Source organism: Pholis gunnellus, assembly GCF_910591455.1.
Source record: "Pholis gunnellus genome assembly, chromosome: 9".
Taxonomy (NCBI): domain Eukaryota; kingdom Metazoa; phylum Chordata; class Actinopteri; order Perciformes; family Pholidae; genus Pholis; species Pholis gunnellus.
The window spans coordinates 7653204-7756844 of record NC_136535.1 but is presented as its reverse complement, the minus strand read 5'-3'; the positions used below and the strand labels follow the sequence as shown (position 1 = coordinate 7756844).

The following is a 103641-nucleotide window of genomic DNA, read 5'->3' as shown; positions in this document are numbered from 1 at the left end:
GTACATTAGCGGGAACCCTGTTGCTCCCATTTAATTGCCGTGTGCACTCTGCAGTGCTGGCCTGTGTTCTTGGGTGAAATGATGACGACTGTGAGATGGACTTTTTGAAAATGTTCTTTCTGAAAAGTGCAGAGGTGATGTATGAGTATAAGATGTCACACTTGCCATGTGTGTTACTGGTCAGGATGCAGCTCATAGGTCTGACTGTGCCAGAGGAAGACATAATCAGTATGAACCATCGCTGCGCAGTTAAAAAACTGATATGCGTGAATTTGTATTAATTATGCACTTGAGACAAACGGATGCATCAATAAAAAAAAGAAGAAAAAAGACAGGATGAGATAACTAGACTTTTTGTGATGGCAATTACCTCGAAATAATATGAGCTGTTTTCCCCAATTAACAATTGACACTGCCACGCATGCTCTTCATTCAAATCAGGTATTAAATCAGGTATTAAGGTAATTCCACAATTTCCGGGTGGCACTCGGCTCAGTTCCAGAGGAGAGCTTTTGAGAACAAGGCCTGTCACTGTTTTTTCCCAGCTCGTGATTAATGACCCTAATTTAGCAGTTTTTTTTTTTAATCCAATCGTGCGCTGACATTTCCGATCAGATGAGTCCTTCCTCATTCTTTCCGTTGTTTACCTCCTGACAGTGCAATCTACCAGAGTGGCAAGTGCCGGGCTCTCGTTTATGACTCCCATGTCCAGATGACGTTGGGGCAGTTATGCGTGATTACCTCCTCTTTACACAAAGAGGCATCTCTAAAGCATGCGAGTGTCCACGGGGACTCCATTTATTGCTTTTTCCTGCCGCACGGTGAAAATTGGGACGGTTAGCTTTTTTAGCTTGAAATGCCAGGCCAGTTGAGTCCGGTGTCAGGTAAAGGACACATCCCTCGGAAAGTGCTCGGGAGTTAATGCAATCCGGCACACATGAGAGTCTCGTCCGCGTCTCTGCAGCCGTAGCTTTTTGACTTACATATCTCCTCAGTGCACATAAGAGGGGTTGGCCTTCTGCAGCAAAGCGGTTTGGTTTTTTTTGCCTCATTGACCTTCACGAGGTGATACCTGTCCAGGCGGACCCCGGGCACAAATTTAAGTCTGGATGATGAATTACAAGAGGTGCACCATACCAGCGTTGTAAGCAAACAGTTTGTGTGCTTCGCCGGGACTTTGGCTTTAATTTGGAGCAGCAGAATTTTATAGAGAGGCCTCTCCTTCCTCCCTTCCCCCCCGTCGACCCAAAATAAAACTACTGTTTGGCACCTCCATCTTTTGGCACCACACTGTGAGGGTGTGGTGTCACTTTGGATGTGAGAATCTGATTTTGTGAGAAAACAGATTTTATCCACCTTGCCCTTTGACCCTGAAGCATCAAATTCTGATTGGAAGAAAGAGAAAAGCCACATCTATAGTGAAAGCGGTTTCTTTTTTAATCTATGTACAAAATAGGATATAAAAGTGGGACTGTTGGTTACCAGTTTTTCCCCAATAGTCCAAAGGTTGTTGTTTTTTTACTCTCCAGATAAGCTCTTTGCTCTTAGAAACACATGAAATCAAACAATTCTTCAAATTGTTGTCGAACCCAACAAACATACCGGTTCATTAGTTTTAAACAATTCCAAAGAACCATCCGAAAACCAGTCGCATGCATTAACTGGTGTAATTTATTGGACGTTTCATTTGAACCATCTGGGTGTTAATAGCAAAAAATCCAGTCGATACTCTAGTCCCAACAGAAAACAACAGATTGCATGTAAAACTGGATCATCCTCTCTGGCAGTTTATTCCATCTGGACACCATGCTTTTGACCAGACATCCTTTTTTGAGTGCCATTTCGGTTGGAAATGACGCCATGGCTTTCCTTTCCTTTCCCTCTCATCAAATACTGGGCTTAGTATAGCAACGATTTGATACAGAGAGAAGTTTGATCAAGTTTAGAGATGTACTTTTTCCCCTGAATAAAGTGAATCCCATCCAGCATTTTATTTCACATAAACATGAATAACATAAACTGAACTCGACTCATCTAGTAAACTGCGCTCTATGTTTGTTTGAGTCAGATTGGCAGCTTTTGCAGGTTATGCATCTATATTGAAAGCATTATTGTCAGCTAAAAGGGATCATAAATCTATTTTTAGCAGAGACAAATAATACTCAACAAGGCAGTCACGGTTATAAATTCTGATGTTGTTTGTCAGGCCTGCATCCTGTTCAGTTCTTAGTCAAACGAGGCTTTCGTTGACTGGTTTATTAGTATTCCTCGAGCAGACCCGAGAAAGCTGTTGAGACACTCTTGATCAGATAAATCAGTATTATGGTTTTCATCAGAGAGAATTACACAGGTTCTCTGATGCTTCTGACTCTACCTCGGGGATGCGGAATTCTAATTTTACAATGTTCAAAAAGTTTTCCAATAATCTTCCCTTCTCATGGTTAAATGTAAAGCCCATTAGTTTTAATGTCACCTCAAGTTCCTCGATCAAATATAGTTATTTTTCTGACAGAAAGAAAGGGGACAAAGACATTAACTTTGTTAAAGATGGAATCAAGCAAACAATTCCCCAGAAATTCAAAATTGTGTCACTGTGATACTGCGAGTTCCAAGAGGCCAAGAAGGTGTTTTATGTTTCACAGGGAAGCAATAAAAACACACGCAGCCAGTGAGCAGTTAGACGCGGTAACACTGGGTGGCTGCCGAAAGAACATCTTTTACGGTATAAGATAAACATGGACGGATGATGAGACAATGAGACAATGAGCTCCTGCACATACATGCAGAAAGCCCCACCACCTCTCCTTCATAGGAGCAAGACACACAGACTTCATTGTTGTTTTTTTGTGTCAATTTATAATTGTTTTGGTCTTTCTGTCATTAGTTTTTGTCTGTGGTTGCTTTGCCCCTTGTTTTAGTCTTTTTGCATGTCATTTTGTGTCTCTTTACTTTCATTTTGAACCTTTTTATGGTAATTTTTAGTCTCTTTGCAGTTGTATTGTGTCCCTTTATAGTTATGTTTTGTCTGTGGTTGTTTTGCCCCTCTTTGATGTAATTTAGTGTCTCTTTGCAGTGGTTTTGTCTTTGTGTTCACTTTTTGAAGTAATTTTGTGTCTCTTTGTGGTCGTTTTGTGTCTTTTTGAAGTAATTTTGTGTCTTTGAAGCCTTTCTGTGTTTCTTTGAAGTCGATTTGTGTCTCTTTGAAGTCTTTTTGTGTCTCTTTGTGGTCATTTTGTGTCTTTTTATGGTAATTGTATATTTTTGTAGTTTGTAGTCTTTGTATTTTCTGTAGTGTAGTTTCATACACCATTAAACATTTTCAGGTGTTTGGTATAAATTAGAAAAGTACATTACACATTATATTCAGTAACTGACACAAAGGCAATCTCTGGCCATTGGTAATGAAAACAAAAAAATACTTTGGCTCTCAGGCTCAGGCTGGCACTAAACAGGTCTATTTCGAGTGTGTAAAAAATATTGGTGAGTTGAGAAAAGCTCCCTCAGAAGAGATCTTTTTTTTTTTCTTTTGGCAGGACAGAATGTGCCTTACAGGAAAGGCTTAATAACGACATATAGCCTCCAATTTTAAAGGCACACAAGTACATGGCTCCACTGCTAGTGATTGACTGATAAAAGCTTTGTTTGTTCTGTCTGCGATCCCTCTAGCTTTGAGCCAGGTAATTGAAATGGAAAAAAAGTCTTTGTGTGGGTCAAACCTAAAAAGGAGCCCACACAACTGAAAGCAGTATGTGACAGAAAGGAACACCAGTCTCCACTGTTATTCTGTTCAAGACATGTTAATATAGTGTACGCTGTCATGCCTGAATATATCCAAATGAACTTTCACAGTCCATCAGCGTGGTGCATATAGAACATCATCTGACAGGTGAAATGCTGCCACAGAGCAGAAAGAAAAAGCTAAATCCTGAGCGTTGGCACCGATGAGAGACAACAAATCCATAACGCTACCAGCCTCATCAGCAGTTACATAATCCTGTATGGGCTCAATAGACTGTTGCCTCACAGACCATGAGCCATACTGCACCACAGCTGTGCCTTTCAATCCAGCTACTTTGGATGTTTTGTAATGAGACCCTAAAACTATAGAATGTGATGGTAGTTATGCTTTCCAAGTAGCTAATGATACTAACACAGAAACAACTACAGCTACTACCGCTGACGATAATAATAACAAAATGAAAAACGTGGTAAAATATATAGAATTTCATGACCAGAGGTTTTTGAAAGATCTATAGCCACCGCTAAAACCTCAATGAGGCTTTAATTCTCATAACACGCCCAAAAACAAATTGTTGGACTAAAATGTAGTATAGTTTCCCTTTTCCTCTGACACCCACTAAAATCTGGCTTTTGTCTTTAGTGGGAAAGATTACAACCGGAATTCATTCCTCGGACAAATGACTCTGCAGTAGTCCCGGGTTTCAGATCGGATCGGCACCCATGCAAATATGACACCTGGCTGGAAATGTGACACACAAAGTGAATAAATGATAAATAAAATCAACAAGCATTTGCACAATTATTGTAATTTATTAACATACAAAACGTAGAATTAATATGCTGTCCTCTGACAACAGTCAGACAACAGTAATCGTATTCATTATATTCACTTTAGTCATTATAGTCATTGTAAAACACTGAATTTTAAACTTGACAGAATTCAAATAAAACTTATCAAAACAGTCTTTATTAATCTTTCGACAGTTCCAACAATCACCAACTCTGGTTTGGTTGCAATAACACTTAATGCACCGAGTTAGACGTGAACAAAAACAGCCGTTATCTGCTCTCCTCAAAGGTACCAGACTCCATCGGTAGAAACAGTCATTTTACCTCTCTGATCGTTGTAAAACACTTCATTCAAACTCGACAGAAATTAAATAAATCTCAGTCAAACAAACACCAACTCTGGTTCGAGAGTTTGAAGGAGAGACTTCATGAGAAACAGATATAAAGAAAAAGAAGTAATCACTGTAACGTTTTCATAAATACTAACCCTGTTTTCTGTCATTTTCATGACGTCGAACGCACCATAAAAAGATTTTTAGCATTTCTTCTTGTGTTTCAAAAACTTGCATACACATGCTCATTTTGGTGGGAAAAGGGTGCAACAGTAGCACACGTAAAGAAGAGTCATCAAGTCAGCAAAACATCTCAGTACTGTCAGTCACAACAATATCTAACTTAAGCTCGCCAACTTTAACCGCCATAAGCACCAAGTCAGGCTGTAGCCCTCGAGTATATTGAATTGAGCAATGGTGTGTGATATTGCTCATTGATTTGACTCTTCCCTCATAGTAACTAATTGTAACCACAACAGAAAGACACACATTAGGCGTCATGCAGCATCATTCTCTTAAATTACTTTTATGTTTCCTCTTAAATTTCTGTTAGAAAAAATAAGTTAACTCCAGATGCACCGAATGTTCTTAACATCCAAACCTGCTCTTACCCAGGTGTGTGAATGATGAATACCTCTTGATCATAAATTGGAGACTGGTGGCTGGTTGTTTGTTATTAGCATATGTATTTCCCCCCCAAAAGAAAGCAATATATAAAGGCAGGTGTTGTGCCGTGTGCAAATACTCTGGCACACGCTCAAGAACTGGAAAGTTGCCACCAAGGAAAGGCTGTGAGAAGAAGAATGAGAACATCAGCAGTAGTGAAATTGAGGTACTTTTAAACTTAAACAAAGTAAACATGTGCTTTTCCGGAGAGTCAGTACCGGCATCACAGGAAAAATCCAAAAAGCATCGAAGAGCAGTATGTACGCCATTCATGGGCAGCGTTTTAACTGTCTTCTTTGGGATCAATACTATTTCTTAAGCTCAGAAATGTAATAATCCAATCATTATAATTGCTGTAAAACATACAATTATCTAATTTTGATTATATGATATTCATGTGTTTTTTTAATGTTCCTCAAATTGGTAAGAATGCCCACTTGTGAAATTTACAAACAAAAATAAGAGGAAGTCGGTTCTTATACCGCTTCCTGCATGAGGCCAAATATCCCCCAAAATCAACAAGGAAAATGCAAATAATTAAAAAGTTCATAAAATTCCATGCTTGACATTACTGTTAAAGCAGACTTATATGTTACTCACTATTACCATCTTCTCCAAAGCCGTGGAAACCAATAATCTAGTTGTGATCTGGTACATCAGTTCATTATCTGCTCGCCTCATGTAGACTGGTGACATATGGACCCAGCCATTACCTCCACGCTGTCCAAAACATTTCCCCAAAATGGACAAACAAGACCACACTCCCACAGTGCCCGTCACAGACCTCGCTGTGCAGCAGATGCTGCTCACAAATGTCAAGTTATTATTTTCACAAAAAACTCTCGCCAACATTATGCTAAACATGGAAGAACAAGCCACTCTGCGTTCGAGTGCCAGGTGAGGTCAGGTCTAACGGCAGTCTTGAGTGTCTGTGAAGACTGCTTCAAAACTGTCGTCCATCTCTTCCCCGGAATGTCCTTACACAAGCACAAAGGTGGTGCGAGCAATGGGGAGCGGAGGCGGCAGTTGACAGAAGCTCAATAATCCAAGGTCAGGGCATTTAGCACCTGATGCTCAGGTGTGACAAATCCCTCCTTGAATTTTGTCGCAAAAACAGCTGCGGGTTACAAGCTGAGAGAGGGACGTGACGCAGCTGAATGATACAAAACAAACAGGTTGCGTGATTCATATGAAAATCTATTTACCCCTTCTGGACTTCATGATATGGGTCTCTGTTTTGTTTTACTGGATTAAATTACGCTTCTGCTATTGATACGTTCAATGAAAATGTACAACGCTTCAATTTGCTCCGACAGGGACAGGGCTAGTTTTAGGATAACAATAAATAAGAACAGTGTAATTGCTGCTAAACGTCCACTTAATCATGAATATCATACATGTCTTACACAGTTTGTTCTGTAGCAAATAATGCACACAGATTATTAAATCCTTTGCAATAATGCGCGATATGTAGCTACAGTTACATACTTTAATCAAATTATGATTATTTATTGTCTGCACTCTGGTATTATTAAATTATTACCATATAGGCATTATTTACAGAAGCTAAGGAGACTATATTCTGTGGAGACGGACGCTTCTGCAGCCGCTAGACATCCAACCGGAGAGCAACATGAAGACTGAGACAAAGAAGACGATGTGGCCAAAGGCCACATTCCACCTCAGCACACTGTTGGTAGACATTTTAACACTGCCAATGTGATTCTTGTGTTTTTTGCCGGGAATGATCCCACAGTCTTTTTAAGCATCATTTTTTTTTTCTTCTTTTAAATTTCAGACTTTTTTCACACTCGACATGTTGTCGCTTCACTCTTCTTTAATCCTCTCAGCTCTTACTTGTGATCCCAGTAAAAGCCGACGAGCGCAATATTTCATTAGCATGCACGCGGCACGAATGATAAACGGAGTATGGATTTCAACAGGGCCCGGTGGAAATGCTCGTGTTGTCATAACATTATGCTGGAGCTGCGAAGTTGCCAGGAGCTGCTGAGTTTACGTTCAGAGACTCTTTGGCCGTTTCAGTGTGTGGAGTGCAAACCGGTGTGATGATCAAGCCTGCAGGTATAGGGCTCTGGAACCACCTGCCTGAAGATGCATCATCATTTAAACACATAAATAAGTCACCTCTGTACATGCATGCAATGCTAAGTTGATCCGACCTGCATGTTCATGCTTTTCTTTTTTTTCCCCTACTATTCCAGTACGCACTCTGTAAAACTCTCATTCGAAGCATGCTGTTGGGACTTCACCATGTGGTTGAAACAAAGACATGGCCTCGGTGGCATTTCAACAGCCTGATTTGGGTTAGACCACACCAACCCTCATCAGACTTCAACATCTCACCTGTGAGACCACGTCACTGGCATCGCATTGGATGAAGGCCACGGGCGCCACGGGGGGGATCCCTGTGATACGGCCATGACGTCACCGAGACTCTAAACATCAGCGCTTGCTACAGCTCTGTGCCATCCCGCGTGATTCGATTCGTATGCAAGGAAGCGCACAACAATTGTTGTTTGTTTTTATGAAAACTCTCGGAATAGTTCTTCATTTGCTGGTCGGAAAAATAGAATGTTTTGGATCCCGAAGGAGCAGCGGATATCTTTTCTCGTCCTCCGCCACTTTAACCTGCAGAAGGAAGATTCACGGATTCCCCACATTCTTTAGAGGAGGAGAAAGATAAACCAGTCGGGTTTCTGTGTGATAAAGGAACCGGTGAGGATCTGCCTTGTTTTGAGTGTCTTTCCTTCTTCTTATTGTTTGAACTAACCCACACACACACACACGTAGACATACACACACATATAGGTTGCGTTGTTATGCTCATCTCAGACGCACGTGGCGTGTAAGCGTGGCCTCTATTGTGTGCCTCATCGCTCCGTTAAATAATCGTGGCCTCACCGCCATTTTGGTCGTTTTGCGCAGCGTACTCACATACGAGATTACAGTTGCCATCTTGATCCTCCGCCATTGTTAAGTCTCGTGTGGCGGGATCACTTACGAGATCACGGACGCCATTTTTTCTTTTTCTTTTTATCTCTGGCTGGATATCGTAGCCTGTGTTCGAATTCAACCTTCACTGTTCTCTCTGAATGTGGAACAGCACTTTGACTATCGGCATTTTGACTGAACACCAATTTTGAGACTTCATTTATAGTTTGATTATTGGTCCCTGATCTCAGGGTGGTGCCCCGTTATTATCAATATATGTTAATCATCTTATTGATGTTAATAATTGTATTAATGTCCATAATTTAGTTTTCATACTTGCTAATAACCAAACAGGCTCCTGCCAGATCCTAACAATGCATAGTGCAACAAACAAAAAAAGCAGAAATATAGCTGTCACTGCTGTCTGCGCACAATGACTCATAAACACAGCAGTGTTCGTGCCAAAGGATCAAGGCGTCAGGGACAGTCCGGGGGGAGAACACTTGAGCTGCGGCTTACATGCACAAACTGCTGTTTCAGAAGATCGAGAACTGAAGGCCACAGGGCATTGTTTTCACATACGGCCTGATCTGAGGCGTCTGGCCGGTCTGCCATTGTTTGAGCAACCACAAAGACAGCTTTTGTGTGGAAATGCTAAACTGAGATTAGCTCCAGCAGTCTAGCAGGCGATACACGGAGCCCCGGAAGATGATCACACAGCAGAGCTCCGACGGCAGCGGAAGGCCGCGTAAACGGAACCGCTTGAAACAAACTGTACAGCTGCTCCGAAGAGAAACCCAAAGGAAATCTCCGAAGATTATCCGGCAATTGCACGAGTTAAAGACGTCCAACAGGATATTCAGAAAACCGTATTACATTGATTTTGTGCTAGTATACAGTAAGCATATCAGTGGCTCTATTGATTGCAGTGGTTCTGTTCTTGCGGGATAAATGGCCGTCTCGATATCGTTCACGCCAAATCTCTATTTTATTCATAACCTCCCAACATGGGTTGAAAAATGGCACGTTACAGCTGCACTTTATTACAGTCATCTATCAGTACATGAGGTTGACGCTGGCGCTGTCATGCGCAGTGCTTTTTCACAATAATTCCAATTGCACTGCGGTATCAGATCATTCAGATGTTACCAACATGAAACGGATATCCATGAATCACTTTTCTTCCTGCTATTGTCCCCCCCCCCCCCCCCCCGATGCAGATTCCTGGTTGTTAAAATGGATAAATGGTGTTCAAAATATGCTCGTCTCCTCCCGTGCAGCGTCAAACATGTGCGCGCGGCCGTTGTAAAATGAGAGGCATGTCATTAACAGGTTTGCACGCTGTGATGTGTGGAGACGATATCTCAAAGAGCATCCACTATTATTTGATGATTTATTGGAATTCTGTCAGTACGGGCATCTGCTTTTTTTTTCTTCAGATCTTTACTCTGCAGCTCCTTCCTGTCGTGTATTCTTGCCTCCGCTCTGTCACGACCGTAGAGGAGTCGTCTAACGTGCCGACTTGTCTCGTAGACAACGTTAATCAAGAAGCCCCTCTCAACAGTAAAAGACCTTATAATGCCCGGTGCACCTGAACAGACAGTCCCGCCATCTGTGACCCATCCCAGCTGTTAGTTGTGCATTTTCAAAACTAATTTGGCTTGTTCTCCTCTGCGCAGGAAAATCGGTCGGACTAATCTGCCGTCCGGGGGAAACACGATCCGCACATGTGACACACGGGTATGAATGAAGGCTAAAGTGCACCGGTCTTGAGAGCAATTTCCTCATTTGAGCAATAAGTCAATAAGGTCAAACATGGGACATTAATCACCAGAGTAAAAAAAAAAAAAAGTGGGAAATCTCTACGTCTCAGTACAAAAGAGAAGTGGTTCTCTGCTCAACCTGTGAGCGTAAACGTAGGTTTTCCAACCTACAGCTCATTAAATCGGAATGGAATTTCTTTTCAGTCGCCTGCGTTGTAGATCTGTATTCACCTCGGGAGTTGAACCTCTTCTGGCTACCAATTAAGGGAAAACATTTACATGCACAGCCCAATTTAAATGCACCACCGTCAGAGTAGACTTGCTCAATCACCTCCGAGCCCGTCTCATCCATCATGCTGCAATCTCCTCGTGTATCGACTCCGCAGCACGCGAGTGCTCAACAGTCTGGGAGGACGTCGGGGCTGGACTGGGACTACACCTGGGGTTACTGTTGGGCTTTGATGGGGTGCAGTTGTCATACGGGGGAAGATGCACCGACAGCAGCTTGTGTAAGACACCACGGGTTGAAGGGTTTAAGCCTTGAGGGTATTGGCAGTCTGTACAGTATTGACGCCACTATTGATTCTACAAGTATCATTGTTGTATCCACCCTTTTAGATGTCGGTTGGCTGCGGGGCTTTTGAGGTGTACACCGACATGACCTGCTGTAGCCAGCTAGTGTGGACTGTGGAGTAGTCTTGTGGTCAGAATACAGTTTGCATTTAGAGTTGCAGACTTTTAAAAAGGGTTGGTTCATCAAAATGATTGGGTCTTTTTTCCCCCCCTCACTTTCCCCAGTTGTATTTTTGAGACTTTAGTTTATGAATCTTATTATTTCACTATAATTATCAGTGTTGTATTCAGGACCACATAAACCAAGACCAAGCATGACCGAGACCGGAGTGGATCAAGACCGGACCAGTGTGAGTACCACACTGCATGATAACACTTACAATAAAATGTGAAACGTGCAAACCAGAGGCACTCGTGATATTGATCTGAAAGATTAGCATTCCCATAAAAACAGTCACAAAAAAACAAATGAGAATTCCTCTTCATTCCCCTGTTTTATTTCCACATATACTGGATAAAGCTTCTGTCTGTACCTTTAAGTCAAACACACTTATGTCCGTTTCTTTTTAATAGCGCAGATAAGCAAATTAACGCTGTATGATAACCATCAATTCTAACACCATGAAACTGGTATACCGTTACAACCCTAAGCATTGGAAAACTATTTGTAAAGCTCACCATCAATGTCTTTCCAGAAACAATATCCCAGATAATTGACCTCACTGCAAACTGTTTTCATAGGGACTATTTCTTCAGAAGAAAAAAAAACAGTGAGGTCTAATTCAGTCTCACAGTATTTAAAGTTATCAGGCTTTTGCTTAATTGCACGTTCTCTATTGTCCTTAAGTAGAAGCTAAGAACTGTGTGTACACACATAAATACTTCCTGCTTTCATCCTGGTTATGGTTTCCAGCTTGTTCGCGTTTTACAGACCTTCTGAATAACATATTACAATAAGCTCATTCATCGTTTTACAATAAATACTGTCTTCGAGGAATCAGTTAATTGAAAACGCTGTGAATAGCGGCTGTTGTTGTTCCTTCTGTTTCTTAACTGAGATCAGACTTAATGAGTGCTTTGTGCTGTATACATTCCAGGCGGGCTGTCAGATAATACATTTTGATTTCATGCATCATGACACAAAGAGTGCTCCGCTGAATTATTTGAGAGCAATTCTTTTAACGAAAGCCTTCGGTGTCAGAATCGTAGCGAGACAGTTGCTTTTGAACTCGGTGAGTATTGAAATATCACAGCTGTCGTTACTTTGCACATTGCAAGTTCCATTTACAATCAGGCGCATTTCAGGCAAGCTAAAATAACAGCACAACTGCTAAGTAGCCGGCGCGAAAGGGCGTCAGCTTTCAGACATGGAAATCCTCAGATCGCTTCCACTGCAGAGTCGGAAATGGGCAAATATGGGGCTTTCCGATAATCCAGCCAATTTAAACTTGGAGACGAAACAGCGAAAAAAAGGAGCAGGGAGACGAGGAAAGTGTGGCCTCCTTACCATTTTATTACTTAGTTTCACTTTGAAGGAACCCTCAGATTGCCTCAACTGATCCAGGTTTTACTGTAGCCTGCCACCCAGGGAATCTTTAAATCAGCTAATATGTCAGCCCCATGAAAGGTTCGCTGCACCTGGCTTTACTGTAAAGTAGGCAATGAAGCCGTAAAAGGCCAAGCAATGAACTGGATGCTCCCTTGCACAGCCGGGCGCCAACACTACGGATAAACCCAGCATTTACCTTTCTCTCCTCCCACCGTGGAAAATGCAGGGTGAGAGTGAGGGTGTGTGGGGGAGGGGGGTGGGGGGGGGGGGGGGCTGCGGCAAGGTCTTAGCGACAGGTCAGTACGGTTCAATCCGGGAAGAAGCCAGTGCATTAAAGGAGCTGATGAGACTTTGATTCATCGGAATTTAGAAGCAATGAATAAAACATTGGGCATTACCTTCAGATCCACTCGTTATTAAGATGTGGAAAAAAAATGAATATACCCCGAGATAAAGGAAACGGAAGATTCAGCACAGGTAATAGACATCAGGAAACATCTGAGAAAGTCTTGTAGTTCAGTCAACTTACGCCACATATGCAACCGTACAAGGACACAGGTGCCCTATTGAAGAATGACCGAGTGAGACATGTTTTTTGTAACACAGTTACCTTTAAAAAAAGGAAACAGAAGAGCAGCACATGCAGCATTCTTTTCTGTTCCGAGACGGTTAAGGCCACCAGGCAACATAGACACAATTAGATGTGACCATCTGCAGGCACCCTGCATTCCCTGATTGGTGACAAATGTCAAAAACTCAAGTATGTGACATTCTGGTGATTTACTTGTGTTTTTTTTGGTGTTTTTTTTTTTCTTTTACATGTGCTTAACCTTTTCACATGGTGTTACAAAATGGAAAGGTTATCTTTCTTTCCCATTTGAGAAATAACTTTGATGATATCTGAACTTTGAACTAAAACCTGCAATGAAATAAAGTTAAATGTCACTCGGCTGTTAGCCCGAGTCTCAGGATAGCAATGCTGCTCAGTCCAACACTTTAGTCCAGACAGATATGAACCACTATAAAATTAAGAACAGATATTTATGCTCCCCAGTGGATGAATCCTTATGACGCTACATTTAAGGTCACTGGCACGTAAAAAAACTTCCAAGTTGACTTCCAGCACTTTAAGGTGCCCTGTGGAGAAACACCACAAGTTAGCTTTTATCTGATTACAAAATACCCATAGACTGTACATAAGAAGTGGACGTTGTTTGTAAAATACTGTTTTGAAGCCTTGAGTTCTGCAATTTGACCCTCGCCAATTGGTTTTTGGCCGTCGCCATCTTGTTTTTTGGAACCAGAAGTGACACGAGAGGATCGAGCTATGTACCACCGTACGCCAAATAAGACATTTCTAGGTGACCAAAATGGTTGCAATTGACTTTAATGAACTGAAAACACACTGTGAAATACTTATAACAGGAGACAATCATTGAACAGTTGAAGGAGGATAACAAGGTCCTGCAGGACATCTGTCCGACAGTAGAGAAGAAGAGGAGAGGATTCTTCTTCAAAAGGATGGACAAACAGACTGACAGAAGGAGATAGGAGGACAAAGCTGAGATGAAAAAGAAAGTGAAGGACGAGAAGAAGGAGACGGGGTTCTTCAGCTGGATGCACAAGAAGAAGACGTGAGACGGCGACAGAAAGGTGGACGAGGCCGTAAATCAGTAGCTACATCTTCCTCCCCCCTTCACCTCTCTACCCTCCCTCCACCCCCACCTCCCTCCTTCATCTCCCCTTCCTTCATCCACCATGCCCCCCCCTCACCCCTCCCTCCTCCTGTGGGTTTTCTCCTGGCATGCAGGTTATTCCATCAATCCACAAGAGGCGTGTCAGCCCAAGACAGCCCAACAGTGTCCAGCGCCTTCAGCATCTCAGGGCAGATCTCATCCACCCCCCGGCGCCTTGCCCCCAAGGAGCCTTTAGACCAAGTGGTTCTCAAATGGGGGTACGTGAAGGCACTCCAGGGGGTACGTGAGATTTTTTTTTAAATAGATTTAAAATTAGCATCCATTCAAAAATCCTTGAAAAATAGTTATTTAATAAATATTCATAAACAGAATTGTATATTCAGTAGGCTAAACAATGCAATCTTCAGTGTTGACAGTTTAATAAATCAGACACTGATGATCTTTTTTTCAACCAAAAATGCTTTTGCGCTGGTTTGGGGGTACTTGGCTGAAAAGATATTTCACAGGAAAAAGGTTGAGAACCACTGCTTTAGACGAGTATTGATACTCGTAATAGTACGAGTATCAATACTAGTACTGTCGTTACTCTTATCGGTTCTTTTGGATTATTTTGTGAGAAAAAAAAGATAATTCATTAAAAAACAATCAACATTGCTTTATTATTTGTATGTAAACAAATAGTGTTCAAACTGTTAAAAATAACTCACTATTGTTGACTCTACTGTTGGTCAATGGCAGCAACTATGTAACTCTGAGAACATTCCTACAGGGAGTATATTATTATTATTATATATTAAGATATGTTTGGAGTTGAGAACTACTATTATTGAACTATTAAACTATTTAAACTTAAGGTGTGTTGGGTGGAGAGGTAGTGGGACTAGCAGCTTCAAAGTAACTTATAACTGTTCCCCTTATTAATAACTATGTATCAAACAAATCAATATACACTGACAGACTCATTAGTCGTTACCTAAATCCCTTTGACTCTACTGTTGAGAACGGGTGCAGGTGTTTAACAGTAAAGGGGTAACAGCTCCATGACACTCGTTCACCCTCTAAGCATACACTGCTTTATGATATATTTACCTCTAAATGGGACCATTGTTTACTAAAAGGACATCATGCTGTATCGAAGACTTGAACCTAGAGATTGAGACTATAAACTCATGCTTACTGAGGTAATAAATCAAAAGAGAAGTAGAGTCATTTTCTCACAAACTTCGACACAATCAGAGTTCTTTTCTACAACCAGAGTCGTCGCACTGTGATGGCTGAAAACACATTTAAAGTAATGGTTGTCTTCCCATCAGCCCCAGCAGTAGTTTCTGACAAATGTTTACATTATAACGGCAGATTTTAATGCCAGAGTGCCAGTGATAGTCGGGCCTGACAATTCTTGAGCCCTGCAATGGAGACGAGCAAACCCATAAACCAATAAAACATCATTCTAACCACCATCAGAGCAAAGTGACTTCAGCATCAAACACAGCATACACAAAACGGTCTTTTGTCTAAGAAGATATAGAAGAAGTGAAAGTTTAGTTTGCCAACACTGTGTGTATGAAGCTCCTTAGTTCAGTCCCAGTAGTCAAGAGTTAACAATGACCAACTGCCTCCCACCTATTAACTAACGTCATTAAACCCTGTGAATCATTGGAGCAGTCACCGTAAGAGGTCCCCACGATGCCGACCCAAAACAATGATACATGCTAGCAAGCTACGAGGATTAGCATGTTAGCAATTTAGCTGAATGTGACTGGAACTGTGGCGTTATAATGTGTTGTGCGTTTCCTCTTCGGTGGACACTAAACAGCTCCACCGCTGGCATATATGTTGTCATGCACATTACTGCCCCATTGAACCAGCGCCACCGCCAGGTTCACATTGTAATCTGCTAACTCACTACTTCCTTCAGCACACTATATGCTTCCATCAGGATTTTGGTGTCCCCTTGACCTTTCCGCTATAGTGCCACCATGGAATGAAATGTTGGTCACCTTCACATACCTATTCAGTTATCTACACGGTCCGATACTGACTGTGAAAGTTACGGTTAATTGGGGAGATTATAAGGTCTCGGCAGAGGTCTGCACTGAGCTGACTGCTTTCTTGCTTGGCCTTTAAATCTCCTCATGCAGCCCTCTTCCTCCTATATACATCGCACTAAGATTATCCCCAGATTTACAAACTCCATCCCATTGTATTCCCTCACACAATGGGTCTGGAGAAAAGAAGCTTGGATCTCCTAATTGAATCACCACGTTCCCCCAATCTGCAGAGATTTGGAACTGTATTAACAGATTGCCATAGGTGAGCATGTAGTAGCTGTAGCATGACACACCACATCCTTTTAGACATTTTACAGTTAAGACTTCATGTGGTTCTCCAAACATTTTGGTAAACCAGGTAGTTTGCTGTTCCTTAGCCTTCTTTCTGAGGCTTAGAGTCAAAGCACTGTTTACCTCAGCAGAGCTTTGAGAAAGCTGTACAATGCCTCACGTTGCTACATTTCAGTATTACATTTGGCAAATGTTTTGGAGTGGGAAAACACAAAGGGTGGGAAGTTTAATCAACAGGATTTGTCTTCTTTTCTTCTCAGATTTACTCTTAAATGTTCCTCCCTAATGAGGCCTCTCAGCAGGCTACTTTTACTTTTGATTTCTTATGAGGGAGGGTTCACAACATACCAAATTAGCTGTTTCTTAAGAAGTTTCCCTCTAGTCGTACACCATCTGCTATCACACAGGCTAGAGCATTTGTTATGTGAAAAAAAAATACAACTTAATTCTATCAGTACATCTTTGGTTTCGCTCTTAATGCTGTATGTTTGATAGAGACTGTTTTGAATCTCTGGCTCTATTAAAAAAGTCCTTGCTCGCCTTTATACTCATACTGTTGCTCCTTATCAGGTCTAAATAATGTAGTTATTTCTTTTCTTTCATATAGCAAATAGCAAAAACAACAGATGCGTACAACCAACATCCCATAATGCATAAGGGTTGTTTTAACAAAATAATAATATGAAGTTTGTCCTGAGAATGTGGGAGCATGAATGTGGGGAGCAAACGTCTCTACTTTGCCAGCTAGATCACACAACTTCTCTTCTGTGTTGAGTGGACATTTCATGGTGATTAAAGAGGAAGAGAAAGAAATCTTGTTACGGAGCTCTGGGGAGCTTAAATGTGCTCATCGCAAAAGATTTCTATATTTCTTGAGTAGAACATTTCCTTTCTTGTGGGGATTCACCAAAAAAGTTTTTGGAGTATAGCCTAGTATCCACACAGCTAAACAAAGTTACCTTGACCTCTTGACCAAAGTATTGGATGGACTTATATAATTGTCCAGAAAGTAGTTTGGCAAAAAGAGAGAATACCAGTTGTTGATGGTACAATGAGGGTGTTTTAAACAACCTAACAAAAAAAAAACAGGAATGATTCTTTAAGGTCCCGCAAAGCTCAACAACACAACACATTGTGCACTGCGGCTTCCTGACGGTGCAGCCGGTTTTAGAGGTCAAAAGACAACTTCAATTATAACTTCAATAATTACTGGACTGGTGCAATACAATGCTGGATGTTGACTCTCCCTGCAAAGCTGCTCCCTTAATCCCTCTGTTCACAGTCTTCAACAGAACATGGCACACTTCCCTAATTCTCATTCCCTGCCATCTCTGCCACTGCCTGGAGGGGGGGGGGGGGGGGGCAAAATCCAAACATCACACAAACCTCCTACAGCAAACACAAATTAGCTAGCTGTATCAGATGTCCCAAAAGCTATAGGTTTTACATTTATATATCAAAAAATACACAGAGTCTTGTACCACAGCTCAGAAAACCTTATCTGCAGAATGTTTCATTAACACGGAAAGTCTCACATCACACACGAGCTTTAATTATACTGTACGACTATTAACCAGACACACATTGGTGGAAAATTATGAATTGAGAACAGTTAATTTAAGCTTATTGAGAAAAATTGCAGACAAAATTGAATTAGGGTGAAACCACAATTATGGTGTTTAATTCAATGGAATGTGCGAGTGGTGGTTTAAAAGACCACTCCTCAGAATTCATATGCACAGACACGTCGACACTCTGCTTTACTGCACCATTCTATCTCCCCCCTAATTTATTCCTTATGTAGAAGACCACTTAAGTTCAATTGACTGTATAAGCTGTTGTATATCCCCCCCCAAAAAACGGTGTGATATTACAGTTTTGGTTTATGCAACTCATTTCTTGTGCAAACAGAAACATGAAATGCAAGTCAGAAAAATGTCAGCTTGCAGAGAAAGCCTCTTGCTGTGATATGAGTCTACCTGGTACTGTAGCAGCAGTGTCTGTTGGAGGGCCCCACTCTTCTGGGCAATTTCAGGATGAGTTGAACTGTGACCCGCCTGGAAAGCAAAGTCGCAGCTCAGCTCTCGATCACCGAGCGAATCCTTCAACAACAATGCCACCGAGACAATTTATTACTTTGAAAAGGCTAAAAGGAGGTTTGTGGATTGATGGAGGCAGGAGTAGTATCAACTGATACTTGCTGGGATATCATGTTGGAAGGTTTCTTTTGGAGTGTAGGTATTAGGTTTCAGAGAGTAAGGGCCAAATGAAGAGTAGAGGACAGAAACTTTACATACCATGGTGTCCCCTGAATAGACCATCGCTGTTGAAATGTATACTACAAAAAATAAGTATTGCAGCAGCATAAGATTATAAATAAAATATGCGCTTTCAACCCCGTCTCCTACGAAGTTATGTTCCCATACAGCTAAACTGCACTCTCAATCACGTCTCGAGGGAAACATATTTCCTGCCTCATTAACAGTATATTAAAACAAATAATGTGTGATATGATTCATCCACCACCTTCTTCCCGACGCAGACTTCTACTTCCATTTGATAATGAATTGAGATACGTCAAAAAGCAAATGTAATCCACGACAAAATAAGGTTCCCTAGAAATGTAATTCACTATTCAGTTTCATCGTGTGGGGACGCATTCTTTTTAGGAGACAGCGCTGATTCTTCAGCTAGCAGTTCGTGCCGTCCTAACAGCGAGCATCCGTCCCGTTGCAGTGTCCTTGGAGCGGAGCCTCGGTTTCAGGGCTGCTGTTGGATCACGTGTGTTTTTAATCGCCAATCGAGGAGTGAGGTTTACTACGTCCCAGAGAGGTGGGACTCCTTAAGCCTGAAGCTTGATGGGACTCACTCCCCTTCAAAACCAAAAGAAACAAGAAAAAAGTGAGGTATTCAAAAAAAGCACAGTTGTATAGAAGACAGACAGTAAATAGGACCACCGTTTTATTCAAGTCAGTAAAAAAAACAAATGGTTAATAGCCGCTGATGAAAATATCTCTTCTTGTACACACTTCTTGTGATTGTAAGTATCATCTAAGCTGTAAAACTGAATCTTTTTTTGATCTCCAGCAGAATACATTAGCCCTAAAATGATTTAACATAACATATTGCAATACTAAAAACTAGAGTACACACACACACACACACACACACACACACACAGACACTGACATTAACCAAGGGGGAGTTCATGTTTTAATTGCTGACACTATAGCTTCTGGCTCTCGGAACCAAATGGGTCCCCTTGCAGGAAACATAATCCATTATCATAAATCAGATGCGCCAACACAGACAGGTGCTGCATGAATAATTAAAGGTCGGTGCATTAGCACTAGTGTGGAGGTATGTGTTTGAGCCGACGTCATTGAACGGGCTAAAAGCACCGCAAAACCTCCTCCATCCATATTAAACAGCTTAATGCTGTGCACTACCGACGGAAACGATGTAGAAGTCGGAAAGAACCCCCCCCCCCCCCCCCCCCATCCTCTGAATGTAACCAAAACAGGAGGAGTATCCACGTGACGGACACCGCTCGGAGCGGTGCTTGTCCTCTGTCTCGCCGTGTGGTCCTATCTCTTGTGGTTGAGCTAGTAGTGCCCTCGTCTGAACCCGAGCAGGTGAGCCGGGTTACTCCCGTCCCTGTGACGGAGAGTCCAGGGGAGCTGGAGGCGGAGCAAGTGAAAAGGTCTACTCAAGCAAGCCGGCGTTAGGACTAGAGATCTCCATTCTAACATTAATTACACTTGAGGCCAATTCATTTGGATTTCTGCCCAGTGAGAGATAAGCTTTAACTGCAGACAAGGCAAGAGAGGAGATACTCTAGATGCTGCCCTATTTGACTATGCAGTGGTTCCGTTATCGCAGAAAGTTTCCTGGCCTCTAATGCCACGTATGTGGAATTCAATCAACCCAAACTTTACGTAACACTCGGGGAAAGGCTTTTTTAAAAGCGCAGAACTGTCTGATGAACATTTACAGATGAAATATAGAACAAGACTGTCACGGGGAAATTTGTACTGGAGGGATGATTGTCATTTAGTGGATCAACAATTCTTTACTCTCCATTAATCGAGCAAAAAAACACCAAACACTGTCAAGTCTCCATCTTCTCAAATGTGGGAGTTTGGGGCTTTTCTTTGTTGTATTTCACTGGAGATCTTTGGATCCTGGACTGATGGTCAGACAAAGTAAGCAGTCTAAAAGATTTGGGAAAAACTGTAGAGACAAAATAATGATAAAGTAATAGCCCGAGTGTGTCGTTAGAAATATCACCTTTCTAAAAGTAAGACAAACAACAACCGTTTAAAAAATATACATCACATTTATTTGTACTGATACCAAGAGTCCGTACAGAGTTGTCTTTGTCTATCGATGTGTCCGGGCACTGAAGTTAAGAACCTGTTTCCTATCTCCATACATCCAACAGTCAACAAACTGTATCACCAAGCGTTGCTTAATCACTACCAAGAAACAGAGAGTTTGACATAGCTGACACACACCACTGTTTTTTTTTTGTTTGTTTTTTTTTGCTCTAAAGGTAACACAATGTACAAAATGCAAGTCTGGAAAGATTCTTGGTTCCATAAAAAACGTTTTCCTCAATGTGTGAATAAGAAAACAATGCACTTATCTCTACTGAACTTCTGCTGCATTGCTTGTTAGGCAGCCAGGGGGTAAATTGACGCAGATAAGTAATGAAAAGAAACAGGCCGGCTGATCCCTGTATTACTACCGCGGCAGCTTTTCGAGGAATTGTTCATGCTCTGTGGAGCCACGGAGCTGCAGGAGCCGTCTGGAAGTGGTTAGACGCCAGTCAATGAGAGGAACACTTGATGTCAAAGTAAACGGTTAAACAAAGCTTTCCACGCAATGTACACTACAGTACAGCACTATTGTGATGTCGGAAAGAGCTGTGCAAATCAAACACCCAGGGCCTCAAAATAAACAAGGAACTGAAATGGATGGAACTCTGGGGAACCGGCAGACTCAACCCCCCCCCCCCCCCTTTGGCAGGCCTCGGGCCCTTCAGGACTGGCTAACGCCAAAGCAAGCAGGCAGTCAGAGGGAATAAGGGAGCTGAAGACTGGTGGCTCCCTCCGCGGAGATGAGGACGGCACTGTGGCCTCACCAGGAAGCTGAAGGCACCAGAAGAACCAGCAGCATTGCTGTCCATGTCAGGCCCCGTGGCGTGCAGTGCACTGAGCGCTGGTTGCTTTTTGCTCGCACACCTAAGAGAAGGAGGAGGGGGGGGGAGTCAATACGGGCGAAAACGACGACGCAAAACAGAAACTGCAATTAATGTTTAATGCTAAATAACTCCATTGATCTTTCGAATGAATCCGTCTCAAGGAAATGGGAAGAAATGGTGAAAAAAAGAGAAATGGACGGTGAAGGGAAACGAAAACATGGGAGAAAAACAGCAATCCGCTGCCTAATGTCACACACAGGACTGCAAGCTTTCTGTCCATCCGGTTGCTTAGAAGTTAATTGGCTGTGGAAGAGAAGGAAAGTTTGTGTGGGCGAGGTAATTAAAACAGTGTTAGCCAAAGAAAACTTGGCTCGCACAACATCTGCGATGACTCAATTAAGGGCAGAACATAAGAGAAAACAGCCTGTGCATAGCGATTGGCTTTCAGAGGTCGTGTAAGGGAGCGAGTGGCTGAGAAGGAGGTAGGTAACTAACTAGCTTACCGGAGGAGGTGACCACTCGGACTTGGGAGCTCACCGCTCCCTCTCCCCCTTCGCTGAGGGCACGCACCTCGATGATATAGGTGCCTCCCTCTGGCAGTGAGAGCATGGTGGAAGGGTTAATGGTTCTGGTCACCTGGTTGTGGCCTCTGCCCTCCTGTTTGAGTAACACCTGCAGGACATGGGCACAAAGACACTTTAGGTTTTACAGAGGAGAGTCTAGCTGCACAGTTCCGTCGTCGAACCCTTTCCTGTCGCTGGAAATGAGTACGTCAGAGATGATCATCAGGATACGATAGCACACGTTCATTAGTTTGAAAAAAGCCACACGACCTCCACCAACAACATAAGGTAAACAACACAACCGTAGTATTATGAGAGAACTGCTACTTTTAAAGTTAGGTAACGTGGCCTACCAACCTTAGGCGTTTGCTAACTATGCTAATGTCGTTAGCAAACTAACGTGAAATTAGCTAAAATTATTGCATTAATTAACAATTTCTTTGCCCGTTGCTGCTGTGGTAATGTTAAAGTTAGCTTGCTAGCAACGTTAGCATAGCAGGCTAACGTTAGCAATTTAATGATGTTAGTACAAGTTATTTGCTGCTTAACGTTACGTTACCTAACTTTATAAATGTTTATAGTTATATTGACATATTATTGTGTTGTTTACCTTTGTGTGTTATTGGTAGAGGTTGTGTAGCATGGATGTGATACGATATATTAGATGTATGCTAAGTACGCTACTTTAGTAATGATAAGCGCAATAAAACAATACATGCATGCGCAATATAGTGGCATATAAACGTATATTGATAAAGAAGCGCGATAAAAGGATGTAATTTTCACCAAGGGTGCTGGTGATGGAGGTGCCTAAGCCTGGAGCTCTGCAGTGGGAAGCTATTGGGTTTACATGGCATATACACTTTGTACTCATAGAGGTATTAAAAAACTCATTATAACTGCCCTTTAAGAGTAACAGAGCAGCAAAAATGTTTCAGGTGTCCAGGAATCCAGAAGTGAAAGTCCTTTATTTTCTACAGAGACAATGATGAGCTGCAGTGGCAGCACTATCCAGGCTCGGGTGGACATGAAACTCTCCTATTTTAATCAACAGTATAAAAGATGAGCAACTTTGTTAGAAAACATTTGGTTCTTTAAACACAAAAAGTCAAGACTGTGTGCATGCAACGGTGAGAATAGAAGAGTCCACTATGATCACCATAAAAAAGTCCAACCACTGAGAATCATTTTGTTGCGCATGCTGATAACGGCGAGCTGAACCTACAGTTTACACTTCAGATTAGCCTTATAATATATTCAGCAGTTTGAATTGACTCACTCTTCGGATGTTGGGTCAATGTTGTTCTACCAAATTGGCAGTAAAAGCATGCTTTCTCAGAAACAAGGTTGAAATAATAGAAACTCAAAGCCATAACATAAAACTATAGCGTTGTTAAAATATCCAGGAGAACACTGGAACAACTGGAACGAGCTGCTCCTCCCAATTAGCAAATCTATAGTATTTGCATAATGTTTAAATGTTGTCTTCATTTTATGCAGTTGAAGAAACGTGACTTTGAAGAATGATCATTACCATGTACCCGATGACATCCGATTCGTTGTCCTTTGCCCCCACCGGGTCCCAGTTTAAAGACACGTTGTTGCCCTCTTGAATCCACATGAGGTTAGTTGGAGGCTGAGCAGGAGCTGAGAAGAGAACGCAGCGCTCTGGGTGCAAATTCAAACAGACTTTTAAGCAAGAGTTTCAACCAACTAGGTCAATTACTACCCTTTTTACAGAGGAATTTAGAGTGCGCTGCACAGGTAGCCTCTATTCTAGATATAGTGCTACATGATTAGTGTCAGTGCTGTACTCACGGGCTTTCCTGGTGTTGGCTGTGACAGCTGCAGTGGCAGGACCCTGGCCGATGCTGTTGAAGCCTTTTACAGTGATGAGATACAGACTGTTGCCCTCTAGTCCTGTCAGGACCGTGGACGTTTCGTTTTTCACAGTTCTTTGTTTATTCCCCGACTCCTCCTGCTCCATGTCTTTCCAGTAGCTGACCTGTTAACACGAAATTAATGAAAACAACCCAAAAACGTCAGATACTGCATGGAAATGTCCCCCCCCCCCCCCTCCTACAGAGCACACAATTTACAAGCACCTCATATCCTCTTGGTCTCCCCGGGCCAGGATTGGGCGGTTTCCAAGTGACCCTAATTTCCGATGAAGAGATGCTGTAAGCTTTGACATCGGACGGCGCTTCCCTCGGCTCTGCGGAGCAAGGTGAAATGGTGACAACCATAAAGCTGCTGAAAAGCTTTTTCCTCTGTGCTTTGAAAATCAATGCAGCCACAAAGATGAACCCACCGCCCTCCGCGGAGTGGATGATGACAACTTTGCTGAACGGCCCGTCTCCCTTGTTGTTGTACACTCCGACCTTCACCTCAAACGGGGTGAGGGGAGGGAAGGTCTCGTCTCGGTACTTGTACGTCGTGGAGTCCGCTGACGTCACCATCTTCTCCTTCCAGCCTCTGGTTCCGTTGGCGCGAAACGCGACGATGTACCCAAAGCCCTCGCCATTTTGGAACTCCTCGGATACCGGCTGAGAAATAGAGAGTGGAAAGACAGGAACTGATCATCACAGAGATGAAGTGCACAACCTGTCTCACTGTAGCGGCACCGGCACCGTACAGCTCTGTGACTGAGGGTGCATTACTTTCTCATTTAAATAGCCTCTTCTGTGCAAGTGGGCTCTCATTAAACAAAACATGCCTTTTTCCTCTGGTAGTCCCGTATAACCAGCTTTTAATTTCCTACCGCTTGACTGTTGCCGTTGTCTGCCAGTGTTAATAAAGACGCAGTCAGTCTTGAGTAATGGAAACAAATCATATCTGGCTCAGTTGTCCCCATTATGTGGCGCATTTATCTTTCCATGTCTGACGGGGGGATTTCTTTTTCTGGGACACAGGTTTTTGTGTGCTGGCTTCAATGCTAAGCTGTGGTTTTGCTGAAGTGGCGAGACTGGGGGGCTGTCTTCCACAGCTGCTCGGCGCTTAATCAAATCAAATGCCAATTCATTAAGAGAGCTCGGGTTTAATTAAAATACGGGCTGCAGGGTTTTAAAATCTAAATTTAATAAATGACAAACACCTGAACACCTGTTTTTTTGGCAACAAAAACTCAGCGAGCTGTAATGTGTTGATTTGCATAGGCTTCAAAGTAACATTGTACCCTGAAGGCATCCCCCAAATTAGCCATTTAGTCCACAGAGGGATTGGTGGTGGATGGAGTTGTAGTTCACATTTCATTCAATCAACCGTGACTGCCTAATTACGGGGATGATCAGTGGAAATGAATTAGCTTCCATCAAAGTTATTATCAGAGTTGGCAAGGCTTTTAAAGACATGCCAAGGACTATAGGTCTTTGAAGAAAAAAAAACAGCATCAACAAATTAGCTAGTTAAGTCTAGAGACACTTGGAGGGAATTGAGATAGTCGCGGGTGAGTGTGGACGCGGTGTGAGAGGGCTGATTGAACCGAGGTAAGTCTTGTGGATGTAATTGCTGGGCCTGCCGGGCTCGGTCACGATGACTGTGGGGGCATCACTAATGGTCCTCCCAATGGCTCCCTGAGAGGAAAAAGAAGAAGGAAAAAAAAAAACAGTCTCCCACCGTCGACTCTAATGAGACGGCTGAATGAAGCTGCAGAGACTGTTTAGTCATTCATCCTGCTTAATAACCCTGCCCACCATGGCCGTCCAGGCTCTGACAACTCGCCACAGATGATTGGAGAGGCAGAACTGTCGCGCACTCGCGTGCCTCGGCTGCCAAAATAAAAAAGGGCCAACATTCCTGCTCCGTCTCCTTTAATATCCATCGGCATTGATCACCGACGAGGTCCTGATTTATTTCCAAGAGTATTTAGCAGAACGGGGAAGAAATAGGGCAGAGCTCGAACGACCTGAAATGGCAAGTGCCCGAAAGGAGGACGCCGCATCGCAGTGGAGCGTCTCGGCATTGTCCGGCGAGTCTGACGGACTTATTGATGACTGACCAATTGTTCCAGACCCACATGGAGCAGAGAGCAAAAACAGCATCGTTTAAAAAGTACTATAATCTTTTGCAATATTGTACACTCTGTACTTGAGAAGTGATTGGATCTGACCTGAATAAAAACAGACGAGCAGACTTGATGATGCTCGCGCGGTGTGAGGGCCTTGTTGAAAGAAAGCAAATTGCTCCAATCATGGTGGTTACAGAAACTGAAAAGCTGCAGCAATGGATTTCCTTGAGTCTCATCAAGATGCTCCTTAAGAAAGAAACTATCGCTTTTTATAATTATACTCAAATTGAATCATGGCTTGAAAGGACTCGTTGTTAAACTTGTCCATCTAACCAATCATGGTTTTATGGGACTTAAAAGTATCTCCTGGTTTTTCTGGCAACACCGGGTCCTGCATTTATTGTTAAGGAGGTCGTCATTGTGTTATACAAGCTACTCTAATGACACTCTTTATATAGCATAATTCTCATTTATAAACAGGAAATGCTCTACCGCCAAACACCATCCCATCTGGAATGGACATCATCCCCCATAATGTGCCACGGAGGGGCACTTCTCCTCATGTGAAGGTTATCTTCCCAGTGGCAGTGGGGCTCCCATACTTAATAACTACAAGAATAACTGTCAGTTGCCTCCACATCTGTTCACCGTTCCCCTGTTAATATATCCTTCGACTGATCTCAATTGCAAATTCTCGCCATTGCTCATAGTAATTCTGCACACGCGGCGCCCCGGAGCTGGCCGAGAGCCAAGCTGCCCGCTGATATCCTCTTTACTTGGCGCCGAGAGTTATTACGTTATTTTTTGCACTATCCCTCGTCAAGGTTTATATTACAAACAGATATTCACAAACGTCCCTCGGATTTATTGGGATCGACTCCCGAGATTCAAGGTTAGTCATCATTGTGCCGCTCTGGTGGGACGCAAATTTAAAATTCACGGCGTCTTAATCACCGGGGCCGGCTTATGCGGCTCTGTGTAATACGCTGGCCTTCTTTGAGCTTTGTCAGCAAATTCCGCCGCCATGACCAAGTTGTGCCCTCAAACTCTGAGACCCTGGTTAAACAAATATCACAACAGAATAAAGAGGGACGCTGTTTAAAATCTGATGGGCTGTGATCCTGGGGTTGGGTACTGTCATGACGATCTCTCTTGGACACAAGCTCTTCAAGCTCTGTTCGAAATACGTCTCTAAAAACATCCATATTTAGTGATTATTTCAAGTCAATCTGAGGTTTGTCTTCAATGATCAACATATTGTTTTTGTGGGATTTGTTTTTTAACAGGCTCTGGTGCTTGCATTGTATTCTTTGCTGCTGCCAGGCCTTTATTTCCCTTGGGACAGTTACATCTTTATCTCATAAAAGTGTTTTCTCTTTACAATAACCACTTCAGCCTCTGATCTTGAGGAGAAGCATCCTGCCCGAGTGGACTAAAGCACTTTCCCGTCTGGTTCGTCCCTCGTTGGAACAGTTGACGCCTTTTCTTCCAGGTTCAAAGTGCTCAAACCCTCGAATGTGTGGAAGCGAGTGACAGATAATCATGTAGAATAGTGGAACAGCTGGGTCTACCGGATCCTCCCTTTCCTGTCCTAATGATGGGCGCTCACCATGGGCCCCCTGGTGTTATAGCACTGGATATAAAGTCTCTCGCCGTATTCAGAGTTCAGAGCATCCTGTGAGCAATTCCGTATAGTATACGTTGTACGCGTTTCTTTTATGCAGGTAAGAAAAAAAGACTGACTTCAGAGATGACATAATTAGGTCAACTATAAATGAGAAAAAGAACACGATCAATATCTATTTGGAAAAAGTATGTAAACAACTTGTCAGCCAAAAGAAAATGCAATTTTAATTCAATGACATTTCTATAGAATAGATTGCCAACCTCCTGTGCTCAACTTAAATGCTCCAGCAAATCCCTCAATACGCCTTGTCCTCCTACCTTTAAGAACATCTCCAGACTCCTCTCATCATCCTCTCACTTGAGGGTCTGAAACTTTCCTCTATGTTTTAATTAGGTCCCACTTTGATGGTATGAGGGAATAGGACTGCGTGGAGACGGCGGTCCCCAGCACACACAGAGGGGAAACTGCATCTACTCGTCATAGCTCACCTCAAGTGAAAGCAACCGACTGTAAACTGATGCAATCATCTGTATATCTTCAAGTCATTAAACCGTTTCCTTCCAGCTTTGGAGCCACGAGGACTTGCGTCGTCCATCAACCGTGCTTTATCCCCCTTAATAATGTCTGACGAGTATTCCCAGGCAACAGAAAGTGAAGGTCTTTAATGAATGGCACATGCAGTAACAACCTCTACATGATTATGAAGTCACATTCACATGCAGGATTTATTACTTAGTGACAGTTTGATCCTGAAGGGAACATTGGCGGAGCAGTTTCAGCACCGATGTTTAAAGGGACCCTTGTTTCAGCGGGCTTGTTTTCACTCTTTCATAAATATATTAATAACCCCGATCCTCAACCTGCAGCTTGAGAAATGTTCTTGTAGCGGCGGCTCGGTGATGATAAATTCACTTAACGTACACATTTACTATCACTTTTATTTTTTCTCTTGAGTTATACTTTCTCAAGTTAAATGATGAATATTTACACCACTTGGGTTTCTTCCCACATTTAATCATGTATAAATCCCTAAATCACTCCTGTGCTTTTATGCGCGGGGTTTTCAGCACCGCAGGCGCTGCTCTTTCTCAGAGTCGCACTTAGGAAAGGTTGAAAAACATTGGCTTACAGGATCAACATGTTCATTTCATAAAGTCAACTGGAAAATCTGTATTATGTTCTGTTTATAGCTCAACGTCAGCACGCCTAGTATCATTGTGATACTGAAGATTACTGTAAACCTGCTTTAAAAGGTGGCTGACTGTATTTGTTGCAGATAACAGGGACTGTGAACCACACAGCTTAAGGTTAAAGGAATACTTCACACATAAAATGACCATTTTGTATATCAATTACTCAGCCTGTGTTACCTTGAATTCATGAGGAAAACATCGTTTTTTCTCTCATGCCTCTACGACGCACGGAGAATCAAAAAACAAGAGAAAAGTCTTGATGAATTGAAGTAAAGGGGGCCTAAGTAGTCCTTCGAATGATGTATGTGACTTATGCCTTTTTCCATGAAATAATAATTTCAAACTTTGTCCCATATTTACGCACCAGAAATAAAAAAAGAACTAAAACACGAGTATATTTTCTGACATAAAGTCATTGCCAGTGTGTTAGTTATGAGCTGCTGATCCCTGAGCGTCTCCCCTGAGAACATCTTCAGATCGCATTACCACATAACGCAACATATTGACATTCAAGACAGGTTTATTATAAGCAAGCGTCTTTAGCGCTCAAAATGTTGATCTAATCTATTGACTGGGGGAGACATTGATTTTTTTTTTGCATTTCTATTAGATTACTGAACGGTAAAGTTTCACATTCAGCCTTCAAATTCTGCTTGAAACCTTTGTGAACTCTTCCTAATAATTATCATTCTGGTGTAATTAATGCATGACCTGTGGCACTTTCTGAATCATCATTCTTTATAAAGCGAGAGAAGCAAGCATCTTGAATTTCAAGGAGCTTAAATACTCCTATCCTAGATACTCATATCATCTCCTCACTGAGGAGTTTTAAAAACACCACACAGTTTGAATGTCATGCTGTTGACATTCCTCCAAACAACAGGAAGCTGCAAAGTTTATTTTTAAGTGACAGTAGACTAAAATAAAAGCTTCCATTAACTCCTGTGTATTCGACAAGCATCGGAGTTTGCTGAACTGGAACAGCAGGCCCGCTGTGACATTTGCGGGGTTTCTTTTTTTTGTTGCACACATGTCATCACGTTTGTGCTGCAGAAGCAGTTTGGCAGAGGACCCTACCTCCCACGAGATGACCAGTTCGTGCCTGCGGCCGTTCCCTCCGCTAACGTTCGATGGTGCCACTGACGGGACTGTGTGAAGCAGAAAGGTTAACAATGCATCACTGAACGCACACTGCGAACACACTTCAACATGTTTTTGACAGAAAGAAAAGATGAAAATAAAAAGGAAAAAAAGATGTGGTTAACGCTCACTCACAATATTAATTGCTAAGTTTGTCATAGTGATGCAGTTTGTGATACAGATCATGAATACAACTAGACACTGTTTTAATGATGTTTTTAAAAACATCGCTGAAGTAAACAAACCTTTTACAGCATTAGAAAAACATTAAAAACTCAAGCTATCGTTTGATGTTCGCGCCTGCATTCAAATACCTGTCAATCAAATCGAGAGTGCGAGTAGGGTTTCTGTGCCGCCATTTGAATTTTTCTACTCTTTTCTTCCCCCATCTTTGAATCGCGGATTATAACTTTAAGGATGAATTACCGCAACCGTGTGCGGATGCAGTAATTAGTCTGTTAATTACGCTGAAGCGATAGCATAGATTAAATATGCCACTTCTAAATGACCACTGACCTTTGTAATTATTACGTTTTATAGACGGGAACGAGCAGTTAGTGAAGCGGCACGCCTGATGCAGACCGTCTCAGTCAATTGCTGCTCACCATAAGTAGTGTATTCTGCTGTGCCTTTGCCTCTGGGCATTAAAGGACAGGGCTGCTTCAGCGGAAACACCAGGCTTGTTGAAATTCATGTAAGCAGCTTAATTGTCATCCCTTTTGCCCAATTAAAATGGAGTATATTTAACAATGGGAATCTAGCGTGGTCATGAGGTGGCATGTGGGGGGTACTGTAGGCTCTGCAGCCACAATAAATCATCAGCACTCAGTATGTTCTATACGTTTCTGGACTTAAAATGTGACTAGAATGTAGTGCATATTGACGGCTTGGCGGGTTTACCTGCTTCTTTCGTCCGAACGCCTCTGGACGGTGCACTCGGGTCCCCGGTCCCGATCGCATTGCTGGCCACCACCCTGAACTCGTATTCCACCCAGGGGTTGAGCTCCACAGCCATGGCTGACTCCATGTCCCCCGTCACTGGCTCTGGGTCTGCAGACAGGAGGGTTGCTTGTGTATTTATTTAAATCGAGGACGAGGAACACACACACACACACACACATACTTTTGTTCACAGTATTTAAAGGGCGTGAGACACGCTGCCTTGAGTGCAAACACAAAGCTTTAAGGGTGTTTGAGAGATCCATGCTGCGTGAAGAGTGTAGCAGGACAATGATGTTTTACATTCGAAAGCTCTGTGCTGTTACCTGACCTCAATCAACCAACTGAGCATCAACACAGGCAATGGGAAGAAGGCTGGCAGAGCCTCACTCTGCTGATGTCTGTGGGCTTTGGGCCTACAGGCAGTCTTTAACTACAGAGGATTATATACCATTAAATGTGATGACTTTGTGTGATGACTTAAAGACCACGTCAACATGCCCAATTACTTTCTGTTCCCCAAAACCGGGGGTAATTGCTACAATCACATTTGTGTGTAAAAGCAGCGAGTCGACACTTTACCCCAAAGCCCTTGTTGTATTTTAAATCCGGTGTGTGCTCCAGTACAGAGCCAGAAAAGCAACACAACCACACAATAGTCTCAGTTCCCTCCAGGTTCTCTGAGACTTGGCATATTGCTTCACCTGGTGGTGACGATACACAATTTACTTGAGACACATGACGACGTCTGAACGAGGGCTCACTGGCGGCTTTAGAGTACACCAGGAAGTGTCATTACATAGAGGGAAGCGGATTTAAATCAGTTCTCAGAGTATCTACAGAGGACTTAGAGAGCGATGTAATTACAAATCGCATCCCGAGAGTGAGGAAAAAACAAAACGTCGAGATTTATGAATTTGTTTTTGAAAAGAAATTACAAGCAGGTAACACGCCTAATCTAGCTTCTTCAGCGCTGCCACAATCAAGCTTCGTCAATATTGATCCCGCAACAACAAACACGACGCAGACCGAGAGCGTATCCGTGTCACAGGCGAACCAGAGGTCTCGCTGTGCTAACAAAGGCAACTTTCGGGGAGGCCGAGGAGCTCGCGCTCTTATCGTCGGGAGACAGCTCACGGATGAGACCGCTCTGCCGCTCTTCAAACACGAGCTGATAACTCTGTTTGCAAGGAGTGGGAGCTTAAAAGCCCCGGTCACCCCCCACTTTCAAGTTCAGCACTGACGATACATCACAGAGTCCTAATTGTGCTTTATCGAATTAAATGTGGTTGAACAGACATGATGTGAGAGGAGTGTATACAAAATGTGATTTATGTATCTGTGGGGATGAATCATTATGGCACCTTAAACTCTGCTATTATTATCACGCAGCCTATTAAGATGGATTACACACAATGTTTAGCGAGCCTTCATCCTTTAAATGCTAAGTGATAGTAATTGATGGTTTTTCTTGTCAAGGTACAGGAAGAAAAAAAGCAGCTAATCAGTTTTTTAGGCAGTGGCAGTGCGTTGATGCTAAATGAACATGGATAGGTCTTCTAATTCAAGCCCAAAAGGTTAATTTCCCACTAACCGCTGATTTGACACTGAAGCAAATTCAAAGCAATGACATTTGATGTGGGCCCAAATTGCTTTTTGCAAAGCTCCTCTGAACAACAGCCAAGTTCAAACATAAAACGACAGCTTGGAAGAGAGCTGCATTTCAACTTCTTAAACAGGCATCTGAGGAAAAATGGAAACTCTGTTGGATTTATATTGTTGTTGAAAAGCTCTGCGGCAAACACAAGTTTATGACACTTACATGTGTTGTTCAGCAAGATAATCTTCAAATGAGCGCCACTTATTGACACAATCGGAAAGAAGTGAAAAGCTAACGTTTGGCGGTAAACAAACCACAGCACGGTCACATGACTTCACATCATCATCACTTAGCGAAAGGCAGACTAGAGTTTGACAAGATGGCGTTTTGTAGTCTCATTCAGCTACTTGTTAGCAACACGTCACAGCTTCAACAATCCACACCGAGGTTATTTACTGACATATTTTATATTATAAAACTAAAATTTAAGTCTCTTACGCTTTGTGTTAACCACAGACCTTATTTCACACATAAAAAACCCTGTTCCAAAAAATAAAAACATTGACTTTGAGACGAGAGAACCTGAAGTGCAAAATTGCTGACTCATTTCTGGATTTAAAAGTCTGATTGTGTTAATATATAAAGGTACCTTTCCACAAGAACGTGTAGTTATATCTCTTGATAACAGTAACCGTGCTCTTGTTGGGCTGATTCACCATCTCCGTACTTGACTTTAGGCAGGATTAAGGCCTTTGTATACGGCCCCACATTAACCTCACAGATCTAGAGGCTGCAGTTTGCTCCTTATTGATTACCTGTTTTGACAGTTTGCCAGCCTAATGAAAAAGGGCTGCGGGCCTGTAAATTATAGGTGCTGATGGGGCTGTGGTTGTCCAGGCCACGAGTCCAGGACAGGGTGGCCGTGGTGTCCGTGATCTCCTCCACTATCACCACTCCAGGGGGTCCCGGAGGACCTGGTGGAAACAGAGTTAGGACACAGATTAAATTACAGGTTGTAATGGCTGAACCACCACTGCTTCAGAGAAAAACCCATCTCTGTTGCTGTTGTAAGATGGCCCATATTGTGATGTCTTAGTCACTGTGCATTGATGCCATTAGATACACTAATGGATGCTACCATGCACGCATTAAGGACGATGTGCAGCTGTGTGCATACAGTGACAACATCAATTCTCTGTTGTAATCGTTGCACAAACAAACAGCAGACGTACTAAACTGAACCAGGCTGACACAGATCTGCTGCCGAGCATCTCCTGCTGACTCAGGGATATCAAAACATTCTCTTTTTTCGGGGGCAGTTTACCAGCTCTGGGCATGGCTGTGTGGTAGACCCTTCCTGTGTTCTATACAGCTGAACATATGTTTACCTCAGCCTTCAGAAGTAAATGTAATCTGCAGGAGCAGCAAACGTCAAAGGACTCTAGGGGGAACAGCTGTAAATGAAAAGCTGGCAGCTGGTGCGCTCAATGAAAACCAACGTACTGTGTCCCCAAAAAGTGCCCATTAGAAGGTGGCACTGAAAGGTGCATTTGCATTTTGGGACATTAAGATGCATATTGTGTCACTGTTGGTACAGCACACTCTTTATAGTGTGCCCAACACATGGCATATGTCCTCCCCTCAGAGCTTACTGTACAGGTAAAAAATGGCAATCATTAAATCCCGTACTAGAGATGGGGTACATGGTGGAAGTTAATGACACAGTATATATCAATTTTGTGATGAAGATATATTAAATTATTTGAAGAAATTACATTAAAATGATTAATAATAGATTAATGATTAATTAAGTCTTTCAGGAAAATCTAATGTAAAAGAAACAAACAAAACTTGAAATCATGAACTCCACAATATTAATATGAATGATCACAGAACCCTTCTGTATTCAATCATTAAACAAAACAAAATGTCCTTTTATGTCATCCTCAAATGAAACGATATGAGAAGCAACAGCTTTAAAACATGGCCAGGAGCTGCGTGGACAATAATCGTTAAGATTACTTTATCAGCAACAAGCAGAAACAGCCACAGAGTCTGATCACGAGACATTTCAGCCAATCTGTTTCACAGCACATATTAAACCTGTCCATGCAGACAGACCGTCTGTCCAGCCAAACTCACGGTGGCCATAAAATAATTAGTCAAGGGCAATAATGTGGAAATAGTCACTCCTTCACTAAGCCTCGCCCTGCGCTGCTACTCCGTCGAGCTGTCAGAGCTGCTGTGGAGCCCACACTGTCACTAACCGCACTCACTGAAGAAATCTTGGCGGATTTCAGAGAGAAGCAGACAAAAGGGTCTATTTAGGACAATAATTAAATAAGGAACAACACTGTTCCTGTAAAGCCGGATGTCTTTACTTCACTGTTGCAATCAGTTGCTGATTCAGTAGCTAGCATAGCATAAAAGTGCTAACGCTAGTTATTAATGGTGTGCTACTAACGTACTCCGCTAATGTTTGCCCCACAGGTTTTATTGTAGAAACCGAATCGGCAAAACCAGCCTGAACATGAACAAAATCTGAAACGATTGCATGAGAGTCTTTGGAACACAGCCATATGTTTGTCGGACCCTGATGATTGGCCAGCCTGCGTTAGAGGGCGGGACTTAGTAAAGGGTCAGCTGTCTCCACCAGTAGTGCATTTTTTAATGTCTGATTAAATACAAGCCAATTTCCAAGATTCACATAAAACATTATTTCGCAGTAGTGCCCGTTCATCGTGACCGTTTCTACTGAACTAAACATGCCAAGAATAATTCTCTCTGAGAAAGACATTTTGTTTCGAGGTAGTGGCTCAGTTCACAGGGGGAAAGTGAGTCACTGCCTCCACTAAAGAGTGCAGGAGAGACGTCACAGCGTACTGGAGCACTGACAGCGATGACAAGCTCACCTCGAACAAGGAGTTCGGCCTCCGCGAACACAGCGTCGGCACTGGTCTGGGCCCGGCACCCGTACCTCCCAGCATGCTTCAACAAAATGCTCCTAATCATCAGATCCACCGTTGAAGACTGCTGCAATTGGGAATGAAAAGGATAAAAAAAAAAGAAGAAAGTTAGGTATTCGGCAGGCCTAAATGCACTTGACACGAAGAGTGTGATTCCTTTACATCTTGTAGAGGCTCATGTGGCTTGAGAGATTCCTGTTTAATTCAGGTGCTTGCTTGCTGCTACATTCTTCAGCTACCCGTATTTCCTCTCTCGGTTGAAATGAGAAACGCCGGAGGCAAGTCTGGGAATAATTCAAGGTCCACAGGCAGCTGTTTAGCACGAAACCTGATTAAAATTACAAACCATGCACCAGCCAGGAATCTGTTGTGCCCGTAACGGATTGTCACTGCAAATACTTTCCCTCCCGAGCATGGGTAGTAGCAGAGGACACATCAGGGCAGATGTGACTGTTGATAAAGGAATAGTGACATAAAGAGGACTCCCTACTCTCACGCACATTTGTTTTCAACTTTACTTCGTGGTTTGGTTACTAATGATTTTATTTCTGTATTATGAAGAGGGTAAATTAAAGTAAATTAACCAAATCAAGCTTGATGAAACTTACTTGACATTGACTTCTTCTGTTTTGAAAGGGTGCTTCTGAAAAGGACGTTCAGCTTAGTTTAACACGTAATTGTTTGTGTGTACAAGAGACATTTAGCATAAAAATGTTGCCGTGTAGTAAGAGTTTTTTCTCTCGGGGGAAGGTCAAAATGACAAGGTTAACAATGTAACCGTGATGTTTTAGGGAAGGCAAAGGTTAAGAGCCTCTTTGTTTGCGTAGCTTTTGTTTTTCGCTGGGAGAATTTATACGACATCTCCCTCAGAGGATCCTTAACCGTGTCTCCCTCGACCTGTTCTAGGTGACGAGAATCAAACCGACAGACAAACCAACAGAAACAGGAGGGGCGGATGGTGAATGTGCACCCATGTTTTCACAAAGCCATCATTTGATAAGGAAGATGACAAAGCAATAATGTACATTAACAGAAATATTGAACATATTGAAGTTTACATGTTTGTATAATTTTCTTATGTCATTATTCATGATTATTGCTTATTCAAAAATCCCTATGGTAAGGGTCAGTCTCTGTTTGTGTTTTCATTTTCACATAAAGATGCAAATCCTCAGGTGCAATCCAAAACAACGGACTAGAATGTGATGTACATGATTCAATGCAGCTCTTTAATGATGAAGGAACATATTCTTTTTGCACAGATAACAAGAGCGATAGGTAATTAACATCATTACACAAAAAAGTTCAAATGGGAACAACAAAATAATTTGGACCAACAACCACCTGTCTTACACTTAGCAGGTAAACATGTATACAGACAGACAGACAGACAGACAGACAGACAGGTAAAGCTACTATGGATGACAGACAGACAGGCTGATAGAAAGAGAAATAGATAACCATAACCAATATGACGATTTTATTCTTCGTCTTCTGCTCTTACTCTGGCTCTTACTGTTTGGATGTATTCAAAGTGGCCGCCGTCCTGTTGGAAGTTGATGGGCTTCTGGTTGAAGAACCACTGGAAGGCCACATCCAGCGACGTGTCATGTGCGGCCTTGCAGCTCAGCACCACGCTCTCCCCCACGGTCACTTCCACTCTGCTCGGGCTGAGCTCCACACGCATGGCCTCTGGAAGCACAAAGCTGCTACACTGTCACCTCAGGCTAACCAAAAGCTAGCGTCAAGCCGCTGCATTCCAATTTGACATCACTGCCGGAGCAATCACGAGAACCCCGGACCCTAACTTTGGCAAAAAAAAACAAACCCCACACACTCACCTTTGTTTGGATAAATACCCTGCTGGGCTCTGATCTAGACTGTGTACAGTGCATCTATGAGAACAAGGCCTTTACGCTGTGTCCTTGTAATATGATTGTTGAAAGTGAGAGCCCTTGGTTCATGGTTGAGCAAGCACAATACATTTCCTGGCACCCGAGCAAAGGTAGGGGGGGAAAAAATGACATTGGGGACTGTTTACTGGTGGCAGACTTGTGCTAATTTGGCAGAAAATAAAAGGCCCCCGGGGCATCACTTACCTTTTACCCACAGAACGGCCGTCATCTCTGCCGAGCCCAGCTGATTCTCTGCCCGGCACACATAGTTCCCCTCATCTGCTCGGCTGGAGTTGACAATTCTCAGAGTATTGTTCCGTAACAACATAATCCTGTGAGACAGGACACAAAAATCAATACTGGTACGAGAAACAAATACACTCGTGAACAGTTGCTCGGCAAGTTTTCGAGCATGAGGCCGCGTGTTTGCACTTGCGTCGGGTTACAAGAATAGCAGCGTTCACATGGGATGAGATAAAACGAACTGCTCAGATATTCCAGTGGAAAAACTTAAAATAAAACTGTGTTTTCAGCGAGCAAATTATTATCACTGAATTGAAGGACAAAAAAAGCGGCTGACGGTGCGTTGTTTGTGTTACGACAAAGCTCGGAGGACCGAGGGATGTGGAGTCAAGAACAGGGTTTGTATTTGTTGCGCAACCTTCAGCAAAATAAACCCTTTTCCGTAGAGATCAATCACGAATTAAAATGTGTTAATGAATGTGATTTGCAGATACCACTAAGTAGCCCGATCTCGAACAGGATAAAAAAACAAACAGATGTTATTAAAGATACAGATTAAGGTAATGGGGACACATTTACATGTATAGATGATAAGCACAAAGAACCACAGTATTCCTCTGACTTTCAATTTGGGTACAACGATGCACCATATCTGATCCTGTGCCGCCGAAAGAGCACAATAGGCCGCCATCTGAGTAATTCCCGTATAATTTAAAATTCATTAAAGGACATATCGGGACATCATTTGTTTAGAGAACGCTACACAACATGAAATAAAATGGATTGTTTTTGTTCCTCTGCATCATTAAATCTAAATAAAACGCTGATGGATCCACCTGACGAACCCTAAATATTGCAGCGTTCAATGAATCTAAAGAAAAAAGCTGTCAAACCGAGGCGTGCATATCACCGAGCTGTCCTCCTGGGAAACACAAATGTAATAGAGAGGGGAGGAAAAAAAAACAACAACGCCACGCCTGCATTCATAAGTAGCTCCTTATCCAGCTGAAGGACACTAGCAATACAGGATCAACATGTCGCTCGGAGTTGTGAACAACAGCTGGAGAATTAAGAGCTTAACATCAGATAGTATAGCATGTATCAACATGTGTGAGCAGATGGCTGCAGAGCAGGAATCATATGAAAGAATATCCCCTTAGTGTCTCGTGCAATCCCCGTTTCATTCCAAAAATCCAAATATTTACATCACATTTGATTCCAGCATTTCCTCACAGAGGCGGGGATGAATGTTTACAAAGTTATTGTTTTATTAGAAACGTCCAAAATGAAGCTGATGGGTGTGTGTGTGTGTGTGTGTGTGTGAGGTATTGTCGTCTTCTGATCTTATTTGTGTTGTTTGCATTTATATTTGCAACACTAAGCTCTTTCATCACGGGGCAAAGTGATTGAAATTCACGAGGGCGTGACAAAATCTTGCCACACGTAAGACAATTCAGAGGCAATCTGCAGCCGGGAGACATTTTTTCAAATTAGGGTGGAAATTCACAACTGACAAGGACGGCGAGGCAGAGAGGACAAGGTGGGAATATGCAAATCGATTCAACCTTAGGAAATTTAAAGAAAACATTTAGAAGATCACGGCAAACCAACGTGGCATTTGAAAATGTGTATTTTTGTAATTATAAAAGGGGTTTTCTGAGGTGAAGCCACTGCTACAGAATACTTATATACATATGAAATCAGAAATAGTCTTCTTTTTACTGTAGGCACAGTCTGACTCTTAGACAAAGAGTCTGTGGGCTTCAACTGAGTCTGCCACATACTTTCAAACTAATGGGATTAATACTTTCTGTTTAAGAGACAAAAGCCCTGAACATTAGCGGAAATCCATGTTAATTACAAACCTTCATTAAGTCAGCACAGCTGTCAATGCCAGATAAACGTGAAGCTGCTTCGATTCCTCCCCTGCTCTCCTAAGAATAGAACGTCTCTCCATCCTTTAACTCTTTGCTTTGCTATAGGTTGATGGCAGAAAATCCTTGCCAGGAGTCACCCTGGCCAAGACCGGCAAACACGCCGCTCCTGTTTAGATAGGAATCACCCTTTCACAAGGTTGGTCTCCGGTCGAGCAGTGACCCCTTAAACACCGCGTTACCCAGATCGTTAACTCACCACACAGTAGTGACGTTAAGTTGCATCAAACACGCTTGTGTTCTATAAAAGCAGCTTAAGGGGAAGAAAAGTTACTGAATGATGGAATTCTTTGAGATTATAAAGAGAATGGACCACACACTGTCCATATGACAACGCCAGCACTAGTAGTGTTAGTCAATGATAAATTACTGCGAAGAGAAAATAAACTGCTTTCTCCAATATTGGGTTCTGTCCTCTTTAAGACATGGCTTTATCTGAAGTCAGATAAAAACAATATCAAGGTTTTTCGGACAGGTATGAATCTCCCCCCGCGGTGTGCGCCAACATCACACACACACACACGCACACGCACACGCACACGCACACGCACACGCACACACATATAAAAAAATAGATTTGTGAGGGTTTGACAAATACCTCAAAGGCTTTATCAGATCCAGACAAGCCAGGGTCATTAATCACCATTTTAGGGCAACACACTTTCTAACTTCTCCCCATCCATCAGTTCTACTGGAGCCAGCTCTTTTATAGAGAAATAGACATCCAAAATTAGCTCAGAGGACCATTTTTTTTCTTCCGAAACATGTACGCCGACCTCTGAAAAGGGGCGCGTTAAAACCAATTCCTGAGAACTCCTGTTTCCATTCACCTGTTCGAGGCTGTTCTGAAGGAGCAGCACACCGAGGATCTTATTATCAACTGGCTGCCCTTGCTGCGAGGCTGTTGAACAGACAGCTGTGTCTCGGCTGATAAACAAAAGGTCCCGTTCTCTCGCTCCAAACTCGGGATGCTCAGCGGTGGCTGATAATTTCAGCGGCGTCGCTCAGTTTGATTGATGGAGCTTCGCCTCCTCAGCCCCCCCCCCCCCCCCCTCCAGGTGCAACGGAGGGATGTTTCTCATAAAAGATGATGCATCAAACTGCATGTGAATTCCAAATGCAATTGTGCCGGTCTAAATTGTCAGCATCCCTGTGAAGGAGGCGGGGTTGAGGACGGGCCTCCAGAGCGTTGCCAGTACCTAAAGCTGTTTTATTCTAGTAGTGACACTTCATTTCATTTACAGTAATGAAAATGTGGTGTGTTACAACGAGGCTTCCTGAAGGGCCTGCGTCGGAATGGCAACACTTGAAGTTCGGCCATGAAAAACCCGCGATTAAAAAGCAATATGAAGATATTGAGGGAGACAAACTTTTCATAACTTCATGCATATTTTACAGGGCAATTAACTTTCTCTCATAATATTCTGTTCTTCTTAAGTGTGCGGAGGAAAAAAACAAAACCAAAGAATCGGATCCTATTTATAACACAGAGCTCCAGCAAATCTTCCACCGGCTGCAAAGAAAATGGTTACGATCCATCCCAATGATAGAAGCAGACATGAATCCTTCCTAAACGTCTGAACTAGTGACACTCCAGGCACTGAAACACGCCCCCCCAACATATATAACAACTGTTTTGCGGATGCACAGTAAAGAGCTCAGGGCGGATCATTACTTTTGGGATTTTTCACGGTACGAAATGATTTTGTCTGAGTTTCACACATTTCAATCACTTTTTAGTAGCAGTGGGCGATATGACGATATACTGTGCAATTACAAAGACTATACAGCACCATTTCTACTGAGGGATCTATCTATCTCTTTTCATATCTCTGGATACATTAGGCCAGTGCAGACAATGTTGCAAATCAATGACCAGGAAAGCTTTATGGTACCAATGTGATGAAGCGTGTCAGATATTAAATTATGAGATATTAAATCACAATTTCCATCTGGACAATTTCTAATCTATATTTGTTTCTGTAGTTTTCAATACAAAAAAAAAAGATCATAATAGCAGTGTGTTGCTATGAACTCAGTATGTGTCTATATTACCATGTGGTGCTGAAAAGTGTGCTCTGCCTGTGGACCCAGGTGCAAACACCTGCGCTACTCAAGTGTCCTTGTGCAGAAACCTTGAATCCCTGTCAGCTTTGGGGCTCTGGAAAGCTGCGGTTAATGGAGGATTCCCTTTCTATTTTTCATTATGTCATATAACAAAGCATACCAACTGGTATTCTTTCCTGCCCAGGGACTACGGATGTAACTTAGCTAAAAGCTTACTCTGGTACAGCTAAGAAGCTGTGCATTGTCCCAGTCAAATAATATATAAAAAGCATCAATAAATAAATCCCAACGTCTATTTGGGAGTGAAACAGGATGCATCTAGAGAGTTGCTGTACCTTCTGCTTTGCTGTATCCTTCGGTCTCCTCTCTTCCATGTGATCCGTGGTTTGGGCGATGCTCTGGGTTTGCACTCCAGCAAAACGTCTTTTCCAAGCGTGGCAATGACCCGTACGGGATTGTGGACAAAGACAGGAGGCGACGCTGTGCAAGACAGACGCACGGCATTTTAACGTTGGAAAAAAGTGAGAGAGAGACAATGATGCAGTCATATCATAGTAAACACACTAATATTCTGACATATTCATACCAGATGTGATTTCTTATTTCTAAAGTTCTACTCTTGTTGAAACGAGCATGTAAAATGTCTTTAAAATCAGTTGAGATCACGTTAAAAGACATTATGAGCATTTTATTTGCAATGTATGTACAAATATTGATCTATCTTCAGAACAAACGCTGAATCAAATGACTCCTGATAACAGGGCTCATTGTGAAGAGGTTTCATTTTTTTTCTCGTCACACAAATGAACAATGCTGCCTTGTCTGAAAACCTGTTTTCAGCAGTGTCTACCAGAAGCTAATGGTACGCTACCTGCTCAAGGGAAAAGGACACTAATGGGATCCGAACATGACTCGACGAGCTTCCGTTTGTGTGATTTTGTCTTTTTGCCCCCTAGCGGTAAAACAACCCTTTTTAAAGTGGCTTTTCATTAATTGTGTGGTTAATGCATTTACAAACGTAATACACGTAACACGTCTTCAACTGTGACATTTCAAAGTCATTATTTGAAAAATGCTGGAGGGCTTAGACTGACATCATGACTCAAAATGCTTGATCGAAATGCTAAATTGTTTAAAAGTAATAACTCGATTTTCCACGTGAAGTACAACAAAGCACGCTTCTACATAAACATGCTTTTATGTACCGCATAGCGCCCCATACTTTGTCTTAATTATGTGCTAATTCAGCATCCACAACGGTTCTATAAATACACATTGTGTTGTTCAGTCTAATTACTTAATAATTGTCATGTTAATGATGACACGCTCGGAAGATTCGCACTGCTTTTATGAAAACAGTATTAACCCATATTTAACCAGGCTGCCTGAGTGAATAACAAATGTGTTTCTTTAACAATCATGGCTCGCTCCAGAGAATGAATTAGGCACTAATGGTCTAAATAAGGCTTCAGGGCCCAAAGCAGACGTGCTACTGGTGTACGGCTGTGTTGCACATCAAGGCCATCTACAGGCTGCAAGGCTTTGTCAGCTGTGATTATTCTAATCCCGAATGATGCTTCATAGGTGACATTATACACAATGACAATTCAATCCCATCTGTAGCTTTCGGCTGACCCCTGTCCCTGCAACACTTGTGTCTTTGAGGCTGAGTAGTTGCCTGAGTGGCAGAGGTCCCTCTAGACACGGAAAGCAGCGGAAAACAGAGCAGTTGCTGTGTGTATTTGTTTTAATCAAAATAAGAGCAGGCCTGCAGCCTGGTGGCAGCCGTACCCTTATTGCTTCACCCGCCACCCTCCCAGAAGAGCCAGATCTGGGACAAGATCACAAGGGCGAGGGCAGCCGCTGCACCCGTGCAGCCTCAAGTGATCGCTCATCTGCAGGCTGTTATTAGCCATGTAATCTGTCCTGATAGTGTTTGCTTGTGGACATCTCCACAGAGCACAGGTCACTGGGAAGACATGCCTGGGGGGTGTACTTATGAAAGCATTCATCACCAGCTTCCAAACATCATCATTGTGACTGTGACTCTAAGGAAGGCAAAGAAACTTCCTCATCAGCTCACGAAAAGCGTATTAAATACTAGACTTTCTCACTCTTAGAGGCAACACGGTGCAGTCAAATTAACTAAAAAAAGTGGTCGTTTTTCACAGGTTTTAAACTGATGGGGCGTAGGGACAAAACATTCCATGGGTCTTCCACAAAAAGCTTTGAACATTTCCAATACGATTTTCAAAATGCCACACATTCCCCCTCAAAAAAGGGCATGCCACACGGAGGGTGAATCAAAGTGTCCCTCTGGGGATGGGTGTCACCAGATGTGTCCCAGTATAGAAGATGACAAGGAGAGAATAGTGCATCAACACAGAACAGTGGACAGACATTCAGTATGACTATTGTGCACCCAGCCTGAAGCCTTGTGTGTTAGTCTGAAGAGCACAGTTTCCTTTGCTTTTAGTGTCCCTAAATTCTCAAGTACATGTGACTCCTGTTTTGCTATTTACAAAAAGGGAGACAAATATTCATTTTAGAAAATGAAAATATTTTACAATGTGAGTTATTATAATAAATAATGGAGGAAGTACTACACTGAAAAAATATGCAAAAAGTCCTGCATTCAAAATGACTTTTATATATATATAAGTGTAAATAAATGTATTAAAAGTAAAAGTACAGCAGACAAATGCCCCCCCCCCCCCCTTCTGACAAATAATATCATATTTGTATAATATCTTTACATTAATACATTAAAATAATTAAAAAGAAAAGCAGTAAATTGTAATATATGTAAAGCTTGAACCAGAAGATTATTTTTGCTTTAAAATTAATTCAATGAATTGACCCTTCACTAAATCCTGCCTCTCGAAAACAGACTGGCCAAACCTAGCGTAGCATCAGCCGACCTCCAGCACCTTTCCGGCTCCGCTCCATGGACTCCATTTCAGGCTGTTTTTGTGGACTTGGAGCTAGTGATGCTTAAACGTTGAGTAGTAGTGATACTCTTTACCTATTGAGTTCGGAAGGAGATACATGTTTCTAAAACGATACTACTACATGTTAAAAGCTGTAGAGCTAACTTTAGCAGAGTATTCATGAACTAGCGTTAGCACTTCTATGCTACGCTAGCTACTGAAGGTATACTGAATGTGTACACATTCTGCTTTGCCATTTTAATAAACAGTGTTGTTATTTTAATTTGATCGTCTTGAGTGTCGATCACCAGGTGATGTGGTGGTTCACTTTCACACTGTGATCTGTAGCTTTAGCTTCTGTCTTTATCTTTAGAAACAGTTTTCACTGCTGTATCAGTTTGACATCCTGGATATATCATTCAATCGCATATTGTAGACCCTTCTGTCTAATTCTCTGGGAAATTACTTTAGTTTTTTTACAATGATTTGATAACATATATGCAGGGAGTGCAGTTAGTGACAGTGTGGGCTCCATGGTAGCTCTGACAGCTTGGCGGAGGAGCAGAGGGGGGCGGGGCGTAGTGAAGGGTCAGTAGACTAATCCTTTCAGCTGTACGTGTACATTTTCATATATTTTTTAAACTGTCGGATTGATGTAGTACCTCGAATCTGTACTTAAGTACAAAACTTGAATAAATGTACTTATTTGACATTACAATTGATTATTAAACTACAATAGAAAACACTGACTAACAAATACCTGATGGAAGTCAAGCCCGAAAGGTTTGGTTTCTTTCTGTGTAATGAAGATTGTGATGTAGGCTGTGCTTTGATGACGAAGGGTATATAGAGCGGGGATAAGACCCTAATGGAGTCATTAAACTCCATCAAAGAAACCATTGATGTCTCTCTTTTAGTGTTTGCTCTCCATTAGTATGAATCTATACCTACAAGTCATTGCTTTTTGTTCTCCTCTGATATAACAAAGAACTGTTCCAGACCCTCCTCAACTTGATGCAGGCAGACACCTCATTGAATATAACCATAAGGGTCCTTCTTTTATTCATGCCGTCCACTGCCTAGGTTAAATCAGGGACCATTGATTGGCAATCAGCACATCTCACAGTTCTGTGTTCCCCACTTGCATTTCAATCTCCCTTACCTATCATCCAGCACCTTATTCAGATGCCAATACTCAGTCTGCGATTCCGACGTTTGCAGAGAATCAAGAAATGAGTTTGCCCGAAAGTAAAGCCTGCCTCATGAAAATGACACAAACCTTTCTTTTACTGCCATGTTTTGTCTCATCTAAATTATAAACCACATGTATAATTACCTAAAATCTTGAGTTCGGCGTTAGAGTAGATGGCCCCGTACTTATTTCCTGCGACACACTGGTACATTCCTGAGTCCGCCTGCTGCACTCTGTGAATAGTCAGCTCTCCGTTCATTATTTCAACTCGGCCCTGTAACAAGAAGAATGCATCAACGGATAACCTATCTAAATATAGATACACTGTACATCATTAAGAATATATAGTGGACGTGTAGTTTCGTAAGGGTAATTCAGATGTTTAATGGTACAATCAACAAAAGGAGAGGGCACGGTGTAGTATGGCAGGTACCTGGGATGTCAAGGGCAGACCATTAAGAAGCCAGTGATAGGTGGGCCGGGGCCTCCCCATGGCCTTGCACTCCCACTGGAGCTTTTCTCCACTATCCATCTGGGTGTCATTAATCATCCTGACCCACTGAGGGAGGGCTGGAAGATAGAAAACAAGAATCTAGAATAAGTAATATATCCTTGAACCGCACCTGTACGTAGAGGAGAAGAAACGGGCATGCACAAATACGCAGCCAACACACAATGCAAGAGGTTGTAGTTAAGAAAGTGGATGTTGTAATGCTTTTTTGTATCCCACTTTTAATAATTTTTTGTTTTTAACAAAAAAAAACCTTGAATCCACCCTAGACACGCTGACTTTGATTGCTTGTGTACTTTTGCACTGCACTTAACAGAATTAATTCATAAATCACACAATATATAATTTTCGGATCCTCTCTTCTGCTCTTCAACTCTAAAATACTGAAGGAAAATGAACAGGCTCACGAGCAGACTAAATTAAATAAAGGAGGGGGAAGGTTTATAATGGTGTACAGTACTAAACCAACCTGTTTCAAGTACAGACGCTTGGTCAGTGCTTGGTCAACTAACTCCAATGTAAACCGATCCCTGTACTTATTAGACACTAGGAGCAACTGACGTAGTATAAAGAGCGTGCAAGTCCACGTGGTGCAGGTGAGAGTTGAGGTTGGATAGGTCAGACCTAACCAAGTACTTGTATTGTCTAAACCTAACCAAGTACTTGTGTTGTCTAAACCTAACCAAGTACTTGTGTTGTCTAAACCTAACCAAGTACTTGTGTTGTCTAAACCTAACCAAGTACTTGTGTTGCCTAAGTAAACCACAAAACTAAGAAAGCCTACGTTGAAAGTTTATTTTTAAAAGAGGTTGTATGCTTGTACGTTTCCTGAGGTTTATTTTAAAAAGACACACTGCATATTACCAGCAGATACTGACATGCTGTCCCGGACACGTCCAAAACTGACTCTAGTGGGGCAGTTACAGCGAGAGAACCAAGCATCTTTTTGACAAGTTGAGAGTGAGAATGTGCTGCCGAAACATCCAAGATTTGTTCCTGAGACCAGGATTACGAATATACAGTAACCTGTTTACCAGCACACCTCTAGTCAAGACCAACAAGCACCACCATCCAGACAAACCCTCATTGAGCAGCAAACCATTCAATAAATTGGATTAAATGATTTCTTTGGAATATTAACAGACAATGCAGGGGAGATCGTCACTGATGGGGTGTTGCATTGTTCTCACCTGTGGATCGCATTTATGCTCTTTGTGTCATGTTCGTGAACATTTTTATTTTTCTCCTTCCACTGCATGGCTGGTCCGCGGCAAAGGCAAGCTAGACACCTGCCATTCCTGGGAGCCCTTTAACCAAGGAGATTTTTTTCCTCTTTTGTTTTTTTCATCTGTGTGTAGCTCGCTTGTGTCCACGGTTCCTCTCCAACTACACATCTGTCACAACTCAAGATCTGAGCACTGTACAGGCTGGATGCATTTTCTTTTCATCTTGTAGGCTCTTTCTATCTGCTGGATCCTATACTACACATGGTTTTGCATTTTCCAGTTCCTGTACATTTACAAGTATATGAAATCAACAAGGACCTTTTGCTGGGGCTGGATCACTCTGTCAGTCTTATGTTGGGGGAGGGATGTTAATTATTAAGCCACTAACTCAAGCCCTTTTTATCTTTTTATTATTTCAATCTCCTTTATATTGTACTTTTTGTTCTAATATGCTTTTACACCCAAATGACACATCAATGTATGCATATTATGGCGACATCAACTGTTGTATGTTGTAATGAAGTTGTAATACTGAGCACTTTAAAAAAAAAATATATATATATATATATTTGTGTAGACTGTATTTCTTGGGACAAGTTACACGATTTTTGATAAAGACGTGATATTATTTTAGGCTCAATGTGTTGCATCGTGGTGTACTTCTTGTATTGTGTGCAGAAGAAGAAGGAAACCCCGTCACTGAGCTGCTACAGTAACATGCCGAGCACGTTCTCTTGCTATTCTTTGCATATGGCACCTTGGGTAGAATACTTCTTTTTGTGTGTGTGGTTTGATTGAATGATTACGGTCAGGAAGGTCTCCCTCACAATGTGAGTTCAAGCTTCCAGCTGACCTGTGTAAATTACATTTAGCGTGAGGCTGCTACAAATTAGCTCCCTATTCTCCTTGTGATGTCAACAGAATGGAGGTTGCCAAGAAGTGCAGGGCCTTGGAAATGTGTCCTACCAAGGCTGAGGCAGTCCATTATCTTGGTCCTGTGCACACGGCGCAGACAGAGAGGAATGGAGGACACCCGCCCTCCATAGATAAGTATATGATAATGGTCTGGTAATTCAGCGCGCTCACTAGTGGCTGGGAAACTAACAACTGTTCTTTATTAAGCCAGGTCTGCACTGAAACTGATATCTAATCCCTGGGCACACAAAGCTCCATGTTTTCTGTTGATAAGCCTGTATTTGGTCAAATGAATAATTATAGTGTATACCTGCATTAGATAAAAGATGAGAACATTACAATGTTAGTATAAATAAATAAATAAGGTTTGGTCCTAATCTTAGGTATTCCCAACAACTGAGGATTCAATAATTCATTTGTTATCTAATACAAACAGATTTACTCAAATAAATGTTTTTATAGTGATAAAAACAATAAGAAACTCAGCACATTCATATAAAGCAGTGACCAAAGGCATGGATGTAACCACTAGAGTAATATAATACATCTTAGAAAAAAAGACAAAGAACAGCCGCAGCAGACTGTTAAAACAACGAGCAGAGAAGCAGTTAAGGTCATTTTGAAACAGCTAAAACAGATCTTGCTTGAGAGAGCCACACTAAAAGCATCAGCTCATTCGTTGAGCTGATGCACACTTGTTCTTGGATTATCTGCCGTGGATGTATAATTCTGGACTGTTCACATAATGAGAATAAAGTAACTAGATTATATCGTGAAGAATACATGGGAACGGTGCCGAATGACCAAAAATAGCTCCCGAAAAAATAAAGTGTGTTTGTTGTTCAGACTACAATGTTCACACCGATATTCCTGGAATGCAACACATCGACACTTGTGCTCTTATCTAGTGTCTGATGGCTGACCAAAAAGTAAAAGAATGAATGAATGAACAGCGAGTGAGCGCATGCCTGGACTCACTGTAGACCTGCAGGTGTCCTTTGAAAGCAGTGCCTCCTCTTGGATTCTCAGCTTTGCATTCGTAGGTTCCCGAGTCCTCCAGTTGAATGTTGGGAATTTCCAGCACAGCCTGGGACTTCCGAAGTCTTGCTTTCTTGGGGATGTTGCCATTGATCTTCCTCCATGTGATTGTTGGTACGGGACTGCGAGGAGAGAAGAGTGGGATTATATTCTCAACAGCACAGTGTAACATAAGAACATAAGAACTGGTTATGTATATATTCCATCGTAATTATAATAATAATAATAATAATAATTTAAATTACTATTTATTTTCATGTACTTTCACCTTGATACAAATGATAAAAGATAGCCTTGATAGATTCTCTACCTAGAAAATGTAATTTTACAGATTTGAGTGAACTGCTACAGGTTCGATTTCTGCCTAATCCTCCATTAATGTATTCATTAATCAAGTTAAGTTACCTGAGTAATTGAGTACATGAGTAATTAAACCAATAACCATCAGGTTATTCAATAATAATAATTGTTATTTGTTTATCTGCCCAACAAGGGATATTTTAAAGTCATAACGTCTAACTGTGACAAACATCGGCGATGTCCTGCAGCCTCCAGAAGTCCTTAACTTGTGATGATGTATTGACCCACCACGATGAGTACTTCATGTTGGTTCTGCTCCCCATGTAAACTACTGACCTTCTGACCACTCGTGACAACTTTACTGTACCCAACGACCCGCACATTAGAGCCGGGCTTCAGGGGGGACAGGGACACGATTCAACTCAGGCTATGAACAGCCAACGGGATTTTTTTATGATGTGTTGAAGCGATGTCATCCATCCCTGTTTATTCACGGCTTGCCCTATAGATCCGTGTGATAGATGACTTGCGTATACAGAGAGAGAGACCATGCGCTCAGTATCAGCAGTGCTCGTGTATGACAACTGGATTTGACAGGTGTCTGAAAGATGGAAATGTGACACGGTACAAACCTCCGGTGAACCCATCAATCATTTAATCGAGATGAAAATGTTACTATCCCTGAGCTTTTTTATCCGCTCTAAATTCACAAGGACATTGAAGTGCTCTTGGCTGCAATGGACTCAAATTAGGATTCCGAGCGTGTTCGTTATTAAACAAAGCATTTCTTCTCAAAGAGTGTCTTTCATGTTGCACAGGAGTTTTGTGTCACATTTTTTTTGTTCTTTCTTTAAGACTATTGGTTTCAACATTTTCTTTTGCTTTGTATTGTTGAACAGCTAACGCGTTAGCTTACAGCATGCATTGAGGTTTCGTCACATCACAGAGGCTGTGAAGCGACACACTGAATTATAGTCAGTGGTTTCAAACGGACGTCAGTTATTGGAGCCCCACGCTTCTGCACATGAATTTGGGCACAAAGTTCGATCACTAAAAAGTGTCTCGATGCAAAGTTTGAGAAAGGGAAGCGTGGCAGTTACTGAATGCAACATTTAGGATGATGTGTGACATTCATAGACAGCCACAGTCATTTCTATTTATGTAACAAGCATTCCAGTTAATCCCTTACAAAGTATAATCCCCCCGTTGTAATTAGTCATACAACTATCTAGTCAAATAGTGTCGACAAATAAGTGTCTGTCATCACTCGTAACTCCCCTTCTGTAGACAAACAGAGTTGTTCTGATACCAGTAACAGAAATGCCTCCGATACAGAATAAAATGCTGGGTTCATGTATCGGTGAGGATGCAAATCCAATCCAATATCACGTTATCATTTCATAGGTCAGCTCATGTACGCTACACAGGAACAACAAGTCTGTCACTGCACGCGTACATCCTAGTACTACACACCTGTGGTCAAACACTTGAGCAACCTTTTTCCCCCTGAAAAGGCCACACGGTGAACGACAACACTGTGTTGAAATCGGCATTAGGAGAGCTAGTTGATGTTAGCGGTTAGCAGCCGGCGGGATGGCTAAATTACAGAGCTAACTGCTAACGTTTACTGAGGTTGCATTGAGTTACATGATGCATTCAAGCGCTTATCAGTACAAATTAGTATTGGGGCGTAAATTACAACAGTAAAATGATGTGTTGAAAAGCTTGTGGAATTGTGTTTCTTGCATGAAACTTGAATAGATAGGGTTGTTTGAAGAGTTATATGTTATTATAGCAACACATAATATATATTAGAGAGAAAATGATGACCTGTTTAACGTCTTTAACTGTTTTTTTTGTTGTTTGTATGAAATGTGTAAGAAAAACGCACATATAGGGATTGGATCGTCACTCGGTATCGACCGATGCGGTGTATCAACACCAAATATCCTCCCAAATGCAGTATGGTTACCAGGGGCAACAACGGGGGCCTGAGGTAAAATCAAATATCTGTGGTCTAGCGAGGGTCCATTTGTTAGGACTTGGCATTTTTATTTCAATGCCCCTGTGGGGTGTAAGAACCACATATGCCATCAACAGATTGAATCAGTACTCGTGCATATGGCATGCGGTTGTTTTGGAGCCCTTCCTTATATGTTATTGATGGAGGATTGGATGGAGGAGACCTTTGCTCCAAATAAACTCTCGACCAGCCGCAGAACAGAGCAAATCTATAGAGACCTCGAGGGGCTGGAACATGAGGGTGTATCTTCCCGAGTCTGTGGCAGGCTTTCTGTTCGGAGGCTGAATAATGAGCCAGTACATGTCCAGAAACCAGAACCTCTGCCTGTCAGTGTCTTCTCTACCAAACTGCTGGCACTGACTCCTGAACTCAGAAGCTGAGGACATGTACATTTTATCGGAGAGTATTTCATACCCTAACAGCGCGAGTGTGCTACACACACCAGAGATTATGTACGGTGTTTTCAATTTAGGAATGTGCCCATAGGCGAGCTGTTAATTAGCATTCCACACAATTGCTGTGCCCTCATCTTGTTCTATAATAAAGGTTGAAAATGAAATCTAATACCAAAATATAGAGGGGAATTGGTTTGCGTCAGATCATTACAATCTGGATGTTATTCCAGCATTTAGCTCATTTGCTAAGCTCTCAATGTTTTAGTGCCTCTGGGAAATGCTACACTACTTCATAAGGAGAATCTAAAGCCACATTTCACCTGTATTATTAGAGCTAAAGCTGTCTCTGAAAAACTATAACCGTCGTACCAGGAGTATGAAATGTGTTGTCATTAAGAGACGCTTTATGTTACTGCTGACGATGCGGTCCTGGTGGTGCAGCATTGCTCAAAGAGGAACGTAACTGCGAGTGTTTCAAGAGTTTGATTCCCTCTGGGGTCACTGAAGCTAAAAGTATATCCACTCCTCTCAGGTAATTTGGATGAAAGCCTCCATCACATATTGTATTTTAAGTGGAAATGAGTGGGAGAATGTGTAACCCATGAAATGTAGAAGGCCTTTTGAACTACATACTCCAATATCCCCTGAAATGAAAGCAGCTAAAAACACTGCACTTCCCAGAGTGCCTTGTAAATCCGACTGTGAATCCAAAAGGTTTAAATTGAATTAGTGTTGTTTGAAAATCTATAGGTAGCACATCATCATCCAGCAAATGAATGTTCTCTTTTTATCTTTATATGATTTGAGATGTTATTATTAGTATGTTTATGGCTATTATTTCATCCTTTGTTCTGTTGTGTATCATGTCAGTCGCTGGACATCAGTCTTTTCTAGGGTTGTTTTCTGTTATTATCAGTGTCGTACCACCTGTAAAGTCACTGCTGTTTTGTTTATGAACAAATAAAAAAATGATTAAAATGGCGAAAATCATTCATGGCGATTATCCTGATAATCTGCATGAATAACCTGCATCAGCAGGCAATCCAAAAAAAAATCAAACCAACATGCAAATGTGAACACGGCATATTATTTCAATTAACGAAAACATAAAAGATGTGTTCCCCCAAATAGGAAAGCGCTAATGAAGCTCCTGTTTCAAACAAGGGTTATCGTTCTGCAGTGAATCCACTTTCACACACACACACACACACACAAGTCACAATGGCAAACTATTGGACTATTTCCTCGGTATCGCCTCACTGTTCTCTTTGCCCTTGAGAGTGGCCTACAAAGTAGTGTCACTGGTAAATATCACAACAGACAATCATATCAAGGAGCTCTGGCATTCACACACAAAGAGCTGCTCTGCCCCGTCTCAGCTAGTGGTGCCATCATCAATATTGAACAACAGGAGAACAAAAGCCTTTTGCAACTTCATTTTCGGCGCTATATAAAGACTGGCATCTGTTAATAGGGGAGGCATTGATAAATCATTCATCTCCACAGTATGTAAAAGGGTAAGTCACCACTATCACTGTCTGACTGAAAGCCATCATGCACAAACTGTTTCATTGACGGAAGCACAGAGCGAGGACTGTTCTATGAGCATCCCACAAAAACTCCTGCTCAGCATGATGGGAAACACTAAAAGGTGTGAGATTAAAATGCAGTGTCTATATATTTAGGAACGGACTTACCATGATGTGGATAACTGATTGAAATCAAAGAAATCAATTATGAGGTTCTTAGTCATCTGCAGATTAGAGAATGTTTGCACTGAAGATAGGAATCAGTAATGAATAATTATCAACAAAGTGGAGTAGGGGCGATAAAAGATTATGTTGTACAATGAAAATGATCCCTTGTAATGTCAAACACCACTTCAACCTTGCTTTGGAGAACACACACACACATATATACATATTTATACAGTATACACACACATATACTGTATATATACATATACATACATATATATATACACATTTATATCTATATATATATATATACACAATATCTTTTTTCATGCAATGGTTGTGCATACCATGGAGCCTGCATGCTAACTTTAATAACTGTGGTAAGTGGTTTGGATTGAAGTCTCGGAGGACAAAAGTGTGTTTTCCCTCCTGGCAGAGAACTATTACCAATTTCATCTTACCATAGACGTAACCGTGCCTTCCTACATTCATAACAGACCCTGAAAGCACCCAGGAAACACAGATACATTTGGGCTCTCAATTATGAGAACACATGGGTCCCTTGGGCGGAATTCCCTATTCAGTCCCCCCCCCCCCCCCCCCCCCCCCACACACCTCTGCACTAACATGCCATCTAACAGCAGAGCTGCGGTGCTGCACTTTCTCTACACTCACTTAACATCCCGCCTGAAGACAAGATACGCCTGGTCCCCTTTCAGGTAATGGAATAATGCAATTTAAAGAAGAGGGAGAAACACAAGGAGCGTTATCAAAAGGATCGCTCAGCAACAGAGCATTATGCTGATTAATATGATGCTGCAGCAATAAACAACATACCCATATTTGTGCAATATGTTTCGTTCTTTACTTACTTCCCCAGAGCAAAGCACTCCAGCCTGACAGTGACTCCTCTGGCAGCCAGAACAGATGCAGGGAAATGCACTTCAATTTTGGGCTCATATTCACCCATGACACCTGGAAAAGGTTAGGAAAGAGGAATTGCAGACATTAGAACCAAGTAGATTGAAACTGCTACTTACCCCCCCACACCCACCAGCCTCCCTCCCTCCCTCCCTCCTTTTCCCCATCATCATCTTTGTCTTTTCTTGCAGTGTGCTACACAGAGACTGGGCGTAGTGATTTGCCCCGGTATCTGTTTTTATGATAAGAAACTACTGAAGAAAAAGAAAATCCAAATGTCTTGAGGAGTTCCTGATTCAAAAGGCCTCTCAAAGGATACAGAGGTGTGTTGAATCACGCAGTGTGCAACTTCACATTATGCGCACCATCTGGCACATCCACCTTCGCTTTAAACACTGTTTATTAATAGGGCTAGTGATACTGATGTAGCTCAAACACAGAGCAACTGAATAATCGTATGTTTTGCGATACCAGAACAGATTTTTAAATCTTTGTTATGTAGTCAAAGTCAGTTGGATCGGCAGCATATCGCCGCCTACGCGGTGTCACAAAAACAAACCATTAAGATGATGTACTAACGCGTGCTCTCCAGTGACAACAGGGTGAAGTAGTGCATTGTCTCCAGGAATTAGTAAGCCACTCTACAAACACACTGTGAAGGACACAAGTGATAACGTGTTATCGGTCTCGCTAAGTGCCGCTATGACTAACGCCCCGGCTCCAAGTCGCAGCCGGAGGACGTGTTTTTCTCTGTTTGTTCGTCTTGTACGTCGAGGCGGCCATTTGTATGCATTTACATCCAACGATGCGTCAGATCGGCATCGAGCTAATTTGGAGTAACAAAGGAAAACACCTTCATCTGGGGTCTAATTACTATTATCGGCCTTATTAAATGGGAGTTTGCCGAACATGAATATTGCTTGAGCATTTTACTCTTTACAGAAGACCGTTGAATGTACACACAATCATTGCACGTGAGCGCCGCTGATGAACTGACACACTGCTAACCCCCCCGGCACCTTTCTGAATACCCAGCAAAACACAGCGGACCACGTCCAGCGCTCGGCCACGTGATCAGCAAGACAAATGGCCGGCGTGACATTTGAGAAACCATAATTACACCTCGTACATGTACCTGACACTTTTTATGTGATGAAATGAATGCAGCAGAGAAGGAGCGGGGTTATTGAATTGTGGCCCACTATGCATGGTAAAGGAGTTTTATGTTATTTGTTCCAAAGAACTTTTCAATTTCAATCTCATTCTCAACATTTATAGCTCCAAAGCAGCCCTTCGCATATAATGAATTTGCAATATTTCATGGGCTCAATCCACAGTATATCGAATATCGTATTCAGTCTCAGCGGCTGGACCTGATGGAATTGAAAGAAATAATGTCTTGGTGTGCTAAAACATTAACAGCCCTCATTTGAAGTGTAGCTTTATATTTTATGCTCCGGTTTTATTTATTAATCACATAAAAACTACATTTTTTTCTGTTTTCTTTGTTCTTCTGCGAACCAATTCCAAACTAAAAAGCCTATCCTGAAACTTACTGGGACTGCAAGCGAGTGTTTTATTCTGCTCTCTGATCCAGCAACACACCGGTGTTTTCTCTGTTTGAGAAACTTAGTTAATAGAACACATACACATACACATAACTTGGTAAATAGCTTTTGTAGGTGTTTGTCTTATTAAAAATGTAGACCTGAAAAAAAATGAAATCCTCATGCATTAGTGAAACTGTAATAGTCTCCTACAGTAACAACTCCCTCTTGGTCCAGCCTATTCCTGGATAGTTTGCCTAATTGTAATTGGATTGTCTCACCCCTACTGCTGAGCTCATTGAGGAAGTTGCCCTACAGGCATTGATCCTCCATCTGCACCGCGATAGCAATGTGGCCACGCTTCATACGAGGAACATGATTAACAATACACAAAATGTTGTAATATAGCAGACGAACTCTGATAATGTGACGGTACATATTGATTCATGTTGATCTATTTATTTATTAAACACAATTCCTCTTGAGGTTAAGGTAGAAAGTAGGCTAAATGTCCTGGCTTCATGTTCTCAATGAACACAATACATTCAAAATAAAAATGTTTGGTGTAGTACAGGAAACATGCCCATATGGAGATGACATGTGCCTGCAAACATTATGTCGCACTGATGTTGGTGTGGAGAGAGGACAATTCTTATGACATTAATAACACGAGTATACTGCAGTCCAACTGGAGGCTTTACCTGGAAGTGAAACAATGGTTAAAGAACAATATGCAACAAACATTTAAAGAATATTTACATCCAGATTGATTGAAGAGTTTTAGTTATAAATAGAGAATTCACTTGGTATAGTGCTGTAAATAAATCACAACTCTATTAAATGAGCTGTCAATCAGCTTGAGAACAACAGCAGTTTGTTTTAACTGACACTTTCCATTAAATAAGTGTAAAATAAAACACATTGCCTACAAAAGCAATGTGTCTTCTTAGCGTAGACGGTATATAAGAAGAAGATGTAGTCACTGTGACGTCACCCATTGGTTTGTGGGCTGGCATTTCGAAGCCTCGAGTTCGACCTTTGGCCGTCATCATGTTGTTTTTTTTAAACCAGAAGTGACACAAGAGGTTGGACAACCGAATGCTGAATAAGACATTTTTAAGTGACTGAAAATCAATTAATTTTCATGAAAACACACTCTGAAAGGGTTAAATGTCGGTAAAAAACACAGAGAACTCTCAGACCGGACAATGCCCTAATGCATACTCTGCTTTATGGTCTATTTGACTCTACATGGATCATAATTTACTAAATGAACATCATGCTGTATTGAAGAAGACTTGAAACTAAAGATTGAGACCAGAAACTAGTGTTTACAATATTTACTGAGGTCATTTTCTCATAGACTTCTACACAATCTGACTTCTTTTTACAACTAGCAGAGTCGCCCCCTGGTGGCCATTAGAAGAAATTCAGGTTTAAGACACTTCCACATTGTCTTAAACTACCTTATACAAAGGTGAGCCACATGCAAACATTAAGTAAACCTGGTAGGTTACTCCTGCACGGTCAACCACGATGTACGATGTAAAAGCTCTCTGAGGTTTGTGATCATGTACGACAAAAGATGTCCAAAACTACAAAATGACATAACAGACTTTTTTAAATGTCTGTTTTTTTATTAACAGCAATTTTTTTATTTTCCTGTATTTTTCCTGTATATTATTTTCCTCATTAATAAGCAAACACTCTACATGTGTTCTGATTCAGAGCCGTTTCAAAGTCCCTGCTATCCACAGTGATATATTTACACCAAGCAGATAAATCAAAGGGAGAGTGTTTCTGAGATGAACTGTATATCTGTTTAAAAACAGTACATTAGTGCAGAGTTCAGTGCTCAGCCCCGCTCTGCTTCGCTCAAGGTGGATTGCGAATTGACGATCAATGGCTTCCAGCAGGGCATAATGGAGCCCAGATGCTTGTTTTGATTAAGAGAATCGGTGTCAGAGCTGACAGTGGTGAGCCGCACACAGATCCAGCTTCACCTGTCTCCTGTGTAATAATCTCCGACTTTTCACTGAGGCACAGATTGCAGCGCCTGATTGGTCGGACTCCATTGACTGAGGGGTGCACACGGCGCGGGGACATTTGCGTGTCTGCTGGGATTAGTGCCAATGCAATTTCCGGCATTTCAGAACCCCAAATTCACAATATAGAAGCCCGCTGAACATCATGTGATTTGCAGGGCGAGCGATGCCAGGGCAGTCTTTGGCATAATGGACCTACAGCTGTGGGGATTCGATTTGGACGTGCTTTGTTGCAGGTGAGAGGGCTGTCCTTCAGACCAGGCATCGTAGCCACATTATGGATGGACATCGCAATATGGAAGCTTCTCTTCCATCACGCCTCCTTACAAAAAAACGAACCAGAAAAAACAGCCATGAGCCACATTAAAGCGCTGACTGCAGACTGACCGCGTGTCCCTCTGACTGTATTTTGCATCTCAGTTAATGAGAGACACAAACCAATTCAGCATGGTTATGTGCTAAGTATTATGTATGTCCCCGGGGGCCGTTTCATACAAGGTTATGCAAATACAGAGTAGGGATCTTGCTGGAAGGGGTGTGACTCTTAAGGGGCCGATTCGTGTTGCAACATTTGGAACAAACCTGGTCCCCGAGGCAGAGAGGGCCTTTCACTGCTTCACTGGGGATGTACTCTCAGTGGCTCTTTGAAAGCCTTCACAATGACGGGCACCTGTGCGAAGTGATGGACGTCTCTCTGTGTAGTCGGGCGTAAAAAAAAAGCCTGTAGGTTGAAATCCACACCTGAATCCAGCAAACGGCTACCGCGGCACGGCTCCTGAGAGGCTAGTATGAAAGAGCCGAATCCCATCCACAGCAAGGGCCATTGATTCAGTTAATTTTATGCTGGAAAATGATTTCCCTGACGGCCAGTTTCACCGGAGCACATTGTGAGCGAAGAAGGCTCCCAACACTAATGTTAAAGCATTGCTCACTATCTATTTACAGTGTGTGTATGGAATTCCATGACGCCCTCCGCTAACCCGAGGCCTCAGCGGAAAAGCAGGAGGACCGAGCCACTTTTATTAACCAAGCCCATCTGAACAATTCTTTATCCAAACGATGATACAATAAAATGCACCAGTAGAGAATAAAATATGCTTTTAGATTTTCATCTGCGCTAAACAAGTTCAGGCAGAGGAAGCGCTGTGATAGATGTAAAAAAAATATATATATTTGCTGCGTGGTTTATCCAATGAACTCCATTAGATTTGCCTGCCGGGGCCACTTATAAAAAGCAGGGACTGTTGTGTGCGAGAGGTTGCTATGAATGCTGAGCCTCACCGTCGGTTTTCAGCGTGAGTGGCGTCGGAGGGCTCAGGACCCTCGCGTTCGTCACCGCGTTCTTCACCAGACAGATGTAGCTTCCCACGTCAGAGGGCTGCACCTTGGAGATGTACAGGTTGCCCGTGTCCTGGGAGATGAAGCGACGACTGTCCTCGGCCACGAATGAGGGGAACTCATTGAACACCCAGCTGTAGATGATCTCTGTGGAGGCGCGGAGCACAGAACACACCGATTAGGAACATGCAGAACCTCTCTTTGTGTTCGTTTTGACTTGGTCTTTATGTTTGCAATGGTAATAGTGGATATTAGAGAGCTATTAGATAGTATATTAGAGAGCATAGTATAGCTCTAGTTCTCCCGAGAAATCTCTGTCAACCCTTCCAAAGTAATAGTAGGCGTTCTACGCTTGTTTCTTTATCGCAGGCCGCTGCTGTGAATAACAGACGGAGGTACTAAGGACGCTGTTGCCGTTCTAATTGGACAATTTGTTCTTCGCAGAAGCAATAAGATCATTTGTAAACCGATAAAATCAGTTTTAAATCAATAAAATCATTCATTAAATCCGTATTTGGCGACAAATTATTCATCTGTTTAGTAAGCGGCCATGTAATAAGCGGGATAATGTACAGCCAGTGGGTCGTTATTGTGGAATGAACCCCTTCAGGGTGATTCCAGACCCCTCCGCTTCGCGTCCTGCCCGCCCTGCTGGGGTTCACTCCTGCTGTACATTCCTTACTAACTAGTAACTATAACGCGCACTTGGGACCGCCATAAAAGCGTGCACTGGCGCTTATGTAACGCCACTGTGCAGAATACTATATGTGTTCAACTTTTGACTGATTGAGTTTGTGGCAAATCATGCAAATAATTACTGAAGCACCCCAAAGCATCTTCTGGCCTCACTGCACCCGAGAGCAATGATCTGACGTGTTGACTGTTGCTCCGCTCTGAACTACAGTTCGGGGTTCGTCACTTACATCCTAGTAGAACGCTGTGTGTACCGGGTCAGCCGAGGAGCAACAAACTCCAAGGCAGTTATTAACCGGCGATAATTTACCATTGATGATGGCACCACTGTTAATCACAGCTCCAAACTAATGAATAATAATCCAAAGAGGTAATGAGTGTGGGATTTGTACAATAACAAAGGATCAGGTGCTCGTCAGCATAAAATGACTGGCTATGTGAAGTCTAGAAAAATATTACAGAGGCCCCTTAAGGTGAAAACAATAATTACACAGGAGGGCCTTAACGAGCCGGCTATTAGCAGCGAGGTGATTGTGCTTAATTGGTGATACCATCAGGAAGGTAGAACTGGAGAATGAAAGGCTGTGTGTGTGTATTACTATTATGTAATCTGACCAAAAAAAGATAAGAACGGACCTTTTCTGACTTTACAGCTAATGATCGTTGACGGATTATTAAGGTCTCTGCATCGACGTTGAACGGTTTGTATTTCCTTCATGAATAACAGTGTGTGATGGTGTGGAATATCAACTCCTGATCACTGGTAGACTTGGCGGCACAGCTGTGCTTCTGTATTTAGCATTCTTTACTGTGCATGCTGATACACAAATGAAGTTGGTCAAAAAAGGAAAGAAATACGGAGCTGCTGAGAAGGAGATGTTTCTTTTGGGGGGGGGCAGGTTCCTTCAGAATAAAAGAGGTCATCAAAAGTGACCCTGATAAAATGGATGTGTGGATGGATTCGATATGATGAACATAGAGCAGACCTTGACAGCACTGCTTTGTGCTTATCATGAATAGTCCGACAGTACACAAACACATCCATCATAACAACGAAGACGAATGTCAAACTCAGGGACAATCTATTCAGTATTGATTAACAGTATTTCATTGTGCATCCATAATCTGTCTGTTTTTGGCTACATCTCCTTTAGACTATCGACGTCCTCTTTGTTAATAATGAATAACTGCCGTTTCTAAGATGCTCAGATCTGAAATGCAGCGCTCCACGTGAGCTCAAAGTGCTGCAAATAAGGCAGACAACGGAATGAAAAAGAGGACACCTTTGTCGACGATTTGTTTGTTTAGTCTACTGAGAGGGCTCCTTGACAGCCAGAGGGAAGAGACGCGCAGTTGGGATCCAGATTGTTCGGCTACGACACAAACTGGACCAACTGTACGACACCGGAGATCCAAAAGGTTTAATCAGATCAACTTTAGCTTCCTAAAAGTAAAACACGACTTACCAACGACACATAAAAAGTGGTCACCAGCGCTCAAAGCCATGAAATGAAAAACAATAAACATTTCACATCTCGGCGATTCCAAATTATTTTCACTCACAAGGCCGATCTAATTTAAGTGCCATTTTAATGTCTCTGAATCCTCCCACAAGCAATCTAACCCAAACATTGTTTAACGCTCCCCACACGTCGTGACTTTCAAGTGTGACGCGGTCCGACTCACCGAGGCAGTCATCATCAGACGGGCACATTTTAGGGCGGTGCCATTTTTTTTGTTTTTGTTTTAATCATTTCTGCTGTTGGAGATCATTTTTCATTTCATGTCAGCGCTGCTGAAAAAATAAATTACAATCTCACCTGTATCGTGTGTGTGTGTGAGCATACGCTGTGATCATGAAAAATAAGCATCAACACGACGTCTCGACGGCCTGTTGAGGCGGAGCTGCCCTTTAACTACATTCTAACAATCCGCACCCGACTTTCTGAGCGGAGCGTGATTATCACGACACCGCTGTTTGTATAGATGAATATACACAAAAGTAAACAGTAAGGCTGTACATGCTCAGAGGATTTCTTCTTATAGTTTTAGTCAAGGGGCTTTTTTAGCTTGTAAACAACAAACATTTCTTCCAAAACCTTCGATTTCTTAATTGTTTCCCTGATTTGACAACCTCCTCACAATGTATTAAAGTATTAAAATACCTCACTACCGTGTTTCGCCACACTAGACTTCTCATTTTGAGTTTTCTGTGTTGATGATATCTGATGTAAGATATCTCATTGTTCTCAACTGCACTCTCAGCGGTTGAGTGACTATTTATATGACATATTCTGTATTGATCCAGTCGGTCAATCTAATGGAAGCAATGTAACACAATGGTCTTACAGTATTTCATCACGACTCAAACCGTGGTCGATTTTAACAGCTTACAGCAGCAAGACTGTAACCAACCTGAAATGACAGAAAATCTCTATTTCCATTATACTGATCTCAGTCCACTGCATCATCTGCAGTGTTGGGGTGGACTAATAAAAGCATGCATGTTCTGTCCCTTGACCCGTAAATGCAGCGAGAACAATGATTGATGGAGAACTCTAACGATGAGAATCACCTGCACCACACTTACCTCTGTCAATCATTGAGCTTCATTATTCATAAATGATCTTTTATTATCAGCTTATCTATCGCCGACTCTCTGGTTGCGTTCATGTCATTCAAAATGGCCTCCAGGAGCGGGAGCTGAAGAGCACTTAGCAAACATTCCCACGGCTGCAGTGCAGCGGTGCGACGGAGCAGATGCAAACAAAGCCCGGGTGATTCATGGCTCACATAAGAGCTCACATTAGAGGACGACTGCAGAGAGGGATAGTCGCGATGCGCCATTAAAGAGCGCCGCCTATGCGCCGCCTATGTGGAATAATTGTCTGTGTAACATTTATTTTCGCTTCCAATGATCCGGCAAATTTGATCTCTGAGAATCTGTCGTCGCCATAACTTATCACACCCGTCGTTTGAGCGGGATGGATGGATGGAGAGCAGAACGGATGCGTGCAAAGACTAACCGTCAAAATACAACGCAATTAATAAATATATAATGAAAGCAGTAACTCAGCTTGGCATAGTTATAACAATATTACTCGTTGTCATAGGATTCGTGATGAATCGTGATGAGTTCATTGACAATCCCAAAGTGCGGCGGAGAGAAGACACTATTTTCAGACTGAAGGTCTAACCTCTTACCTGGTGAATGAGGCGGAGGAGTACACATGAGCACCACACCTTGGCTTTCACGCACGGAAACCCCGCCCCTGGTCTTCCCACTGAAGGCGCCGAGATCTGGAACAGCAAAACATCACACAGTTATGATACATCGTAGAGGTAGTAGATGACACACACACACATTGGTCATGTATGTAAAGATGGACGACATGACAGCGCCCTTATAGAATGCTATAAAAGGGGGTGTGGTGTCATGATTGACATCTGTGATTGACAGAGGCTCAGTCAAGAGTCTGTTTAATAGACCGTGTGTCAATTTGATCACAGACGTATTTATTGAGATATTGTGGGTAGTTGTTGTGTCTTTCTAGCCAAACGGCCACCTTGGTGCTAAGGTAGCAGCTAGGTGGCTCATGCTATCCAAAGACTGTATAAAACCTCTGTGACATCACTCATAGGTTTCTAAGGAGCCATCGTAAAGCTCAAAGTCCTCCGGCCGATGCCTCCTAGTGACGACACAGCCTAACTCCCGAGAGTAGACAGCTAGCATTTAGCGTCACTCAAAGCAGCCACGCCCTCGATTATGCCGAACTTTTAAGCCTCAATGTAACTTAACGTGTTAGTTGAACAGAATTCACCCCTCAGACATTTGTTATGAAAGTTATCTATAGAGAACAAAACCGTTTCATGTTCCAGGCTGTAAATATGTTTATTTCTGCTGTAGAGTTGGGCGTTTGAACATGGGAGTCTATGGGGATTGACTCGCTTTTGCAGCCAGCTTCGAGTGGCCATTTGAGGGCGTGCAGTTTTTGGCACTTGGTTTGGTTGCCACTCGACGCTAACGAGCTGAACCTCCATACGCTTTAGCTTTAGCCCCCCAATCATACTTCAAAATAAAGTGAAAATCTCCAGATGGCAGCTCCTACACCTGGGATATTTCGGCTTTACTTTTGTACAGGAGACGTGTGGTCTATCTATGTATATACTGTATATACAATGCATAATATAATGTCAAATGCATATATATATATATATACGTATATATGCATTTGATGTATATCATGTACATTTTTCCAGTATGAACCTTGGGAAGCCTTGGCCAGAACAAGAAGACAAGGAAACCCTTGAAGTTGTTGAAATGATCATTTAATAACAGCCCTTCCTTTAAACTGGTGTCTACGTGTAAAAAGAGAATTATTGCTGACTGATCTTTTATTAAGATAACATTTGCACGGCTGCCATGCTGTTTGGAAAAAATGATTTTTAATTGATCCATGGAATTCTACGCTCCAGAATTGACTTGAATTAATCATAATTCAATTCATGATAGATGAATGGTTAGATGAAACCATCTGTCATATAATATCACTTTTTCTTAACCCAGCTCCTTGGCAGACATCCTTTTGAACGTGCTAATGTGCTAGTTTTTTGTTTTCACCGAGTTGTTTTTTTTCCGTGGCAGTAGAACAAAGCAGGTTTAATCTGAAATCCCAGAAGGGCAGCCTTCAAGACCCCGGTACCACCCGCTTAATTTCTAGTTGAAGCAATGCCAAAGTGTGGAAATAAAGCGACAGGCTGCTGACCCAGGGCAGGTCGCTGTGTCTCCAACACTTTCATTTCATCACGTTGAGAGGCAGTGTTGTTTACCATCACACTGGAACTGTTGGATAATTATGCCTCCGAGGGGCTTGTGAAACATGCTTTTATTTAAAATTTCTGTCACGCATAATAATGATCATGGCCTTCATCACAGTCAATTTACTGTCAAAGAGTATTTCCTTATTTTTCTAAACATCTGCGTTGTGGTATATTTATGTTCTGGTAACCGCACTTTTAAGAAACTTTTGATTAAAAGAGATACAAATTAACAAGAAAAAAGGTTCATTTGAACCATTTCAAAAAATGGTAAAAAGAAATGACCCAACCTTGGGAAAAGGAAGAGATACATGTTTCATGTGCTTCACTGCACTTCTTCAGTGGACTAAACCAGGAGAGAAGCTCGTCATTAAAACTGGATTTGCAGCATTCGTTCCTCACCACTGATCAATCTGCCAGGCCGACCACTTCCTGTGCTTCAAATCAGCCATTTCCACACTGACTAGTGTGCAATGTTGGAACAACAACACACAACGCTAACATTTCTCAAATGCACAGTATTAGCCCTCTCTTTGCCCCAAATGTTGTTCAAATCGAGTGATTTATTTTACCTTAAATTGATTTCCCCACATGTTGGCCTGTCAATATAGAGTGAGGTGCCTCCATTCAAACTGGATGCTGCTGGCTGGTCCACAGTGTAGTGTGTTTGGATATTGGACCCTGACTTGCATTCTTGGACTGCTATCCCAGCGATACTCAGCCTCCATCATCTCGGTGCATTGGCTAGTAATGATATATTTGTTTAGAGACGGAGAGCCGCCGACTGTCACCGGGTTCACCATTATTCACCGCCGGCTGTTACCCACCACGTCATCTCTGTCGCTGCCACTACCTCGTTTGTCTTATTCATTTGTGGATCAATGTTGGCTACTGTAGCTTTAATTCGCAAATAGACGAAAAGGCTACGAGTGAGTGTCTTGAATAAATCACTCAAAGACAGAAACACCAGCTGTCAGAGGACGACTGACCAAGTGTTCTTACATCCAACTGCTGAAGTACAACACATGATGTACTTGGCAGCAAACAGCTGTGAGTTTGTGTGTTTCTGTACTTATTCCTTCCCCTTCAATTATTCAGCTACATGTTGAGGAAACACGAGTCTTCTTAGAAGGCTCGCCTTATTTAATAAATATTGATGTATTTCCATGTCCCTGCTCTATATAAGCAACTGCTATAGAGCGCGATAACAATTCAACGGTACGGTACATCCAGTTTAAGAGCCCCATTACACTTACACGTAATGGGGGACGTCTTTCCTGGGAAACATTTTTCGGGCACTTGGGAAATTACACATTTTGCATTTGAGGCAGCAGCAACACTGGTAGTTTGGAATAAATAAATCATGGTTAGCATGAGCAATAACAGCCACGATGACAGAAAAGACAACAACAACAAAAACAACATGGACCTCCAGAGTACACTGTTGAAAGCCCCACAACAATGGGAATGTGAAAAACAAATACAAGTCCAAGTGGATGTTCCAGTCTATCACAAATAAGATTTATTCAATGTCTGATTTCTGTCTTAAATGAAGCAGTCATATGTTAGGGAACCAGGAGTAGAGGCTTTCTGACCTATCATTTCAATTTGCAAACTGCAGTTATGTAAGTGAGTCAATATTAATGACTTTATAATCATGTGAAAACGGCATGGTCATTATCCAGACATGCAGGGATGAAAATTGCAGCGAGAACAGGAGCAGGTGCTCGATGCAAATTACTTATTTCAAGATCACTATGGATTCAATTAATGGGCATTAAATACAGATCACCCCACATCTGTAGAGCATTTCAGAGGTGTGTGTGTGTGTGTGTGTGTGTGTGTGCGTCTTTCAATGCTCAAGTCAAAGTATCCCATTAATTTCATTACTACTGTACTGCTCGGAGTGGCTCGATACCTGAGCCTCAGCCAGACTCACGTCTGCAGAGAGAGAGAGAGAAGTCTTTGGGGAGAGAGATCAGAGGCCTCCTCTCTGCCTGCTGCCTTCAAAGCCCCGGCTGAAAAACAGCCCAAGTGTGAGTTCAGCGGCTCAGGATTTCAAAACAAAGTGAGAGAAAAAAAAGGCATCCTGCTGAAACATGGCGCACGCGGGCCAGTGGATAGAATACATAGAGCCTCGGTTGAACCTTTTGCTGGTGCGCTCGGGTTGGTCCGCTCCACCTCTCCCCTGACTCTCTGCATGAGACGGGGCTGTGTTCGGTTTGACAGCTTGACTTCACGACCCTCTGGACGAGAGGATACAGGCGAGTGATGCAACAGGGACGGGACTTTGACCAGGGCCCAAAACTTACTAAAACAATTGTGAGATTTGTTTTTTTCCCCCCAGCTCTGCCAACGTTCAAATTCTTACTTGAAAACTCTAAATTCTTTCCTGCAGTATGCAGACACACGTGGAAATATTAGAACCCCCCCAAACTTTAAGTATGACAATACATCGCATGCACAGAGAGAACATCTTAAACCCTTTAATGTACGCAAGAAGCATAAAACCAAACAAACCAGCAACTAATTAACAAATCAAAGCTAACTCTTTGTCTTCTCGTACTGTTGGCTACAACTAGAATACTAGACTTATTAATGTGCAGCTCTGTATTTTAGGCAGAAATCTGACCTGAAACCTGCTAAACGTGAGATGCAGATCCTTATGAATTAGCTCTGCTGTGTGTACGTGATGTCTTAACGTCCATGAGCACAACTCAAGTAAGTTCATCATTCTACAACATATAAGAGCATATAATTACTTCTTTAAAACACCCCGCTCATGAGGAAGAGCACCGCCCGCGTGCATCGTTAAAGCAGCCGACTTCTGTGCCGATGCGAGAAAAAAACTGGGAAGAGCCGACATGAAAAGGGGAGGAAAAAGTTGAGCTCCACGCTGAGTGATAAATGCCCGCCATTTGTTATGCTGAGAGAGAGAGGGAGGGCTCTGCATCCTAATGTGTGCTGCGGGGCACCTCTCTTTGTTTCTGAGGCTCGCCTTTTGAAGAGCCACACTTGAAAAGAAATGTAGGCCGAGTGCGAGGCTATTACACGGTGAATATTTGCGCCGCACGAGGCTGACGAAAGAAATGTGTCACCTCGTGCACGAAACAGCCGTGGATAGGAGGAAAGGAAAAATAAATGCGGTCACGGGACGAGAAAGGTTTCCTAAATACAGATTAGTGAAGCGGCAACAACTACAGAGCTCTCATGTCAAGTTCAAGTACAGCTTATTTAAGAAATATATATGATTTTTCTTTTAATTAATAATGTGTAATACTTAAAAAATAAAACAGTGCATCTATCTGCATATATATATATATATATATATATATATCCTCTAAATGCATATTTGCTCTATTCATACTAACAGTATGTAAACTATATCCAGAAACAGATCCGTCTTCTCTGACAGTGTGATGATGGTATGTTCCACCATTACACAAAGAATCTTTAATTCCTCCACACTATCCTCCGACTCTATCTTCACATCTCAACACAACAACCGCTGGTGAGATGCCGGGTTTGCTGCTGACTCAATAGTAGGACTGAGATAGCCACACATGTTTATTCAGCGAGTGATATTTCCCTCCGGGGGCCACAGAAAATGTGCTACTGTGCCGCCCTGCGAGGAAATGATGCGATTTGGCAACAGAGCGGAATATTAATGATATAATTTTATAGCCGATTATAGGCCACTTCTGCTGTAATACCTTGAACTCGGCGCAGCCCGTCTGTGCTGCATCTTTGCACATTACGCCGTGTCACGCTTCCCCCAACAACTTCATACTAACTGGCCTGTCTGTTATCAGAAATGGAAAAATCCAATTTTGTGCAAAGGTGGCTCGGGTGAAGCTGTTGTGCGACGAATAAAAGGCCATTGTGTCAGCTGACGCACCTGCCAATCAACCAAACATGGCCCCGAACAATCCTTCTGCTTCAGCCTTCACACGCTCTCAGACTTCAAGACTAAAATGCTGCCACGGCACATTAGATGAATTAACTATAGAGACCAGGCAAATAGCTATTCGGATCAATGCTGCAGTACTATTCTGGGCAGCCATTTGCAACATATGACACATCTGTAATTCACTAAGCTTTGTTATCTCTGCTAGGCACGAGAGGAGATTATATGTTTGTCTGTCTGTCTGTCTGTCCATGGCTAATCTTAAAGCAATACTCGATCCATCAGTCTAATATTGTTTGTGCTCATTCGGGACTGCATGCTCAAGCATCTCTCGTGGTCAAGCGAACAACTGCTTCAACTGCTTCAGGCACAAAACACTTCAGGTCGCGGTCAGGCCCATGAGACACAAGCCTGTTAGGAGCTCGTGCAGACAGCTGCATATAGCTTCAAATGAGAGCGTGAGACGTATGAAAACATATATGTCTGATATGCTTGTGGTCTAGACGGGGAATTAGACAATTGCAGATGGCATTCATTTAATAAAACATCACGAGAGTGGTGGTTGCAGACACAACTGGAGGAGATAGAGTGCACCTTTCTAGTTATACGTCCAGCAGGATGCAGTCGTCGTAGTCTAACAGATAAAGAAGTGAAGCGTACCTACAGAAATGCACACTTTGACAAATTCACAATGAATAAGGTGCAGTGCAAAACACCACACTGATTCTATAAAAACACTAAATATTAGGCAAAATACTACGCAAGAATCTCTAATATGAATCAGATTGAGAACATTGCGTCAAGCTAATGCACAGTATTTATGCAAAACTAAAAGGAGCTGCCCCTGTCTAGGCACTAAAAAATGGAAAAAAAGAAAAGGCTACATTTTTGTACAGATTTGACACTCGGGTGGAGCGAGGGGGCGGGAAAGATCTGGACAGTTAAGAGGACAGATAAGTGTACGTGTTGAAGACGCAGCTTCTGTCCCTCATAAACTTTTTTTTTCTGAAGCGCTAGCTGTGCTTTACCATCTGGGCATTTCTGCCTGCCAGTGCGGTCTGGCTTATATTTTATTTATGTCTTCTTCTGTTGTTTTTTTTGTTTGCTTTATCACATTGAAATACATGAAACTTTGTGAAGGAAAAAAAACTAAAACAAAAAAACTTCTGTTGGCCTGAAGGAAAAAGAGCTTTTATACTGTGTATATATCTATATATCTATATATATATAAATATATATCTATAAACATATATTTAAAAACTCCATTCTACTTTTCTGTTTACAGTTTCAGGCTGATCTATCCATTTGTTTCTAAAGTCATTCCTGTAATGACTGTGAGTCCCGGTAACAACGCATGAGACCATGTATGTACTCGACCTTCAAGCAACATTTTAGAGAGTGAGGCCGGTAAGCTCCCTGTAGACATGCCAATAACGCAATTATGGCCATTGCTCCTGAGGAAACTGTGGAGAATAGCAACAAAGCATTTCCCTCTGAGCACAGCGCCCCTGGCCTCCCTCCTCTTAGCCTGTGATGACGCTCTGGAGTTGGGCCAGGGGATTACTGGGGGAAGGAATGTGCTTTTTTTTGCTCTCATTTACCACTGAGACGTGGCATTTGAGGGCAACCTACCCTGTTAGCGGTGCAACTCAACAGTATCAGATGGAGCCGGTGGGAACTGAACCCAGCAACGAAGACCTTACTGGAGACGGCGTGGTGTTTATTTACCCCTGGAACCAAACAGGTTTATTCTAACTCACAGAGACACAGAGCTTGCAGCTAATTATTTGCTTCATATGAGAGCCGCGATCTTCTTCCCCCCCTAAAGGCCTTTACACACCGGCGGCATGACGAATAAACAACACCAAGATGCAAAATACTCCAATATTTTGCATAAAATCTATCCATACTGGCAGCGATGCGATTTTGGAGAAGTGGCAACAATTTCCTAAATAAAAAGGTTTGAACAGGCAGAGAACCAACTACCAGGATCCTATTGACACCAGTCAGTCTGTCTGAGTTATATTGTTATATTGTACAGCCTGAGCTACTGTAAGCTATATTATTGAGTTTCCTCTTAGAAAGGTGTTCTGAGTGAATTTAAGTTCCCTCTGGTAAACGGTTATGCAGTGGATATGTCTTGGGCTTTTATTGTGAAAGGTAAGAACAGAAGAAGTGGAGCTGGCCTGTGGCGCTTTCGACAGGGTTGAAAGCAGTCACCCGTGTTGTTGTACACTATAGTGTACATTTTGAATATGTCCGTTCCAAACAATGTGATTGGTTGATGCGTTTATTGGCGGTATGAAAGCTCAGAAAAATCAACCTTGTTCCAGAAATGTATCAAGCGGCTATTAAGAAAACTGACTCAAATGTACATTTTTCTAAAGCATAGACAAACAGAGGTACATGCTCCTGTGTAGAGTATATCAAATATAACATTGGGCCTTGTGTACAAATGTTTGTATAGAATAAATTGAAGTCAACTCACATGCAAACTGCAGAAGAGCTTCTCGACCCAGGACGGTCCCGAAGCCGTTCACAGCTTTGCACTGGTACTTCCCATAGTCGCTGCTCTCACTTGCATTGGTAATAATTAGGTTCCCATCAATGAAGCTGTGGCGGTAGTCTGCCTCCGCGTCCACTTCTGTCCCGTTGATGTACCAACTGAAAAAAGAGATTTGAATACATTTGTGATGAATGACACGCTAATGAGCTGTGAAAGTAGGACCGCAAATATGTCGCACCTGTACGTGGGCGGCGGATTCCCCCGAGCCTCGCAGTGCATCACCACTTTCTTTTCATCAGAGTCCAAAGGAAAGACAACGTCGCCTGGCTCATGGATGAAAACAGGCCCGAACTCTTCGCTTTCTACGAGGGAAATAAGGAACGATAAAGACAAGGATGATTGCATTTATCACATCGTGAGCGCCACTCAGTGTTAACATCCAATTACTTTTTCTATTATTCCCCAGTTTGGTTAGTACAAGTTCATAGCCCCCCCCCCCAAGCCCCCGAAACCTCTATTATAGTAAACGAGAGAAAAGGAAGATGTGCAGCTCCATAGCGAGATGGAATTATAAACAACAAAAACTAGCATGACATCCAGCAGCAGACAGCAGTTTTCTTCTGACAGGTGATAGCACTACTGTGATATAGTGTATAACTGATCGGGTTGCTCAACATTTGGGAAACCATTCTAGGAATCCTCAAAGCCAGGGTCTTAGATTTGTTTTTCGCCGAGGAAGCCCGGAGGCTGTTGTTCTTCCGATGGAGAAATAATAACTTCTCGTGTTCGGAGTGAAACAGTTAACCTGGTCGGACGTGATTCCCTTTAAAGCTCAACCGCAACGCTATCCTCCAATAATTTGTACATCTTTTGGACTCACTGTTGTCTGCCTTGAGGCGCCAAGTTGATGAGCAAACACTGCTTTGACCGTGAGTCCTAACACACTGAGCAGTAATAGTTGCTGGCCGGGTTTGGGTGTGAACGCAGCTGCCGTCTGTGACGCTCGTTTCCCACGATGACCCAAATTCATATTTCACAATAAAGCGCATATGTTCAAACAGTAAAACGATAGTAACTAGGTACCGTTAGTAAGATCACGTTTGTGCGTTTGATTCAACTATTTATCATCTTTTCTCTTTCATATACTTCCATCCTTTTCAAGAATAATTTGACCACCCTACCGATGGAAATAGCCATTTTTCAAAGAGGAAATGTTATAACAACCCAATCTTTCTTTTGTTTGTCAGGTATTCTCGTCAGCATTGTGTCCTATCCTCCTAATAGTCTGTGGTGGGCCTCTATTTGTTATATAACAAGCTCTACAAGCAAAATTACAAGACATAAAACCACAGGCCTGGGGTCAAAAATGCCATTTGGGACTCAGACGTTGAAATCTGGGCAGCTACTGTAAGAAGTTCTCATCTTTTGTCATTAATATTGCATTACTCACAGTGTTTATGACCCAGCAGAGTAAAGGTAACCCAGAAGTAATTTGACATTTGAGTGATTACCGATGAGCTGTCATTTAAGGCACAGAGTGCAGTCTGCCATCAGTCGTGTCCTATGTAGTGTGCAAAGGGAGTGCTGCCACACTTTGGTTGTTTTAGTGGCTGGAAGGGGACGGAGCACCTTGGGTTTAAACGTCTTTCATTTGTTTAAAATTAAATTTAGGAGCAGCGGATACAGAGATGCTTTTTGTAAAATGAGGGGGCACACTAATAAAACGGCAGATGTCAGACGTTACTAGTGTTGCCTCGTTATTTTGGTTTGAAATGAACATTTGGTTTGCTGCTCTGGAAACACAGATTGTCTTGCAGTGTAACTGGTTGTTTGAGCCGTGACTCCTTATAGTTTTATGAATATGGCTCACAGTCAAACACGTTTGGCCAGCGCTGCTTTACAATTATCAATAAGACGCAGAAAACACTACTTTAGACCCCGCGGTACCACAGGTGAGATGAGTCAAGCTCGTAGGTCCAAGGCAAGATTAAAGAACCAAATGAATTAAATTAAATTAAATTAAATTAAATAACAAAATTAACAATTGATGGAATGAGAAGTCACTAATTGCACGCAGACACAGGATGTGTTGGGCAATTTTGGGCATAGCATTTATGTTTTTGCAGTAACGTGCTTATATACATACAATTTGTGACATGCTATTTAATACCAACAGCACAAGTATGACTTGTTTCATAAGCTGCTATTGATTTAAGAGATAAGTGCTTCTCATGTAAAATTTGAACTCTCCCTGGCACAAATGCGTCCACATATTGATACATTTTCTGCTTCACAGTCGCTGTTGCAATTTCCCTCTGTTCCTTCAGAGTGCTCTACTCTTTGATCCAGCCTTCTGTTAACACACAAGTGATGCACTTATTGCAGAAGGGTTCCTGAGGTACGCCGTCTCGCATCTCACATTTTCAGACTCTCCAAAAGGCATCTTGTGTTCTTCAAAAGAATTGTTTCTCTGTGAGATAAATAATGCATGAAGAATAGAAACCCAGTAAACAGACAGGTAACGATGTCCTCTTTGTGACGGCGCAATGCAGCAGCTGAACAGCTGACGGAGATATCAACACATTGAGCATTTAGGCGTGCATTACACTTGATCTGGTTCATAACTAATGCAACCATGCGAGTCACCAGTCTTGAGTACTTCTCTCTATTTAGGAATGATCTGATGACAAAAAGAAAAAGCATCATGGCTTTCTGTTTCCTCGGGGTATGTATAATCTCACCAACGCTTTGTCAGCAATTTACTGCTCTGTAGGGAAATCAAAAGTGTTTGAAATAGAACCCCAATCAAACGAGGGAAATTACCCGATATTAAGTTGCAAACCTTTCTGTGCATATAAAGCACAGCGAGTCGGTGCGTGTATGTTTTCCTAGTGCTCACAAATAGCAAGAGGTTTCTACATTTCTTGACACAGCTCTCGGTCTATGCATCCATGGAGTATAGGAACACACACACTCAACCACACCAGGATGCTCCATCTGTCCCCTTTCAGCCTGTGGAGGGAGCCATGTTGTGTGATGGAATGTCTCTGTTTTAAAAGGAAACCCCACGGTGTCACTTTAAACGAGTTAAGATACGATCAAGGCCCAGCAGAGAATCACCGAGGAGGAGACTGCTGATGTCTGTGGGTCATCGACCATTAGACATCATTAAATAGGACGACGTCCAGTTCCACTTTATGTCACATTTTACAGTTAATAGATATGATTTAGCTTAAAAAAAAGGGCAACAATTCCCACAATGTTTGTCGAATGTGAATGTAAACATCCTCAAATTAAAGATTTAAGTTTAAATTGACATCCAGCTTTCCCTGACTGTACTTACTCATGTTCTGTGTCTTGCAGATGCTATGCTCTCTGCTTCAGATGTGAAACTAACCATGGATTAGATTGACGTCAAAATAGTTAAGACACGGACAACTGAAGCAGAGACATCATATTTCCATAGCTGCAGTCGGAGGTGTACCAACATTGCAATAAATAGCATTGTATAGGCTACTTTAACTTCTTGTTTTGCTTAATTAATGAAGCTGTGCCAATGGAAAATGGAGTTGGATGGAAAAAACAAAAACAATTTCAATGCATAAGGACATATGATCTGTGTGTATCTCTACAGACACAAACAAGCATAGAAGTTGATTGAATCACTCAAGTGCCGGGGCCACCTGCCAGTCACAGGGCCTAAAGAAGTGGTGTCCCCTCTCAGGCACCAAAGGTCTATCACCATGTTTTGCATCCATTTCATCCACAGAACATCAATCCAGTGCGATGGCATAACGCCCTTGTGATCACTGACAATGGAGAGACATTGCTCTCACCTTGGTTATAGAGATGTAAGTCCTTTTTATGACCATATATTGATAATGCTGTCAGAAAGTTAAAAAAAAACAGAAAAAGACTGTCAGAGAGGCGCAAAGAAGGAAATGGGGAGAAAAGTCTGAAGCAAAAAGAAAGTGACAACAAGTTGATTCTCAGTCTCTGCCTGTTTTTAGTGTCTGCTAAGATCCTTTCTGCCAATTCAGCAGCTACTTCAAATGTCAATTAATTAATATATTAGCATGATGTGATTAGTCATATATCAAAGACTTAGTTAATGTGTCATTACAGCCTCTAGAGTTGTTCATACTGTAATACAGGGTGTAAGTAAGTGACCCACGTAGATTTATGACAGTCTGTTTCCCTCCGATATTAAATCTTCCCCTTTGACAAAGATATCCATCACATCGATGGTGTCTATACTGACAGGGACGCAGACAGAGCTGGATATTGCCATGATCCCACTTCAATTTCACAAAGGGCACGACCCCGGTCACTGCGGACCACGCGCGGTGATGATAGATCGCCGAGATTCATTTCCAGACCAAATCTAAACAGGCAGGAAGTGTGCACACTCCAAGTGAGTCCAGAGAGAGAGAGAGAGAGCGCAGACCCGCCGAGTGCATTCACACCAATCATGTCTGCAGTGTTGTTCTCCTTCCCACTCCGGAGTGTCCGTTCTTTTAAATTAGTTGATTTTTGGCAGGTTGAGAATGAGGTCATCTGAACTCGGGCGACGATCTGAAAATCCAGGTCTTGGTCGTGCATGATGTCACTACCAGGCAAGTCGGTCGCAACCGATAATGTCATCCCGGGCTGATAACAGGAAATGACACAAACGTGCACATCTGTCTTGGCAGAAGGAGGCAGATGCTGACATTTGATATCTCGCAATGACTCCTAATAATACGAGCCGAAGGCAAAACAGTTTTTAATCACGTTCGGAGAGAGCTCCCTCTTTCTGTTTCCTAAAAGGTGATAGATTCAATGTTCAGAGCATATGTATTGACTCCACACGGCTCTCAACATGGCGACTGACGCGCAGCGCTAACAGCGCAAACAACAGCAACAGTGCTGACAGAGCTAAGAGTGTTGGCCTGAGGGGTATCACAATATCTTTACATAATAATGCTCTGCATGTCATATGAGGGAACCTTTAACTAACATTATAACTGCTCCATATGCTTGGCTAATGCTGCCAATGAAATACATGCAGGAAGTATCCATTTGTACCATTAGTGAGCTATTAGTGAGGTTATTCGACTTTTACGCGTTGTGTAACCTTCTACAAACCGGAAAAGGCTAAAACTTTTCCATTTTGGTTGAGACAAGAGCCAACAAAGTGTGGGTTTGAGCGCGCCAATAGTTTTACCTTCACTCCTGTAGTCCTCCTGAGAGCCGAAAAGACTCAGGGCTGACAGGGGATGACTGGAGAAAGCGGGCCAGTCAGGAGTCACCAGCCCGCCACCGTGGTGCTGTCGAGGTCTGCTGCGCGAGTCGAGCACTGACGAGCTGTCCGCTTTCATTCGTAACACTGCTGCGTACGACATAGGCCGTGCTGCAACAGCTCTTGCAAAGTCTGGAGGAAAAAAAAACACAACAAACAAACAGGTGAAGAGTTACGTCATATACGCTTAATCCGTTCATGTGGTCTATTTTGTACAGACGTTTATTGCATTTCCGTCAATGGTCATTATTTAGAGAAAAGTATGTTAAATCGATTGTCTCTGTAATGGAGTAGTACTACTCCCTGTACTGCCCTCCTCCTCTGTGAGACTGATGAGCTTGAATGAGGTTCCCATGCTACTGTATAAGGAATCATTCGCAACAAACCAGTGTTCTACAAGGCTGAGCGGAAACAACGAGTGGAGACAGCAGGATAAGGAGGTGTCACAATTCAGAGGCAGCTCTGAGGGGAAAAAACCTAGAAAGCACATCCTGCAGTATGCAGACGAAGGCATGTAGTGTTGAGAAACATGGGCTCAGTATCTGTGATGTACTGGAGCGGCTGCAGACTAACTTTTTTACTTTAGTTGCACCGGTGCGCCTCATTTTATTTTCATTTAGGTGCACCAGCACATCATTTAAGTCCATCCAACTACTTTTTTGGCGCCACAATAACATATTTGAAGCGTTACATTTATTTACAGCTTCCACACACATTGGTTCATGTCGTCATACATGATGTAAAGATTGTAAACAGGAATAAAAGTCCAGATAAATGTGTTTTTTTTGAGTCGGGAAAGGTCACAAAGATGTTGTGTCAGGTCGGGATTCGGTGCAAATCACCTGTTTTACCTGTGTATGTGTGACGGCAATCAGAGCAGATCAACTGTTGGCGAGAAGACTTTCACGGTAAAGTTGTCTAATGTTATTAAATGCACAGTGTCACACACACACAAACACACTTCTTATATTCTGTATTTGTAGAACAATGGGTGGAGTCTTCAGTCTTTTACCGCAGCAGCATGTAGTCACCATTAGAGGTACGGTGTAAAGGCGCTCACGGTGCCGTAGGTGAAAACGTGCACTTCTTACGAGCTACAACAGCTGAAAATCACCGCCATCAAAGTCTTGTATCGAATAAAACGGTGTCAGTGTAGCAGGAACAGGAGGGAGACAGCTTCCTTTAAAGTAGAGGAATAATACCCTCTCTGAAATGTAAACTGTCACTGCTCATTGCTGTCACCGCGTCCTTCTACGACTTACTTTTTGAGGAATTCAATACCAAGTGCAATGTTTGTTGTCTTTTATGATACTATAAATGTAACAACTCAAGATTACACACACAATTAGTTCACCCGTGACGGCTGATCATCAACATGTATTTTTCCAAAGAGTACAATCCGGCTAAAAACACTACTGAGAATGTGGAAGCATTTCTATTTCGGGTATAACGCTTATTAAAAGAGAAAAAAGCTAAAAGGCTAGAAGATTGAAGCTCAGCTAGAGTCTAATCAGAGTTCTGCAAAAGTAGGGGGAGGGGGGAGGGGGAGGGGGGAGGGGGAGGAGGGGACTGCACTCCATGATATAGTGTTACCAAAGAACTGCACAAAACTGAGAAATAATTATGTGCCCTTGGGGACTTGTCAGCTGCAAAAAAACAAAAAAAAATACTTTCTATCTGCAAATGGAGAGCGGGCAATTACTGCACTACGTATTATGAGGAAGAAGCAAAGTACTGAGCTCCGCTTTGAAATTAAAGGTATTGTGAGTTAGAAAATTGATAAGCAAAGCAATTAGCTGGTTGGCAGTCAGTTAAATCGTGTATCTTGCTGGGAATCGGCTCGATTGAGGCGTCAGCCACGTTCCCGCTGATGAAGCCCACACGGTCGGCTAAACAAAGCAGAGCCGGCTCCTCTTTGCTTTGACAGCTGGGGGAAGTTAAAGGACATTTTAACTTCAGGAAGGGAGACAAAAGATGGAACAGTGAGGTTGGGTGAATGACAACGCCACCTTCATCATAAGGTGTGTCGCTACATCAACACAGTTTGGTTATGTCTAGCAAGCTGTACATCTAACATGCCACACACACCAGTTATCTCACAGTTAAGAGACGCTGGGCAGTGGTTTCGCTGAACAATTGCTTTCCATACACTTAATTAGTCCCTGTGTGCAGTAACCTCTGCATGTTACCGAGTTAAACGCCTCTTTATTCGAGCTATTGTTTTTTATTGACTGGTCAGCAAGTTCTTTTTACATCACAAACATTGTTGTTACCTTTTTGTTAATTTATGTTTTTGCAGTTTTCTTGGCGATGTAAATACTTCCTAAACATGAGAACACTGATCCACCGGTCTGGTCTTTCACATTTTCGCACCTCCTGAGGCAAATTCTGTGGAGCCAGTTGTGTCCCGTCCCATAACATTCAGGTCCATTTATTAAAGAATTTATGAAGATTCAGCAATTCAGCACCGAGACGCAATACTCCGACGGGAGAGGTAACAAGATTAATGATTGAACATCCTAAATGTGATGCAAGCTACATCTTGTTTAGTTTAACTACAGTATTGGGAAGTGAGCGCGGGACTCCCTGGTGACAAAAGGTTTGGCTATGTGCATCATTTTACTCGCACTAATTATCCCGTTTCTCACACTGACATACAAAGAAAAAGAATATATATATATATATTTCTTATTATCTTTTTTTTTTTTAATCCAAAGCTGAGAACATAATCTCCAGCTGTTTTCTCTGAATGAGACCAAACTGTCTGTGGCAGACTGGACTTAATTCACGTTGCCGTGCACCTGTTCAGGTGACAGCACCACCACAGCATCTCTCTGACAGTTGCAGTGCGGTTGAGACGAGCAGCGAGCGACGACAGGGAAACAGCTTGTTGAAACATACGTTGATCCTGTTAAGATGACAGCTGCACCGACTTCATTTAATCAAGGATCCAAACGCTGTCAGTACAAAAAAAAAAGGCTCGCTTCTCTTACGGAGCTGAATGGGAGATGTAAACACGCCTCGTCGTCTGAATGCCAGTTGGCAACACTTCTGTCACGCTAATCAATCACGATATAAGTCAATTCATCAGAAATGTTGCTGTGAATGTGGTTATGCTGGTACGGTAACAAACAAAATGTTGAACCCCAGAAACACTTGTCGTCAACTTTATTGTTTCCACCAACAGGTTGTGGCTCGAGGCCTTCATCAGGGTCATCCATATTCACCGTCAGATGCAGAGGCATGCAAATGGAGCGGTGAAGGCTGCATTCATTGTGCATGTGTGCGCACAGTATTTCTAATATTCTTTCTATCTCATCTCCCATCATTTATTATTATGAGCGAATGTTCCCTCTGGGGATCAATGAGGGCTTATCTTATCTTATCTCAATGTCAGAGGTGGAGGGAGGTGTTATGTTAGATTGTACATGATGTAGCTAAGCGTCCCTACAGTGATAGACTCAGTAAGCCAGTCACACATCTTCACTACAACGTTCACCCAAACTAAGGAAACTGGTAACTGGAGATGTTTGGATCCATTGATCATTAGCAGAGAAAACTGAATGAAAGCGTTGCTTTGTGTATGAAACCTTCAAAATCAAAAGCATTTGAGAGGGTGCTCAACATGTAAATTGAATAAAAATTGTGCAATCTTGAATAAAAACATAGAACTTAAGTTTGGCACATTATTCCCCTTTGTGGATGATTGATAGAATAAAATAACAAACCCCGGCAGATGGATGGATAAATAGATAAACACACATAATTTGTCCCTGACTCCCCGTGGGGAAACTGGTTAGCAGTGCATCGGACTTTGTTTACAACAAACAGCAAGAACAACAATGTTGTGTTAGGCTGAGATACACGCACACATGGGATAAGTGCATTTCCTGTTTAAAAAACGATATGGGTTGTCGGACAAACTAAAACTTGGATGTATTTTCAGCGATTGGAGGGGAGGTAATACGGTTGCTCAGATTGCAGCTATTTAAACGAGAAGGCCAGGACGGGGCCTCTCGTCAAACTATTCATCCTGACTCTGTAGATGTATTCCATGCTTGGTAGCGTTGTACCTGCTGGCCGTTGTTTCCTGTGCCTCATTAGCATAACCAAACCAGGAGAGGAGACAGAACGTTTAAAACACTTTCCTGGAAGCAGGGCCAGAGCACACCCCTGTTACGCATCAAACACGGATATCCTGTCACTAACAGCCATGTTGCATATTGTTCTGGAAAGTGCAAGTTATAAATGTCCATTTCCTTTATCTAGGAAACTAACATTTCAAGACCGGGGCTAAACCCTGACAAATACAGCATATATATATATATATATATAAAAACAGTCTCTTTTGTTTGTTTGACCACTGAAGCTGACAGGCACTCGCTCTTGTCAGCTGTAACCTTCATCTGATAAGAGCAATGACCCTTGCAGATCCCATTGATCCCTATCTTTCAGAGGGCGCAAAATCCGAAGCACTCATTGTTGTTGAAAGGGCTGCACCTGCTGCTATTTAGGGAGCGTCAGAACAATCGCTTCAGGTCTTAACACCACCTTGGTGATAACATCAGCGTAGGAGACCAGGCCCATTCTACACGTCAACAAAGAACAGGAAAAGCCAAACGTTCCTCGTTACCTTGTCCTTATTATCATACCTATGTTACACTGTGGCTTTACTGAAAGGGAGAGGACCTTTTGCTAAATAATGTAGAAATGTAGCATGCGGTGACGTCTAAATTATCACGAAGTATGGCCGACTGAGGAGACTTAAATGGGTTAGAGACTAACTAACACCAGAAGGGAAGGTGAGGCTGAGGGAAGATGACATTTAAGCAAACGGAGGGGGAGACCCGAGGAAACGGTGTGTGAGACCTCACCTCCGATTTCTGGTGTATAAAATCGGATGTAAAAATCGTCTCCAGCAGACAACAGATGCCTTTGCAAACGCCAGTAAACGCACCAACGCAGGTGCGACTTGTCTGGTTCTGACTGGTATCGTTTTAGGTTCCCTATCTTTGCCGCTGAAGGCAACCAAAGGCCAAGAGTTGGCCAGTTTCTCATCATGGCCGTCAGCGTCCGGGCCCTGATGCGCTGGCATGAGGTTGTCAGCGTTGTGCGTCTGCAGCCTCTGGACGACTGGGCTGTTGGAGAATTAATCAGAATATCACACAGTAAGTAGTTGAGACGCTCACAGGGACTCAAGTGGACGGACATGATTAGACATAGCCTGTGAGATTAATGAAGACCTTCACGGGGAGATTATATTGACTGAAGCTGATTATGCTTGAGACCATTTATTCAGCGGAATATCATTACGGATGGAGCAATCCATACATCATATGCAGCCTCACCTCGCCTCCCATCACAGCCGACTACTTACTAAAACACTGTTCTTTCTGTTTTTTCTATGGAGATTGAATGAGCTGGTTCAACCTTGCCGGAGTAACGATGTAACCGCGCTGGTGTTCGTATGATGTATGGCGCTATGTTGTCGAGCATTGGCGGTCTCTAACCAGCATGTTGTGTTACTGATATTCACTTTCTTTTAAAAAATGTAATGCCCATATTGGAGGTAGAACCTGATTCTTCTGTGACATGACGCAAAATCAGATGCCACACGTTGTATCTGCATCTGAAATATGAAGCGAATGACAACAAACTTTTGTAATTGGCTTCAGGCCGCATGGCAGCAGGACTCAAACGCTGGCGTCAGCACACAGGCTCATTGTACGTACTTGTGTAAGTGCCAAAAAATCCCAAGGTACGGATTATAGTGTTGATCACTGAGCACACCAAAGACGCTTTACTGCCAACACTTGAATGTTGATCCCAACTTCTAATGGTTACAGAAATCAAGAATGATATTTTATTTTTTTTATCGTTTCATCTCCTTGGCCCAAGTTGTGAGTGAAAGAGAGGCTGCCAGTTGGAGAAAGTCCATAGGTGCCTGATGTCGGGAGCCAAATATAGATCCTAAAGTTTGCGTATTTGTACACAGAGAGATAATAACCTGCAGAGTTGCAGCAATTGTTTGAGGCATTGATTTTCTAAATGGGGTTAGTGGGATGTTGGGACGTTGGGAATTGCAGTTAACCACCTTTTGCCTCGGAGTGACTCCGTATCGCTCCGTATTTACTTTTCAAGGCAGCAATATATTCATAGCATGGTCCCACTTTCTGTGTAGTGCATGCAAATACTCCATTCCCCCCGTATTTCTAGTGCACGACTCTTGTGCCCTTGATGAGAATGACTTCATGCATCAGTTATCCAGCTCTACACATCTGTATTCCCCGCAACCCACGTTTAATATCGAGATACCTCCGACTTAGATGAGGAGCGTTTGAATTACCATTCCACACTTAACACTCCGAGCAACACTGTAGTCCAATCAGAGTGGCCCCAGACATCATACCGGCCCAGCCCACCTTTCTACACATGAGAGGAATCTGTGCTGCCCCTCTCTGCTACTGCATGGATTATAAATGTATGAAAGCAATAAGGACCGGAGAATAAAATAGAGCGGGGGAACTATTGTCTTCAAAGTGAGCATTTTCAGAATATTCAGAGAGCAGAGTGGGTCAATAATCCATTACATCGTGTCAAAGGTATCCTAACAGACAAAGACTGCATCACACGCCCTGGGAGTGGCTCTCCATGGCTCTTCATTGATCCTGCTGCTGGTAATATTGAAAACCAGTTTGAAGTGCGTCACTCTTAAAACTGAAATGTGACATATTTCTAACAGCTGTGAGCTTTAGAAGCGTACCTCAGCTCAAAGCGCTGTTTTTATAGATTTTCCGTGCTACCTATGGTCCTTGCACATTCAACGTTGTGGCGTCAACATGTGCTGTTTGACGCCACAATTTAGCATGTTGTATTCTTCTTCTTTAAAAGCCAATACCATGATGGTGTGAGAGCTGCAGACAAACTAATTTGACTCATTTAATTTCAGTTATTGACAAGGCAATGCTGTTATTTTGTGGATGGATGACGGCAGGAAGTGCACGTTCCTTCAAGAGTCTATTGAGAATCCTCAGTTTAAAATAACCAAACAGGAATGAGCTCAGAAAACGTCTCCCAAGGCAATAGAACTAAGACAGCAAACACAAGTAAAGGCCCGTCATTGCTTGTTATAAGACAACAATATGCCCGAGGACAATGCTGATGAATGGTGTGTCTCTTCTTTTTCTTTGTTCTTTTATGCCATGCCTATAAACATTTCATTTGTCTTCACTGTTATATGGATCTCCTGGCTCTCTCATCTTACAAAGACTTTACAGATGAAGAAATGCACACCAGAACTGCATAAATGCACAGAGTGGGATGAGAGTAATGGAAATATTGTGATCATGATTGTGGGCAACATTAAAAATGCATTTCTTTCTATCAAATTGAAATGCAATTATTGCACCATAATTACCAAATGTTTGGACACATACAGAGAAGAATGTGCTTCACATAAAGACATATAAAAAGAGCAGTTTCCTCTATTATACCTGGAAGCAGAAGACAAACAAGGCCACTGTAATCTTGGTTGTGCTAATGTGAAATGTGAATTATTTTGCGACATCATCATTGCTGAAAGGTTAATGACTTGCAGTTTATGAATGTGCATATTATCATATTTGATTGAATGTGAAAACAATGAACAGAACTCCACTTTCCTTTCCTGCAAAGTGTGATTTCATGAGCTTGATTTAAGTTTGTCTGAAACTTCGATCCAGAAAATCTAGATATGTTTCACCTCCGATGGCTGAAATTTCCCTCAACGCGAGTACGGAATGCAAAGGTAGGAAAATCAATCCCATAATAAAGTTCTTTAAGGCGTTTTAGAGAGAGTCAACCTATTTTTTTTCTGAGAGGCAATTACTTTGCCAAGCAGTAAGACAACAGGAGTCAATTCAGGAACAGAGGGCTGAGATACCGATAATGAACCAGTGGAGCAAATGCTGTCAACTTTATGCACCCGAGGTACCAAACCAAACCCTGAGATCAAAAATCAATGGACAGAATTGACTCAACTGAAACAAATTAACTGCACAGGGACCTGTTTATAAACTTGATAAACTAGTTAAAGTCTTGATAAACAGAAAACCTCTAGCTTCTCTGCAATATAATGCTTAGTTTAAAGGAGTAACGCTGCACTGAAGTCACGCTTCGCTTGGGAGTCCTTTTGCTTGGTACTGAGGTAGCATTGGGGCAATTACTTCAATAATCTATTTTCATTATGAAAATAGATTACATTACAAACACTTTTATATTTGACACCATACGAATGCACTTTCCCAAAAGACCACAAAAGAGTCTCTTATGCTGTGAATTTGTAAATAAATGTAATAATAAGTAGTTCCACAGTGGCTACATTCAAAGCACCCAAACATTTAGCATCACGGTGATCGGCACATCTGCTTGAGGCCCTTGAATGTGCATTAGCATGTTGGATGTGTTTGCATTCACACACTCCCTACGGCGGTGGAGCAACGTCGACTCCCCCGTCCTCGTCTTAATACACAGCTGCCTCTACGTGGCTGTTGTAGCTGACTGGGAACCCACGGGCCGGTCGTCCGGCTCCGGCATTTCATTTGCGGTCGCCAAGGTGCGACCGACTTGAAACGCCAATCAGCTTGTTGTGCTAAACTCAGCAAGTGTTGCTAACGGGGTAAATATGTTACGGCGACTCCAGGCGGAATTCCCGAATTTAGTTCCACATTACGTGCATCAATCTACATGCTGTGTAATCTGGACCGCTGGGTGATAAGGCCAAAACCTTCTATCAAAATATAGGTCATTTCATACCATGATACCGATACATATCACGTTATAGCATGTTTGCTGTTCATTCAATAAATAGTTGACACGGTTCTGTATACTCTTGAGTGAATAAAATACTTGACAAATAGATAAGCGAGCGAAATAATCAGATTTTCTGAGAAATTGAGTTAGTGTGTGCTCGTTATTATCAATTCAGACGACGGAATTGTGTATCTCGATATTACTACGGTGACGGTTTGGTTCTAAAACACTCGCACGCAACCCGAGCTTCAACTGTATAGCTCAAGCTACTGTATCATCTCCTGTGTGCTTCTATACTTTTAAAGTTACTTACAGTAAGAACTGTAAGCATCTCTAAATATTATATGATGCTCACAATAATATGAACAGCAGATGATGACTGTTGAGGTCAGACATCGAGCCAGGATAAGAGTTGGGGTGAGGTCAGCAATATGGCTCGGGGGTCCAATGCTCATGAATTTCACATATACCCTCTGGTGACTGAGTTTAGACGCAACACTGAACTATTTGCATTATGTTTCCAACTTTATACAAATATCAATACTACATATAGTTAGGAAATACTGATAATAACATCAACACTTCACGGTAGTGTCTGTTCATTGTCCAGTCCCACGGTAGACATCGGTGTTCCTGATGTTGTCTGTACTGTGGCAGCTATGGCCTTTGCTGTTATCTCACACACATCAGATAGACACCCACGGCACTGTTTCCTGAGAGATCTCTTTAAGTGCTTGCGTTGGTTTGAATAGTCATTGCACTTTGCGGTTACACTGCCGTTGAGATAGTGTCTGTTTCATGTGTTTCATGTGTCAGTCTTCAATCTGATTGACATGGACGGACTGAATATTTTTGCAACATAATGTGTTCTAAGCCATTTCATCTTTTTTCTTTTTAAATCTGAAATGCTGATCGAAAAAATGAAAACAGTTTGTCTTACACTTCTTTATACTTGGAACTTGGAGAGGAGGTGGCAGAGCAGTGTGCACGTGTGACAACCAGATAATGGAGGCGTCTCTGGTTTTCCCTGGAGAAATTCCGTTGTACTCTGTGACGCCTTGATCTGCTTCAAGAACCGTAGAGGACACAGAAGTTGAATTGTCAGTACTGCAATGTACTTAAATATCCAGTGTGTTGTTCTCGGCTGTATCTCTGAAGCCAGATGAGCCTCACGAGTACGGCTGACACGAGCAAGATATGAAACCACCGAGTAGTAAACAAGGTGGAGATGGACTATAACGTGAGCGGGGGTTGCTTTCTTTAATCTAAATCCTTTGATTATTTGATTAGTTTTATCAGTGAGATCCATTGCTGCTGAAGATATCTTCAAAAGATTTCCTCAGGTAGCCTCACAGTTTCTCCTACACACACACACACACACACACACTTTCACAAACTCTACGGGGAGTCAAGACTTACACTTTAAAGACAAGGGTTTAAAATGATTATGATTAGACTACAAAAACATTCCAAGTGCTTATGCAAATGAAACCACAGCCCTGTCTTCCCATTAGCGTACATTTAGAAAAGGATATAGGCTATGAATAGAACACTATGCGTCGTTCTATAGTGTTGAATTGGGCTATAGAAGCCTTACACTGCTCCTAATCAGGGAACAAAGATGTGTCATTCAAGAACTGCTCTGCTGTTGCTTTCACTGCATTGTTGCTTTATGTACAGTGCAGTGTTACCCTGTCTACGCAAGCACATACCCAATAACTCCGACCCACTGGTGCAAGCTGCAACACTGCACAACAAATGAGGCGCCGAGTGTGTGAGTAAAAACATCCAGCCGGAGTGGGGGGGGGGGTCCTCAACGACGTTCCAGGCTTCTCATGGGCGCTTGGCCACCAAATGTTACAGAAAAGAGCCTCCTCTAAGCTTCAGTCCCATCTCACAGTCAGTCAGAGGACCAGATCTCAGTCAGAGAGGCTGATACTTGCTTTACTTTGCTATTATTATCTAATGTGAGATGAGGACCAATATTCAATTTCAATAATGTTCCTTTTTATCAAAACAAACAACGGCTCCAAAATGTTCAATAATCACATCAAATAAATTACAGCGATTTAAAAAAAACTAATTTGCTCAAACAAAGAAATGAACAAATAGACCGTAGCCTGTAACACTTAAAGTCAGAGACCCGACACACAACCGTGTTATCCTTCTGACAACAATTCATTATAAGTCATGTTGATGCATGATTAATAATGTGAGATTCGTGTTCCTTATTTCATGGGCTGTTTGGGATTTCTGGGGTAAAGCATAGCCTTTACTATCAACTACTGAGTTTCGAAGCGTTTTAAAACCTCCCTTTAGCACTGTCTTGGATGTAAAACACCATAAATCAAAGGATCAAACACCAATCAAAGGGAGAACATGTTTGCATCAAAACAGTTATTGAGAAAATAATTATTAAGTTATAAAATTCCAATGAAAATCAGAAGACTTGGATAGAAATGAATCATTGCTATATGCACACTATGGCCAACAGAAATACTCATTTTAAAACCAAACGTCTTAACCCGAGGCCAGCATCTCCAAAGCAACTGACGGAAAGAGCAGAAGCGTGACAATTTTAGAGATTCCAGAGAACTAGGGTTACAATTAATAACCTTAGTTCTAATTCATACTGGTGATGCCCTATAAAATACTTTAAAAGTGGAGCCAAGAAGATGCTTGCCATGACAACACAACACAGAAAGGCCATAAACCTGTGGCATGCAAAATACCACCTTTCCGTTAGCTATATGCATGTAGGACCTTGTTAACCCACCTGTATGTATAGTGCTCATTATGACAGTCCAATCAAGTCTTTCCCTTCTAGAAACGTCCACAATTTATTCAGAATCAAACAGCCCCCAGAGACAGGCCTCAAAAGTTCAGAAACAGCGGCTTCCATTTAATAGTGTGGCTTAACGAGCAGATGATAGAGGTCAGCGCTGTGTGTTTGACTCCCACAGACGGAGCTCGGAGAGAGATCCACCGAGTGTGCGACCCGTCGTCCTGTGGGTTGAAAGAACCATTAGAAAGTGCAGCATCCATTAGACCGGCAGAGGCGTGCTCTAGACCAGGGGTGTCAAACTCATTGTTGCTCTGGGGCCGCAACAGCACCATGGTTGCCCCCAAAGGGCCGGTTGTCAGCGGGGGGGGGGGGCTGCTGCTGCTCCTGCCACATACGCTGGTGGAGGTGTGCGCGCGCGGATCGGGGAGGAGCTCCGCCGTGCGCGATACAGAGAGCAGAGGATATTTGTTTTTGTTTTTATATCAAGTATTTTTTTTTTTTTTGCTGGCGGATTCGCGGGCCACATAAAATGACGTGGCGGGCCGGGTGTTTGACACCCCTGCTCTAGACCGACCAATGGGGGCACTTGATCTGGAACTAAAATTGTGTGCATTTACTGCTACAGTAAAGACAAGAAAACTACAACTCAGAGGCTTGGATTCCTACTGAAAAAGGAAAGTATATTCATTGCTATTTGTCAGGCTAATAAATGTTTTCGGTATTAATGCGATTGAGCCGTTGGGTGATGCTTTGTTTCTGAGAGCACCTGTTGTTTACAGCTCTCACGTCCATAAATGATGCTCTCCCAGCTGTGTCGCATCTACAATGGCCGTGTCATGGCCAGTAGATTTCGGTGTGCGCCGCACAATCTCTCCTAATATCAGCGCTTAGGAAGACCATTCCGTGCAACTGTTCCCCTGCTCTCATCTCTCTCAACACTGCCTGTTTCTTACCTGAAAGGCCACTGATGACAGACAGGAGGAGAAATGGTTTCCATGGTGACCCCATACTTGTTGGAGAGGGTCCCTTCTGCAAGAGTGTTAGCAGGTCTGCGTCTTCATTAAAGCTGCCTGCAAACAGAGAGACAGGAGAGAGTTATCGCATACATCCGGATCCACACTGTAAACCTCCAAATCACCAAATGACATCTTTCACATGAATCATACAAATTATAGCTCCACCACACTATGTCATGTAAAAGAATGAAATAGGTTGGACTTGTCCTTGTGACGAGGAAGAGAAGCTTGTGAAGTCAACAGAGTATTTCTTGTTATTTATAGAACAAATCGTATGTGGAACAAAAGCATTATTAGCCAAACGCTCTCTAATCCCCTGCAGTCCCCGGCTCTTTATAGATTCCCCAAATAATAACGCGACTGTTGCGAGTCTTTCTTTGCTGAGAAAAATCACACATTTCATAGAATCGTGAATCCCACAGCACTGACTGGGCTCTGAAAAGGACGATCGCTTGTTTTATCACAACTAGATTCCAATGTCTTCATATATTTATCGCAACTCAAACTTCAATGCGACGACAGATCCACACACATTTATTTTCCTCTGAAGCTCTTCACAATAAAAGTCCCACATTATTTTTGCTGCTTACTCTTCTTCCCTGTACTGTTAGTAGACTTGATGTATTGAAGGACTACCACTAACAAAGCTCTGCTGATTCTGTGATTTATACATTCTTCATAATAAAAGTCCACCGTCATTTTGATATTTAAAAGCTTTTATTTTGGAGCAGCAAGATGAGGTCTCAGCTGTGCCTCAGGAGAGGAACTCCGGCCAGTGGGGAGGAAGATGGAGACCTGCGTTTGATATATTGTCTGGATTGTCCCCACATGCCGTCCACACTGAGATCAGAATTCATTGCGAGCACAGGCCACCTCAGCAAGTGGTCTGGCTGATCGGATCCCAATGAGAGCAGGACCTGATATTCAAAGCGTACAGATTTGACGGGTGATGCGTGCCAGCATGGTCGGGTGTCCCAAATCGCAAAGCAAATGAAAGGTAAAAGGATTGATATTTTAAGTTATTTAAATAGGTTGCTGACAAACACACAGACACACACACACATGTTCAGAGTATCAAACCGGCCTCTGCATGCTCCAAACACAGTGCGAATAGGAACACAGCCCTTTGGCTTGGAGTGTGATGAATGTGTAGCTGCTGCTGCATAGATGGCTCTGATTGTACCTTTTGCCTAGTACTAGTTATTCCCTAAATGAATGCAGTCATCTACATGACCATTTCAGCACAACAAGGTGTCCCAGGAATAATGGACGCGATGGAGCCTCTGCGTAGTGGGATGGCCTTGACTTTGTTATTTTCTGTATCAGGACACTTCTGAGCACATTCTCACACTCACGGCGTACACACTGTCATCAAATCACTATTCTTTTTTAAAAGGTTGAGGTTCGTTTGACCTGTTGTGGCTTAGTTTGGCTAGACATCGCTGTTGTTGCTATGTTTATCCAGATGGTTCGTTACACAGAACCCTCTGAGAAGCTGCTCGTGCAGCTGCAAGGATGTAATCTTTCATCAAGGGACCCCTACCAGGTGCCAGGGGCTGCAACAGATCACAAACGTCCCGGATGGATCAGGGGAAAAATCAGGGAGCAAGTATAACTTTTAAAGATGAGCTTGTCATGTTTTCCCTGCCGATAAAGATTGGCGATCGAGCCCCTTCGGTCAATACAGACAGTTTTTGTTGTTTTGCTATGTTTTAGCAGCTGTCATTTCAAGATTCCAGACCCGAAAAATCATTTCAACCTCCCTGAAGTCAGTGTAAACCGCCCAAAAGTTTGGTGGTTATTTGCATAAAACATACAAATCAAATTGATTCGGAAATAACAGATTGTATTTTTCTGAATAAAAAAAGTGTTTTATAAGCTGCTTAGTGTTTGGAAGTTAAACAAGTCTTAACTCTCCGTAATTATTCCCCAGCTATTTATATATTGCTGTGAAAACATCTCCTTCAAACAGCTGTTTGAAAGTTATCCAAGATTACATTTGAACACATCATGATATCATCATAGTTTAACTTCGCCCCCTCTCTGTACGGATCAGCTACAGTCCGTGTAGAGTAATCCCATTCATCGCCTTCAGTGAGATTCAAAGCAACCCGGTCCTAACGTTCATGATATTCTCCTGCTATTATCTTCAACAGCTCAGCATCAACACCTGACCGTGATAACAAACAGTGTGAACATCCAGTGTGAAACACTGCATCTGGATGTACGGATGCCATCCTATGTACAAACAATGCTAATGGGAAACATTGCTGATGTGTATAAAAAAAAGAGCAAGATCTGCTGAGCTTGTTATTCTCCTCCAGAGCCATTCATCGCCACGCAAAGAGCAGTGCTTCTTCAGCCTCTTTGTCAACATGTTTAAATGTATGCTCCCTCTCTCCCTCTCTCCCCCTCTCTCTCTCTCTCCCCCTCTCTCTCGCTCTCCTCCCCTCTTGTCTCACTAACGGGCTCCTCGTCTTCATTTAGCTCGTCTGTCATGTAGATCATTAATACGGTGGCACAGGCAGCTCCGTGGGTTGAGGGAAGCATGTCCAGATCCAGCAGGACTCGTCTCACATTCATCATTTATGTCTCCTTTTTTGTCTCGGCCTCACCTCGATTGCTCCCTCTTCTCCCAGAATGCACCAGCGGTAGAGCTAGCGGCTTAAACAATTAGCGACTTAGCAATTAGGCGGTTATTTAGAAGAAGAAAAGAAACAAAGAGAGATAAGCAAACACAATTATCCGTTTCCGTCGTTGCAGTATACGATGTTTTTGCTTTCTTTTCTCAGGTTTCTCAATCTGCTATGTTTAAGCCTCTTCTCTACAGCTGGAGATGATTGAACAAACTTCTTCATTGTGCACTCTCTTTGCTCACTGATGCAAAGACATGAATAGCTGAAGATCGGCTGTCTAGACAGCTGTCTGCCCAGGCTGCTCTTCTTTTTGTCAACAGGTTCTCACTCGGCTTCACCTCACCGTCGCCCTCCACTCTGCACACCGCGGCATACGAATAAAAGCTGGCTGAGTGATGGAAGATGAGCGGAGGCCTATTGGATACACTGAAAGCACACAGGTCACCACGGGAATGGAGGCCTCCACTGTCTCGCAGCACTTTACTTCCTGTCTGCGTAGGTCAGCGTGTTGTCAGACAAACCCCTGAGTACGTGTTGGACCGAGCAGCCTCCACATCAGGCCTCGTGGGAACCGGGAGGCAGAAGCACATCTACTTCCCACAGAAAACCCACCGGCAGCTGCACCACCTCTGGCCTGCAGTGTGTGTTTGTTGAAGGAACACAAGAGAACACAAAGTCCGAGAACACGTTCCCTTTTGGAGGATTGTCATAAAAACAAGTTGGCACGTTTGTCTTGGTTGGTTTTTAGAGAGAAAGCAGACTCTAGTCCACCTAAAGGTGAAACCACAAAAACTTTGTTTGTCTTTTTTAAAGTAAGACAAATATTCCAAAAAGGCCAAACTTCAAGTGTGTGATGAAAATGAATGTTGGGAACTGACGCCGACAACACCGGAAGTCAATGTGCGCAATCTGTATGACTGTCAAGTAGTTTATTTTATGCAATTATATGTTTACTGTAACTGCGGGTACTTTGTGTGTTAAACAGTTTTGCCTTTCTTTTACTCATAATGTGGAACAAGTTGTTGTTGTTGTTGTAGCATCACCATACGACCGTTATGAGCTCAGAGAGAGGAGAGAAAACCTGTTGCGCGCCTGTCTGTCTCCGAACACAGTGAACGCGAGAGTTATTGATGAAGATAACTTATTCAGTGCAGAGTTTTTGTTTCTTTGTCGTCTGTCTGCTAGTTCTTTATGTTGCTGACCAGTGTGGGAAAAAACATGTTGGAAACGCCGACATAACAAAATGGATTGTTTTGACATGAGTCACAGACCTTCTGGAGGGGAGAGAAAGGTGACAGGATATGAAACTAAAATCAGAAGGTCCCCCGGAGGAACATTATAGTGATTTTAAAACGCAAAGAAGTCTTTTGGGGGCATTTTGAGATGACTTGTTTTGAGTTTCACTGCATTATAATTACTGATTCACTAATGTTGCTGCTGGTAAATGTGACACAGACAATCATTCTCAAGTAATTCACTTCAGCCTGAACAAATACTGTACTTCTGTGAGAGCAACAATGCATGTTAATGTGCTTCAGATCTACACAATATACACATGGATGACATGGCTTACATTAAAAACGGCAAGTTTAAAGATATTAAATCAGCTCATTACAGATATGCCATATTTCTTGTCAGAAATCAGTTAAAGTTGACCTTTTAAAATGCAACGGCAGTTTCATTTGAGCCTTTTCTTTCGGTTTGAAATAGCTAATCGTCTATTGCTGCAACAAGGACATGATCCCTCACCGGCTTCTCTGGACATTGCCAATTGTGTTTAGAAGTGGAATTTTTAAAGATATTTTTTAAGTTTATTCATGGAATGTAACAGCTCTTCATGTGTAGTGGACATTTGTACAGTTTAGTGTCAGTCTTCTTCAATTTGGGAAGAGCGGCGTTTGTTGGAAAGTGCCAAACACATCCTTATCTAACAACGCCCCCCGGTATCAACCGTGTCTGCCGTGCACAGCTGATTAACAACTTGATTAGCTGCGCTGCTCGGCTGTCAGTCCCGCAGCACAACGGGCAGTTTGAGCTGAAATGTTTCATGGCTTGCACACAAGCCAGGTGCACGTGAATAATCTATTTACGGATGAGGAAGACGGAGGATTCAGATTTCTCATTGCTATCAACATTTACCCGTCGTTATAATATCAGTGTTGAAAATGCAACGGCAGAGATACTAAACAGCGTATTGCGATTGCAGCTGCAAAGTACACGCCGTGATTACAGTGCATGTAGATACAAAATGATATGCATTATCCTGAAAATACTAGGCTACCACTTTAGTGGCTGTGACTTACAGTAAGTAAGGTTTTGAGAAGTATTCATCAGAGCAAGGGTCTCCTGTGTGCATCAAATAAAGTTGGTGTGCACTCAGACAACTTAGAGTTCAACCTCCTTGAATGCTCGGCGTCTCACAGGACTCTGCCAGACATGTCCTTTGTGGTCTCAGCTTTCACTTTCCAGTCAACCTTATACTTTATACGGGGGGGGGGGGGGGGGGGGAATGGTAGAGTCCTTTTTGATTCACAAGATGAGACATAAACCCACGCAAAGCATAGAGGCTTAGAGCACAATGGCATTGAAAAGCTCTATTAGGCAGGAATACCTGCCAAAGAAACATGAAATAAATGACAGGAAGGGACTGGCAAAGCACAAACATAACAAAGACGCAGTCCAACAGCTATACAGACAATATTGTTTTAATTTGAATATCCTTTCAAATAAAGTGGCCACTCTTTCATGAATGCACACGGGCTGTTACGCAGACCTAATCTACTGAAACCGGTCCAGGAGAGGAGTCGTATATCAGAGGAACGATTACTTATGTTTCCCTGAAAGCGGAATCTCCTCCGATTTTGCTCTTTCGTGGAGTACTCTCCAAAAAAAACAGAGCACACTCCATAGTATCCTGGAACCCTTCCAGGTGTGTGCCGTGTCCATTAGCGGGCACGAGGAGCTGGATTCTGCCACGCTTCAGTCCGGGCGATCACCGCCCAGACAGATGGTTATTAATGGAGGTAGAGCGCAGGGTGCAACGAGGTGCACCGAGGGCTCTGAACGCGATGCTTCTACTTAGTGTCATGCTGGTGTTTCCACGCGGTTTGTTACACGTGAAACAAATGCAGACATTGTTTCTTCGCCCGGCTGAGGATTGGACAAACCAAGTCACACACATATCGCCTGGTAATCACAGCAGCTGTGCTGTTATCGGCCACGAGACAATGCGAGACAGCGACACAATCATGTGCCAAGTAAAAAGCGTATGCATGAACTGCAGTGTGCGCCTTTAATTTGTATTTTTAAGAGTACTGTACTTTTTTGTGAAAAAAGAAGTCAAAGAATCTCTATTACATAATCGATACCAACTTGTTATGGATTATTCAGCAACTAGCCTGTTTCTCTGTTCACGCTGAAGTTAAACTATTTCATGGATCGAACCTTTTTTGATTGTTTTTTTCACCAAAGGTATTAGAGCCACAAAGGTTGAGTCATAAAGGCAAACGTAGGCCCACATGACACACGTCACACTCACATCAGAGCCTGATTGTAATCATCGTCTTCACGCCCTCTCGGCTCACCTTGTCCCCGCTTCCAATTAGCATACATCTACATCAAGGAAGGGAAGTCTATCGAAGGGTGACTCCGGAAATACAATCAGTGGAGTCGTAGTCAAGTACAGCACTTGTTACTGACACACACACACACACACACACACACACACACACACACTGTGTTAAACTACAGCAAATACAGGTTGAAGGAAATTATCTTTCCCATTTGTAAAATTAGCTTTTTTTTCCTTAAATTCTTTTCTTGATTTTTAGGTAATATTATTAATGTTTTTGTACTTAATGTAAACTACACTGTGCGTATTTATATGAAATACATATATATGCAAATAAAATAACACAAGGGGTAACATGATATAAACCTTCTTCTGGTTACCAAAATGCTAGCGCTGACACCACCGCTATGATGACAATAACACGTGCTACAGGTACTAGTGATTACAGTAGTGGTAATGATAGTAATATCGTAGTAGTACCGTCTGTAATGGTACCAATAGCAGCGGCACAAGTGCCTAGCGGTAGCAGAGGCAAACATCTGCTTTCTCCTCAGAACCCATTTCAATAAAAGATATGTGCATGAGCCAGTGAGAGAACGGCACTTCACTGCTCTCCGTGGTGCTCATCTCTGCTCGTATCGTTGTGGATATTGTGACATGAACACTTGAAGACACGGGTGCATTACAGGAATGTTGTACAAATCCATATTAGCGTTCACTCCGCTAATATAAAAGGCAGACTTGCTTTCGGCCTAGATCCAATACATTATGATGCAGCACATCATTTAAATTGTGTGGGTGATACGTTCTACAATACTGTAGAATACGATATATATATATATATATATATATATATATATATATTCGAGGTGGACACAGAAGTGGAACAAACCAGACACAGAAGCACCGCATGCCGCTGTGGCAGCACTTAAAGAGCCACCTTGACTTCAAAAGCTTCCTTTCACAGGGACACTTTGTCCTGGACAATATACGGTCTCGCTATCCCCTTCCTCATAGACTTCCATCAGACGTTAAGGCAATTGAACCTGTCATCATGTACCAAATAGAGCTGGAGAAGAAGCTCCTCTGCCAACTACAGACCAGAGGGGATCTGTGTAACTCTATCTTCCTCCATTGCTCTGGTGTGGACAAAAACATTTTAGGGTCTTTGTTATGTATCTCCTGCTTCCTGCTAGGAAGTTTGATGTGATATAAATAAAAACATTTCAAAATGGTGATAAGTCACAATTACAATTTGTAAATATTTAGTTTCTGTGTAATTAGAAGTTATTCATGAATATTGTGATGTTTGTGCAGCTGAGTGGAGGTGGCTGTGGCTCAGAAAAGCAGAGCGGGTCATCTACTGATCAGAAGACCGGTGGTTCGAGTCCCTCCGAGGTACTGTGTGTGTGTGTGTGTGTGTGTGAGCGTGTGTGTGTGAATGAGCATTTAGTGGTGAAGCAGCCTCTGCCGTCGGTGTGTGAATGGGTGAATTTTGGAAAGTAGTGTAAAGTGCTTTGAGTGGTCGAACGACTAAAAAGTCCCTTTACTGTTAATGTGAAAGCCTTGGAACGAGTTTGTACAATAAACATTAACTAACAAGCAAAATGTTTTCAGTAAAATTATACGTCCAAATAAGTACCCGGTGCAGTGGAGCTGCACAGTTCAATCTGTTCTACAGGCTCTACCCAGTGACGTCATTCTCAGGGGAAAAGCATGATAGCAAAATGAACATTTTGGAATGAGTAGTTAGAAAAAGACAGCAAACACTTCTTGGAGATTTTCTCTTTTTTTGTGTATTTCAGCCTATAAAAGCCACTAAGCTCTTTAGAATGAGTCTCGTTACACACACTAGAGGTTTTAATCCGAGTGCACGGGGATGAAGTTAAAACATGATAACACGGGGATTACTCTCACCACAGTCGCTCTCCTTTGACCAAAACAAGCACTTTTTTGTCATATTTACTTGATTAGCTCTTCAGCTATGTCACGTTAAAATCACGGCAAAGTCTGCGAGGAAGGACCGGGTGCAGGAGGGGATAACGGGGGAATTCCCATCGGCAAATAGCGGCAGCAGGAAAGATGCAACATTTGTATCAGATGAACAAGGGGTTGAAGCTAGAATTAAAGCTACAGCATGCAACGTGATGCTTTGAGGCACTTTGTGTATCGGTTCCCACTATCAACCCCCTCAGTTGGTCAAGTTCCCACTCCTCCACTCGTCACTCGGCTGGTTGAACCGTCATGTAGCCGGAGGGGGGGGGGGGGGAGACAAACAGCATAGATGAAGCCATCAAAGGTGTTGGAGAAGCAGCCAATCAGAAAGCAACGTGGACGTCCATATGGTTTCTGAACGGCTCCTGTGTGGGTGGTGTGTGTGTGTGTGTTTGCTTTTGTTCACCAAGTGATCAACCGCTCAAATGGATCAAAAAGCTTGGAACAAATGCATTGCTATACAAATGCTGTTTAAATCATTTGCCTATCAATGAGTCAGCTCACAGTGTTCACTTTGAGTCTTTTCAAATACGGGATGATACATGTTGAATTCTTGAAAACTACAGTAGTTCTATTTCTTTACTCCCTTGTTACTTCACTTTTGTGAAGCCTCTGTGTTCCGGCTGGCCAGCTGCTGCTGCTGCTGCTGCTGCTGCTGCACAGACAGAATTCACGACGGTTAAAATAAAGTCATCTTCTCTCGGAGTGAAATGTATTCTCCTCGGAGCTAATGACCAACTGCCAAAAGCGAGCCGACGAGATGCAGCGGGGGGACGCCGTGCTCCTCGGGTTTTCCTTCTTCTACCGAGACAACGAGACACAGTCGTGATGGAGAGAGAAGACGTAGAGGAAAGCACCTGGGGTAGAAGCCACGTTTGAAACAGCTGTACTGTATTTGGAAAACAGTCGATATAATTCAGTAACAAGCGAAGCTGTCCTCATTACGTTAAGATTCATGTAATAAACACACAAATGTCAATTAGATGGTAATCTGCATGAAAATAAAGGGAAGAAAACAAACATCCGGTTATAATAATCATCCGCTTATTGTCGATTGGCCCGGGGATGACGTGATCGCTGGAAAACCATTTAGAAACAATTGCAGGCAAACAGCAGGAGGTGAAATTCATTTGTTGCATAATTTTAGGCTGACATTTTGTAACCTCGTTGTACTGAATAAATTCAAGACTTTCACAGATCTTTGTTTTTTTTCCATCATCTCAACATTCTGCGTATGTCCAGCTTATCAATTAAATATCAAACAATGTCCAGCTCAGCTGCATTCATTATTTTTTTTCTTTACACTCCCAGTGTCGTCGCCCACGGCTTTTAAAACATACCCACGCCACTCAATACTGCATCGGCAGCAGAAAGGCCGGTGGGAGTCCTGCATTAATGCAAACCTGGACCGACAGAGCGGGCACTTAATTCTGGAAGCAAAAAAACTGATGAGAATTTCCTGCAACCGCCTCGTACAGAGAACGAAGCAGCGTAACGGGAATGACTCATTAAACATTTAATGTCGTGTTTACATGTTGCTGTTCTTAGCGCTAGGTCTTTGTGTGAGTAAGGAATCAAGGAAACTGCCTGTTTGTAGTGAAGAGAAAAAAAGTGCAGGACAAGTTGTACGAAGAAGTACTGTAAAATGCTTCCAGTTTGTTGGTTTGTTGTCGGCCAAATATGGTTTTGTCTTTTCAGGAAGTAATCAAGTAGCACTCCTAAAGACTTAGAGGCATGTGGACTAATAACCATAAATGCAGAATTTAACCAAACATATTTTTGCTTTACTGGATTTAATAACATTTTAGACAAAAAAAAAAATTCAAAAGTATGGTTAAAGTGGTTTGTAATCTATTTTCCAACGCGGTAAAGTTCAGGTTTAGCATACAAGTTTATTATAATTACTTTAAAGTTCCATGAGAGGAGAACTTGAAATCATTAAAGCAGGTTTGTCAACAAGTGCAACGTGAAGCAAAGACATTCACTGGTGTTGCTGCTTCCTTCTGATATGCATAAAGACAGGCCTGTGGATGTCTGCATCTACCCCACACATACGCAACCAGAACAGAAACCCAGAGGATGCAACGCGCACCTTTTATCAAACACACTTAAACTGCCCTATAGGTAGCCAGTTGATTGCAACAAACACACTCAACATGAAGGGGATTTGCAGAGCTGTGCTGTACCGCCTTCTAGAATAACTATACATAAAGATGTCTTCTATCTTCAACAAGACTATCACAATATTGTCAACGCTTGATCGATGTCAACAGAATATGCTGATTTTAGGCGTCATTATCTACATTCATGCATCTTCTAAACATGTTTTTGGTAATATTGCCCTCCACAGTCTGTCCTTGAAAAGCAGAGTCAGACTGTAGTGATGACGTCATCAACAGACAAATCCTGGAGCTGCTTCACAGACAGTGAATAATGACACAAATCCCGGGACGATATGACAGCACCCATGGTGATGTGACTGGGACGCGGGGACGTCTTCTGAATCACAGCTGAAAGCCCGGCGCTGGAATAAAACTCATTTGGATGCAATATTTAAAAAGAGAAAATCCTCTGAGCCCACAGCATCACTCATTAATTCAGTCTCGCTGGATGAGCTCCAAAAAGGTCACCTGATGACATCACGATCCAGGTCTGGATGCTCAGCCTTGCGGCAAAGGGGAGGCGCTGTGTTTGTAGGCACTGAATGTGCTGAATATAATGTACGCTCTGTTTCGGGTGGGATTTCTTCTTCAGGTGGTATCAAAGAGCTGCTTTTCCACACTTGTTTACACAGCTGATGGGCCTCAGAACGCCATCTATTAAATTAAATTAAAAACCTATTTTTTTGCTAATTTACGAAGATTTTTATATTTCTAATAGGCTCAAAAAATCCCATAAACAAAAAAACATAACATTAAGATGGATGTTAATGACCAGTTCCATTGAATACCACCAGGCCAATCACGAGGAGGAGACAACGTTCCCTCGGATCTACTGACACAAAATGCATCGTCTGTTTTTTTTTCTTTTTTAAACTAAGAAGTGATGTGGGAGACAACTCTGCGCTCCGAAGCGCGTCTTGAAGAAATATGACCCTGAATACATTACATGTGGATTCATAATGGCAGCCAGTGATGGGTGAGGGGAAGCAGAATATTTATTTTGCTCATTACAGGTGGCATTGGCATAACACTTATTTATGGCCCAGTTTATCCTTCCGCCATTTTTTTCCCCCTCATTTATTTGGAAAGGTTATCCTCAGAATGCTATATTACCAATCACAAGTGAGCCTTAAATTAAAACAGGTTGAGGAGTCTTATTCAGTGTCACGTTGATGAGAACGACGTGACGGCATTCTGCATCCGACCTAACGAGAGCAACGTGCGTCTTCCTGATCACTGCGTTATTGTCTGAGGCATACAATCACATGAGAGGAACAATGGTGGCTATCAGCATTCCCAAGAGAGACGGCATCATAACAAGTCTCCACTGAGTGTGAAGACAGACCGTAACCCCTTATAACAATAGCCAAACTCCAGGGACGAGGTCTATTCAAATAGGGTCACTGATGGTTCTCCAAATGAGTATGAGGAATAAACACTTTATTATTTGGTCTTTAGGAAATATGCCGTGTGATAACCGTCAGTGCTAAAGCCTCAGTGAGCTTCTTGCGGTTGGTGCGTTCATGTATCTGCTCACTGCTACTCTTTGATGCTTGATCGTCCATTCAGCCGAAGAGGGGGTCGACAAGTTTGTGTCAGATCGCGCCCAAGAAACCTCGCAAATTGGAGCAAAAGTGTGAACTGGACGGTCGCTGCCGCCGCTTGAAACAGAGACAATTACGGCTGTGTGTTTGTTTTTTGTAGCCTCTGCCGTCCGTCTTCACAACAAGAAAACCACAAAGAAAAACGTCGGCCGCTGAAAATATGGTTCTCGCACACCCTCGGACTAGTTAGTGTGTGTTAGAAGAGATCCGCCGCCGTCTCCCACGCGGAGACAGAAGAGACGACTCCTGCCCACGCTTCACCGGCACACATTCACAGAGAATGGCCACTGCTGACACAAAACAAGTGTTTAAAAATTCACACAAAACAGGAGGAATTCCTGGAGATGAGAGCATATTCTCAAACTCTGTCCTCGTACCTGACATTCAGCCGCCTGCTGCAGGTGAGGCGAGCGATGTGTGACTGTTCAGAGGCGGCTTCCTGTTCATTATTTGAACGGTTTGTTCGTCTCCGTATCTCCTTCGTCACAAGCGACATCCCAGAAACTGCTGACCCGATTTTGACAAAACTTGGCGGAGTGACGCGTCTTATTCCTAAGAACACAGCGTTTAAAATAAATTACAATGATCCGTCTAAAGGGCCCCGCCGCAAATAAGGGAGATGATATCTCCCGTCATATTGTTGCGTTTCGCCATGAGACATTTCCCCAAACTGACACCACCAATTGTGTTTTTCCAGATTTTAAAGGAAAGTGGATGTTGCCAATGTTGTCGCTTGACCGCGTTTTCAAAAAAGGGACATACTCACCCTGTGTTCACTTTCATAAAAAGTGCAATGTCATTGCGATGCTCGAGCTGAGGTCTAATTGAATTGATGACGTGACAGACGAAGAATTACGCTCCCTTGATCCCTGACGACACCCTCAATAGATCCTTTAAAATAGATAATGATTAACACACTGAGATGAAGCGGTGTGGACACAGGGGTTCTGTGCGGTGCCCTATGCTGACTTCAGTGAGTCTCCGGACACACAATTATCTTTTCCTGTACGTTTTTTTGTTCCACCTTTCTACCGCCGAGCGTAGCTGTCTCGAAGTCTCTCGCTACCACTTTTCACCCCTCAGTGGTTTTAATTGTCCTGATGACCTCAATCAAAAGGCAATTACCAAAGAGAAGAGCGGCGCAGGCAATTATTGTGTTCAACACGAGATAGAGCACACCTGAGTGGAGCGAGAACCTTTTCACGGTGGTGAAATTACACGTGCCGCCATGTGACGGCTGTCGCGGTGAAGAAGTGAGCATGAAGTGAGTGTGCCTGAAATCCTTATGTGTCCTCAGAGAAGACACTGACACTTCAAAGCCCAACGAGCAAGGTGCAACTGTTTGAAGCGGCGCACGTGAAGCCACGTGGAGGAATTCAGGGCAAGCCGAGATCAGTCGGAAAATAGGTTAAGAGGGACTGCGAGCATACAGACACTTCTGCCCTACTATAAAGTAACTGAATCTAAGTTACTTGGGAAATCTTCTGGACATTAGTTTGCAGTCCACCAATTATTGGCACTGCAGAAAAACTGAGGCCTAGTCCATGAAGCTAAATCCTCATGCAATGCTTTGTGAGGTTGTTAAAACCCATTATTGTTTCAGGCATTGATGCAGGGATGCACACGGAGGCTGCTGGAAGGAAGAAATTGTTCTGGACTGAGAGGAGGAAGCCACAGACGTGTTCATCATCTCTGCAGCTGCTGGGGATTATGGGAAGGGAACACTTATTCTGTGGTGTGGCCAAATCCACGTCACAAACAAATACAACAAAAATCACTAACACTTTCTAAAGTGTATAAACCCACCTATAGTATCTTGTATTGCTTAGTCTGGCTATAAGCACTCACAAATGTTCATAATGCTTAATAACAATAATCATAACACTTTATAAGGTATTATATAAGGACTTATAAAGGCACGTTTGATACAACTTATAGTTGCAAGGATCATAATGAATTATAATTCCTGTAATTGTAATGTATTATAATTACTGTTATAGTGCATTATAATGTGAT

The 103641-nt window shown here is 42.4% G+C and overlaps 1 protein-coding gene across 1 annotated transcript; it reads right to left on the bottom strand.

The window, feature by feature from the left end:
- Nucleotides 1-20923: 20923 nt before the first annotated feature.
- Nucleotides 20924-89664, bottom strand: cntn5 (contactin 5). The gene is made up of 23 exons (XM_079166791.1): nucleotides 89595-89664; nucleotides 76992-77198; nucleotides 72024-72147; nucleotides 71768-71943; nucleotides 63759-63854; nucleotides 59805-60008; nucleotides 54883-54985; nucleotides 49536-49717; nucleotides 46339-46475; nucleotides 46050-46179; nucleotides 42119-42263; nucleotides 37744-37871; nucleotides 37149-37336; nucleotides 35591-35711; nucleotides 33494-33652; nucleotides 31040-31189; nucleotides 30077-30147; nucleotides 24485-24719; nucleotides 24279-24388; nucleotides 23992-24178; nucleotides 23708-23820; nucleotides 22114-22282; nucleotides 20924-21650 (listed from the first exon to the last, which is right to left on the bottom strand). Exons 1-23 carry the CDS (start codon nucleotides 89647-89649, stop codon nucleotides 21547-21549), a joined length of 3294 nt encoding a protein of 1097 aa, XP_079022917.1. The 5' UTR covers nucleotides 89650-89664; the 3' UTR covers nucleotides 20924-21546.
- Between the last annotated feature and the right edge of the window lie 13977 nt (nucleotides 89665-103641).

Coding starts and splice junctions, on each gene's coding strand:
- cntn5 (XM_079166791.1), bottom strand. CDS start 89,649: ATGGGGTCACCATGGAAACCATTTCTCCTCCTGTCTGTCATCAGTGGC. Junction 63,855..71,767: donor AGCTCTTCTGCAGTTTGCAT/GTGAGTTGACTT, acceptor TTGCTGTTCCAG/ATCTCGGCGCCTTCAGTGGG. Junction 46,476..49,535: donor AGGACACCTGCAGGTCTACA/GTGAGTCCAGGC, acceptor TCTATCTTCCAG/CCCTCCCTCAGTGGGTCAGG.